The following is a 144,179-nucleotide window of genomic DNA, read 5'->3' as shown; positions in this document are numbered from 1 at the left end:
ACCCTACAAGATCACCGGTCTGGCGGGCAAGGGGGCTTACCACCTGGAGGATTTAGAGGGAAGAGCAATACCCCGGCCATGGACTGCGGCCAACTTGAAACTGTATTATTTTTAAGCTTTTGCTTTCTTTTCTTGTGCAAAGAAATTTTTTGGCTTGCACCACAGCATGCAATTCTTTTTGTCAATTTATAGAAGTAATTTTGCTTTAGCACTTGGACTGTTGTTTTAATGTTAAAGACCGAGATGATGTAATCCGGTTGGAAGAGTTGGTGTCTTGTTCAACTTCGGATTCCCAACCGAGATGATGTATTCCGGTTGGAAGAGTTGGTGTCTTGTCTAACATCGCATTCCCAACCGAGATGATGTACTCCGGTTGGAAGAGTTGGTGTTTTGTCTAACTTCGGATTCCCAACCGAGATGATGTAATCTGGTTGGAAGAGTTGGTGTCTTGTCCAACTTCGGATTCCCAACCGAGATGATGTATTCCGATTGGAAGAGTTGGTGTCTTGTCCAACTTCGCATTCCCAACCGAGATGATGTACTCCGGTTGGAAGAGTTGGTGTTTTGTCCAACTTCGGATTCCCAATCGAGATGATGTACTCCGGTTGGAAGAGTTGGTGTCTTGTCCAACTTCGGATTCCCAACCGAGATGATGTATTCTGGTTGGAAGAGTTGGTGTCTTGTCCAACTTCGTATTCCCAACCGAGATGATGTACTCCGGTTGGAAGAGTTGGTGTTTTGTCCAACTTCGGATTCCTCACCGAGATGATGTACTCCGGTCGAAAACTTCGCATTCCCAACCGAGATGATGTACTCCGGTTGGAAGAGTTGGTGTTTTGTCCAACTTCGGATTCCTCACCGAGATGATGTACTCCGGTCGGAAACTTCGCATTCCCAACCGAGATGATGTACTCCGGTTGGAAGAGTTGGTGTTTTGTCCAACTTCAGATTCCTCACCGAGATGATGTACTCCGGTCGGAAGAGTTGGTGTTTTGGCCAACTTTGGATTACCAACCGAGATGGTTATTTCGGTTTATGAATTTGTTGTTTTGTTCTGCTTAAGTGCTTCAACCGAAGTAGGAATTCCGGTCGACGAGGTGTTTCGTTCAAACAATGATTTATGCCGAGATGTTTTGCTGAAGATAGATTGGATGACAACCATGCAAACACTTGGTAAAATTTGAATTTTTCATTGATAAGAAAATCACTACAAAATGTGGGGACAGAGCCCGGTTACATCAAAAGTGTTGAAAGCAAAAATACAAAAAAGAAAAGAAAACTAAACTAAGGGGGATAGATTGGTGAATTCGTCCTCGCCAGCATCCAGGTTAATGGTTGGACTGGTATCTTGGGCACCGGGCTCCTCATTGCCGGGCTGCTCTTGCACCTCGGCCTCTTCTTCCTCAGAATTTGTCTCCCCGTCTCCTTCTTCAAGTCCTTCCTCGGCCTCAGCCTGCAAAGCGCTGAAGACGTCGTTTGCATAAGGCACGAGGTAGACCGGTAGCGAAGCTGGAGGAGGGTTGGCAAATACGTCGGTGTCAGAGCCCTGGCCGAGGTGTTCGCAAGCGAATTTCCAGAAAGCCTTGAAGTATATGTCTTGTGTTGCAAAGACTTGCTTCTTGTAGCTCTGCTCGGCCTCGTTGAAACCCGCGTTGTTGGCAGCCCGGCAAGCTTTCTTTTTCGACTTTTTCAGGGTGTCCACCTCGGTCTGGAGCTCATTTTGTTTTTTCTCGGCCACATTCAGCTGACCGAGCAGTCTGTTATTATCAGCGTTGGCCATCTCAAGGGAAGCCTTAGCCCAGCCGAGCTCGGCTTGAAGGCTCTCGACCTGGCTGGCTGTGTCGTTTGCCTTTTGCTTAAGCCGGTGGATGCGCTCCAAAACCAGGTGTTGTTTTTGAATGGCCTGCAAGAAACAAAGTTGATTAGAAACGGAACCGGGCAAACACTTGGGAAAATTTTCAGAGCTGCATTGACTTACCCTGGCCATGGACTTCACTGATGACTTGACCAACCGAGTGTCAGGGACGTGGTCGCTGCCGACCACGTCGCTCGGTAGTAGGAATGCTTTGGACAGATCAAAGGCGAGCAGATGCTCTTTGTCAGCCTTGATCGAAGCCGTTGCCGGGATGTCTTGACCCCGGTGCTTCAACTGGGGGCGCCAGGCCGGTACTGGGGCGGGGGCGTCAGTTGGATGCTCGGTAGCTAGCTCGGCGACTAACTCGGCGGATGGGTCTGCCCGAGCTCTTTTTCTGGCGCGCCGTGCAGAGGGTTCTCGGCTGGATTGCCCGGTCGGTTGAGAGGCAAGGGCGACCACAGCGCCACTAGATTGACCGGCGACGGGTGAGCGAGTTACAACGCTCGGCAGCTCGGCGGATGTGGCAGTGAGCAGGTTCTTGATTCTGCTGCACTTAGCCATCTCTTGTTCCTCGGTCAGGCGAATGAGGGGAACGTCTGGCAGAGTAGGATCCGGTGGAGGTATTGGAGCTTGGAGGAAGTCAGTAACCTTACTCCGGCGGGGAGCGGAGTATCTATATGTGGGACTGTAGCCGAGCAGTTGGTTACAATCTCGATCGCGATAGCGAAGCGCGGTCCTGATTGCCTCTACATTGGGGAAATTGTAGTTGGCTTGCAAGGCTTGGATGGCTGCAAAAGAAACAAGAGAATGATTAATCTACAGAAACATCAAGTGTATAAACCGAGATAGTTTGCGCGGCTTACATGTGCTCCCAAAATTTTTGCTAATCATCCAGCCCGGTACCTCGGCTGTCTCGTAGTTACCAGACACCCAGAAGAAATCATCGTCGTGAAGATCCTTGTCTGGTGTGCCGGTCACGATTTTCTCTCTGCCCGGTCTAATCTTGAGGTAATAGGCGAGACCGTCGCCGGTGTGGCCCAAGGTGTATTGGCGTAGGACCTCGGCTAGACCTAGGCTAATGCCTAATCGGTTGTTTAGCTCATGAACGCCGTTTATTATCCGGTAAGTATTGGTGGACACTTGGGTTGGTGCTAGCCCAGTTCGGCGCAAGAACTCGGTAATCAGTGGATTAAGTGGGAAACGAAGGCCCCCTTCGACAATGGACAGCACGGTGAAGGGGCATTCCTCCCTACCCCAAGGCGTTGTCTCCTCTTCTGCCAGCTCGAGATGGACGTCGGCCGGGATGCCGTACTCCTCTCTGAAAGCGGCTAGCGCGGCCGGAGTATCCACTAGGAAGCGGAATTTCTCCATTTGTGGCCGGCTTACTATAGCCCGATTGAGGGGTTGGGCACGGTGGTAATTGGTTGCTGCTCAGTCCTGAGAGCCTCAAGAATGACAGTGGTCCCCTTGGACTCTACAGGAAAAGGATGGCAAGTGTAAGTGAGCGCGGTTGCGCAAAAGGAGCTAGACTTCAGCTCGGTCATTAAGAGTGCCAAACCACCTCGGTTGTCTAACTAAGGAGCTCGGTCGCCCAAGCAGACCTGATGTTAGCCCGGTTGAGCAACCAAGTCCTTTTGTTATCTCGGTTTTTGCTGTGGTTGAGACAAACATGTTGTTTGCCCGGTTTGGTTTGTTTTTTGGATCAAAAGAAGACCCAGAGCCCGGTTCGCCCCAGTTCTTCAGTGTTCTTCAGGAAGACGAAGAACACCAAGAACAGTGGGAGGTTTGGGACGTTTTCTATGGCCTATGCCCTAAGAGCTACGTTTTTGTGCCCTAATGTGTATAATATGAAAGAAAACAGCAACTATAGATGGGTTGAAGGTCTTATCTGTGAAAGGCAGAAACTGCTCCTTCAAGCACGAAGAATGGCAGCAAAGTCTGGATGAAGATACTAGAGCTTTGGAGTCGAATAGCAAAATGGCAGTAGGAGGAAAGTGAGTTTGGGGAGGTCTTGTATGTATAGGCAAGAGGGAGTCCGCCCAAATTCAAATTCTGGCAAAAACGGCGGGTTGGCTGCCCGATGACCAATGGCAGCCCGCCACGTGTCCCCATTTATGGCTGCGTCAGGACTGAAACGACGGGTTGAAAAGACGAAGAGCTAACCGAGCTACTTTCAGCGAAGAGGATGTCAGCCGAGGAATATAACCGGGCAAGTTTGCAGACAATTATGTTAACTAGCCCGGTCGAGGTTTGGCGTCTTGAAGACCGGAGAAATGTTATCTCGGTCGAAGTGAGTAATCCCAGTCACGCTTTCGCGGACGGAATTAAGGGGCAATTGAGAGGGTGATTTATGATCAGGAGTTGGGCCGAGGTAACGGCCGAGCAGATTGAGAGCCCAACGGTGCATGGGGCCGAGATGATTGACCATCCGCCAAGAAGTGGGCTGCCAGAACTTGGGCCGGGCAGAACTTGGGCCAAGTGTGAGCCGCCCCGGACCGAAAAGGAGCTCGGCTAGATAGCGCTTGGTTGGATCGAGCTGCCTGATCAGGGGATGGTTGAAGCCAGACAAGCTGAGTGACCGGCGCCCGGAAAGGCGTGGTTAACCGAGGAGACTGTTTGATCGGTAGGAAGGCCGACCAAAGGAGGTGCCCGGGCTAGGCTCTGCCGGGATGCCGCCTAGCCTGGTCCTCCATGTGTTTATCCAGTTAGGCACTTGGGTATGAAGCATAGCATGGCCGTGGTAGAGCAGCTCGGCTGCCGAGCTCCAGCTGTGAAGTCAGGCAGTTGAGATTAGGTGATGATCGGCAAGGTTTATGCTGACAGATGGGACAGCAGAGCCACGTGTCAGGAGATGACTGGGAGTGGATATGGGGCTCAGAAGGTATGTAAGCATGTCTGCGCCCCCCATACGCGACACACGAACATCTCTGTAAGGAATTCTTACACTCAAACACTCTCTCCCTTCTCTCTATCCATCCTAAGGTGTGTGCTAACTTGATCGTCGGAGGGTTTTTCCGACCACACACCGCCGGGTAGCTCACCGTTACTTGCTCGCAGGTGATCGGACATCGACGGAGCTCGGAAGAAAGGAGTACGGGCTTGCCGGAATATTTGCTCCCCGTACAGTAACTATGTGCGAGATCAAGAGTGGGCCAGTCCCTCGGGCCCAGAGGTAGTATAAAAAGGGAGGAATGTCAACTAAAGCAGGCATGTGAAAATAAATAAGATAACTTGAAATAGAAGTAAACTAGAGATAATACGGATTTGACCGTCGGAGTGCTAATTCTGGCACCTTCGACTGGAGTGTTCATTTCCTTTTTTAGGTAGCGATCAAAGGATCAGAGACGTCTGAAAGGACTCTAGAGTATTTCCAAACCACTTTATCACACTTTAACATCCGTTTACATGAATAATGGAAAAATATTTTATCCTTGGATAAAATATTATTTTGGTTTTTAAAGTATGAGTTTCTTGTCATTTTAGTTCCCGAAGTTTTAAATTTTGTCATTTTAGTCCTCAATGTTGTCAATTTGAGTTATCACATTGACTCAAATTAATAACTTTGAGGACCAAAATAACAAAATTTTAAATTTGAGGGACTAAAATGACAATAAACATATACTTTATGGACCACAATTGTCTTTTATCCATATTTCTGTTATTAATGTAGTCGAACATTAGACCTAAGACCAAATTGACTTAAATTGATAACGTTGAAAACCAAAATGATAAAATTGAAACTTAAGAAACTAAAATAAAATAAAATAAAATAAAAATAATGCATACTTTAGGAATTAAAACGGTCTTCTATTCTTTAGTTTTTTTAAGTTTGTCAATTTGATACATAAAGTATAAAATGTGATTTTAAATGATCCCACAATTCACAGTGTCCACATTAATTAACTGGAGCTAGAATATTTTCAAAATTTCGCATAAAACCTTAACAAAATTAAAAATGAAATACATATATGATTCTCAAAGTATATACTTGATTTTATTTTGCTCCCTAACCAAAATGATTAAATACAAGCATAGTGAGCGCTCTGTTAAATTTTCCCCTTTGATTTTCAATCTTTTCATTTGGTTAGATTTTTTTTAAGGCAAATTATATCGATAATCCTTCCATTTTGTTTCATATGTCATTTTGTTCCTTATACTTTCAATTTGATTAATTTTGATCATTAATTTTAAATTGTGTCAATTTAAGCCAATTGATAATGTTATTAGAATTTTTGACATAAATAAAACAATCACAGAATTAGTTTTTTTTTTTTTTTTTTGAATGGCAAAGATAAGGACTTCATTGATGAAAAAGTAGTACAAAGTACCAAACAATTACACCAATAAAAAGTAAAAGAGGAGGGGTAAGTTGGTGAGGAACCAACGAAACCAGCAAAACAGATCGAGCACCAGCAATAGCAGAATTAGTTGATGTTAACTTATCAAGTTAAGCAACTTTACAATTGTGTTTTAAAGTATGACACATATAGCTCTTGAGTGCATTTTTCATAAAAAATAAATAAACAAATAAATAAATAATAAAAAATATTTTAACAATTGTAATCAATAAGATCAAATTAAGATGAGTCATAAATTGAAGATTAAAGTCGAACTAATTGAAATTATAAAAACTAAATGATACAAAGATTAAAATATAGAAATTATTAGTATAATTTCTCTCTTTTTTTAATGAAGTCTAAATAATAACTCACTTCCCATTTAACTATTTTTGATAGTGTGAGTGGGACGGACTATTTAACTCACATTTTGTAATATGGGGATCAAAATTGACAAAATCAAAGATTAGCAATTAAAATGGGATAAAACTCATAGTTTAGGAATTATTGGTAGAAGATATATAATTTACAAATATTATTAGAATCACATTAAAATCAAAGGCAACTATGTAAGAAAGTCAACCACACACAATAACAAACATACAATAAGCCCAATCAACTGGGTGTCACTAAATCATGTGTTAGCCGAGTATAGGCAAGCCTAATCCAAATATTAGTAAAGACTAAATGAGAATATGGTTTGTTCCATACTATCGTCTAAGAATTATATGGTTGCAGACTTAAAAGGGCTTTTGTTATACATTTTGGGAGGTGATTATAATATATTTTAATTTGAGATTTCGTGTTAGACTATTTGATGCAATTTCTGCTTATAACTTGTTAAATAAAAATAGTTTAAATAAGCTAAAAAACTTGTTTATTTGGAAGTTGAGAAAATGATGCTTTTAGTTTTTCCATTCTAATTATCAACTTGTAATTTTAAAAAAAATTCCACCAAACATAAAAAGGACTTATAATATCTGAAGTACACATTTCATGTCACTTCAGTATTTTGAGTTTTAATATTATCAAATTCGATTGTAAAGTCTTCAATGTGTCAAATTTATCCAATTTTTAATGTACCATTGAAATTGTAACAAAATGATAATAAAATACCCCTACCGTCCATAAAGTGTGTTATGTGACTTGGATTCCTAAACAATTACAGTGTTTAGTAGTGGCGGAAAAATATCCAATTGGGTCGGGTTAGGATTCAACCTAAGTTAAGAAATACAAAAATATCTCTTGCCCAAGATCGATCCTATACATAAAAATCTCTCACAAGCCTGTCCCTAAAATAGTATTACAACCCTAAGTCCATCCAAGAAACCCATTTATTAAATAAAAAAATATATTATAAAATTAAAATTAATAATTTGTAATTTTGACACACAAAACTTAATATTTAGTCATTACATTTTAATTATAGATTTAGTAAAATATGTTTTCCATCTCTTAAGTAAATCTTTTCTTTATATAAAAATAAATAAAAACTAAGTAAATTATATGTATGTATATACTAGGTCATGCTAGAAATTAGAATACATATCCTCAAAACGATTATGTATCACATACAAGTTATGATATTTGTAGTATTAATTATCACAAATATCATAATTAGATTCTTTTTGAGCCATAACTATAAAATAATAAAAAAAGAGTTGTAACCAAAAACAAGATAAGGTATAGCTGAAGACTTTTTGGATTATAACCATAATAATAATAATAATATGCCAAAACCAATATTACAACGAGTCATAACTAACATCACAATTAATCATAACCAAGTTATAAATAAAACCAGAATGTCATAACCAAAAGCCACAAATATCATAATTGGGACATATGATACACTCCAAAAGAGTGTGGGTATTATAAAACTTTCCTATATATTTAAGAGAATAACTTATTTACGGCTGTTCCGTAAACTAAACAGTTTATGGATAGCCAATCATAATGTTGCACGTCAATTATAATAGCGCTCCACGTGTATTGTGATTAGTGGAAGAGATCAATTTTACGATTTTTTGGGTGAATAATCAACTTTACGATTTTATGTTAGGTTATTAAAAAATATAAGGGGTATGGTAGTTTGTGATTCATGTGTGCCCTAACTAACTAATAATTTTTTGTTTACCTGACCTCACCTCTGTACCTTCTCATTTATCCCGTCTCTCGCTCTCTCTAGTGAATTAAGCCATGGTGAGTTTGATACTGGTAATGGAGGGTTTGGGTTTGGGTTTGGGTTTGGGTTTAGGCTTAGGATAACCAGTGATGAATGATTTATCAATTTGAGGAAGAATATAAATCAATAATTGATACAATGATGAATGATCAATGAATGTATGTTTGGGTTTGGGTTTGGGTTTGGGATCCAACAAGGTAGTCTGTTGGTGGCAATAATGGCGGGTTTGGGGTAGTGGTGTGGGTTTAGATTTGGTGTTGATGAACGGTTTGGCGTGGTGGTGTTGGATCTCCGGCGGTGATGGTGGTTGGGGTAGAGCTAAGGCGGAGAGAGGGGATGTACGTAGATGGTGATGGATAAGGAAAAGAGAAAGGTAGGGAGATGAACCAGTGTAAGCGAGTGTATGTTTGTTCATCAAATTTTCTCTTCTTGAGATATTGAAAGCTAATGTGGCAATCAATAATTGGTTGTCCGTAAACTGTCATCTTTATGGGATAGCCGTGTATAAGGCAGCCTCATATACTAATGCAAGTAGCATTCCTAAGTCCGACCGATTTAATAAACGAAACTAAAAAGTCAATCCAGCCTAGCCTTATGAGCCTATATATCAATCGCAAACCCTTGAAAAAGCATACTGGAATGGAATGGGTGACCGGCAAGCCGGTGATTACACTTAATGTTTATGGAAGAAATTGATAAAATTAAAATTTTGAAGATCAAAGTGACACAAAACAGATATTTTAGGAACTATATATGCAATTTAGATGGTAAATTTGAAATTGGACCAATTTAACTCAAATATGAAAGTTTAGAGACAAAATTGACACAAAAAATATACTTAGAAAACCAAAGTGACATAAAACACGTATTTTTAAGAATGATAACAAAACCAAAAACAAAGAACAAAGAACAAAAATTACAAAAACAAAGGGCATAACAATTTAAGATGAAAAACAATCATTATTCAATTGAATTTACATTTACAGTTGCTGACAGTTGTATTATACAATTAGTATGAACCCCGCTATCACCTTGGCATAGTCATCTAATTCTCAACAGGTTTGGCACTGTCCTCTAATTCTTAATTGGTTTGGATTGTTTATAGCATATATATATATATATATATATGTCAGTGAAAGTCAGTTATTAGTTCTTAACTGGTTTGGATTACTTTCTTTCACAGTTTGCTGTAAATTACAAGCAACTGATACTCAAAAAATGGTTCAAAAGATGGTTGAAATTCTGCAGTAGCTACAACTAACTGCACACAAAACTTGATTATAAACTTACTTCATTCTAATTGTAGTGCCATATGTCAAGCACATTCGAGAGATAAAATCAATGCATGATCGCACAAAATTGTTTGTGAGAATGTTTTGCCGGAAACTTCAGGATAGTCAAGAACTTCAGGATAGTCGAGAACATTCGTCAATCTTTAAAAATGCCTTTCTATTAGGGGCAAAAAATGGGATTCAAGAAATAGTAGAAGAGATCTTAGTGGTATTTCCGGATGCAATTTCTTGTGTAGACAAAGAGAAGCATTCTGCTCTCCATCTTGCAGTCATGTACCGTCGTGAACATGTTTTCAATTTCATTATTCAACAAATGGGAGTGCGTAAAAAGTTATTGTTGAAAGTAGACAAAGGAGGCAACAATATCTTGCACTTGGTTGGACGAATGCCATATCAACCACAACTTGAAGTTGTTTCTGGTGCAGTTTTACAAATGCAGCGTGAATTGCAGTGGTACCAGGTAATACATTTGTTTTGTGTCTTGGCAAAAAGTGCTCGAATTTATATTACATCTTGATTTTTTTTTCTTGAATTCCCTACAAACAAGAGTTGTTATTTATCTCCAACTATTTGACAAAAGAAAATGACAAAATGAGGAAAAAAAACTATAGGGAAGCTCAAGATATAACAAATAATAAATTATTGATTTTTAGCGAAATAAAGGATATGGAACCAAATTTGTCTAGCTTTTATGGGGATACAAATGAATCATAGAAGCATGCGATTATTCTGTTCCATTATTTGACATTTGCTTTTATAGAATTCCGTCAACTATTTTAGCTTTCAGTACCTAGTAATGTTACATGCATAGGAAAGTATAAATACTAGTGCTCCGAATAAATCTGAACATTTTTTGTGCACTTTTTAATGATATTTTTCTATGCATGCATGACTATTATTTATAGGGATGCACCATGAACTTGCTTTCTCATTCCAAACTAACTTGATGGCGTAGGAAGTAGAAAAGCTTGTGTCGGAGCAGGCAACAACAACAATGAACCGTGGTAAACAGACACCTATGATGGTATTTGAAGAGAACCATCGTCGTATGATCCAATCTGAAGAGCAATGGATTGTAAGCCTGGCAAGTGCATGCATTGTTTCAACAACAATCATTGGCACAATAGCATCTTCGGCAGCCATTCAAGTGCCAGGGGGAAACAATGGTGACGGCCACACAATCTTATATGAGAAAATCGACTTCACAATATTTGCCATATCAAATGAAGTCGCTCTATACTCGGCCATCTCCACATTCTTAATCTTTTTATCCATCTTCACTACACGCTATGCAGCAATTGATTTTCTATATTCCCTGCCTAATAGATTAATAATTGGACTGACTTCCCTGTTTGTCTCTATAACATCCACTATTATAGCTTTCAGTTCTGCCCTATATCTCATCTTTGCCCAAGAAAGCCAATCTTTTATTCTTCCTCCAGTGGTCATAATGTCCTTTGGACTAGTGACTCTGTTTGCTTTCTTACAATTCCCCTCCTCCTAAATATGATGAAAACCACATATGGCTAGAGCATGTTCAAGCTTTCAGATGGAAGAAATAGTCGAAAAGGCATAAGATTTTAAGCTTCCTTACATGTTCGTTGTATCAAAATTGAAATGCAACATTGCTCATTTCATCGACGCCATAGCGAAATATGCAAGATGAATAAAACTCCCCATTCCCCATTTTCTCTCTCTGTAATATTAAATGTGTGCTTGTGGGTAATAATTGTAAGCACTCTAATTGAGTGGTTAGTGAATGTGATTACTGCTAAACTGTCTCGAATGTATCAAGTCTTAAGTTGTGTTCGGCGGTGGGTTGCTTTAGTTTGTTATTGGAGCATTCTCGTACAAGCATTTTGTTACATTACAACAATAGCCTCGTATGTGTGCTGAAATCTAACCCATGCCACAACCTCGGCCAATATTATCATGCCACATGGCACCTTGACCCGAAGTCATACCACGTACCCAAAATCTTGGGCCCACACGGTCTTACTAAACAAGTACATCTCTACAGCTGTCCCTGAGTTCTCCTTGCACTTGAGAACTTTAGAGGAATGCAAATTCTTCATTTTGACTGAACTCAACCACTTCGAAAACACAGTTATCCTCATGATTTGCCCCTAACAGAGGTCGTTTTCCTTCATCTTTTGAATTTTCATGCCCTTCAACGTGAGCATGTCATGATACCATGCTCCCCAATGTGAACATTACTCCAGTCAATGCCCTCAAAGGGTATATTATCTTAACTCAAGAACCTAACTCCATTCTGTGCCAATTCAGCTTGTCCGAATATTGAGCATCCTTACGTTCCTTCGAATGCACTGAAACATGGTATTCGTTACCTCGGTTTTGACTTTTGCCGTGTACTTAAAAACATCACTTGCCATCAAGATCTTCTAACCTCGGGTGGTCTCTACTCATCTCAGCTCTGCTCACCTTAGGTGAGCTCTTCTCTTCTCAGTTCTTCTCACCTAGGGTGAGCTCTTCTCATATTGAATCTGCTTACCTATCAAGTGAGTTCTTCACTGCAACCTTCTTTGCATGTTCTTTGACATCAACATCATCATTACTTTTGTTCTTCTCTCTTGGGGACTAGTTCCCCATCGTGAAGTTTTTTTTGTATCATCATTGACTTTTTTCTCTTGTTCTTGTTGATCTCCTTGGCATCCATCTTTTCTTCGTTTCCCACAAACATCCAAATTGTGTGAGTTAAAATCTGACCACAACCAAATTTGAGAAGATTACCTCCGCCGGAATATTTGGAAACGTTGTAATTGGTATTTGAGAGATTAATCTGCTGAGAATCCGCAAGATAGAATTGTCAGTGTCCCGTCCAACCTGAGACTACGTCAATGACTTTCTCTCTCTAGAGAATACTCAATAGTACAAATACTGAAAATTATAATCAATTACTAGAACATACGTATCTCAACCCATAGAGTTGTGCTCTTTATATAGGAGTGACCTGCCTAATCTTAGGATTCATTTTTCATCTAGGACTCCATTTGCTTAGCAAATGTTTCTTATCTAGAACTCCTCTTTCTAATTAGGTTGGGTTTAATCTTCTCAAAAGTCTCATTCTTACTCAACCTAGGAGTCACATCCCTATTGAGATTTTATAACCTAGGAGTCATACTCTAATTGGGGTTTGACCAATACCACAATCTCGGCCAATATTATCACGCCACATGGCACCTTGACTCGAGGTCATATGCCACATATCCAAGGTCCTAGACACATGTGGTCCTACTCAAAATTACATCCCCAAACCTCCTAAGTTAGAAGGCTTCCCCCTTTGTTTTTGGATACAATCTCAATTGTTGAAATAAATATTTATAATAGTGATATCACCACCCACACGGTAGTAAATTTTAAATGGTAAGGTTAGTGGGAAACAATGATCGTATAAATTTATATTGGCAAATGGCACTGTATAATATGATATTACCGTTGCAATCAATATGTGTTCGGATTGTTGGTATCATGGACCAATTTCGAATAATACTAGTTTTCTTCCTATGCTATTTGAAACTTTCTTTATATAAATGTGGCATAATTATATAGTGAAAGTATAAAAGTACATTTAAGTAAAAATAGGAAGAAAAAAAAATTGTAAAAGAATAAAAACCTATAAAACTAATTTAAAAATATATTTTTAATTCAAAAAGAAGTTAAGAAAAAAATAATAATTTTGATGAGTAACTATACAAATTTAAGTAAACACATCAAAATATTCAGTACCCTTTTAAGATATCATTTTTTTTTTGTTTTTTTTTTTTTTTGCAAATTGCTTTAAAAATTAGATGTTAGACACAATTAACTTGAGTTGGCAATATTGTATTAGCAACATATTCTCTTTTGTAATTGTATTTCAATGGTTAGTTCTGTAATTCAAAGTGATTAGTATAGATTTTGGAAAATTAAATTCATTTTAACAAAATTTTGATAATTATTCTTGTTTTCAATCATAATAATTTTGAAAAAAAGAAACTTTTGATCCCATAGAATAATTCGTGCTCTTAAAAACAGCAAAACAATCCCATTTAAAATGGGATAAAACTTAAGTAAATGTTGATCCAATAAGGTTGTCTCATTATCTAATTTAGCTGATTACTTAATTTATCTAGTTTGATTATACATATATTATGGCCACTTTTGGGAAGTGCATCATTTTCGGTCACATCATCTCTCACATTTTTTTACGTATTTTTTCAAAAAAAATCAAAAAATTAACTTTTAAATATCTCCCCAAAACACCCTTATATCACTTAGATGTCTCACTTAAAAAATGCCTAAAATTTTCAGTCAAAAACAATCCACTTATTACTTAACACTTAATGCCCTCGTTGATTTAGGTTTAGAAAACTTATTTCACTTCCTATTTCGTTCCGAAATAACTCAGAGCATCGTCACCCACCTTTGCTTTTCTCGTCAAAACTATCTCACCGTGTCTTGGCTTTTCATGTTTGGTTCATAGATTTGAATCTGTTTGCTTTAATTTTAAAATTATAATATGAGTGTGGAATTATATTTTGAATTTTAAATTTTAAATTTTTAAGTCATGAATTAAAAAGAGAAAATTTGTTCGGTTATAAGTTTTAAAAATAATTTTGAGATGATTTCTACTTTTTATTTTATTTTATTGATAGAATGTGAGAGGAGAGATGAGAAAGAAAAAGTGATTTTGATTGACTAATAATAATTTAAAAGAGAGAGAGAGAGAGAGAGAGAGAGAGAGAGAGAGAGAGAGAGGAGTTTTAAAAGTAATTTTGAATTGTATTTTAAAAATATGTTTGGTTAACATGTTTCATTCAAATCATGATTTAAAAACAGAGTTAAGTTTTAAAAAGTAAACCAAACGTTAACATAGATGAAACGTGAATTAAATATAATTAAATTTTACCTACGTTTCACACATTGTTTCTATTTCATTTTCTAAATCTATTCCCAAATTTATGACCTAAATATAGCCTTACGAAATCCAATTTCATCTATAGGGAATCCAGTTTCGTCTATTGAGGCATCCAAAGGTAAGTCTAGAACACCACTAAATTTTGAAATATAATGTTTATAATTGTGATTAAAATATTTTTTTTTACCAATTATATTAGTGTGATAAAAATATCTAATTAAATATTTCAATATAAAAAGTTAAAATTTTAATTATTTTCAGACTTCAACGGCTTGTATAGATCAAATAACTCAATTGAATCAGTATTTAAATTTCAGTACATACCAAAAAAAATTTAAAGGGCGCTCAGGCCAACCGTCCAAAATTGAATTCTCTTTGTTCAAAAGTTCAAGCGTTGATTTTCTTTGTCCATAAGGACAAACTCTCGCAAAATAACCAAAATACCCATAATATATATATATATATATATACGGTTCTCTCTCAATTCTCATTTCCCAAACCCTCTCTTCTCTCTCTCTCTCTCTATCTCTCTCTCTTATATCAACGGTCTTACAGTCGTCATTCCTCCTTCTCTCCGACATCGCCATGGCTAAAAATCTCAGATCAGTCGCAAATTCTCTACCTCTGCCACCGTCATCGGTGCCCTGGGCTCGTTTCTCCTCCACCGGTTGGTTTGTTCACCTAATTCGCGTCTTCCCACACAAGTCAACCTTCGCAGATTCGGTTCATCCTCATCGTCTGTTCGATTCCCGATCCTTCTTCACTTCTCAGTCCTCTCTCTTCTTCAGCTCGAATGTAACCTCGTCACCTCACCGCCACGCTGCCTCACATAAGATCAGATCGCCACCGTGAAGTGGGTTTTAGAGTGAACCTAGAGATCTAGCGAAGATCTGGCACCACCATCTTCGCGACTCCAACTCCACTGTCCATTTTAGACCTCCTTACGATGTCGACAGTGCGTACATACATATGCATATATATACACACACATGTTGATGTGAATTATATGAACAGATTTGCTCCTCCAAAATCCTCATTGTCACCTGCTGCCGTAAATCCGGATCTATGGATGATGATGATGATCTCAAATGATGATGTTGATGTTGATGTTGATGTTGATGATGATGCTATTAATGATGAACAGATTCACTCTTCTCTTTTGTGTGTATGTGGTGTGATCTGAGTTTCCATTTTTTTATTTTTTTTTCTTTATTTATTTTCTTATTTATTTTTTGTTGTTGCTGATGATTGTTGTTGTTGTTGATGAACATACAGAACAAACAAATAAGATCTGTGTGAATTTGAACAGATCATAGATAAAAAAATTGGACAGATAAATTTGTACAAATAAAAAATAGAACAAGAATTAACACATAGTTCAACAGATAAGAACAACGAGAAACCCAGAGAATTTGAACAGATAGGGAAAAAAATTAAACAGATAAGAAAAAAAATTCAATAGACATAAATTAGAAGAAATAGTCAAAAAAAAGTTGAACATATAAAAAATAATTTAAACAAATAATAATAATAATAAAAGTCAACATATTAAAAAAAATTCAATAGATAAATTATGGAATAAAATTGAAAACAAAACATACTTCAAAACAAATAAAAAGACTTCTTACCAAATTATTTCACAAAAATAGACTTCTCACTAACAAAAAAAATCCACTAAACCTAATGCCTTATACCATTCTTAATTTGTATTTATCACCAATTTACTCTTTTTTTAAATTAAAAAAAAAATTAACATTAAATTTTCAATACTTAATTTTTAAATTTTAAATTTTAATTTTATCAAATACTAGCATAATCGAAGTACTTTGAAATGTGAGATTTTTTCAAAGTTTATTTTTTCAAATGAGTTGAAAAACACCATAGTATCTCACAAAATGACATCGATTACAATTTAGTAAGTTTTTTTACTTGATCCAACGTAAAATGATAATAAGCACCATTGACCACTAACATTTTTCTTTATCCAAAAATGATCTGGGAAAATAATAATTTTTTTTTTTAAAGACTTTGACAATTGCTTAAGCCTACTTCTGTAAAAACATCCCAAAACCAGAATTTTCTTCTACATGTCCTCAGAAAGAATGAACAAATATATATGGATTTGAATAATTTAGAAACATAACTACAAATTTATAATGACCTGGGAAAATTTAAACTTTTTATTATTATAATTCAACCCTAATTGAATTTAATCAATTATAATAAAGCTCATATGTTTTTGCATTTCTTTTATAGTATCCTACTAGCTAGGCTTAAATCAACTGTATTGACACTCAGAATCTAAAAGTCTTGGGCATAAATAGTATGCAATTGCAACTTGGATCTGATACACTTATACAATGTATTACAATTCCATTAAACACTACCTCAGGTAATAGAGAAGTGAGTCAACAATGTCTTACATTAAGTGGGGTATATATTGTTCCATAAAAGGAGCAAAAGGCAAAATCAGTTTCAAACAGATGGGATGCAAAAATCAAGTAGAGCATCACAGTACCACCTCTAGATATTTGGGCCCATTATGATCTATATCCTATAGCCAGACCAGGGATGTTAATGCCTAATGTTTTCTGCATTGGACTTCAATGTAGGGTGAGGGCAACTTGATGCTTTTGGGGGGCTAAAACTGAAACTTCAAATACAAAACATTAATAGCATAGGGATGCTTTTAGTAATTCTACTTGCACAACAAAATTTCTCATTACACTCCATTTCTTGTTACACCATGTACAAAAATTTAAATTTATGATTTTATCTTTTCACAATCAGCATAATACCAATCACAACCATCATCCTTGCATCCCAAACCTAACAAACTCCAACTCTACCCCACCCCCCCAATCATAACCTCCAGCAACCACGGCCACCATCCTCGACCACAAACATCTAGCCCTGCTCCCACCGGTGACCTCCTCGACACTGCCACCCCCTCACGGTCGCCACCTCTGACCATCTCGATGCTCCCCCCCTCCCTCCCCCCAATGCTCCTCCACACTCTCTAGATTTGACACCTACCCTTCATTGTCGTCACCTCCCACCTCTCCGACCATCACGATCCCCCCTTCCCCCTATCATTCCTCTCTGTTAGGTTTTATTCTTGGCAACCCCGTTTGACAAAACTCCATTCAGTTGTATTTATTTTCGCACTTTTATTTCAATGAGGCTATGAGTGTTTAGATGCGAATCCAACCCGAATTGTGCCTTTTTAGAAAAGTTTGTGATGCTAATGCTTTCAAGATTGCCACTTCGCTAATTATGACGGGGATCGAGCTGCCCAGTCAGCTTGCGGGGGTCTAGGGGGCAGCGCCCCTTGGCGTGTTCGGGGCAGCGCCACGGCGGGGTCGAGGGGCAGCGCCCCCGAAGCAAAATGCAAAAATGCATTCAAAATTGCCTGTCTGCTCGAGCGGACATACTGGCGCTCGAGCGGAGAATCCCTGGTTCCAGCAGTTTTGGTCGCCTGTAAAAGTACTGAGATGTGTGATTTCGCGCTCGAGCGGGTTCTCTAGCGCTCGAGCGGACCTCTGTTATATCACACGCATATTTTGCTGAAGACGCTCGAGCGGGCTGTTGGGCGCTCGAGCGGACCGCGCGAACACAGTTTTTCGGATTTCAATAAAGATTGGGTTTTCTTCCAAATCTAGGATTACTTTTGGTTTTCTATAAGTAGTTGGTTTTCTCCCAAAAACTAGACTACTCCTCAACTCCTCCAGATCTTCTTTTTGGGATTCTAAGGTTTATATATGGGAAAATTTTGTTAGTTTTCTTTGATGTTTTGTTGAGTATTCAACTCATGGTTTAAAGAGTGTACATCAAAGATTTTGTTTGTTATACACAAGAGAGAGAGTTGTTCTTCGGTGGATTCTGAAGAATTCGAGCCTGAAGCTTCGGTGGATTCTGGAGTGGCTCATCGTAAAGACAATTCCGAGGTGAAAATGGGGTCGGAAGAGGCACATAGAGGTTGGTTCAATTAGGCGTGGATTCGCTAGGTAATTGAGAGTATACCTGTGTAATTCCTTTAAATCTTCTTAGTAGACTGTTTTGTGGCTGTTGCCCGTGGTTTTTTAATCATAGTTGGAGGTGTCCAATTGTGGTTTTTTCCACGTTAAAATCGTTGTGTTGATTTGTCTTGATTGTTGTATTGGGATTGTTATACACTATTTAAAATTGTTACATAATCACAAATCAATATCTAGAGGATTTCTAGATTTTTCACTCTCTTTCATCAACCCCCCTTTTAGCCCCTCCCTCGTCGCCAATCGTCCTCCCCAACTCCCTAAATTCAACACCTACCCTTCATCGTTGTCACCTCCCACCTCTTCCATCTTATTTTTCTACTTCTACCTTGAATCTCTCTCTTTTTCTCTCTAGTACGCAATGTTGGTTTTTGGGGATGAACTAGGTCACGCAAGGTGGTGGATTGGGAAAGTCTAGATTGTGCTATTCAGGGGTGCTAGATCATCAATAGTAGGAGACCTAAATTCCCCCCCCCCAAAAAAAAAAAAACTTAACTGTCTACAAATTTAGCTTCCCTAACTAAATTCGAGTTTCATTGTCTCTTTATTCCACTAAATTTAAGCCCCAAAAATTTAAGATTTAAGTCATCAGATTTAGACCCACCATCAGCCACCTACAAAAAGTTTCCTTTCTTGATTCAAATTTGGTTCAAAATTTTACAAATGAACAAACTTAATTTGTTTGGATTTTTCTGGCTGAATGCTTAAAAGTGGAACAAATTAGTTTTGTTTAACAGAAAAAATACAAATATTTCAAATTTGATCGGCCACGTAAGTTTAAAAATTTTACGTTTATTTTGCACTGGAAGTTTGAACAAGGTTTCAAACAAAATTTTAATGGATTATACCTGTAGACGCGCCCGTGGGCCTCACGCTATAGTTCGGACTCGCGATTTTTGTTGTCGCGGTTCTTAATCTGAACCAAAGAGTCCAAATCTGGCAAATCGTTTTGAGAAACAGATTTTTGAAAAAGTAGTGCCAAACATGGACTGCTTTGCCAGATACAGAGTCGCCACCTAAATATTTTGAAATGGGGAAATTTAGGAAACCCTGACTCGGTGCCGAAGGCCACATGTCCGTCATCACCGGAGTTGTCTCGGCTCGGGAGCTTGGGTACGATCGGGGAAGGTCAGCTATGAGCACCCCCTTTCGCCCGGTCCGAAGACCGGCCTCTACTAACCATGATATCCGATTTTGAAAACGTTATGTGTTCTTATTCCATTTATTAGCCTAGAATTACTATGTTATGCGCACAACAAACAAGTATAGACTAGATTGCCTAACTTGGGAATAAACATTGCATATCCGTTTGCTTTGGAAATACTTTAGATTTTGCTACTCGTAAGTAGGCTAAAACACGGATTTCAATGAGTTTTTCCAACTCAAACAATCCAACCTCCACCCACAGGTATCCAAACAGTTTAACACATAAGCATTTAGCCGCATGGCAAGCATACTGTCATGTTAACATTCACACGCATGCGAGATGCTAAAGCGAAAATACTTACATTGTACTCTGTGCCAAAACAGTAAACTAGTTAGCAAACATGCATGTCCTAGTTCATGTTAATTTGCCTAATGCAACGCATACAGGACGCAATCTAGACAGGCTCGGCTAACCCAAACATGGCATGTGAAATGCGACCAACTATCACATATTCAATTTGTGAATTGAAGTACAAATGCAGTTAGCGTGATGTACCGAGCCTAATGCATGCAATACAAATGCATGAATGCATGCATGCATAGCATAAGGTATGCTAAATTAAACGTGCCCTAATCTACCATCATAAGCAGGTAAATAAAAAGGGCAGAAAGACGTGAGGTTGGAAGACATACACACACTCACGCACACTTATTACATAATTGCCCTCACTCGGAGGGACCAAATAAATATTACAGTCTGAATGATAAGCAAATAAAATTATTACAGAATTTCTAATTAGTTAATAGAAAGAATGCAAAAGAAAGAAGAGGATGGCCGCAGCCTCTGCCTCGGGACGCGCGAATGATGCATGCTTGGAACCCGGCTCGCCTGGAAAACCCGTACCGTACCCCTGCCACCTCTGTTTATACTGCCCTGTCTCTCTGAAAATTTCCAAAACCCTAGGACAGGTTCCTTGCATGCTGTAGAGCACCATCGGGTAGACAGAATTCCCACCGGCAGTTCACAACTTCCACCGGCTGTTGATTGGGCCATCGGCATTTCAAAGATTGCCGGTCGGCACTAAATTCTGCCGGTCGGCAGAAGCTTCCTGCAGAAGACAGTTTTGACAGCAACAGAGAGTAGACAGTATATGGCATGGGGTTTTTAGGCAAATGTATGCATGGACACACTCCCTATCATGTAATGGACTCAAGGGAGCATGGCCCTCGACCCTCGGGCCACCAATCACGCATTTCGATGCATGATGGCCAAAGAGTCAAGTATGCGTTTCAATGTCAAATGCAATGCACACTAAACATACAAGAGACCCAACCTCAATCATGATTGGTCAAGAGGCGAGGCAATCCACAACAATGCACATGCGACCTAAGCATGCAAGCAAACATACAAACATGCAATATAATTACATGGCACACACAATGCTAACAACATAACATGCACAACGCATTGAAACATGGCATACGCAATGCGAGATGGACTTACACCAATGTGAGTGGACCTCAACCGCACCCACATCAGTGGCCATTAGATGAAATGAGACTCTCGAAGTACGTGCACGCATGCACGCAAACCGAGGACCGAACCTACGGCACGGAATGCCACTCTAACAAGACATGGCAAGATGATATGCTAGCATGCAAATTTCAGAAGCTAAACATGACCCGAAACAGCCCCGAATCATGGCAAAATGGCACCCGATGCATGACATGCGACCCGAAATGCAAAATTAGGCATACGCAATGGCCTACAGCTATACAAAGCATGCACAATATGGACATGGAGCATGAATACAGAAGAAAGGAAGCCCTGAGACAAGCATTTTTACAGTTTATGACATGGCCAAACAGCAAGCAAAGATAGGGCTAAAATGGCATACAAAAACGGCTCCGCAAGGGAGGTAATGAAGCAAGTGGTAGATGCAAAACCCAAACAGAAAAATACCCTTCTACAACACTGAAGAGGGACCAAAAATATGATGTTTTTCAGTAGATGACAAGGCTCGAAAACAGATACAAGCATGGCAAACAATTTATGCAAGATTAAGGCCACAAGAGGGCTATAACATGAAGTACACAAAATATTCATCAAAAAGCCAAAGACCCTTAATGAAACATGACAAGGGGGTCAAAATATGGCCACTTTAAGTTCGGACCAAGCCACAAAAACAGAAGAAAAATAGGCTAATAAATTATGCAAAAAAAGGGGGCCAAAGAGGGCTACAATGGCAAGTGGTACATGGAGGTCCCAAACAAGGATGAGCCCTTCTTCAATGTTGAAGAAGGGCTCAAAATAAGCCTATTCACAGTTTATAACATGCTCCAAAACAGATTACACATGGGCCAAAAATACTATGCAAAAATGATGGCATACAAAGGTGTAAAGAGGCAAGTGCCAAATGGAGGTATCAAACAGGGTAGGACCCTTAATGAAAGATGAAATACAGCTCAAAAAAAGGCTACTTTCAGTTTTTTCTGGAGCTCAAATATACAAGCAACTATGGCTTAGATATGATGCAAGAATAGGCTAGAAAAGGGAAGAAAAGGACTCACCTTTGTAGACCAATGAGCCAGCACCTCTTGGTTGAAGTTTGGGTGCTCCTAGCCTCTGCAAATGACCTCCAATGTGCTGGAATGAAGTGTAGGGGTGTGGTGCTATGGATTGGTGAAGAAATGGCCCAAGAACAAGGGTATTTGATGGTTGAATGAGAGAGATATGGAGAGAGATGGAGGGTTGTATGCATGTATATCAGATACATATGGTATATCTCTGGTTTTTTTGCTTCAAATCTCTAACCTAGACAAAGGGAGAGGAATGGTGCTTATATAAGGCAAGGGAAGCATTTAACTTACAAGCTAAGTAAAGGGAAAGGGTCAAAGGGGTTCAAGGGGGTGTAAGGCTTCTAGAGGAAGCTAAAACAGCTGGCCAAGCTTCTCCAAGAAGCTTGGCCAAAGGGTTCAAGCTTCTAGAAGGTTAGGGGGGGTTCAAAGGCTCACAAGGTGCAAAACAACCACACATGTGCATGGGGGATCGATTCTGTGCACTCCAACTGGCACAGCTGGAATCCACTCAATCTGCAGAATGCTCCGGAAGGTCGTTGGCCAGCATAAATTGCCGGTCAGCACAATAAAGTGCCGTTCGGCACAATAAATTGCCGGCCGGAGAAATAGATTGTCGATAGGTGCTGCCAAGGTCAAAAAATGTCCGGTGGGTGTCCAAATTGAAGCCTCAGAAGTTAGCTTTCCAATGGAGCAAACCTTGCATTAAAATTCCTTCTGTGCAAAACGTTATGCCCTTTTTCGTGAAGCCGCGCAGATTCGATCCAATCGGGATGATGCCCGACTTCAACTGATCATATCTCCCCCACCCGGACTTGGCTCTAGGAGATTCTTGAGTGAAAAATGAAGCCCCGGAAGTAAGCTTTCCGACAGTGGTGGCCCCATAGCTAAACTCCAAGCGTACAGACAGATAAGCCCGATTCAGCGAGGGCTGCTCGACTCACTTCTACCCGGATTCATGCCAAACTTCTCCCAAATTAGTTTTCTCCTCTCCTTTCCTCTCTTCTTCAACTCCAAACTCCTAAACAAAGTGTTTTGAAGGATTTGCCTCTCTCCTTGCCGAAGAAACTGAACATTTCCCCTGCACACCTGTCTCCACCAAGTAAACCATCAGTAACGCCCAAGTCTTAAGGGCGGTCAAAAATGGGGTGTCTACAATACCTTCTTTTTTATTTATTTATTATTGGCATCGGGATGTCTGAATCAAAGTCCAACTAATTCCCAGGGGTGCACAAGCCCTCGACAAGGAGTTTCCCACAAATGCATTGCGGTTAATTCAATGGTTTTCCCCCAATCCAATGGGCCCTAAAGAATTGTTAGCACCTAAGAGGTTCCGATGCTTGAACCTTGGAGGGAGCACACCCTAAGACCCAAGGCCTTGCCGCCAAGCCAACCCCTTGGAGTTAAAATTTTGATGGATTATATATCAAACTACTTTCACATAAATTTCAATCAATTACAAAACTAATTAAATGCTAAATAAACTATTTTTACAACTAAAGAAAAATAAAAGGTTAGCAATGGATATATATATATATATATATATATCTATTCTATTATATATGTAAAGGGCTAAGTTGGCATTTACACTTTTGTGTCACACTATTTTATTCCCAAATCACCCTTCTGTAACTAAGAATTGAAGTACAAGTTTTCTGTAACTACCTATTCAATTTATAACAGCCAATTTCAACCCACAATGAAAATTTTAAGCACATCCATGCGAGTGTGCACAACCTCTAGTATATATATATGGGATTATGGAGGGCGTAATGAGATAAAATGATAGTTTTTTAATTTTGGACGAGTGGAATTTTAGAAAACTGAGTGCAAGGAGATAACATTGTTGTGTAAGTGGAACTCCAATAACATAGTTTAGTACGCAAATCTGGGATAAAACACCCTTCTTGCATCCTCAACAATCGCCAACAAGTTGAGGGCTCATACAAGTAGGTATATCAGTGAACCAAACAAAGCCTTCCTCTCCGTTTAAATCTTTGCTAGCTAGCTTATGCCGCTGAGGATTGCCCAAAAAGGAAGAGTGTAGCGTGAGCAGGATGGACCATTACTTGAAATTTAGAAAAAGCTATAGGCTTTAATAAACAACATTGTGTTCTGTTTTCCAGGCAAAAACCATGATAGGGCCCTTACATAAAGTGGCCACATTATGCATACATCTGTCAAGTACAAGAGACCAATATGGTGACAATTGATTACTGATGAAGGTTCAGGTATGTGGAAAGATTGGCCATTCTAGTTAGATCAGACTATAGGAGTTTGAGTGACAAATAGTGGATACTTTTAGATTAATTATTCTTTGGCGAGAGGAAACATGCATATAGAAATTCTAGCTATCCTATCATAAAAAACAGAGTGCAAATATTATTTGAACAAGAACCATAGAATTGGGCTTTAAGCTTCTAAACATTTGATTACATAAATGATATCTCCTATCAATCACTGCCAATACATGCCCTTACAATTATTCAACTCCCTAATAACTGAAGCCTAGATTTCAAGCATCAAAGAAGCAAATGATTTTAAGTCCATAACTTGAGGACAATCCACTATGGCAGTTTCCTCTAACAAAATGAATATTGGCGTTGAATAAATCGCAGAATCAAGTTCAAACCTTCTGAAAGTCTCAAAACAAAGGGTCTACTATAAGACTGAATAACTGATAAACAAGGCTTTTTTCCTGTCCCACTATCTTACATTATCACCCCCAAATTTAGCAGTAATGCTTGATCATTAGTGTTCTGGTTTCCATCGGCACTAGGAATTTAAATTTTACTTGAATGGTAAAGAATTTACTGATTTCATTTCAAGCTTGCCAGGAACACCAACTCATATTTGGATATTTATGATAGTTCTAACCAAGTGCAAAACGTAAATTACGACCAATTTAATTTTGTTAACTAGGTTTCTTACTATAACTTCTAACTTCCACTTCATGTCTAGAGAACAATTGAGGGAATCAATCAATTGACTCTTATGAATAAATAAGAGCATCTCCAACGGTGGACCAAAATTTTCACCAAATTTGAGTAAAAAAAAGCCAATTTTCTCAATCTGATATGGCTTGCTCCAACCGTGTATCAAAAGGGAAGTGGTCGACCGGTAAGGCTAATTTTTTTTTTTTTTTGAACCTGTTTGAACCTTTTTGACCGGTTTGAACCTACCTATTTGAAAGAGAACCGATCGACCGATTGGTCAACCGGCCGATCAACCGGCTAGTTGATTGGTTGGTCTCCCCTAACGGTCATGCATAGTAAAATAATGAAATCTGAAGCCTGTTCTCACTTTGATGAATTTTTTGTTCCATTCTCATTTTGATACCAATTTGCTGAAACCATTGGAGCTCCAAAAAGTGACTTTTTCACCAAATTTCAAATTTGATGCAAGGTTTGATGAACCGTTGGAGATGGCCTAAAGATGCTATATTTGACAAAAAATGTACATTTGACCATCAAACACATATAAGTTGTGAACTTTCACTATCGAAGCAAAGAATACATAATATAAGTTGCAACTTGCAAGGAAACTTAGGCCAATTTTGGCATGTCTTGAAAAAGACAAAAGGTCAAAAAGTCACTATCCTATTTAAGTAGTATCATCTTATTTAAGTCACATCACCTCTCTAACACATCACTTCAAAACCAACCCAAACCCAACCCATATTTCATAAAAAGTAAAAAAGTACACTTATTTAGATCATTCCAATGATTGTCTCTCATCAACTAATCGCAATTGCATCTCAATCAACTGCGCATTGAACTCCCCATCACTGACCTTCAACATCTGCGGGAGCGAAAGAGACAACCCATTCTCCACCAAGAGCTGGTGTCGAGGCTATATCTTCCCCTCCAAACTAAACGAAAAATACTACGGAAACCTCTTTAGCTTTGCCAAATCCCCATTAATCTCTTTCAAGAAATACTCCACTTTCGGCCCAAAATTATTGGAAATACTAAACGTCAACAACCCCGGTGACCTAAACACCATCATTAACACCTCCTTATACGAAAAACCCAAATCTTGCAAGTAATTCAGCTGAGGCATAAGCGTGTTTTTGACGCTTGAAACCAACAACAGTGTGGTCTGGCAAGTTAATGCGTGTTTCCCCACAAACCCCAAATTTTCTAGGAAATGTAATGTGGGTCTCAATTGGTGATCTACACTGTAAATTAAGAGTCTGGGGCAGCAAATGATCAATATTTGGATATCGGGGAAAGGGATATTGACGTGGTTCAATAGGAAGTCGAAAACAGGGTAGAGATCGGAGTAGGGATCGCAGGTGAGGAGCTGGGGGTACATGTCGAAGATGCGGCCCAAGGCAGAGCAGTCGATGCCCATGGAGGAGAGGCATTTCTCGACTGATTTGAGGGAGTCGAGTGGGGCTGATCAGAAATTAGGGTTCTTGTGGAGGGCTTTGGAGGGATTGACTTTGAGGGTTTGGAGGTAGATGAGCTTCTCACGGAAGCGGAGGCCAGATTCGGAGGTTGGCTACAGCGGATCGGTGGCGGCGGCGGTGGTAGTGAAGGTGAAGTGGGGAGTGAGTACAGAGGGAGTTTGGAGAGGAGTGAGGCAGTTGAGGAGGGTTTTGGGATGGGGTTTTGGGGAAGGGTTGAGTGAGGGGAGAAGGGCTAGGGTTTGGGTTTGGGTTTGTGTTTGAGGAGGAAGGAGTTGCAGTGGAATTATCATTTCTTGTTCAATTGATTTGAGGCAGAGATAAAACAGAGAATACGGGCATTGCTTCATTCCGTTATCACTTCTCACTTGGCAATATCCAATTGGCTAATTGTTAATAACAATGCACTATGCATGGAATTTGGGTATAAGAACAATTGGTAATATCGTTACGTTTGATTTAGTTTTGAAAACAATTTAAAAAAGGTACTTGATCTATAAATTCAATTATAAATGTTTTTTGTCCAAAGGTTTACGCTTTCAAAAAACATTGTTCATAAGAATAAACTCATGTAAAATGATCAAACTATCTATGTATATATATATACTATAGAGTGAAATCGAATCAAAACTCTCTCTTCTCTCTCTCTTCATTCCAATACCACCGTTCTCTTTCTCTTCTCTTCCCTTCTCTATTTGTCTCTTTCTCTTCCCTACAAACCCACTATCATTCTCTCTCTATCATGGACGCTTTCGCTATCTTTTACACTGCCACTCTCCTCGTCGATGACCTCTATTGGTTCGTCTGCGTCCTTTACCTCTCTCTTCCCACTTTCTCTCTCTTTTGCAACTAAAAACTTAGATCTAAGTTCGCGAATGGTGTCTCAAATCTAAGAAAGATTAACACTTGGCATCTCAGATCCAAGTTCATTTGAGAAGCTATAACCAAGGTTGAAATCACTGATGTTTGAAATCGTCGTCGTGGTGCCGGGTCAAGGTTGGCGGTGAAGTAGTTGTCCAGAATGACAACGATGTTCTGGATTTTCTCTAATACGCCCTTTGTTCCTGAACTCGAAAGGTTTAACCATATGGCTTTAGAGCTCTGTCTCGATCGAGATTTGTTGTTAGGGCTTCACTACTACCAATCTCCATCGAGAACTACCTTGTTTTCTCTAGAGGCGGTGGCAAAGGTCGCAGCGGTATCCCCAACACCCTTCTCCTCGTAGGCTCCGATTTGTCTTGAATCTTTCAGATATATGTTGGAAAGGCTTGATTTGTCACGCCTCGTATTTTATTACTCGGATAACATTACCAATATTCATTAGTTAAATACATTTACAAATGTCAATTCATCCTTTGATGAAAATGATGAATAATTAAATATACATGTTCCCTCTCATGATACAATAATGACATTTTTTACATACAAACAAAAGAAATGCCCTAAGGCTTCTAATAAATAAGAGAGCGTCGTCCATTACAAATCAAAGAGCTCAACTAAAGAAACAATTAAAGGCACTACAACTCATCACCACTTTATAACCATGCCAAGTGTTTGATCCTCAAATCCGAAAACATTCCTTCTACACATGTACAAATAGGGGGTTGTAGACACTCCATTTTTGACCGCCCTCAAGACTTGGACGTCACCGTTTGAACACCCGGTGATCATCCATGTTTGTGTTCGTTTGGAGTTCCCGGAGGTCTCGGCTACGCGCCTTGCCTCAGGATATCCGAACTCGACCGTTTAGTGTCTGGTTTTGCACCAAACACTTGTGTTTTTCCTTGGAGGGGGAAAGAATGCCTTGTGAGGCATCCCCACACCTCACCGGCCATGGCCGTAGGCCACCGGCTGGTGTTTTGTTGCCATCGGCAATGTATATTGCCGGTCGGCATTCTTTGTTGTCGGTCGGCACTCATTTTTGTCAAAACGGCAATTTTGAGCAGCCGACTACTGTTCATCTACTTTATGTAGATATTTTGTGCCAGCTGTGATAGCTGGCACCCACTCTGTTTCCCTCCATACACGTGTATGGAGGGATTTCCCTCTAAGCAAGCTTGTTGAGTAAGCTTTGCAAGAGGGACTTCTATAAGAGGAGGGCTCTCCTCCATGTTCTAGGTTAGCAAGTTTAAAGGAAAAAACCAGAGCTTATACATATAGATACATAATCTCTCTATATTTCCCTCTCTCTCCTCCTTTAGTGTGTGTTTGATAGCCCAAAAGTGCATTTGACCTTACTTTTGCACTAATACACACACCATTACACCTTGCTCCGAGATTGAGAGGCTCTGAGGGTTGATTCTTGAGCTTTTGGACTGATTTTGATCAAAAGAAGAGGGCTGGACCAATTGTTCTTCAAAGGATCTTCAAGGGTAATCACTTTGCTTTAGTTTCCCCAAACTTGCACTAGTCTTTTACCTATCTTGCTTGCTGATTTAAGCTTTGTGCATAACATAAAAAAAGCTTATATTTTCATGCTTAAGAACTTTAATTAAGGGTGTTTTGTGGTTTGAGTTCGAACTCACCCTCTTAGGCCTTATTTGGCCTTTTTGGTGCTTCCTTTGTGAGGCTTTGTTTGCTTGAGTGTCTTGGTCTTCTCACCAATGAAAACCAACAGATTTTCAGTGGTGAGGAAGGTGGTTTGAAGTCTTGTATAGGGGAGGGACACCCCTCTCCCTTCATTGCCTCATTTTCTTGTCTTTTGGCTTAAAGGGGCAACATGCATGCTTGATCGATTTTGGCCCTATTTCAGAGTTTTTTTTGGTGTTTTTAGGTCACATGTCATCTCTGTTTTTGGTCGGATTTGTGCCCTTTTGCATGCTTAACATACTTGCTTTGCATTCCTCTATTTGGCCTAGAAATGCATCTTGTGTTTAGGTCATGATTCTTGCATGTATTAGCTTAATTTCATGAAGATATTAGCATTAATTTACCATGTTTAAGACCTGTTGGCCATCTATTTTAGTCATGCTTGCCATGTTTGGTGTCCTCTCTTTGTGTTTTGGCTTGTAAGCCTTGAGTATGTTGGCCTCTAGCATGCGTAGCTTAGACCATCCTCACGATTTGGCATCATTTAGGATCGTATTTCAGTCCATAAATCATGTTTGTATGCTTGCATATGTGACCTCTTTCATGCTTTGAGGGTGTACCCTTTTATGCCTAGAAATGAGTTTTGGTGCATGCATCTCATTGGAGCCACTTAAGCTGCCATATTAGTGGGTTTTGAAGTCCATTTTTGCATGTTAAAATTCTGTTTTCACTTGTCTAATTCATGCCATGAATGGTCATATTGGTAGAAGTAAAGTGCCCCTTTTTGTGCCTTAGCCTTAGGTCCATTGGCTTGCATGTTGGCATGAGTGTTTGTCCATCATTTTGGGCACTTTTGGCCACTGTTTTGGGGTGGATTGAGGTCTGCCCCTTTATGGTTTAAGTCCACCAATGCATGCTTGTTTCATGTTTGTTGCATGATTGCTTCATTAGGAGTTGTAACATGATGATCCTATTGCTTAAATCGCTCACGTTTACATTGCATTTGCATCTTGCATGCCTAGCATTGCATACTTACCATGGTAGTTGCATGGCATTTGGCATGCCTTGCATCTTAATCTCATGTTGTATCTTTGAGTCATGTTTGCATAACATGCATTGCATTACTTGGTTTGGGGTGTCAAACCAAGTGTGAGGGTTAAGGAGCATTCATACTATAAGTGATGTAATGCGTCTCAACTCTCGGTCACCGGGGCCCTTGACTCGAACATGATAGGGTCTCGGTCCTCATTTGTGTGTTGCATGCATTTTTACATCAAATGGCAAGCTTGATCTCTTAGGCTATCATGCACAATTGATGGCTCGAGGATCGAGGGCCATGCTTCCCTGAGTTCAATGCATGATGGGGAACATGACCATGCTCACATGTGCCTGAAATCCCATGCCATATACAGTCTGTCCTCTGTTGCTGTCAAAATTGTCTTCTGCAGGAAGTTTCTGCCGACCGGTAGAATTCAGTGCCGACCGGTAATGGGTGAATGGCCGATAACTCCATCGGCAGCCGATGGAAATTATATATTGCCGGTGGGCATTTCCTCCAGCCGATGGTATTCTGCAGCATGCAAGGAACCTGTCTCAGAACTTTGGCATTTTTCAGAGAAGCAAAGCAGTGAAAACAGAGGCATCAATGGTATGGTACGGACTTTCCGGGCGAGACGGGTTCGAGCATGCATCATTCGCGCATCCCGAGGCGGGGGGCTGTGGCCACCTTTCTTTTTTTTGCATTCATTTTGTTAGTTAATTAGAAATTCTGTAATAATTAATGTGTTTATTATTCGGACCCTCCGAGCGAGGGCAATTGTGTAATAAGTGTGCGTGAGTGTGTGTATGTCTTCCAACCCCACGTCTTTCTTCCCTTTTATTTACCTGCTTATGATAGTAGACTAGGGCATATTTAAAATTAGCATACCTTATGCTATGTATGCGTGCATTCATGCATCTTGTATTGCATGCATCAGGCTCGGTACATCACGCTAACTGCATTTGTACTTCAATTCCAAATTGAATACGTGCATCAATTGACTGCATTTCACATGCCATGCTTAGGTTAGTCGAGCCTACTCTGATTGCATCCTGTATGTGTTGCATTAGGCAATTTGACATGAACTAGGACCATGCATGCTGGCTAACTAGTTTATTGTTTTGGCACGAAGTACGATGTAAGTATTTATGCTTTAGCATCTCGCATGCGTGTGAATGCTATCATGACAGCATGCTTACCATGTGGCTAGATGTTTATGTGATAAACTGTTTGAATGCCTGTGGGTGAAGGTTGGATTGTCTGAGTTGGAAAAACTCGTTGAAATCCGTATTTTAGCCTACTTGTGAGTAGCAAATTCCAAAGTATTTTTCAAGACAAACGGATATGCAATATTTATTCCCAAATTAGGCAATCTAGTCTATACTTGTGTGCTGTGCGCATAACATAGTAATTCTAGGCTAATAATTGGAATAAGAACACATAACGTTTTCAAAAACAGATATCACGGTTAGTAGAGGCCGGTCTTCAGACCGGGCGAGAGGGGGTGCTCATAGCTGACCTTCCCCGATCGTACCCAAGTTCCCGAGCCGAGGCAACTTTGGCAATGACGGACACGTGGCCTTTGGCACCGAGTCAGGGTTTCCTAAATTCCCCCATAAAAAATATTTAGGTGGCGACTCTGTATCTGGCAAAGCAGTCCATGTTTGGCACTTCTTTTCTAAAAATCTGTTTTCTTAAAACGATTTGCCGGATTTGGACTCTTTGGTTCAGATTAAGAACCGTGACACAAATCGAGTCCGAACTGTAGCGAGGTCCCCCGCGGACGTGTTACAGTTTCTGGCGACTCCGCTGGGGATTTAGAGAACTTGACTCGAACTCATGATATCTGTTTTTGACTACACTTATGTGTTTCTTTGCATTGCATTTGCATTGGTGCGCCTAGGACACCGTGTTTGCCATCTGCCATTCTTGAACGGTTTGCCGGAGGCTTGTCTTGTCAAGGCATGACCATAAGGCTGACCGGTTATGGGCTCTGACAGTATGGGAACACAAACTCCGGTTTTACCGGGGCATCCTTTTCGACCATTCAACCTAGTGCATATCGAAATCCATAGTGACCATTCCGAGCTAGGACAGGTTGCTTACCCGATGTTAGGTTGTTTGAAAAATCGCTGCGTGTGTAGTGAAACCCTAGCTCCTGACAAAATAGGACAGGGAAACCTTACCCCTCCATAGGGGTGTTTTGGCTCTCAATTATCTGTTATGTGTTGTTAGAGTGTGTCTCTACAGGGTGCATGTATCAGTTTGCGAGTTTGGGCATCAGGCCTGCGGGCACCAGTTCAGTGTTTTGAGAATTAGTTATCTGCGGGTATCAGGTTCAATTTTTGGGAACAGTGATTCTGGGGAACAGTGATCAGTATCGAGGAACAGTGTATTCGGCTTACCAACTGTGTATTATGAATACCCAACTGTGCCTTATATGTGTTTATTTTACGCCGTTATGCTGTCCGATTATTTGTTTATTTACTGCTTTATTTATCTTTTTGCTAGGTAGTTTAGCACCATTGCTTCCAACCCAGTAGATATTCCCCAAGCACTCTGGATTAGAGGTCGTCGGCTCCATCGATCTGAGGATCTGATAGACGGACAACCAGTGTACTACTCTCTACCCCCGGTTACTAGACGGAGGACAGCTAGGCAAAGGGCATCAATTCAACAGTCAGTACAGAGGGCTTTATCTACCCCACCTATGTACAGTAGGGATCAGGATTCTGTTTCACCCACGGAGAGGGAACATATACCGATAATTCAGTCAGAACAAAGCAGTATGGCTAGTCTAGGGGAGATGGTGCGCCAACTCCAAGAAAGCATGAAAGTGATGCAATAGGATGCTGTCCGGCAGGCAGAGTTTGCCAAGCAGCAGGCCACGGTTATGAATGAACAGGCTGAGTTAATCGTGAGGTTACAGCAGCAAACCGAAGCATCTGCTTCACAACAAGTTCCTCCCCCACCAAGGGTTCCGATACCCGAAGAAACACCGAATGCCCGGAATGTCCAAGAGGATACCGACCTTCCAACGGGGCCAGCTCCGCCCCCGATTCCGCCACAACTATCCAAGGCACCCACGCCTGTCAATATACCGGATTCTCCTTTTGAGTTCGAAATGGACCCCACAGCCTCAAAATTGGGTAAGTTGGAAAAGATGTTCAAAAGATCCCAGGGAGTCAAGACCATCCCTGACATCGAAGATGGGTATACCGACGCAGCCGTGACGCTGCCTGACAGATTCAAGATGCCGCACATTGATCGATTTGATGGGTCTGGAGACCCCATGGTGCACCTAAGATTGTTTTCAGACATCCTAAGGCCAATGGGCCTCACTAGACTGCAGAAGCTGTCTCTATTTGGCCGAACCCTGTCGGGTGTAGCGGCCATATGGTATGCCAAATGGAAGGATGACGTCAAGAGAAGTTGGGACAAGATGGCTGAGGCCTTCATCTTGCAGTACTCATACAATACACAAATCGAGATTACAACCCGGGATCTCGAGACAACGAGGCAAGAACCCAAAGAGAGCTTCTCAGAATTCGTAACCAGATGGCGGGCTAAGGCTTCGATGATGACCTTAAGGCCCACAGACAAAGACCAGATTCGGATGATTGTGCGCAATCTTCAGCCGAAGTTAATGCAGAAGATGATTGTACTCCCCTTCCCTACCTTCTCTGATCTACATGAAATGGGGGTGCAGATTGAGGATGCCTTAAAGCAAGGATTGATTGATAATAACCGGGAGCAGCCCCGCAGAACTTTCAATCGTAACACTAATGCAGGCCCGAGTGGCGCTACAACTACCAGGACCTCCGAAGTAAGTATGGTCACCACCAACCCTCCCTCAAGAACTAAGACAGCCGCACCATTCTCCGGTGCGTCCGGAAGCAACCCACAAACAGTCAAATACCCACCCAAAAACACCAGAACCTTCGCTCCACTTTATATGCCCCTGTCCAAAGCCTTGGGGGTCTTAATCAGAAAAGGGCATCTGAAGCCCCTAGAGCCGCGGCCCTTACCAGAAAGACTCCCCGCTGCCCACAACCCAGCCAAATATTGTGCATTTCACCAATAGCACGGTCATGACACCGACCTGTGCTTCCGATTGCGTCATGAGATTCAAGATCTCATCGATAACGGGGTGATTTTGCCTCCCGAGAAACCCAACGTTACTACAAACCCTCTCCCCACACATAACCAAACTCCACCACCCAAAAGAGTCAACTTCATCCAAGCTGGGGTCGTGCCTTATGATCCTAGCATCTATATCACCCCTTCCCACCTGCCTACGCTGGAAGTGTTCCTTCCCGATTGCACCGATTTGTGCATAATGGACATCTCCCTAACTCAACCTAAGCCAACGGTGGTGACTATTGAGAACATGAGAGAGAAGACTCCAAAGGAGAAGGGGGTTGTTGAGCCAGAGTCTGCGGAATCTACGAGTGGTGTTGGGAATGCTTATAGTCCGAGTGACTACATTTTGTCAATAGGCCAGGACAGGCCAGATATGGAACTACCAACAGAGTGGGAGCTGTGTGTGATCCAAGGGGACAGTCCGGGACAGGGAACGGATGATGTAACGGCTGTGAAAGAGGACCTTGCCAAGCTCCAGTTTTACAGTAACCAAGATCCAGAGGACTTAGCCGTCAACTGGTTCGATTATGAGGAATCAACAGAGGCTACGAGATGGTTAGACGATCAACCAGATGTGGTGGAGGAGTTTCAGCCACAACAAGGCCCGGCAGGGGCAAGAATATCAGTAACAGCCGGAAGGGTTGGAGAACAGAGTGCATCGCCGGAGAGCACCGGTGTCGAGAATTTTGCTCGGGATTAGAGCATTTCGAGTACGGGGATTATTGAACAGTTAGCTACATTGACACAGTCGGGACAGGAAAGATTCGAAGATTCCGAGAGAATCAGGAAGGCAAAAGCCCATGTGGGGACTGAGATTGCTATAAACACAGAAATGGAAAATGCCGCGAGCATAGTGATAGGAGGTACTGCGAGTATGAGAACAGTCACGCCAGAACCGAATAGGTGCCTGTCGGCTGCAGATGGAATGTGGTGGGAAGACGATGATCTATGTCTTGCCCACACAGACGAAGATTGGGGGAGTAACCAACCAGATGATACCTGGTATATCGGCGAAGTCGATCACATGACTAGGAGTGGACGGTATTTCAAGCCTCCACACCTAGATCAACCAGAGGCGTCTGGAAAAGATAAGGAGGCAGAAAAGCAAAAGGAAAAGCAACTCGAGGATGAGGCCGTATTGAGACAATTGAAGAAGATACAAGCAGACATCTCCATCTGGGGGCTGCTTATGGCTTCTCGAGTACATAGGCAGGCTGTCCTTTCAGCCATGGACAAAGCCAAGCTTTCTATAGACACCACGCCCGAACAGCTAGTGGGCCTAGCCTTTTCGGGAGGAGCTACCCCGATGCTGACCTTTTCTGACAAAGAACTACCACCCGAGGGTGCGAACCATAACAAGCCACTCTACATCTCCGTGAAGTGCAGAGATAAATGGATACCCGTGGTGCTTGTCGACACAGGGTCCGCCATCAACGTCTGTCCGGCAAGGACAACCTACGCAATCGGTTTGAAAATCGCGGATTTTGTGCCAACGGCCCAGGTGATCCGGGTGTATGATAACACGAGCCGGGAAGTAATGGGAATAGTTAAGATTCAAACAAAGGTTGGGCCAGGATAGCATGAGATAGATTTCCATGTCTTGGAGGTTCCTGTAACGTTTAACCTGCTTTTGGGGCGGCCGTGGCTGCATCAGGTAAAGACGGTCTCCTCCACCCTACATCAAATGGTGAAATACCCCTATGGGAAGGGAGTAGCCATTGTTTTTGGAAATTCATCAATTCATCCACCGCTGGAGGTATCTACGTCTGTTCTAGAAATCGAGCACGGTATGGAAGATGTGTTCATATCAGGTTTTACCTTGGCTGAGGCTCGGGTTGTACAGGACATCATGACAGCTAATGAAGGAGTATATGTTAGTGCTCAAGCAGTCTACCTTATGAACAAGCTCCAACACATCCCCGGTATGGGATTGGGGAAGAGCGGCTGGAAGGGCGTCGCAGCATTGGCCGAAGTGCCACACAACCCCCATACCTTTGGATTGGGTTATCTACCCACCAAAGAGGACTGGATAAGGAAAGGAAAGGAAATGGCCGGAAGAGCCAGAGCGAAACAGATAGGGAAGCCCTTTGACTTAATGCACCGGCCCATTCAGGGTACCCTGAACGGACGCTTCGTCCGGGAGGGGGAGGACTTTCCGTTCTGTGGCTTCCCAGAGCCGTGGCTGAACGCGGAGAGGAAGCGCGTACCGGGGTTTGAGATTTTCTTTGACCTGCAGTTACCTGAGAATGACATCGCCGAAGAGCAAGCAGATTTATCGGCTGAGGCTGAACAGAGCAAGGAAGTGCCGTCCGAGGACGCTGAAAACGAAATGGGGGTAGCGCTGGCATGTCTACTTTCAGATCCTCTGATCGAACAGAAGTGCTTGGGGGACAGCTTCCCGGTATGCATGATCGGGGGCCTACCATAAACTATTTTGGATGCATCCATCGCACCCTCTCTCGTCTGGCAATATGAAGAGGGATTTTTATCAAGCAGCACCGGGTCAGGTAGTGAGCCGGAATCTGATTCCACCGAATCTTGTGAGTCGGAATCAGGTTCCAGCTCAACTGAGTCTGAGTCCGGTATTCCTGGGGTGATAACCCGGATGCCACAGTCCTGTCTAGGTTGTCATTTTCTTTCTCTTTTGAGTCTGTTGTAACAGAAGAATTGGACGGCTTGGAAGTATTTAATGAGAATGATGTGGATGTGGTTTCTGAGTATTTTTCTGTGCCTTTGATTTATTGCTTAAATTAGGATTTTCAAAATTTTGATGAAAATGACGAGGAAGAAATTCCTCCGATTTTGCAACGATTAATTGATCAAGAGTAGGAAAGATTTGTTAAACCCTTAATGGATGAAATCACTACTGTGAATGTTGGTACTGAGAAGGACCCGCAGTTGGTCCAGATCGGGTCCACGTTGTCTTCGGAGGAACGCGAGCGCTTAGTCGCTTTATTAAAAGATTTCAAAGACGTTTTCGCGTGGTCCTACGAAGACATGCCTGGAATCGATCCTGAGATTGTACAGCACCGGATCCCTCTCAACCCCAAGGCCCAACCGATCAAACAGAAGCTCAGAAGGATTCGTCCGGACTGGGCCATCAAAATTAAAGAAGAGGTCACCAAGCAAATCGATGCAGGCTTCCTGTTGGTATCCGAATACCCGACTTGGTTGGCTAACATTGTTCCAGTGCCGAAGAAGGATGGCAAGATCCGAGTATGCGTGGATTTCAGGGATTTGAATAGAGCTAGTCCGAAGGACGACTTTCCCTTGCCACATATTGATGAGTTGGTTGATTTCACAGCGGGGCATGCTTTGCTCTCGTTTATCGATGGTTTCTCAGGATACAATCAGATAGTGATGGCACCCGAAGACCGGGAGAAGACTGCTTTCACCACCCCGTGGGGGACATACTGTTACAGAGTGATGCCGTTTGGGTTGAAGAATGCTGGAGCCACATATCAACGGGCTGCGACCACAATATTGCATGATATGATCCACAAAGAGGTTGAGGTGCATGTGGATGACATGATTGTCAAGTCCAAAGAAAGAGAAGGCCACTACACCGCCTTGCGAAAGTTTTTCCAAAGGATTAGAGAATTTCGGTTGCGGCTAAATCCTCAGAAGTGTACGTTCGGTGTTACAGCGGGAAAAATGCTGGGGTTTCTGATTACACAAAGGGGCATCGAAGTCGACCCTTCCAAAATCAAGGCCATCTTGGAAATGCCACCACCAAGGACTGAAAAGGAGGTGCAAGGCTTTCTAGGTAAAGTGCAATTCATAAGACGGTTTATTTCAAAATTAACCTTGACTTGTGAACCACTTTTTGGTCTCCTGAAGAAAGGAAAGAAATTCCAATGGGACGGCCGATGTCAAGCGGCTTTTGAACAGATCAAGGAATATTTATAGAACCCGCCCGTGTTGTCACCACCAGAGCCAGGGAGATCGTTGATATTGTACCTGTCAGTAACTGAGACTACCATGGGCTACATGCTCGCACAAGAGTCAGAGGACAAAGTGGAAAGGGCCATCTACTATCTAAGCAAGAAGATGCTAGATTACGAGACCCGCTGCACACCATTGGAGAAGGCTTGTTTAGCCTTGGTATGGGCTACCAGGAAACTGCGGCACTACCTGTTAGCTCACTCTGTAATGTTGGTTTCACGCTTGGATCCCATCAAATATCTTTTCGAGAAACCGGCACTTACGGGTAGGCTAGCTCGTTGGTTGCTGCTGCTTTCTGAATTTGATCTAAAGTATGTGACACGCAAGTCAGTAAAAGGAAGAGCGATAGTGGAGTTCCTTGCCGACCACCCGGTTGAAGGGGATGAGGCGGTTGAGTACCTGTTCCCAGATGAAGCCATTCTGCACGTCGAAGATGAAACTTGGATGATGTACTTTGACGGAGCGTCAAACCAGTACGGGTATGGGATAGGAGTGTTGCTGATAGCGCCTGACGATTCTCGTATCCCCTTAGCATTCAAGCTCCGGTTCAAAGTCTCGAACAATGAAGCAGAATATGAGGCATGCATTGCCGGCCTAGAAGTAGCCCTAGAACTAGGGGCAAGGTGGTTGGACGTCATTGGGGACTCGAACCTTGTTGTGTCTCAAGCAAAAGGAGACTGGAAAGTCAAATAGGAGAAGATGATAATTTACCACCAGACCTTGGACTTGTTAATTCCTCGGTTTGAGAAGCTAAATTTCACCCACCTAGTGAAGGAGAACAACAGGTTCGTAGATTCACTAGCAACTCTATCTTCCATGATAGACATCCCGTCCGGAGTCCGGATGCGTCCAATCATTATAGACCAGAAGTTTGCACCAGCGTATGAGTCAATTTCCGCCATAGATGAAGTTCAGGACGAAAACCCCTGGTATTACGACATTTGGAACTTCTTGGAGAAGGAAGCATATCCGCCAGGGGTAAATGCCAAGGATAAAAGGGCAATCAGAAGAATGGCCGTTCAGTTCATCATCTGTGGGGGTAAGCTGGATAAGAGAGGCCATCTGGGAATGCACAAGCTATGTGTCGAAGCCGAAGAATCGAACCACCTGATTGAGGCCATCCATGGGGGAGAGTGCGGTGTGCACATGAACGGAGTAATGCTAGCACGGAAAATCCTTAGACAGGGTTACTACTGGTCCACCATGGAGGAGGATTGCATCAGTTTTGTTCGGCGATGCCACAAGTGTCAAATCCATGCGAACCGCATGAACATCCCGCCGTCAAAACTGTATAGCATGACTTCGCCATGGCCATTTTCAGTTTGGGGAATTGATGTGATCGGGGCTGTTACTCCAAAAGGGTCGAATGGGCATGAGTTTATTTTGGTTGTAATAGATTATTTCACAAAGTGGGTCGAGGCCCAATCATATGCCGTGTTGAAGGCGTCGCACGTTGCAAAGTTTATCAGAAACAACATCATCTGTCGCTACGGGGTCCCGAACGAGATTATTTCGGACAATGGTTCCCACTTTAAGAAGGAAGTGATTGACTTGTTGGAGAAATATAACGTGGCTTTTCATAAGTCATCCACATACCGGCCGCAAACCAACGGAGCAGTTGAGGCTGCCAACAAGAACATCAAGCATATACTATGGAAGATGGTGGAAACCTACCGGGATTGGCCAGATAAGCTGCCATTTGCTCTGTGGGGCTACAGGACTTCGATTAGAACTTCTACCGGAGCGACTCCGTATTCATTAGTTTATGGAATGGAGGCCGTTCTACCTATCGAAGTTGAGGTTCCGTCATTACGAGTATTGGCTGAGTGTCAAATAGCCGAAGTAGATTGGCAGCAGAGCAGGTTTGAAGAACTCATGCTCTTTGATGAGAGAAGACTGAAAGCACTGTACCATGTTCAAAGTTATCAGCGCAGAATTGCCCGGGCTTTCAACAAGAAAGTTAAGTCCAGGAATTTAAAGGAAGGAGATTTGGTGCTCAAGGACAATCGAGCTCCCATCCACGACCCAAGGGGCAAGTTCAGACCTAATTGGACTGGTCCCTACATCATCAAAGCTATCTGGTCAGGTGGAGCTGTGATTCTGATGGACCTAGATGGCCTTGAATTTTCCCAACCGATCAACATGGACAAGTTGAAGAAATATTACCCTTGAGAGGCTCGCTAGGCCGAAAACCCAAAAGGGCGACCTAGGCAAAAGTTAGAGCATAAAAAATTGAAAAATATAAAAATTGAGCTCGCAAAGTTGAAAACCCGCAAAGGGCGACCTTGGCAAAAGTTAGAGCGTAAAAGGAGAGTGAAAATACTCGAGTGAACCTAAGCCTGAACTACGTAAGGCTTGATTCCCATCTTTGGGATACGTAGGCAACTTCATCCTGGAGTTCAGCCATAACCCTTTTCCCCGATCAACTTTGTCCATTTGATCATCTCGGTCATCTTTGTCTATTCAGCGTTCAAGGGTTCGGTTATGATCTCCGGTACAGCGCTCTTCAGAATAGGGGCAACTTTCCGTTGCCATGCAGTGTTGCGGTACTCTTCAGACTAGGGGCAACTTTCCAGTTGCAGGGATCCAGGATTGTGCATCTCAGTGACAGATCTCAGGCGTGTCCAGTTCTGATCCACATCGAAAATGATTTTGAGAAGTTTCAATAAAAGCTGACTTTGTTCAAAATAATCTTTTTACAACTTTGACCATTTTTGGACCAAAGCGGAAAATTTTCAGTACCACAACTTTCAATTTCATTGATTTCAAAACAGAGTTCTCCTGCTCTTGCATACAATCGAAGTTGCTTTTTATTACATTCATAAAGAAAACTTGAAAGTACCAATAAAGCAATAAATTCGGGGCATAGTCAAGTCAGGTGCTCCTACGCCCCCTCCCAGAGCTGGTCGAAGCCTCTGATGCCAAGGTGGGCCCGACCTGTGCCTCCTCATTAAGCCAATCCAAGCACTCGTTAGACAAAGTGCAACTGAAAGTAGAAGCGGGGGCCAGGAGTTCTCTCGTCCTCCACGTGGTGGCCTGCCAAGCAAGCTGTGCGCCTCGGGTTGGGAAGGCAGCAGGATACTCTATTTCTTCCGGCGGGCAAATCTGATCACGGCCGAATTGGCGTCGAATCCAAAATGGGAAGTAGAATACACAGTGAGTGAGACCAATTAATTGAATCCCAGTCTGCCGGGGCATATTGTAGCTCATTGCCGGAAGGCTCAGCCAAGGGCACTGCCAAGCGATACGGTCTGCGGACAAGCGACACATCCAAGCGAACCACCATCCCTCATCCAGGGCATTGACTAAACGGTGCCGGAAGAAGTAGCCGCGAGATGAATACGCTGGGCAAGAGTCCACAACCTGCAGTTTGTCCATCAACCATACCTGGGGAGGGATGAAAAATGAGAGAATAAAGAATTGAGAGATGTACGAGGAGAGAAAAGTGAGAATAGGGTTTTGTGAGAAAAGACCGAGCTTGAGGGCCGAGTGATGTGAGCAATGCAAATGAGAGGTTGGGTGGGAAACATTACCTGCAGTAATAGTGGACTCCCTGCTAATCTGGTCGTCTCATGACGATAAAAGGCGTCTAAGCCCATCAACGTCTCAGCCAGAGTCATCGCAATACAGCTCTTGCCTTCCTTCAAGCCTTGGGCAACCTCGGTCAGCCGGACACTAGACCCTCCGGAGCTTGAGACAAATAGAAAATGGGATAGCATACACAAACAGAGGGCGTGTCGCCGGAAGCCTTGCCAGTGATGGTTGTTGCGATCACCAGCACCGGAAAACTGATCGGCCAAACTCGGAATGTCCAACATCCCGTCACAAATCAGAGACCGAGCATCACGCATACTGAGTCCACACATTCGCCCTAAGGATTGGGCATGGCCAAAATTAAGTTGGGGCAGGAGCTCCTCGTCGCGCTCGGACTCCATTAAGGCTCAGAAATCTTCAAAGGTAGGACATATCTCTTGCCCAGCGAAGCTAAAGACATGCGTCACCGGATTCCAAAACCTTGCCACGGCGTGGAGGAACGGGAGGTGCAATGGGGTACGACCCAGAGTGAATAGTGCATTTATGCCAAAACCTCAAAAATTCAACTTTTCCGAGCCATCCAAGCTAGCAACCCAAGCTGTGAGATTTTGAGCAAGAAACTCTTCCATCAGAGCAAATCAGTGTGGAATTGAGAAAAACTACGAAGCTGGGGTCTCTTGTAGGAGATAAGGTTGGGTGGAGGACAGGTGTCAACATTCTGGTGATTCCCTCATTCATAGCCGGCCGACCAAACATTTTGCCGACCGGCCATTACCTTTTGCCGACCGAGCAAATTTTTGGCCGATGGCCATTCCTTGCGGCCGATGGCATCTACCCTTGGCCGATGGGCTTCCTCCTGGTTCCCTGAGCTGTTTATGCTAAGGATTGGGGAGCTCCACCACCTCCGATCTCTCCCTCGGTGATCGATTCTTGCGGAGTCACACCTGTCTGCTTATCAAGCTATTGTACATTTGCTTATCGAGTTGTACTTCACTCTCTTTGAGTTTTTAATTTGTTTATCGAGTTGTACTCACACTTGTTTGGTTATATCATGTCTTTGTTTTTCTTATCGAGTTGTAAGTCGGTTCGCTACCTGATTATTACGATGCAAATATTCAGTGTTCAAAATAGGTTCAATTTCGTTCACATTGTGGTGTGGTACCTTGCGATGCGATGCATAGAAAGTTTACAAATGCAACATCTTTTGAACAAAATGGTTGTTTCATTCTCGTCACGTGTTTTGCAAAATATGTAATTTTGAAAAAAAATAAAAAAATAAAACCTGCCCGAGGCAGTGCAATGTGCTTAAACTACAAGTAAAAAGGAAAGTAAAGCATAGAATGGCAGGGTAGCAAAGTGTCGGAATTGATACCAATAAAACTCCCCTTGCGGTCAACGCACCTTCCGCACCTTTGTTCGGGTTAACTACATGGTTTGGCACCTTCATCACTCGAGACAATGCGGGAAAGCACACTTTTGAAACGTGAACCTTCTAGTTGACTTCAGGCCACAACTTCTGCGAGCAATGCTCGATACGTACGAGGAACGTCCCGTCCCGTATCCTTTTCATGTCTTGTGAATTCCACAAATCGTTTCAATTATGCTGTGTTATAGTACTTTACATTCCAGCATCGCGAATGACATGTTTTTACTTACATGTGTACATTCAACTCTTCTCATACACACTACCTGCGTAGGCCGCATGTTTTGATTGCGTAGACCGCATGTTTGTTCAATTTCATTACTTGCGTAGACCACATGTTTTACCTGCGTAGACCGCATGTTTTCCTTGCGTAGACCGCATGCTTATAATTAATTACGTTACTTGCGTAGACCGCATGTTTGTAATCAATTTCATTACTTGCGTAGACCGCATGTTTTACCTGCGTAGACCGCATGTTTTTCTTGCGTAGACCGCATGTTTTACCTGCGTAGACCGCATGTTTTCTTTGCGTAGACCGCATGCTTATAATTAATTACGTTACTTGCGTAGACCGCATGTTTGTAATCAATTTCATTACTTGCGTAGACCGCATGTTTTACCTACGTAGACCGCATGTTTTCCTTGCGTAGACCGCATGCTTATAATTAATTACGTTACTTGTGTAGACCGCATGTTTATAATCAATTTCATTACTTGCGTAGACCACATGTTTTACCTGCGTAGACCGCATGTTTTCCTTGCGTAGACCGCATGCTTATAATTAATTACGTTACTTGCGTAGACCGCATGTTTGTAATCAATTTCATTACTTGCGTATACTGCATGTTTTACCTGCGTAGACCGCATGTTTTCCTTGCGTAGACCGCATGCTTATAATTAATTACGTTACTTGCGTAGACCGCATGTTTGTAATCAATTTCATTACTTGCGTAGACTGCATGTTTTACCTGCGTAGACCGCATGTTTTGCTTGCGTAGACCGCATGTTTTACCTGCGTAGACAGCATGTTTTCCTTGCGTAGACCGCATGCTTATAATTAATTATGTTACTTGCGTAGACCGCATGTTTGTAATCAATTTCATTACTTGCGTAGACCGCATGTTTTACCTGCGTAGACCGCATGTTTTCCTTGCGTAGACCGCATACTTATAATTAATTACGTTACTTGCGTAGACCGCATGTTTGTAATCAATTTCATTACTTGCGTAGACCGCATGTTTTACCTGCGTAGACCGCATGTTTTCCTTGCGTAGACCGCATGCTTATAATTAATTACATTACTTGCGTAGACCGCATGTTTGTAATCAATTTCATTACTTGCATAGACTGCATGTTTTACTTGCGTAGACCGCATGTTTTCCTTGCGTAGACCGCAGGCTTATAATTAATTACGTTACTTGCGTAGACCGCATGTTTGTAATCAATTTCATTACTTGCGTAGACCGCATGTTTTACCTGCGTAGCCCGCATGTTTTATTTGCGTAGACCGCATGTTTTCCCTGCGTAGACCGCATGTTTTCCCTGCGTAGACCGCAATGCTTTTCTTGCGTAGACCGCACGTTTTGCCTGCGTGGACCGCATGTTCGTAATCAACTTCATTACTTGCGTAGGCCGCATGTTTTGCTTGCGTAGACCGCATGTTTGCATTCAATTTCATTACTTGCGTAGACCGCATGTTTATGATCAATTTCGTTGCCTGCGTAGACCGCGCGCTCCACTTACATGTCTGTACCTTCGCAGCATTGTTATGCTTCTCACTTGCTTTGCGTTGTCACGCATTTCAAGTACACTATTATGCATGTTGCTAACAATATTGTACCTGTTAAGTTTGTTTTCTTTGCAGGCATGATATTGTATGTACGGTTCATTTGAGGTTGGTGCAACCAGACAAGCCGCACAGGTATTGTATCCTCCGAGTGAAACGTATTGAGAATTGCATAATTCTCTTACACCCTCTCTGCATTGTAGTGTAGTTTGGCCTATGCTAGCTTAAAACTGTTGCATGTGTGCTCCGTTACAGCTTTCTTTGCATGATCATAAGTTATGTTTGGCTCTGTGCATTGTCGTGCATTTTGCCCCTGCCTTCGGGCGCATACCTTGTTTGTCTTGCATGTTTGTCTGAGTCTTTGGCCTTGTCAAAAATGGGTCGTCTCTGGGCTTTGACATTCACTCCCGTCATTGTTATGACTTTCGAGTTCTGTCAAAGAGGGGCAACTGTAGACACCCCATTTTTGACCGCCCTCAAGACTTGGACGTCACCGTTTGAACACCCGGTGATCATCCATGTTTGTGTTCGTTTGGAGTTCCCGGAGGTCTCAGCTACGCGCCTTGCCTCAGGATCTCCGAACTCGACTGTTTAGTGTCTGGTTTTGCACCAAACACTTGTGTTTTTCCTTGGAGGGGGAAAGAATGCCTTGCGAGGCATCCCCACACCTCACCGGCCATGGCCGTAGGCCACCGGCTGGTGTTTTGTTGCCATCGGCAATGCATATTGCCGGTCGGCATTCTTTGTTGTCGGTCGGCACTCATTTTTGTCAAAACGGCAATTTTGAGCAGCCGACTACTGTTCATCTACTTTATATAGATATTTTGTGCCAGCTGTGATAGCTGGCACCCACTCTGTTTCCCTCCATACACGTGTATGGAGGGATTTCCCTCTAAGCAAGCTTGTTGAGTAAGCTTTGCAAGAGGGACTTCTATAAGAGGAGGGCTCTCCTCCTTGTTCTAGGTTAGCAAGTTTAAAGGAAAAAACCAGAGCTTATACATATAGATACATAATCTCTTTATATTTCCCTCTCTCTCCTCCTTTAGTGTGTGTTTGATAGCCCAAAAGTGCATTTGACCTTACTTTTGCACTAATACACACACCATTACACCTTGCTCTGAGATTGAGAGGCTTTGAGGGTTGATTCTTGAGCTTTTGGACTGATTTTGATCAAAAGAAGAGGGCTAGACCAATTGTTCTTCAAAGGATCTTCAAGGGTAATCACTTTGCTTTAGTTTCCCCAAACTTGCACTAGTCTTTTACCTACCTTGCTTGCTGATTTAAGCTTTGTGCATAACATAAAAAAAGCTTATATTTTCATGCTTAAGAACTTTCATTAAGGGTGTTTTGTGGTTTGAGTTCGAACTCACCCTCTTAGGCCTTATTTGGCCTTTTTGGTGCTTCCTTTGTGAGGCTTTGTTTGCTTGAGTGTCTTGGTCTTCTCACCATTGAAAACCAGTGGATTTTTAGTGGTGAGGAAGGTGGTTTGAAGTCTTGTATAGGGGAGGGACACCCCTCTCCCTTCATTGCCTCATTTCCGTGTCTTTTGGCTTAAAGGGGCAACATGCATGCTTGATTGATTTTGGCCCTATTTCAGAGTTTTTTTGGTGTTTTTAGGTCACATGTCATCTCTGTTTTTGGTCGGATTTGTACCCTTTTGCATGCTTAACATACTTGCTTTGCATTCCTCTATTTGGCCTAGAAATGCATCTTGTGTTTAGGTCATGATTCTTGCATGTATTAGCTTAATTTCATGAAGATATTGGCATTAATTTACCATGTTTAAGACCTGTTGGCCATCTGTTTTAGTCATGCTTGCCATGTTTGGTGTCCTCTCTTTGTGTTTTGGCTTGTAAGCCTTGAGTATGTTGGCCTCTAGCATGCGTAGCTTAGACCATCCTCACGATTTGGCATCATTTAGGATCGTATTTCAGTCCATAAATCATGTTTGTATGCTTGCATATGTGACCTCTTTCATGCTTTGAGGGTGTACCTTTTTATGCCTAGAAATGAGTTTTGGTGCATGCATCTCATTGGAGCCACTTAAGCTGCCATATTAGTGGGTTTTGAAGTCCATTTTTGCGTGTTAAAATTCTGTTTTCACTTGTCTAATTCATGCCATGAATGGTCATATTGGTAGAAGTAAAGTGCCCCTTTTTGTGCCTTAGCCTTAGGTCCATTGGCTTGCATGTTGGCATGAGTGTTTGTCCATCATTTTGGGCACTTTTGGCCACTGTTTTGGGGTGGATTGAGGTCTGCCCCTTTATGGTTTAAGTCCACCATTGCATGCTTGTTTCATGTTTGTTGCATGATTGCTTCATTAGGAGTTGTAACATGATGATCCTATTGCTTAAATCGCCCATGTTTACATTGCATTTGCATCTTGCATGCCTAGCATTGCATACTTACCATGGTAGTTGCATGGCATTTGGCATGCCTTGCATCTTAATCTCATGTTGTATCTTTGAGTCATGTTTGCATAACATGCATTGCATTACTTGGTTTGGGGTGTCAAACCAAGTATGAGGGTTAAGGAGCATTCATACTATAAGTGATGTAATGCGTCTCAACTCTCGGTCACCGGGCCCCTTGACTCCAACATGATAGGGTCTCGGTCCTCATTTGTGTGTTGCATGCATTTTTACATCAAATGGCAAGCTTGATCTCTTAGGCTATCATGTACAATTGATGGCTCCAGGATCGAGGGCCATGCTTCCCTGAGTTCAATAGATGATGGGGAACATGACCATGCTCACATGTGCCTGAAATCCCATGCCATATACTGTCTGTCCTCTGTTGTTGTCAAAACTGTCTTCTGCAGGAAGTTTCTGCCGACCGGCAGAATTCAGTGCCGGCCGGTAATGGGTGACTGGCCGATAACTCCATCGGCAGCCTATGGAAATTATATATTGTCAGTGGGCATTTCCTCCAGCCGATGGTATTCTGCAGCATGCAAGGAACCTGTCTCAGAACTTTGGCATTTTTCAGAGAAGCAAGGCAGTGAAAACAGAGGCAGCAATGGTATGGTACGGACTTTCCGGGCGAGACGGGTTCGAGCATGCATCATTCGTGCATCCCGAGGCGGGGGGCTGTGGCCACCTTTCTTTTTTTTGCATTCGTTCTGTTAGTTAATTAGAAATTCTGTAATAATTAATGTGTTTATTATTCGGACTGTAATATTTATTCGGACCCTCCGAGTGAGGGCAATTGTGTAATAAGTGTGCGTGAGTGTGTGTGTATGTCTTCCAACCCCACGTCTTTCTTCCCTTTTATTTACCTGCTTATGATAGTAGACTAGGGCATATTTAAAATTAGCATACCTTATGCTATGCAAGCGTGCATTCATGTATCTTGTATTGCATGCATCAGGCTCGGTACATCACGCTAACTGCATTTGTACTTCAATTCCAAATTGAATACATGCATCAATTGACTACATTTCACATGCCATGCTTAGGTTAACCGAGCCTACTCTGATTGTATCCTGTATCTGTTGCATTAGGCAATTTGACATGAACTAGGACCATGCATGTTGGCTAACTAGTTCATTGTTTTGGCACGGAGTACGATGTAAGTATTTATGCTTTAGCATCTCGCATGCGTGTGAATGCTATCATGACAGCATGCCCATGTGGCTAGATGTTTATGTGATAAACTGTTTGAATGCCTGTGGGTGAAGGTTGGATTTTCTGAGTTGGAAAAACTCGTTGAAATCTGTATTTTAGCCTACTTGCGAGTAGCAAATTCCAAAGTGTTTTTCAAGACAAACGGATATGCAATGTTTATTCCCAAATTAGAAAATCTAGTCTATACTTGTGTGCTGTGCGCATAACATAGTAATTCTAGGCTAATAATTGGAATAAGAACAAATAACGTTTTCAAAAACAGATATCACGGTTAGTAGAGGCCGGTCTTCAGACCGGGCGAGAGGGGTGCTCATAGCTGACCTTCCCCGATCGGACCCAAGTTCCCGAGCGGAGGCAACTTTGGCAATGACGGACACGTGGCCTTTGGCACCGAGTCAGGGTTTCCTAAATTCCCCCATAAAAAATATTTATGTGGCGACTCTGTATCTGGCAAAGTAGTCCATGTTTGGCACTTCTTTTCTAAAAATCTGTTTTCTCAAAACGATTTGCCGGATTTGGACTATTTGGCTCAGATTAAGAACCGTGACACAAATTGAGTCCGAACTGTAGCGAGGTCCCCCGCGGACGTGTTACAGGGGTGAGCAACCACTAGCTCACCAAACAATCTCATATTATAACGTTAGAAGATATGAAGGTACCAAAATATTCGTACATATACGTGAAATCATATCATGTCAAAACCATATGATTTTATTACATAACTTCTTAAATCTAATTTATTTTAATTAACCACAACTAGTTAACTTAAATAAATAAACATGCTTCAATAGCATCATGACATCCTTTTCAATTCATTCAATTACCCATTTGTCAATTCAATCAAATAGTTAAACAATTCATAATGACATTTAACAAAGCATTAAATACATTTTATATAGTTTTATGAGATAAATGCATATGCCATGTCATGCTCAAAATATTTTTCTCATCTTTTGAAAATCTTATCCTCAATGCCAATTTGAAAACACATTAATCCAACAATTTCAATAAAATTTCAAGGTGGAAAATACGACTCAGGTAATCCCTAAGTTGGTGTTTGCAAGTAGGCAGATCGAGCACTACCAAATCCCTACTTTACTATCTCTCACCGGAAGGCACATGGTACCTCCTCTGTGCGTGTTTTCGATCTTTCACCATGGACACTCAGGTCAACTTAAACCAATATCAAACTATACCCCCTATTCGGACTTACCAACGTATTTATCCAAAACAAATCCAAATGATCTTGTTTCACAAAAACAATTCAATTCTCAAAACAATAGTTTTCAATTGCAATTCAAAATCCGTAATAATAATGAAATAGAATGGCAATGCAATATGTAACAATGCATTAGAAGATTTTCAATTTCAATTCCACCATACAATGCTCCATTGTGATCAATTTCCATATCTCTATCAATGTAATACCATGATACAATCCCAAGAGATAATATAATAATGTCAATGTTCATATATTTACCACATATAAATCAACAATTTCCAACTTAGTCTTTTCAAGACAATTCAACAATATTCTTTATGTAAAACAAACTTCCAAAATCAAACATTTTCTTATCTTTTCAAGAATCTTCTCATTTAAATACCAACATGGAAATCCTCTACCGATTACCAAAATCAAAACTTTTAAACAATAGGTTTATCAATAGCAATAACATATAACACCAAGGCGGTTTCAAGGTTTCATCAATTTTTAACTCACATACTTTATCAATGAAAGGTAATTACAATCTTTCCAAAACTCATCCCCATCCCAAACATTAAATAGAATCAAATTTCCATTTTCTCATGCAAGTGAAATCTCAGGATCTTCAAGTTCAATCATAATTCTCAATAAATATAAGTGAATATTCCAACACTTAATCAATTATATCAAAATTTTCTCTTGACTATAATTATAAAATATAACACGAGTGTTCACTTTCCAATTATCAACATCAACCCCATCGATTTAAACCAAGGAAAATAAATAAATAATTAAAAGTTTTGATGACTCATTCTTATTTTAACCAATTCATCCCTTTGCTCCAAACGAGCTAAAATCACATTATTTTCTTTTTTTGTCAAAGACCACCAAAACCATTCAAATATCTCATAAAAATTTTGAAGTACGAAATTATTATGATAACATTACTCAACTAGTAAAACTAGGAGGCCAATACTATCACCTCAACTTAACTAATAATCTTAGTTCAACTTTGTTTCACACCCAAACAACTTCATCTCACTTATTTTCTCCAAAATCTCATACTTATGAAATATTAACATTTCCATCCTACTATATTAAAAGTTATGGTATAATCTCAATGACACACTTTTAACCAAACTAATTTAATCCACTAAATTATTAATTTTATTATCTTCACATTTTCCAAAAGAAATAATACCAAACATAACTTAACCCAACTCATCTTTCAAACATAATCACATTTCATGCCAAGCTACTCAAATAGCCAATCTTTCCCAAATTCTCTTCAAATAACAATTTTCACAACCTTTCTAAAGTTAACTAATTAATATGATATTTACATCAAAAATTATGAAAAATGCCCAAGAGTAACATTTTTAAGGTTATGAGTTTGAAAGTTTACATTTCACATTTTTATTTTCACAAAAATGAACACAACTAAATCATCAACATATCATCTTTAATAAAATATCATGAATATAACACTTTTAGAGTTTTTAATCCCAAAATAACTCTATAATTCCAACTTAAGCATTTACTAAATATTCATCAACATTAATTTATTTTTCTCAAAAATAAAATCCAAATCAAAGATAAAAAAAAAAAAAAATTTCGACTTTATGTTTCTCAAAATAAATTTTCTAATCAAAATATGATGTACACACAATCCATACTTATTTTCAGATTTTTTTTAAAAACAAAATTACCAACACAAGATGATTTTCCCAAATCAAGTTCAAGATATTAACATTCTTAATATTTCAACATAATTTTCTTCCAAAAATTAACCCAAAAAAAATCTAAGAAACATATATATGTAATACCTCCTATAATGATATATTTTCTCAAAATAACCCTAACATACCTTTAATGTAATAATATGAAGAAAGTCCCTACCTCAAATATGAAGAAAAGAAAATCCGAAAATGCAAACATCGCCTGATCATGGATCCAAGCCACCATTGCGAAGATCACGACGAGCTCTCCAACTTCCATTTACAACACTTTTGCAAAATCTCACTTTAAAGACTCCCATTTCAAGCTCAAAGATTGAGCATCAATAAAGAACAGGGAGAGAGAGTGCTGAGCTCTCTGCCAAACCAGCCCAAGAAAAGAAAAGAAAAAGAAAGGAAAAGAAAGAAGGAAGCAGGAAGAAGGCATGGGGAATAACCCCACGTGGGTTCACTTCTTCAAAATGGGTTTTTCAAAAAAATACAATATAATTTTGTAATAATACCTCAAAATTTTATAATATAAATTATAAAATGATATAATTTTTTTCACCACAAAATATAACATTTTTTGTACACCACAAAATATAATATTTTGCTCACTACGAAATATACACCCATTTTATTTACTATAAAAATATATAATTTTTCACCATATAGTACACACTATAAAATCAACTATCAAATATTTATTATAATCCTATATAATAAATGATAACAACTTCCAAGGTGGTTATTAAACAAACTCAATTTAAATTAAATCAAAGTCATAGGTCCCACCCATAAGCCAAACATGGTCCAATTATATACCAAAATAGATCCAATAATTTATCTCAAATCATGGTCCAAGCACCCAAAACTCAAATTTCAAATTCTGTTATAAATTAAACTGAACACCAATCAGTCTGTAAATTCTCATAAAATAAATACTCATTATTAAATTTTAAAATTTTTATCCAACATGCTAGACTCTTATAAGAACAACATAATAAAAATTTTCATAATTTCTGAGATCGAAAATTAAATTTAAAAAAAAATTATTACAAAATTAAATCATTTTCACATATAATTTTACACAACACTCCAATCCAAATATTACTCAATTAATTTATGCATTGACTATTTAAAAGAAAATATTTTGGGACATTACATGAGTAAAGTCTTCTCTAGCTCGAATCTAGTTTGAAATTAGTCTTCATCGATGTCTTCCTTGTTTGACCAGTCTTCTTAGTTTCCAAATTGAAGGAATTGACGGTGAGATCGATCGAATTTACAACTACTTGGGGCTTTCCAGACCTGACAATTTTGCTATTCTAGTGACTGATTGGGAGGCTCACAAGACTCGCTCTTCTTTCGATCGTTGTCCGAGCTCTAGGTTTGGGAATCGTCATGATTCTGAGAAGACTGAGGTTGATTCCCCTCAGAAGAGAAAGATTTTGAACTTTTTTTTATGTTTTGTTTTGTTTTTTTTTTCATTTTTTTTTTTTTTTTTTTTTTTTTTGCAGATCTCTATAGAAGATATGGAGATATGATCATTTTGTACCTTACTCAGCCTCTACTTTTCTGGTAAAATTGAACAAATAGATTGGAAAAATAGGAGATAGTAGGGTTTGTTGAGGAAGTTGACTCCAAAAGGCTCAAAAAGCTGAAATCTGTTAAAAAAAATGAACATATAGGTTCATTTTGTACAGATAATCGATCATTGTGTGTGGGTGTATGGGTGAGAATGAATATTTTCAACAGATAATGGATCATTTATGTGTGTGGGTGTGTGTTCCGTCTTTTTTGACTTGGAAAGCAATTTGAACAGATTGCTCCGAAAGAATTAAATAGATAAAAAAAATATTTAAATAGATTCTCACAAAAAATTAAACACAAAAAAATATTCAAACAGATAGTTAAAAAATTAAATAGATAAAAATAATTGAATAGTTAGTTAAAAAAAATTAAACAAATAGAGAGAAATCCACAGAATTTGAACATATAGGGAAAAAAATTGAATAGATAAGAAAAAAACTTCAACAGATAAATATAAATTTGAACATAAACCAAATCTTCAAGATGCTACAAATCATAAACCAAGACAATCTTCCAAATAAAGCTGAGGCAACATCGCTTTCTTGATCATCATATATAAGGGAGAGGGGTGAGCTAAAACTCAATGAATGATATAAGTAATAAAGGTTTGAATGAATGATATCCGAGATTTTATCAAAACATTTGTAACATACCCGGGAGGTACCCGCTCGCGTAAACAGTTCGGACTCCCGAGATCTCTTTGATCTAGTCTCACAAGTGCAATATGAAACATAGACGAGAGTCCACATTTGGCAAATTTTAGAAAATCCATTTTATTGCAAAAAGAAAAAAAAACATTTTGCCAGAAATGGACTGCGCCATTAGATCTCAGAGTTATCACCTAATATTTTGGGAAATTAGGAAACCTATGATTCATGCCAAGGCCACTGTTCGTCATAACCAAAGTTGTCTTGGTTCGGAACCTTAGGTATGAGAGAGGAAGGTCATTAATTGAGTACCCCCGCTCACCCGATCAAAAGATCGGCCTTTACTAAACCATGATATGAATTTTATTTATTTTATATGGTCATATTCCGATTATTTAATAAATCTTAAAAAAATTACTATGTGAAGCATACAAGTATAGACTATGTCACCCACTTTGGAATAACTTGATTTCATGTAGTTTTGAAAGAGTTTTGAAGATGTACAACCCAAATAAATTGAGTTTACAAACATGAAAATCAACATCATTCCAAATTAACTGACACAACCTCCATCCACTGGCATTCATAGAGTTATATCACATAAGCAAATAGCCTCATGGTAGAATGCTAAACATAGTAAGAAAAATACACACAAACGAGATACTAAAGCATAAAAACTTACATGTTTGACGTCTTGTGAACAAGCTTCAAAACAAAGTTAGTAAAACATGCATGATCTTATATACAAAATCCTAATGCAATTCACTCATAAGATGCAACTAAAGATTTGGCTTATAAGATATGACATGTGAATCATCTCAAGAACCGGAGGTAGCACACATAATCACATAGGAATTGATTAAATTTACAAATGCAAAATTAGCCGAATCAAGATGCATGAAACATGGATGCAAAGCATGGATATAACAAAATAAAATAAAATAAATAAATATGATGCATATCCACAAATAAGGAAAGCAAGTAAAAGAACGGGATAAAATGAAGTGGGGCAGGAAATTATTACAACACTTTGAATAAATTATTACAAACCAAATTAGAGAGGGGTGAGGAAAATATTACAACAAAATAAAAACCACACAATACACTCAAAATAAAATAAACAAAATAAAAAAAAAGGTTTCATGTGCCTTGGAAACCACCGAAAGTTGGTTACCATCGTAAGACAACGCTGTTTTGTCCAAAAGAAGCTAACCAGCTGTAGACACCCCATTTTCGACCGACCTTAAGACTCAGACGTCACCGATTGAGCGCTTGGTGATGTCGCATATTGTGCTCGTTCTGAGGTTGCGGAGTCTCGGCTGCGAGCCTTGCCTCCGGACTTCCGGACTCTTTTGTTCCTTGCCTCAGTTTGCGAACCAGGTCTCGTTTTCTCTGTTTTCTCTTTCCGAAGGGAGGGAGAGGTCTCGTAGATCATCTCTCAGTGGCCGTAGGCTACGTTTCATGGTCGTAGGCCATTTTTCCCGTTTGGAGCCCGGTTTCTAGTTTTTCGGAGCCGTCGGCCGTGTGCCTCGGTTTGGGACCGCTTAACCACCTCCGTTTGCTCTGGTTTTTGGCAAACACCTTATTTCCTCCCTTTTGAGGGACACTATGGTCCGAGAGACCAACTTCGTGGTCGAACGCCACTTCCGGTGCCTAACAGCCTGTTTTCGGGGCCTCGAACTGCGTGTTTCGGCCCTCGAACCTTCGTTTTGCATCCGTCTTGGTTCATTTTTGGTGGAGACCTTATTTTCATTGTTAGAAAGGTTGTAGGAGAGTGGGAGGCCAGCAATTTTTCTGAAAAACCAGCTTTTTTTGGTCAAAAGTGATTCAGCATGAATCCAAGAAGGAGGAAAACATCTGCGCGGCTTCACCAAAACGGGCATAACTCTTTGCACAGGAGGAATTAAGATATGGGGCCACCACCGTTGGAAAGCTTACTTCCGGGGCTTCATTTTTCACTCAAGAATCTCCTAGAGCCAAGTCCGGGTGGAGGAGATATGGTTGGTTGAAATCCGTTTGGATCGAATCTGCGCGGTTTCACCAAAACAGGCACAACTTTTTGCACAGGAGGAATTTTGATGCAAGGTTTGCGGCATTGGAAAGCTAACCTCCGGGGCTTCATCCTAGGGGGTGGCCGGCCACCTTGACCCTTTTGACCTGGTCGGCCAGCCACCTTGCCTGGCCGGCCGGCCACCTGAACCTTTTGAACCTGGTCGGCCATTTTTGCCATCCTGAGTGTGTTCCAGCTGTGCCAGTTATTCTGCACTTGACCCACTGTCCGAGGGGCTGCTCTTTTGGGGGGAAATTTGAATTGGTTTTTCCCTCCCTTTTCCCTTGGCCTCTCCTCTATAAAGCCAGCACCTCACCTCCATTTTGAGAGGTTAGAAAAATCCTCTTGGAGCTTTTGTATACAACTTTCCCTCTCTCTCTCATCCAAGCCTCCAAACACCTTGGTTCTTCACCATTTACACACCAACCCATAGCATAACACCTCCATCACTCATTCCAGCATCTGGGAAGACATTTGAAGAGGTTGAAAGTTCAGAAATTTGGTCCAAAAGCTGCTGATTTACTGCTCTTCAAGGGTAAGCACATATTTCCCTTAAACTTGCATTCTTTTGCTTCATTTATAATCCATACTTGCAAGTATTTTTGGGCTCCGACCCAAACTAGAAATAGTCTTATTTTGAGCTTATCTTCATGTTTGACCAAGGGTTTTTCTCAGTTTGAAGCCACCTGCTACCCCTTTCCCTTATCTCTCTTTTAGGGCTATTTCTTGCATGATATTTTAGCCTTGATTTTGAACATTTATGGGCTCCAATCCAAACTGTAAAGTGCCTTATTTTGAGCAACTCTTCAACTTTGTTGAAGGGCTCTTCACTGTTTGGGGCCAACTACTGCCCCTTTCCCTTTATCTCTCTTTAGGGCTATTTTTGCATCATATTTTAGCCTTACTTGTGAGCATATTCGAGATTTTTTATAAACTGTAAAGTATCTTTTTTTGAGCCCCTCTTCAACTTTGTTGAAGGGATATTTCTTGCTTGAAATCATTTACTGCCATGTTTGCTCATTCTCTCTTTTAGGGCTGTTTTTTCATGATATATTAGCCTTGTTTGTGAGCCTTTTCGGACCTCAACCTAAACTGAAAAAAGTCTTGTTTTGACATCATATTCATGTTTGACTAAGGTCCATTCTTTTTTTGGAGTCATCTTCCCCTATGCGTGCTTCATTCTTTCATGATTAGGACTATGCATTAGAGCACTTGTATTGGCCATGGTTTGGCCTCTTAGCCACTGAAATCCAATGGATTTTCAGTGGCTTTGATGCATTTTTGAGCCTTGAAATCAGAGGGGGGTGACCCCCTCTCACCTTGTTTTGTTTGATGGTCATTTTGGCCTTCCAAAGAGGCCCTATCTTGCATGCTTTGTTGATTGATTTCAGGGCCAATTTGGTGAGGTTTAGGGCTACCATATTTGATTTCCAGAGTTAATTTTGCCATGCTAAGTGTCCTTGATGTATGTGCTTAATAACCCCTTGTATGCCCTTCCAAAGGATCCCCTCGTTTGTGCATGTGTTGGCTGAATTTCCATGCTTATTTGGGCATATTTTGGCATATTTTATTCACTGATTTTTTCTGGTTTGATGAGTTCTCACCTTCTTCATGCACATGCCATGTAACCTATGTTTGCTAGTCAAAGTTGCATGCTATTTTAGTCCATCTTGTTAGCATCTTTTGGCCATTATTTGAACTAGAAATGTTCATGTTTTGGGACTGCCTTGGTTCTGTCTTCATGCTTCATGATCAAATAATGCATGCTTTGTAGAGCTATAGGTCAATGCATGTGCCTAGTTTTGTGTTTCGGGACCATTCCATGCATCGGGTGCCATGTTTCCATGTTTCGGGACCATTTTGCATCACATTTTAGTGCTGGAAATTACATGCTTGTATGCCATATTTCATGCCTCGCCATGCCTTGTTAGAGTTGCATACTTTGCCTTAGGTTCGGTTCTCGGTTTGCGTGCATGTGTGCACGCATTTCGATAGTCTCATTTTCATCTAATGGCCACTAACGTGAGTGTGGCTGAGGTCCACTCATATTGGTGTAAGTCCATTGTGCATTGTGTATGCCATTTCATTTCACAGCATTGCGTATGCTAGGTTGTTTGTTAGAGCATTGTGTATGTCTCGCTACATCGTGCATTGTGTATGCCATTCCATAGCATTGTGTATGTTAGGTTGCATGTTAGGATTACATTCATGCATGTCATGCATATTGCATTGTGTTTGGGATAGGAGTTAGCCCAAGCACGGGAAACGAGGGACGTTTCGTACTCCGAGTAACGGAACGTGTCTCAATTCCCGGTCGCCGACACTCCGGATTACCCATGATGGAGTTTAGGTCTTGTTGTGTTTTCATGTGCATTCATTTCATATTGAGACGTGCAATTCGACTCCTCGGCCATCATGCATCGAGATGCGTGATTGGTGGCACGAGGATCGAGAACTACACTCCCCGAAGGGTAGTCGTGCATACATACGTGAAAATACTTTGCCATGCCCCTTTCTTGCTCTCTGTTGCAGCAAATCAGAAACCGGCAATCTTTTGGAGCTTCGTGCAATACTCCCAGCTTAATTATAAATTGAGGCTAATTGGGGCATCGCAATGGATTTCCGCGCAAAGGCGACTCGAACATGCATCATCCACCATTTGGAACAGAGCCGAGGCGGTCCATAGATTTGCGTGCCAGCTTACTGCTTTCCTAGTTAAATTTGTCAATTAATTAGGGTTTTTGTATTTATTCGGATTGTACTATTTATTCGGACTGTATATTATTTATTCGGACCCTCTGAGCGAGGGTAATGTTGTAATTAGTGTGCGTGCGTGTGATGTATGTCTTCCAACCCCACGTCTTTCTCCCTTTTATTTACCAGCTTATGATGGTTAGATTAGGGCATGTTTCAATTAGCAAGCAGTATGATAGCATGTTTGTATCCATTCATCTGTTTTGCATGCATCGGGCTCGGTGCATCATACTAACTGCATTTGTATTTCAATTCCAAATTGAATACTTGTTAGCTGTAGCATTCCATATGCCATCTTTAGAATAGCCGAGCCTATTGTAGTTGCATTTTTGCATGTGTTGTATTAGGCATTTCTGTATAGTTAGGATCATGCATGGATTTCTAACATAGCTTCTGTTTTGGCTTGGAGTACTCGGTAAGTGTTTATGCTTTAGCATCCTTGCATGTGTGTGAGTGACTGCCATGATAGCATGCTTACCATGAGGCTAATTGCTTATGTGATGTATCTGCCTGAATGCCTGTGGGTGAAGGTTGGGTTATTTGGATTGGAACAATTCATCAATTATGAGTTTTAAGCCCACTAGATAGTGGCAAAACCATGTTTTCTAAGCCCACCCGAGGGTGGCAAAATCTGCATTTTAGGCCTACTTGCGAGTAGCAAACCACTTTCAAATAAACAAACATAAGATGTTTTGTTCCAATTCAAGTGATCCAGTCTATACTTATATGCTGTGTGCATCACATAGTAAATCTAGGCTAATAACCGGAATAAGAACACATAATGTTTTCAAAACCCGATATCATGGTTAGTAGAGGCCGATCTTTGATCGGGCGAGCGGGGGTGCTCACGAAGTGACCTTCCCCAATCATACCCAAGTTCCCGAGCCGAGGCAACTTTGGTGATGACGGACACGTGGCCTTAGGCAACGAGTCAGGGTTTCCTAAATTTCCCAAAAACAAAACCTTTAGGTGGCGACTCTGTATCTGGCAAAGCAGTCCATGTTTGGCACTTCTTTCAAAAAATCTGTTTTTAAAAATGATTTGCCGGATTTGGACTCTTTGATGATTCGTCGGTATTGCATTGCACTCTGCGAGATTAGATACAGGACCGTGACATTGAGTCCTGAACTATAGTGAATCCAATGAACAAAACGGGGGGAGATCTCCTCCCGGGACGTTCGAGGACGTCTACAGTTTTTGGCGACTCTGCTGGGGAGTTAGAGAACTTGACTCAAACTCATGATATCTGGTTTTGACTACACTTATGTGTTTCTTTGCATTGCATGTGCATTGGTGTGCCTAGGACACCGTGTTTGCCATCTGCTATTCCTGAGCGGTTTGCTAGAGGCTACATGCCATAAGGCTTACCGGTTACGGGCTCTGCCAGTATGGGAACACAAATCCCGGTTTTACTGGGGCACCCTTTTGACCATTCGACCTAGTGCATATTCAGAATCCATAGTGACCATTCCAAGCTAGGACAGGTTTCTTACCTGATTTAGGTTGTTTGAAACCGCTGCGTGTGTAGTGAAGCCCTAGCTCCTGACAAAATAGGACAGGGAAACCCTACCCCAACATAGGGTTATTTTGGCTCTCACTTGTCTGCTATGTGCTTTTAGAGTGCGTCTCTATAGGAATGCATGTATCAGTCTACAAGTTTGGACATCCGGCTTGCGGGCACCAGTTTAGGAGTTTGGGCATCAGGCTTGTGGGCACCAGTTCAGTACTTTGGGATTCAGTTCACCTGAGGGTATCAGTTTACGGGCAGAATTTTGGGCAGAATTCTGTAGGAGGCACAGTCATTCAGCTCTGCTCATATGGGTTATCGTGAAATCGGGCTGAGATGCTGCATGTTTTCTCTTTTACTAGGTAGTCTGGGAACCATAGCTTCAGAGGGCTCCAATATCCCCCGGGTACACCGAACTTGTGTTGATAGACTTTATCCGGTCAGAGATTCAGTTCAAAGGCAATCAGTGTTCCTTTACCAGAGGCAGGGTGAAAAGGTCGGTCAGGCACAGACCACCAATACAGCAGGTACCAGCTCAGTGGTCTTTGAACAGCCAGGTTGAGATTTCTGAGCCTACTGCAGACACAGGTACACCAGTTGCTCAGTTTGATCAGGACAATATGTCAGGTTTGGAAGAGATGGTGCGCCAACTCCAGGATAGTATGAAAGCCATGCAGCAAGATGTTGTCCGTCAAGCGGAATTCACCAAGCAACAGGCCGTGGTCATAGCCCAACAGGCAGAGACAATTGCCAGGTTAGAGCAGCAAACTGGAGTATCTATTTCACACCAGGCTCCTCTCCCACCAAGAGTTCCCATACTCGGGGAGGCAACCCACGTCCAGGATGATACGGACATTCCAAGCGGGCCAGCTCCGCTCCCGGTGCTACCCCAGCTGTCTAAAACACCCACCAACTTGCCAGACTCCTCCTTTGAGTTCGAGACGGACCCCACAGCATTGAAAGTGAGAAAGCTTGAGAAATTGTTCAAAAAGTCTCAGGAGGCCCGCTCTATTCCTGATATAGAGGATGGTTATACCGACTTAGTGGTGACCTTGCCGGAGCGGTTTAAAATGCCGCATATCGATCGATTTGATGGCTCTGAAGACCCAATGGTGCACCTCCAACTGTTTTCTGATATCTTGAGGCCAATGGGTTTGACCACAGCCCAGAAATTGTCACTATTCGGCCGAACCCTGTCTGGGATAGCTGCAATCTGGCATGCAAAATTGGAGAACTCTGTGAAACAGAACTGGGAAGGGCTGGCTGAGGCCTTTATTGCTCAATACTCCTACAACACACAGATCGAGGTCACGACTCGTGATCTCGAAGTCACACGCCAAGAGCCAAAGGAGGGTTTCTTAGAGTTCGTGACAAGATGGAGAGCAAAGGCCTCAATGATGACTACAAGGCCTTCCGACAAAGATCAGATCAGGATGATTGTTCAGAATCTGCATGGCAAGTTGCTGCAAAAGATGGTCGTTCTACCTCTGTTTACCTTTCCAGCCCTTCATGAAATGGGGGTTCAAATCGAGGATGCCATCAGACAAGGGATCTTTGCAGAAGATAATGAGCCTTTGAAGAGGAATGTTGTTCGCAGTTCCAATGCTACTACTGATGGTAGCACAGCTGCGAAATGCTCAGAAGTAGACACTATCACCACTTCCCTCAATGACCAAAAACCAACCACTTCAACTCGGCCCCAAGCCCGAAAATTCCATCCTCTTTACATGAGTCTCTCCCAAGCTTTGAAAAATCTGCAAGAAGAAGGGCACCTAGAACTCCTAGAACCCCAACCCCTTCTAAATCCTCTTCCACCAAGATATGACCCAGCTAAATACTATGCCTATCATCAACAACACGGTCATGATACGAACCGTTGCATCTGCCTCCGTCATAAGATTCTGGATCTTATTGACGGAAAGACCCTAGCTCCACCAAAAGGACCTCAGGTTAGTACTGATTCGTCACCTCCCCATCTCAACCTCATTCATACACTACCATCCACCTTCGACCCCAGCATATACATCACCCCAGCCCATCTACCCAAGCCTGAGGTGTTCATTCCAGAAAGCATGGACTTATGCATGATGGATGCACCTGGAACCCAATCATCTCAAACCCGTGAGCCCACTACTTCTGAGCTGAAGAGAATGATTGAAGATCTTCAGAGAACTGTGACAAATTTGGCCTCCGGGACATCAGCTCCGTCATCAACCACATCACATACTAGGGAGTTCATGTCCAAAGGCTCCCCAGTCTTGGAACGGGCTGTATTTGAGGAATGCCAATCCCTTGGCAAAGTGGAGGCGAGTGGAAAGAACAAGATAGGGGCGGACATGGATCCCCATGAACATCTTCTGTTGGCTGTTGAGGCTTTGAAAGCCGAGGGACTGAACAAAGAGCAAGTGCTCGCAGTTGTTGCAAAAACTGTGGATGACATTTTCGCCACTCAAGTTGGGGGCAGTTTGAATCAAGGGGCAAGCCGGGAGAAGGGTCGTTGTATCAGAAACGTTCCTTTCAGCTATAATCCTGCACTCAGAAGAGATCAACAAACCAGGCCAGCACCTGCCATGCCCTTTGCTGGTGTGTCCAGCAAAAATCCACAAACCCTAAAGTACCAACCCCGAGGTCGGAGGGTCTTCCATGCCCTCTATATGCCTTTGTCCAAAGCTCTCCAAATCCTTGTTGGACAAGGCCATCTCAAACCCCTCGAGCCTCGGCCTCTCCCGAATCCTCTTCTGGTTACGCATGATGCTACCCAGTACTGCGCGTACCATCAGTAAACTGGCCATACCACCGACAACTGCTTCCGTCTTCGTCATGAAGTACAAGATCTATTTGACAACGGGGTCATCCTCCCGCCGAGCTTAGCAAAGTCTACCGGCACTAGATCGGTGAACTTGGTGTGATCGGGGGATGAACCAGCTGCGGGTGGCACTCGATTAAACTCCAGACGTGGGAATGGTGTAGACACCCCATTTTTGACCGCCCTTAAGACTTGGGCACCACTGATGGTTTGCTCGGTGTTGAGAGATGTACAGGGCAAAGAATCAGTTTCTTCGGCTAGAAGAGAGGCAAATCTTTCAAAACACTTTGTTTAGGGTTTTGGAGCTGAAGAAAAGAGGAGAAGAGGGGAGAAGCCAAGTTGGAGAAGAAGATAGGCAAGAATTGCTAAGAGAAGGACGAGCAGCCCTCGCTAAATCGGGATTATCTATCTGTACACTTGGCGTTTAGTTATGAGGTCACCACCATTGGAAAGAAGACTTCCGGGGCTTCATTTTGCACTCAAGAATCTCTTAAATTCGAGTCCGGAGGGCGGAGATATGATTGGTTGAAGTTGGGTATCATCCCGGTTGGATCGAATCTGTGCGGCTTCACCAAAATGGGCATAACGTTTTCCACAGGAGGAATTTTAATGCAAGGTTTGCGCCATTGGAAAGATAACTTCCGGGGCTTCAATTTGGACACCAACGGGCCATTTTTTGACCTTACCGGCCATCCACCGGTACTATATTTATCCGGCCGGCAATTTATTGTGCCGACCGGCACTTTATTGTGCTGACCGGCAATTTTTGCTAGCCGACGACCTTCCGGAGCATTCTGCAGATTGAGTGGATTCCAGCTGTGCCAGCTGGAATGCACAGAATCGATCCCCCACGCACATGTGTGGTTGTTTTGCACCTTGTGAGTCTTTGACCCCCCCTAACCTTCTAGAAGCTTGAACCCTTTGGCCAAGCTTCTTGGAGAAGCTTGGCCAGCTGTTTTAGCTTCCTCTAGAAGCCTTGCACCCCCCTTGAACCCCTTTGACCCTTTCCCTTTACTTAGCTTGTAAGTTAAGTGCTTCCCTTGCCTTATATAAGGACCATTCCTCTCCCTTTGTCTAGGTTGGATGGTTTAAAAGCAAAAAAACTAGAGATATACCATATATATCTGATATACATACACATAACCCTTGATCTCTCTCTATATCTCTCCCATTCAACCATCAAACACCCTTGTTCTTGGGCCATTTCTTCATCAACTCATAGCACAAGGCATCCAACGCCCATTCCAGCAGCTTGAGGCTGTCCTCCAGAGGTTAAAAGCTCCCAAACTCGGCCCAAAGGTTGCTAAAGATTGGTTCTACAAGGGTGAGTCCCACTTTCCCTCTTTTGTGCATTTTCTTGGCCTATATCTTAGCTCCTTGTGGTTACATCTTTGGGCTCCGACCCAAACTTCAAATCATCATATTTTGAGGTCCTCTTCATGTTTGATTGAGGACCTCTTGCTGTTTGAGTACAGTAGCTAGCACTTCCTTCATTAGCCCTCTTTATGCCATAATTTTGCATAATATTTTTGGCTTGTGTGTGATCTGTTTTGAGGCATCTTATAAACTGTGAAGTTGCTTATTTTGAGCCCTTCTTCAACATTGAATAAGGGCTCAACACTATTTGGATACTCTATGTGCTACTTGCTTTGAAATCCATGTGTTAGCCCCGTTTTTTGTATGCCATTTTAGCCCTATCTTTGCTTGCTGTTTGGCCATGTCATAAACTGTAAAAATGCTTTTCTCAGGGCTGTCTTGCTTCTGTCTTCATGCTCCATGTCCATATTATGCATGCTTTGTATAGCTGTAAGCCATTTCATATGCCTAATTTTGCATTTCGGGATTCATTCCATGCGTTGAGTGTTGTTTCGTTATGTTTCGAGGCTGTTTTGCATCACCTATCACCTCTGAAATTTGCATGAAAATTGTCTATGTTTGTGCCTTTCAAATGCGTCGAAAAGCGGCTTCATTATGCTTAAGTCTTGGACCATGTATCCATGCATGTTTGCATGTCATTTGCCTCCGTGCACTTAACATTTTTGGCCACTGTTTTGGGCTTAACTAGAGCTGCCTAATTCATGTTTAAGACCATCCTTTGCTTATTTGCATGCTCACCTTGCATGTTTGCTTGTATCGGCATGTCGCATCCTTAGCTCGTATGCCTAAGTTGCATTGCATCTTGCATGCATCACCTTGCCTCTTGAGATGAGTATGATAGAGGTTAGGCCTCTTTGTGTGTTTATTTGGTTTGCATGCATTTTGAAATTGAAGTTGCACACTTGATTCTTTGGACCATCATGCATGGAAATGCGTGATTGGTGGTCCGAGAATCGGGGCACATCCTCCTTTGAGTCATTAACATGATAAGGAATCTGATTGGTGCATAAATTGTTTGAATTGCATTGCCATGCAAGATTTTGCCCTCTGCTGCTGTGAGTTGCAGGTTCTGCAGGAATTTATTGCCGGCCGGCAGTATTTAGTGCCGACCGGCTGTCAATTGATGGCCGGTGGATCTATTTTGTGCCGGTGACTACATGATACTGCCGGTGGAAATTCTGCTCAGCCGATGATATCCCCCAGTGTCCTGAGAGGCATCCCTGAGACTTTGGCAGTTTTCAGAGGAGCAGAGCAGGGAAAAAAGAGGCAAACTATGCATGGCAGTGCGATTCCGAGCCAGTCCTGAGCATGTGTTGCATCTGGCCCTCGCCCCGAGGCGGTTTACTATTTTTTATTTAGTTTAGTTAATTTGTTAATTAATTAAGCAATTTGTAATATTTAATTAGCTTGCGTAGTTAATTAATTTGTATTATTATTTTGGTTCCTCCGAGTGAGGGCAAATTTGTAATAAGTGTGTGTGCGTGGTGTGCATGTCTTCCAACCTCCACTTCTTTCTTCCCTTTTATTTACCTGCTTATGATGGTAGATTAGGGCACATTTATTTTAGCATACCTTATGCTATGCATGCGTGCATTCATGCATTTGTTGACATGCACCGGGCTCGGTACATCATACAAACTACATTGTACTTTTCAATTCCAAATTGAATACATGTTACTTGTAGCATTTCATATGCCATTTTAGGGTTAGCCGAGCCTACTCTAAATTGCATCCTTGCCTGTGTTGCATTAGCCACTTAACATGAACTAGGGACATGCATGTTTGCTAACTAGTTTATTGTTTTGGCACGGAGTACAATGTAAGTATTTATGCTTTAGCATCTCGCATGCGTGTGAATGTTAACATGACAGTATGATTACCATGAGGCTAGCTGCTTATGTGATATAACTGCTTGAATGCCTGTGGATGGAGGTTGAATTACCTAAATTGGAATAATGCATTAAAACTGTGAGTTTTAAGCCCACTAGATAGTGTCAAAATCATCTTTTCTAAAAGCCCACTTGAGGGTGGCAAAATCTGCATTTTAGCCTACTTGCGAGTAGCAAACCATTTTCAAAAACAAACATGAAATGTTTTGTTCCAACTTGGGCGATTTGGTCTATACTTGTTTGCTGCGCGCATAACATAGTAATTCTAGGCTAACAATTGGTTTAAGAATACACAAAGTTTTCAAAAATGGATATCACGGTTAGTAGAGGCCGGTCTTCGGACCGGGCGAAAGGGGGTGCTCATAGTTGACCTTCCCCGATCGTACCCAAGCTCCCGAGCCGAGACAACTCCGGTGATGAAGGACATGTGGCCTTCGGCACCGAGTCCGGGTTTCCTAAATTCCCAATTTAAAAAATATTTAGGTGGCGACTCTGTATCTGGCAAAGCAGTCCATGTTTGGCACTTCTTTCAAAAATCTGTTTTCTCAAAACGATTTGCCGGATTTGGACTCTTTGGTTCAGATTTAGAACCGCGACACAAATTGAGTCCGAACTGTAGCATGAGGCCCGCGGGCGCGTCTACAGTTTCTGGCGACTCTGCTAGGGAATTTAGAGAGCTTGACTCGAACTCGTGATATCCTGTTTTGATTACACTTATGTGTTTCTTTGCATTGCATGTGCATTGGTGCGCCTAGGAACACAGTGTTTGCCATCTGCCATTCCGGAACGGTTTGCCGGAGGCTTGTCTTGTCAAGGCATGACCATAAGGCTGACCGGTTATGGGCTCTGACAGTATGGGAACACAAACCCCGGTTTTACCGGGGCACCCTTTTCGACCATTCGACCTAGTGCATATTCGGATCCATAGTGACCATTCCAAGTTAGGACAGGTTGCTTACCCACTTATAGGTTGTTTGAAACCGCTGCGTGCGTAGTGAATCCCTAGCTCCTGACAAAATAGGACAGGGAAACCCTACCCCGACATAGGGGTGTTTTGGCTCTCTCTTACTTGCTATGTGCTTTTAGAGTGTATCTCTATAGGAATGCATATACCAGTTTACAAGTCTGGGCATCAGGCCTGTGGGCATCAGCATCAGTATTTGGGGAATCAGTTTTACCTGAGGGTATCAGTTTACAGGCAGATATTTGGGAAACAGTGATCAGTATTGGGTACATTCATCCTAGTATGCTCAAATCTGTTCCAGTGAAATTAGGCTGAGATGCTCTCTGTTTTCCCTTTTGCAAGGTAGTCCTGGAACCATAGCTTCAGAAGGCTCCGATATCCCCCGAGGTTCATCGGACTTGTGCTGATAGACTTTGTCAGGTCAGAGATTCAGTTCAAGGGTAATCAGGGCCAGAGAAGGCTAGTCAGGCACAGACCACCAGTACAACAGCTACCAGATCAGTGATCTTTGAGCAGTCAGGCTGAGATTTCCGAGCCTATTGCCGACACAGATATACCGGTTGCTCAGTTAGATTGGAACAATATGTCGAGTCTGGAAGAGATGGTGCGCCAACTCCAGGACAGTATGAAAGCCATGCAGCAAGACACTGTCCGTCAAGCAGAATTCGCCAAGCAACAGGCTGTGGTCATAGCCCAACAGGTGGAGACAATTTCCAGATTGGAGCAGCAAACTGGAGTATCTACTTCGCACCAGACTCCTCCCCCACCAAGAGTTCCCATACTCGGGGAGGCAACCCACGTCCAGGAGGATACCGACCTTCCAACGGGGCCAGCTCCGCCCCCGATCCCGCCTCAACTATCCAAAGCACCCACTCCTATCAATCAATCGGATTCTCCCTTCGAGTCCGAGGTGGACCCCGTGGCATTGAAAATGCACAAGCTTGAAAAGCTGTTCAAGAAATCTCAGGGTGCGAAGTCCATTCCGGACATTGGAGACGGATACACTGACGCAGCCGTGACGCTACCAGACCGGTTTAAGATGCCACAAATTGATCGTTTTGACGGATCTGGGGATCCTATGGTGCACCTACGACTGTTTTCAGACATCCTAAGGCCAATGGGCCTCTCTAGACTGCAGAAGCTGTCTTTATTTGACCGGACCCTGTCGGGTGTAGCGGCCGCATGGTATGCAAAATTAGAGGATGACGTCAAGAGAAGTTGGGACGAGATGGCTGAGGCCTTCATCCTGCAGTACTCATACAATACGCAAATCGAGATCACGACCCGGGATCTCGAGACAACGAGGCAAGAACCCAAGGAGAACTTTTCAGAATTTGTAGCCAGATGGCGGGCTAAGGCCTCGATGATGACCTTAAGGCCCACGGACAAGGACCAGATTCGGATGATTGTGCGCAATCTTCAGCCGAAGCTAATGCAGAAGATGATTGTACTCCCCTTTCCTACCTTTTCAGATCTACATGAAATGGGGGTACAAATTGAGGATGCTATGAAGCAGGGCCTCATTGACCAGGAGAAGGAGCAGCCCAGGAGGGCGTTTTCCCGCAGTTCTAATGCGACCACCAGTGGTGATGCAGCTGCAAGATCTTCTGAAGTGGGCATGGTTACCACCACCGCATCAAAAACAGCCACCCCATTCACCGGTGCGTCCGGAAGTAGCTCACAAAAAACCAAATATCCACCTCGAGTCAAGAGGATTTTCACCCCACTCCATATGCCTTTGTCAAAGGCTCTGGAGGTCTTACTTCGGAAAGGACATCTGAAACCGTTGGAACAACGGCCCCTACCCGATCCTATACCTGCAAAGCATGACCAGACTAAGTACTGTGCGTACCACCAACAAACCGGTCATGAGACCGATAGCTGCTTTCGTCTGCGCCATGATGTACAGGATTTGTTTGACAACAAGGTCATTGCCGCACCAGCTCAGTAAAGTCTATCACCACTGGATCAGTGAACTCGGGGGATAGTACGAATATGTGATCAGGGGATGAACCACCTGTGGGCGGCACTCAGTTTACTCTAGATGTGGCGTTTGGCACGCACTGTTTCGAGCATTTTACGAATGCTAGTTTTTGTGTTTTCTGACTTGGGTATTGGGCCAGTCTTCTTAATTTGTATTGAGTCAGTCTTATCATACTGAGTCAGTCGGGTCTGTCTTGTTGTATCGAGTCAGTCCTATTGTACAGAAGTCGGGTGATTCCGGGGGTGTTACTTCGGATATCACTATTTTGCTTTGTGTTTGTCCTTTTGAGTCTGTTTCTGCCAGGGAGCCAGTTGTGCCAACAGATTTGAATGAACAACAGTGATTTTCACACTCTTGTGTTTGCTTCTGTCGTGTGCCAGTTGGGCCAGAAGTATTGAATGGAATGGCAGTGCTCTTCGCCTGCCTTTTCTGTGCCTTGAAATCATTGTATCGACCTAAGTTTTTTCAAAACTTTTTTTGAACACTGCGGTGAAAACGAAGAGGAAGAAATTCCTCGGGATTTGCAAAATTTTGATCATTTGAGAGAAAGAGAGGCATGCTAAGCCCTTAATGATTGAGATCATGCTTGTTAATGTGAGTACTGAGAAGGACCCTGGCTTGATCCAGATTGGTTCTACACTGTCTTCGGCGCGAGCGATTTGTCGCTTTCTTAAAAAATTTCAAAAAATATTTTTCGCAGTCCTGCGAAGACCTGTGTGGGATCACTCTTGAGATTGTGCATCTTAGGATCGCTCTCAGCCTCGAGATTCGACCCCCTCACTTTCAAACCTTGAACCTGAGTTCAGAACGTTCAACGGTCAACCACAACGTGAGGCCTGTGTGGCCAGATTCGAAGCAGCCCTCGGACAAGAGGCAAGAAAGTCAGATCAAGAAGATTAGACCTCATCAGAAGAAGCTTGTAAAGCTAGATCAGAAGCCCCCCCTCAAACTAGGGGCAAAAATGTCAGATATGCTCGAAGAGCCGAAGATGGATCCTTCAGTAAATCAATACAACAGCCACTCTCCTAGATACGGATGGCTTCAAAACCCTAAAACCATTTGGCATGGATTTGTTACACTTTTACCCTTTGAGAGGCTCGCTGGGCCGAAAACCCGGAAGGGCGACCCAGGCAAAAGTTAGAGCAAGAGAAAAATACAAAAAAGAAAAAAATGCAAAGAAAAGAACAAAAAAGAAAAAAAAAAAAAAAAAGGAAATGAAATGAAAAGAAATGAAAAGAAAAGAAATGAAAAGAATTGAAAAGAAAAGAAAAACAAAGCTCGCAAGGTCGAAAACCCGCATCGGGCGCCTTGGCAAAAGTTAGAGCCTAAAAAGGAGAGGTTAAATACCCGAGTGTACCTTAACCACGAACTACGTGAGGCTTGATTCCCATGTTCGGGATACGTAGGCAACTTCATCTTGAAGTCCAGCCACAAACACTTCGAATTCGATCATGTCCATGTAATGGTTCTGATAATCTTTGCCTTCTTTGTATCCGAGAGTTCGGTTGCAATCATCGCTTCGAGGACTGATTATAATGCGCCGCGGTGCCATTCACACAAGGGGCAACTTTCCGTTGCCATTCAATGCACTGCGGTGCCGTTCAAACAAGGGGCAACTTTCCGTTGCCATGCATCTCTCTTCGAGCAAAGGGGCAATTTTTGTCCAGATCCGAGGTTGTACGTCTCAAGAGTAAGTTCCGCGCTTGTTAAGCATCGGCCGTTTGCAAAAATAGTTTTTGAGAATTTTTACTGAAGTTGACTAATTTTCTCGAAAATTGTTCCATCTTTTCCAAAAACTGGACCATTTCTTGGACCCAAAAAGGGAAAATTTTCAGTGCTCATAGCCTGACTTGCATGATTTCAAATCAAAAATTGAACAAGTGTGTTAATCTAACTCTCATGTTGTTCAAAATTGTTTTAGTAGAAAAACAAAATAAAAAATGGTCAAAATGATGAACTAGGGGCACAATTGAGTCAGGCTTCCTGTCTTTTCCCCCATTTTCAACATACTTGCCAAGAAGGGCACTTTACTTGCCAGAAAGGGCACAACTGAAGTCAACAACAAAGGGCTGAAAGCTCTTCCATCCTCCAAGCAACGAGGTATCAAGCTAAGTGCGAAGCACAAACTGGAAAGGATCAAGATATTCCACTCCCTCATCTGGACAGATCTAACCACGTCCGAACTCCCCAGCAGGGCATCATCAACCAATGTTAGCTGCAGATTTGCTACACACCCAGTTGTAGCACAACCCCTCTATGGGAGAAACTTACTGTTGTGAACAAGAGTCTGGTAAAATACCAGGGGCAAGAGCCCACAATTTCCAGCTTATCCATCAACCACCCAGGGAAGGGATGAAAAACGAGAGATTAAAGAATAGAGAGATGTGCGCTGAGAGAAAAAGCGAGGAAAGGGTTTTGAGAGAAAAACCGAGCTTGAGAGCCGAGTGATGTGAGAATCACAAATAAGAAAGGGTGGGAATAATACCCGGTGAAACAGGCTCCCTGTGCACGTCTGTGTGTCGTGTCTTTTGTTTTGTTTGTCTCGATTCTTGCTTTGAGTCGTTCCGAGCGTGTCTCGACGTGTTTAGGTTGTTTACCTTTTGTTTTCCGTTGTTGAGTCTTTCTCACTGTGTTCAGTCGTAGGCTCAATACCTGGTCGAAAACTCATCTCTCAATTTCAAAAATAAATCGTTTTGTGCTCAGAGTGCTGTGCCATCCTTCACGTTTGTGCAAAACAAGATTGTTTTTTCCATAAAACTGCAGGGTCCACCCCCGATAAGTGTGAACGGTGAAACCAGGACCTATCTGAAGCTATGATGGTTCCAGACTGCAAAGCAAAAACAAAAGAGCGAAAATCGAAGTATCTGAGTTTGTGTCAACTTCAGAAAATTCCGTGATTGTACTCCGGACGTACCTCTTCAGGGCCTTGTCAATGCTCCGAAATATGAGTGTACCTCTACCTCAGGCACAAGATCAATCCTGCTTCAAGGTTATACACTCTTCCACTTACATTGTTATGCACCCACTTCACTTGCATTGTAATGCATTATGCCTATCAGGTTTCTTCCTCAGTCATGCACGATATTGTATGCACGGTTCATTCAAAGAAGTTCCGTTTTAAGGTCATTCACTTTTGTGTATCAATCACACACACTCACTTTTAGTGTATCAATCACACTCTGTTCACATAGTGCATCTATCACACTTTGTGTTCGCTTTTAGTGTATCAATCACACTCTGTTCACTAAGTGCATCTATCACACTTCGTGTTCACCTTTAGTGTATCAATCACACTCTGTTCACATAGTGCATCTATCACACTTTGTGTTCGCTTTTAGTGTATCAATCACACTCTGTTCACATAGTGCATCTATCACACTTTGTGTTCACTTTTAGTGTATCAATCACACTCTGTTCACATAGTGCATCTATCACACTTTGTGTTCATTTTCAGTATATTAATCATACTTTGTTCACACTGTGCATCTATCACACTTTGTGTTCCATTTTAGTATATCTATCATACTTGTTCACTAAGTGCATCTATCACACTTCGTGTTCACTTTCAGTATATCAATCATACTTCGTTCACACTGTGCATCTATCACACTTTGTGTTCACTTTTAGTGTATCAATCACACTCTGTTTACATAGTGCATCTATCACACTTTGTGTTCATTTTCAGTATATCAATCATACTTTGTTCACACTGTGCATCTATCACACTTTGTGTTCACTTTTAGTGTATCAATCACACTCTGTTCACATAGTGCATCTATCACACTTTGTGTTCATTTTCAGTGTATCAATCATACTTTGTTCACACTGTGCATCTATCACACTTTGTGTTCACTTTTAGTGTATCAATCACACTCTGTTCACATAGTGCATCTATCACACTTTGTGTTCATTTTCAATATATCAATCATACTTTGTTCACACTGTGCATCTATCACACTTTGTGTTCACTTTTAGTGTATCAATCACACTCTGTTCACATAGTGCATCTATCACACTTTGTGTTCATTTTCAGTGTATCAATCATACTTTGTTCACACTGTGCATCTATCACACTTTGTGTTCACTTTTAGTGTATCAATCACACTCTGTTCACATAGTGCATCTATCACACTTTGTGTTCATTTTCAATATATCAATCATACTTTGTTCACACTGTGCATCTATCACACTTTGTGTTCACTTTTAGTGTATCAATCACACTCTGTTCACATAGTGCATCTATCACACTTTGTGTTCATTTTCAGTGTATCAATCATACTTTGTTCACACTGTGCATCTATCACACTTTGTGTTCACTTTTAGTGTATCAATCACACTCTGTTCACATAGTGCATCTATCACACTTTGTGTTCACTTTTAGTGTATCAATCACACTCTGTTTACATAGTGCATCTATCACACTTTGTGTTCATTTTCAGTATATCAATCATACTTTGTTCACACTGTGCATCTATCACACTTTGTGTTCACTTTTAGTGTATCAATCACACTCTGTTCACATAGTGCATCTATCACACTTTGTGTTCATTTTCAGTGTATCAATCATACTTTGTTCACACTGTGCATCTATCACACTTTGTGTTCACTTTTAGTGTATCAATCACACTCTGTTCACATAGTGCATCTATCACACTTTGTGTTCATTTTCAATATATCAATCATACTTTGTTCACACTGTGCATCTATCACACTTTGTGTTCGCTTTTAGTGTATCAATCACACTCTATTGACATAGTGCATCTATCACACTTCGTGTTCGCTTTCAGTATATCTATCATACTTGTTCACTAGGTGCATCTATCACGCTTTGTGTTCACCTTTAGTGTATCCATCACACTATGCTTACCTAGTGTATCCATCACACTCTCTTCACTTTTGTGTATCTATCACGCATGTTTGTCCACTTAGTGTATCTATCACACTTCGTTCACTTTTGTGTATCTAACGCACATGTTCGTGAGAATTGCATAATTCTCTTACATCCTTTCTACATGAGATGTAGTTTGGTTCATGTCTACTTGCTGGCATAGCATTCGCTTAAAATGTTGCATTTATTTTGCATAATTGCTTCATCGCAGCTACATTCGCGCTATTTTGCGCATCGCACTGTTTTGTGCAGTTCAACATTCGCGCTATTTTGCGCATCGCACTGTTTTGTGCAGTTTACATTCGCGCTATTTTGCGCACCTCACTTGTACTTGTTAGTACATTGCATTGTTGTGAGTGCAAACTGGCTTCGCATGGCGTATAAGTCCAATTATCAAAGTCTTCCTGCATATCATTTGCATCCTGCCCCTGAACTACGCTGGTTTGATTCCTTGCAAAGGGATACGTAGGCAGCCTGTGGGCACAATCATTTATTTATCGGTATTTTGTTTGTTTGTCCAAGTCTTCGGCCTTGTCAAAAATGGGTCGTCTCTGGGCTTTGACATTCACTCCCATCATTGTTATGACTTTCGAGTTCTGTCAAAGAGGGGCAACTGTAGACACCCCATTTTTGACCGCCCTTAAGACTTGGGCACCACTGATGGTTTGCTCGGTGTTGAGAGATGTGCAGGGCAAAGAATCAGTTTCTTCGGCTAGAAGAGAGGCAAATCTTTCAAAACACTTTGTTTAGGGTTTTAGAGTTGAAGAAAAGAGGAGAAGAGGGGAGAAGCCAAGTTGGAGAAGAAGATAGGCAAGAATTGCTAAGAGAAGGACGAGCAGCCCTCGCTGAATCGGGCTTATCTATCTGTACACTTGGAGTTTAGTTATGAGGTCACCACCATTGGAAAGAAGACTTCCGGGGCTTCATTTTGCACTCAAGAATCTCTTAAATCCAAGTCCGGAGGGCGGAGATATGATTGGTTAAAGTTGGGTATCATCCCGGTTGGATCGAATCTACGCGGCTTCACAAAAATGGGCATAACTTCCACAGGAGGCATTTTAATGCAAGGTTTGCGCCATTGGAAGGCTAACTTCCGGGGCTTCAATTTGGACACCAATCGGCCGTTTTTTGACCTTACCGGCCATCCACCGGCACTATATTTATCCGGCCGGCAATTTATTGTGCCGACCGGCACTTTATTGTGCTGACCGGCAATTTTTGCTAGCCGACGACCTTCCGGAGCATTCTGCAGATTGAGTGGATTCCAGCTGTGCCAGCTGGAATGCACAGAATCGATCCCCCACGCACATGTGTGGTTGTTTTGCACCTTGTGAGTCTTTGACCCCCCCTAACCTTCTAGAAGCTTGAACCCTTTGGCCAAGCTTCTTGGAGAAGCTTGGCCAGCTGTTTTAGCTTCCTCTAGAAGCCTTGCACCCCCCTTGAACCCCTTTGACCCTTTCCCTTTACTTAGCTTGTAAGTTAAGTGCTTCCCTTGCCTTATATAAGGACCATTCCTCTCCCTTTGTCTAGGTTGGATGGTTTAAAAGCAAAAAAAGCAGAGATATACCATATATATCTGATATACATACACACAACCCTTGATCTCTCTCTATATCTCTCCCATTCAACCATCAAACACCCTTGTTCTTGGGCCATTTCTTCATCAACTCATAGCACAAGGCATCCAACGCCCATTCCAGCAGCTTGAGGCTGTCCTCCAGAGGTTAAAAGCTCCCAAACTCAGTCCAAAGGTTGCTAAAGATTGGTTCTACAAGGGTGAGTCCCACTTTCCCTCTTTTGTGCATTTTCTTGGCCTATATCTTAGCTCCTGGTGGTTACATCTTTGGGCTCCGACCCAAACTTCAAATCATCATATTTTGAGGTCCTCTTCATGTTTGATTGAGGACCTCTTGCTGTTTGAGGACAGTAGCTAGCACTTCCTTCATTAGCCCTCTTTATGCCATAATTTTGCATAATATTTTTGGCTTGTGTGTGATCTGTTTTGAGGCATGTTATAAACTGTGAAGTTGTTTATTTTGAGCCCTTCTTCAACATTGAAGAAGGGCTCAACACTATTTGGATACTCTATGTGCTACTTGCTTTGAAATCCATGTGTTAGCCCCGTTTTTTGTATGCCATTTTAGCCCTATCTTTGTTTGCTGTTTGGCCATGTCATAAACTGTAAAAATGCTTGTCTCAGGGCTGTCTTGCTTCTATCTTCATGCTCCATGTCCATATTATGCATGCTTTGTATAGCTGTAAGCCATTTCATATGCCTAATTTTGCATTTCGGGATTCATTCCATGCGTTGAGTGTTGTTTCGTTATGTTTCGGGGCTGTTTTGCATCACCTATCACCTCTGAAATTCGCATGAAAATTGTCCATGTTTGTGCCTTTCAAATGCGTCGAAAAGCGGCTTCATTATGCTTAAGTCTTGGACCATGTATCTATGCATGTTTGCATGTCATTTGCCTCCGTGCACTTAGCATTTTTGGCCACTGTTTTGGGCCTAACTAGAGCTGCCTAATTCATGTTTAAGACCATCCTTTGCTTATTTCCATGCTCACCTTGCATGTTTGCTTGTATCGGCATGTCGTATCCTTAGCTCGTATGCCTAAGTTGCATTGCATCTTGCATGCATCACCTTGCCTCTTGAGATGAGTATGATAGAGGTTAGGCCTCTTTGTGTGTTTATTTGGTTTGCATGCATTTTGAAATTGAAGTTGCACACTTGATTCTTTGGACCATCATGCATGGAAATGCGTGATTGGTGGTCCGAGAATCGGGGCACATCCTCCTTTGAGTCATTAACATGATAAGGAATCTGATTGGTGCATAAATTGTTTGAATTGCATTGCCATGCAAGATTTTGCCCTCTGCTGCTGTGAGTTGCAGGTTCTGCAGGAATTTATTGCCGGCCGGCAGTATTTAGTGCCGACCGGCTGTCAATCGATGGCCGGTGGATCTATTTTGTGCCGGTGACTACATGATACTGCCGGTGGAAATTCTGCTCAGCCGATGATATCCCCCAGTGTCCTGAGAGGCATCCCTGAGACTTTGGCAGTTTTCAGAGGAGCAGAGCAGGGAAAACAGAGGCAAACTATGCATGGCAGTGCGATTCCGAGCCAGTCCCGAGCATGTGTTGCATCTGGCCCTCGCCCCGAGGCGGTTTACTGTTTTTTATTTAGTTTAGTTAATTTGTTAATTAATTAAGCAATTTGTAATATTTAATTAGCTTGCGTAGTTAATTAATTTGTATTATTATTTTGGTCCCTCCGAGTGAGGGCAAATTTGTAATAAGTGTGTGTGCGTGGTGTGCATGTCTTCCAACCTCCACTTCTTTCTTCCCTTTTATTTACCTGCTTATGATGGTAGATTAGGGCACATTTATTTTAGCATACCTTATGCTATGCATGCGTGCATTCATGCATTTGTTGACATGCACCGGGTTCGGTACATCATACAAACTACATTGTACTTTTCAATTCCAAATTGAATACATGTTACTTGTAGCATTTCATATGCCATTTTAGGGTTAGCCGAGCCTACTCTAAATTGCATCCTTGCCTGTGTTGCATTAGCCACTTAACATGAACTAGGGACATGCATGTTTGCTAACTAGTTTATTGTTTTGGCACGGAGTACAATGTAAGTATTTATGCTTTAGCATCTCGCATGCGTGTGAATGTTAACATGACAGTATGATTACCATGAGGCTAGCTGCTTATGTGATATAACTGCTTGAATGCCTGTGGATGGAGGTTGAATTACCTAAATTGGAATAATGCATTAAAACTGTGAGTTTTAAGCCCACTAGATAGTGGCAAAATCATCTTTTCTAAAAGCCCACTTGAGGGTGGCAAAATCTGCATTTTAGCCTACTTGCGAGTAGCAAACCATTTTCAAAAACAAACATGAAATGTTTTGTTCCAACTTGGGCGATTTGGTCTATACTTGTTTCCTGCGCGCATAACATAGTAATTCTAGGCTAACAATTGGTTTAAGAATACACAAAGTTTTCAAAAATGGATATCACGGTTAGTAGAGGCCGGTCTTCGGACCGGGCGAAAGGGGGTGCTCATAGCTGACCTTCCCCGATCGTACCCAAGCTCCCGAGCCGAGACAACTCCGGTGATGAAGGACATGTGGCCTTCGGCACCGAGTCCGGGTTTCCTAAATTCCCCATTTAAAAAATATTTAGGTGGCGACTCTGTATCTGGCAAAGCAGTCCATGTTTGGCACTTCTTTCAAAAATCTGTTTTCTCAAAACGATTTGCCGGATTTGGACTCTTTGGTTCAGATTTAGAACCGCGACACAAATTGAGTCCGAACTGTAGCATGAGGCCCGCGGGCGCGTCTACAGTTTCTGGCGACTCTGCTAGGGAATTTAGAGAACTTGACTCGAACTCGTGATATCCTGTTTTGATTACACTTATGTGTTTCTTTGCATTGCATGTGCATTGGTGCGCCTAGGAACACAGTGTTTGCCATCTGCCATTCCTGAACGGTTTGCCGGAGGCTTGTCTTGTCAAGGCATGACCATAAGGCTGACCGGTTATGGGCTCTGACATTATGGGAACACAAACCCCGGTTTTACCGGGGCACCCTTTTCGACCATTCGACCTAGTGCATATTCGGATCCATAGTGACCATTCCAAGTTAGGACAGGTTGCTTACCCACTTATAGGTTGTTTGAAACCGCTGCGTGCATAGTGAATCCCTAGCTCCTGACAAAATAGGACAGGGAAACCCTACCCCGACATAGGGGTGTTTTGGCTCTCTCTTACTTGCTATGTGCTTTTAGAGTGTATCTCTACAGGAATGCATATACCAGTTTACAAGTCTGGGCATCAGGCCTGTGGGCATCAGCATCAGTATTTGGGGAATCAGTTTTACCTGAGGGTATCAGTTTACAGGCAGATATTTGGGAAACAGTGATCAGTATTGGGTACATTCATCCTAGTATGCTCAAATCTGTTCCAGTGAAATTAGGCTGAGATGCTCTCTGTTTTCCCTTTTGCAAGGTAGTCCTGGAACCATAGCTTCAGAAGGCTCTGATATCCCCCGAGGTTCATCGGACTTGTGTTGATAGACTTTGTCAGGTCAGAGATTCAGTTCAAGGGTAATCAGGGCCAGAGAAGGCTAGTCAGGCACAGACCACCAGTACAACAGCTACCAGATCAGTGATCTTTGAGCAGTCGGGCTGAGATTTCCGAGCCTATTGCCGACACAGATATACCGGTTGCTCAGTTAGATTGGAACAATATGTCGAGTCTGGAAGAGATGGTGCGCCAACTCCAGGACAGTATGAAAGCCATGCAGCAAGACACTGTCCGTCAAGCAGAATTCGCCAAGCAACAGGCTGTGGTCATAGCCCAACAGGCGGAGACAATTGCCAGATTGGAGCAGCAAACTGGAGTATCTACTTCGCACCAGACTCCTCCCCCACCAAGAGTTCCCATACTCGGGGAGGCAACCCACGTCCAGGAGGATACCGACCTTCCAATGGGGCCAGCTCCGCCCCCGATCCCGCCTCAACTATCCAAAGCACCCACTCCTATCAATCAATCGGATTCTCACTTCGAGTCCGAGGTGGACCCCGTGGCATTGAAAATGCACAAGCTTGAAAAGCTGTTCAAGAAATCTCAGGGTGCGAAGTCCATTCCGGACATTGGAGACGGATACACTGACGCAGCCGTGACGCTGCCAGACCGGTTTAAGATGCCACAAATTGATCGTTTTGACGGATCTGGGGATCCTATGGTGCACCTACGACTGTTTTCAGACATCCTAAGGCCAATGGGCCTCTCTAGACTGCAGAAGCTGTCTTTATTTGGCCGGACCCTGTCGGGTGTAGCGGCCGCATGGTATGCAAAATTAGAGGATGACGTCAAGAGAAGTTGGGATGAGATGGCTGAGGCCTTCATCCTGCAGTACTCATACAATACGCAAATCGAGATCACGACCCGGGATCTCGAGACAACGAGGCAAGAACCCAAGGAGAACTTTTCAGAATTTGTAGCCAGATGGGGGGCTAAGGCCTCGATGATGACCTTAAGGCCCACGGACAAGGACCAGATTCGGATGATTGTGCGCAATCTTCAGCCGAAGCTAATGCAGAAGATGATTGTACTCCCCTTTCCTACCTTTTCAGATCTACATGAAATGGGGTACAAATTGAGGATGCTATGAAGCAGGGCCTCATTGACCAGGAGAAGGAGCAGCCCAGGAGGGCGTTTTCCCGCAGTTCTAATGCGATCACCAGTGGTGATGCAGCTGCAAGATCTTCTGAAGTGGGCATGGTTACCACCACCGCATCAAAAACAGCCACCCCATTCACTGGTGCGTCCGGAAGTAGCTCACAAAAAACCAAATATCCACCTCGAGTCAAGAGGATTTTCACCCCACTCCATATGCCTTTGTCAAAGGCTCTGGAGGTCTTACTTCGAAAAGGACATCTGAAACCGTTGGAACAACGGCCCCTACCCGATCCTATACCTGCAAAGCATGACCAGACTAAGTACTGTGCGTACCACCAACAAACCGGTCATGAGACCGATAGCTGCTTTCGTCTGCGCCATGATGTACAGGATTTGTTTGACAACAAGGTCATTGCCGCACCAGCTCAGTAAAGTCTATCACCACTGGATCAGTGAACTCAGGGGATAGTACGAATATGTGATCAGGGGATGAACCACCTGTGGGCGGCACTCAGTTTACTCTAGATGTGGCGTTTGGCACGCACTGTTTCGAGCATTTTACGAATGCTAGTTTTTGTGTTTTCTGACTTGGGTATTGGGCCAGTCTTCTTAATTTGTATTGAGTCAGTCTTTTCATACTGAGTCAGTCGGGTCTGTCTTGTTGTATCGAGTCAGTCCTATTGTACAGAAGTCGGGTGATTCCGGGGGTGTTACTTCGGATATCACTATTTTGCTTTGTGTTTGTCCTTTTGAGTCTGTTTCTGCCAGGGAGCCAGTTGTGCCAACAGATTTGAATGAACAACAGTGATTTTCACACTCTTGTGTTTGCTTCTGCCGTGTGCCAGTTGTGCCAGAAGTATTGAATGGAATGGCAGTGCTCTTCGCCTGCCTTTTCTGTGCCTTGAAATCATTGTATCGACCTAAGTTTTTTCAAAACTTTTTTTGAACACTGCGGTGAAAACGAAGAGGAAGGAATTCCTCGGGATTTGCAAAATTTTGATCATTTGAGAGAAAGAGAGGCATGCTAAGCCCTTGATGATTGAGATCATGCTTGTTAATGTGAGTACTGAGAAGGACCCTGGCTTGATCCAGATTGGTTCTACACTGTCTTCGGCGCGAGCGATTTGTCGCTTTCTTAAAAAATTTCAAAAAATATTTTGCGCAGTCCTGCGAAGACTTGTGTGGGATCACTCTTGAGATTGTGTAGCTTAGGATCGCTCTCAGCCTCGAGATTCGACCCCCTCACTTTCAAACCTTGAACCTGAGTTCAGAACGTTCAACGGTCAACCACAACGTGAGGCCTGTGTGGCCAGATTCGAAGCAGCCCTCGAACAAGAGGCAAGAAAGTCAGATCAAGAAGATTAGACCTCATCAGAATAAGCTTGTAAAGCTAGATCAGAAGCCCCCCCTCAAACTAGGGGCAAAAATGTCAGATATGCTCGAAGAGCCGAAGATGGATCCTTCAGTAAATCAATACAACAGCCACTCTCCTGGATACGGATGGCTTCAAAACCCTAAAACCATTTGGCATGGATTTGTTACACTTTTACCCTTTGAGAGGCTCGCTGGGCCGAAAACCCGGAAGGGCGACCCAGGCAAAAGTTAGAGCAAGAGAAAAATACAAAAAAGAAAAAAATGCAAAGAAAAGAACAAAAAAGAAAATAAAAAAAAAAGGAAATGAAATGAAAAGAAATGAAAAGAAAAGAAATGAAAAGAATTGAAAAGAAAAGAAAAACAAAGCTCGCAAGGTCGAAAACCCGCATCGGGCGCCTTGGCAAAAGTTAGAGCCTAAAAAGGAGAGGTTAAATACCCGAGTGTACCTTAACCACGAACTACGTGAGGCTTGATTCCCATGTTCGGGATACGTAGGCAACTTCATCTTGAAGTCCAGCCACAAACACTTCGAATTCGATCATGTCCATGTAATGGTTCTGATAATCTTTGCCTTCTCTGTATCCGAGAGTTCGGTTGCAATCATCGCTTCGAGGACTGATTATAATGCGCCGCGGTGCCATTCACACAAGGGGCAACTTTCCGTTGCCATTCAATGCACTGCGGTGCCGTTCAAACAAGGGGCAACTTTCCGTTGCCATGCAGCTCTCTTCGAGCAAAGGGGCAATTTTTGTCTAGATCCGAGGTTGTACGTCTCAAGAGTAAGTTCCGCGCTTGTTAAGCATCGGCCGTTTGCAAAAATAGTTTTTGAGAATTTTTACTGAAGTTGACTAATTTTCTCGAAAATTGTTCCATCTTTTCCAAAAACTGGACCATTTCTTGGACCCAAAAAGGGAAAATTTTCAGTGCTCATAGCCTGACTTGCATGATTTCAAATCAAAAATCGAACAAGTGTGTTAATCTAACTCTCATGTTGGTCAAAATTGTTTTAGTAGAAAAACAAAATAAAAAATGGTCAAAATGATGAACTAGGGGCACAATTGAGTCAGGCTTCCTGTCTTTTCCCCCATTTTCAACATACTTGCCAAGAAGGGCACTTTACTTGCCAGAAAGGGCACAACTGAAGTCAACAACAAAGGGCTGAAAGCTCTTCCATCCTCCAAGCAACGAGGTATCAAGCTAAGTGCGAAGCACAAACTGGAAAGGATCAAGATATTCCACTCCCTCATCTGGACAGATCTAACCACGTCCGAACTCCCCAGCAGGGCATCATCAACCAATGTTAGCTGCAGATTTGCTACACACCCAGTTGTAGCACAACCCCTCTATGGGAGAAACTTACTGTTGTGAACAAGAGTCTGGTAAAATACCAGGGGCAAGAGCCCACAATTTCCAGCTTATCCATCAACCACCCAGGGAAGGGATGAAAAATGAGAGATTAAAGAATAGAGAGATGTGCGCTGAGAGAAAAAGCGAGGAAAGGGTTTTGAGAGAAAAACCGAGCTTGAGAGCCGAGTGATGTGAGAATCACAAATAAGAAAGGGTGGGAATAATACCCGGTGAAACAGGCTCCCTGTGCACGTCTGTGTGTCGTGTCTTTTGTTTTGTTTGTCTCGATTCTTGCTTTGAGTCGTTCCGAGCGTGTCTCGACGTGTTTAGGTTGTTTACCTTTTGTTTTCCGTTGTTGAGTCTTTCTCACTGTGTTCAGTCGTAGGCTCAATACCTGGTCGAAAACTCATCTCTCAATTTCAAAAATAAATCGTTTTGTGCTCAGAGTACTGTGCCATCCTTCACGTTTGTGCAAAACAAGATTGTTTTTTCCATAAAACTGCAGGGTCCACCCCCGATAAGTGTGAACGGTGAAACCAGGACCTATCTGAAGCTATGATGGTTCCAGACTGCAAAGCAAAAACAAAAGAGCGAAAATCGAAGTATCTGAGTTTGTGTCAACTTCAGAAAATTCCGTGATTGTACTCCGGACGTACCTCTTCAGGGCCTTGTCAATGCTCCGAAATATGAGTGTACCTCTACCTCAGGCGCAAGATCAATCCTGCTTCAAGGTTATACACTCTTCCACTTACATTGTTATGCACCCACTTCACTTGCATTGTAATGCATTATACCTATCAGGTTTCTTCCTCAGTCATGCACGATATTGTATGCACGGTTCATTCAAAGAAGTTCCGTTTTAAGGTCATTCACTTTTGTGTATCAATCACACACACTCACTTTTAGTGTATCAATCACACTCTGTTCACATAGTGCATCTATCACACTTTGTGTTCGCTTTTAGTGTATCAATCACACTTTGTTCACTAAGTGCATCTATCACACTTCGTGTTCACCTTTAGTGTATCAATCACACTCTGTTCACATAGTGCATCTATCACACTTTGTGTTCGCTTTTAGTGTATCAATCACACTCTGTTCACATAGTGCATCTATCACACTTTGTGTTCACTTTTAGTGTATCAATCACACTCTGTTCACATAGTGCATCTATCACACTTTGTGTTCATTTTCAGTATATCAATCATACTTTGTTCACACTGTGCATCGATCACACTTTGTGTTCCCTTTTAGTATATCTATCATACTTGTTCACTAAGTGCATCTATCACACTTCGTGTTCACTTTCAGTATATCAATCATACTTCGTTCACACTGTGCATCTATCACACTTTGTGTTCACTTTTAGTGTATCAATCACACTCTGTTCACATAGTGCATCTATCACACTTTGTGTTCGTTTTCAGTATATCAATCATACTTTGTTCACACTGTGCATCTATCACACTTTGTGTTCACTTTTAGTGTATCAATCACACTCTGTTCACATAGTGCATCTATCACACTTTGTGTTCATTTTCAGTATATCAATCATACTTTGTTCACACTGTGCATCTATCACACTTTGTGTTCACTTTTAGTGTATCAATCACACTCTGTTCACATAGTGCATCTATCACACTTTGTGTTCATTTTCAATATATCAATCATACTTTGTTCACACTGTGCATCTATCACACTTTGTGTTCACTTTTAGTGTATCAATCACACTCTATTCACATAGTGCATCTATCACACTTCGTATTCGCTTTCAGTATATCTATCATACTTGTTCACTAGGTGCATCTATCACGCTTTGTGTTCACCTTTAGTGTATCCATCACACTACGCTTACCTAGTGTATCCATCACACTCTCTTCACTTTTGTGTATCTATCACGCATGTTTGTCCACTTAGTGTATCTATCACACTTCGTTCACTTTTGTGTATCTAACGCACATGTTCGTGAGAATTGCATAATTCTCTTACATCCTTTCTACATGAGATGTAGTTTGGTTCATGTCTACTTGCTGGCATAGCATTCTCTTAAAATGTTGCATTTATTTTGCATAATTGCTTCATCGCAGCTACATTCGCGCTATTTTGCGCATCGCACTGTTTTGTGCAGTTCAACATTCGCGCTATTTTGCGCATCGCACTGTTTTGTGCAGTTTACATTCGCGCTATTTTGCGCACCTCACTTGTACTTGTTAGTACATTGCATTGTTGTGAGTGCAAACTGGCTTCGCGTGGCGTATAAGTCCAATTATCAAAGTCTTCCTGCATATCATTTGCATCCTGCCCCTGAACTACGCTGGTTTGATTCCTTGCAAAGGGATACGTAGGCAGCCTGTGGGCACAATCATTTATTTATCGGTATTTTGTTTGTTTGTCCAAGTCTTCGGCCTTGTCAAAAATGGGTCGTCTCTGGGCTTTGACATTCACTCCCATCATTGTTATGACTTTCGAGTTCTGTCAAAGAGGGGCAACTGTAGACACCCCATTTTTGACCGCCCTTAAGACTTGGGCACCACTGATGGTTTGCTCGGTGTTGAGAGATGTGCAGGGCAAAGAATCAGTTTCTTCGGCTAGAAGAGAGGCAAATCTTTCAAAACACTTTGTTTAGGGTTTTGGAGTTGAAGAAAAGAGGAGAAGAGGGGAGAAGCCAAGTTGGAGAAGAAGATAGGCAAGAATTGCTAAGAGAAGGACGAGCAGCCCTCGCTGAATCGGGCTTATCTATCTATACACTTGGAGTTTAGTTATGAGGTCACCACCATTGGAAAGAAGACTTCCTGGGCTTCATTTTCCACTCAAGAATCTCTTAAATCCGAGTCCGGAGGGCGGAGATATGATTGGTTGAAGTTGGGTATCATCCCGGTTGGATCGAATCTGCGCGGCTTCACCAAAATGGGCATAACTTTTTCCACAGGAGGAATTTTAATGTAAGGTTTGCGCCATTGGAAAGCTAACTTCCGGGGCTTCAATTTGGACACAAACCGGCCATTTTTTGACCTTACCGGCCATCCACCGGCACTATATTTATCCGGCCGGCAATTTATTATACCGACCGGCACTTTATTGTGCTGACCGGCAATTTTTGCTAGCCGACGACTTTCCGGAGCATTCTGCAGATTGAGTGGATTCCAGTTGTGCCAGCTGGAATGCACAGAATCGATCCCCTACGCACATGTGCGGTTGTTTTGCACCTTGTGAGTCTTTGACCCCCCCTAACCTTCTAGAAGCTTGAACCCTTTGGCCAAGCTTCTTGGATAAGCTTGGCCAGCTGTTTTAGCTTCCTCTAGAAGCCTTGCACTCCCCTTGAACCCCTTTGACCCTTTCCCTTTACTTAGCTTGTAAGTTAAGTGCTTCCCTTGCCTTATATAAGGACCATTCCTCTCCCTTTGCCTAGGTTGGATGGTTTAAAAGCAAAAAAACCAGAGATATACCATATATATCGGATATACATCCACACAACCCTTGATCTCTCTCTATATCTCTCCCATTCAACCATCAAACACCCTTGTTCTTGGGCCATTTCTTCATCAACTCATAGCACAAGGCATCCAATGCCCATTCCAGCAGCTTGAGGCTGTCCTCCAGAGGTTAAAAGCTCCCAAACTCGGTCCAAAGGTTGCTAAAGATTGGTTCTACAAGGGTGAGTCCCACTTTCCCTCTTTTGTGCATTTTCTTGGCCTATATCTTAGCTCCTTGTGGTTACATCTTTGGGCTCCGACCCAAACTTCAAATCATCATATTTTAAGGTCCTCTTCATGTTTGATTGAGGACCTCTTGCTGTTTGAGGACAGTAGCTAGCACTTCCTTCATTAGCCCTCTTTATGCCATAATTTTACATAATATTTTTGGCTTGTGTGTGATCTGTTTTGAGGCATGTTATAAATTGTGAAGTTGCTTATTTTGAGCCCTTCTTCAACATTGAAGAAGGGCTCAACACTATTTGGATACTCTATGTGCTACTTGCTTTGAAATCCATGTGTTAGCCCCGTTTTTTGTATGCCATTTTAGCCCTATCTTTGCTTGCTGTTTGGCCATGTCATAAACTGTAAAAATGCTTGTCTCAGGGCTGTCTTTCTTCTGTCTTCATGCTCCATGTCCATATTATGCATGCTTTGTATAGCTGTAAGCCATTTCATATGCCTAATTTTGCATTTCGGGATTCATTCCATGCGTTGAGTGTTGTTTCGTTATGTTTCGGGGCTGTTTTGCATCACCTATCACCTCTGAAATTCGCATGAAAATTGTCCATGTTTGTGCCTTTCAAATGCGTCGAAAAGCGGCTTCATTATGCTTAAGTCTTGGACCATGTATCTATGCATGTTTGCATGTCATTTGCCTCCGTGCACTTAGCATTTTTGGCCACTGTTTTGGGCCTAACTAGAGCTGCCTAATTCATGTTTAAGACCATCCTTTGCTTATTTGCATGCTCACCTTGCATGTTTGCTTGTATCGGCATGTCGCATCCTTAGCTCGTATGCCTAAGTTGCATTGCATCTTGCATGCATCACCTTGCCTCTTGAGATGAGTATGATAGAGGTTAGGCCTCTTTGTGTGTTTATTTGGTTTGCATGCATTTTGAATTTGAAGTTGCACACTTGATTCTTTGGACCATCATGCATGGAAATGCGTGATTGGTGGTCCGAGAATCGGGGCACATCCTCCTTTGAGTCATTAACATGATAAGGAATCTGATTGGTGCATAAATTGTTTGAATTGCATTGCCATGCAAGATTTTGCCCTCTGCTGCTGTGAGTTGCAGGTTCTGCAGGAATTTATTGCCGGTCGGCAGTATTTAGTGCCGACCGGCTGTCAATCGATGGCCGGTGGATCTATTTTGTGCCGGTGACTACATGATACTGCCGGTGGAAATTCTGCTCAGCCGATGATATCCCCCAGTGTCCTGAGAGGCATCCCTGAGACTTTGGCAGTTTTCAGAGGAGCAGAGCAGGGAAAACAGAGGCAAACTATGCATGGCAGTGCGATTCCGAGCCAGTCCTGAGCATGTGTTGCATCTGGCCCTCGCCCCGAGGCGGTTTACTGTTTTTTATTTAGTTTAGTTAATTTGTTAATTAATTAAGCAATTTGTAATATTTAATTAGCTTGCGTAGTTAATTAATTTGTATTATTATTTTGGTTCCTCCGAGTGAGGGCAAATTTGTAATAAGTGTGTGTGCGTGGTGTGCAAGTCTTCCAACCTCCACTTCTTTCTTCCCTTTTATTTACCTGCTTATGATGGTAGATTAGGGCACATTTATTTTAGCATACCTTATGCTATGCATGCGTGCATTCATGCATTTGTTGACATGCACCGGGCTCGGTACATCATACAAACTACATTGTACTTTTCAATTCCAAATTGAATACATGTTACTTGTAGCATTTCATATGCCATTTTAGGGTTAGCCGAGCCTACTCTAAATTGCATCCTTGCCTGTGTTGCATTAGCCACTTAACATGAACTAGGGACATGCATGTTTGCTAACTAGTTTATTGTTTTGGCACGGAGTACAATGTAAGTATTTATGCTTTAGCATCTCGCATGCGTGTGAATGTTAACATGACAGTATGATTACCATGAGGCTAGCTGCTTATGTGATATAACTGCTTGAATGCCTGTGGATGGAGGTTGAATTACCTAAATTGGAATAATGCATTAAAACTGTGAGTTTTAAGCCCACTAGATAGTGGCAAAATCATCTTTTCTAAAAGCCCACTTGAGGGTGGCAAAATCTGCATTTTAGCCTACTTGCGAGTAGCAAACCATTTTCAAAAACAAACATGAAATGTTTTGTTCCAACTTGGGCGATTTGGTCTATACTTGTTTGCTGCGCGCATAACATAGTAATTCTAGGCTAACAATTGGTTTAAGAATACACAAAGTTTTCAAAAATGGATATCACGGTTAGTAGAGGCCGGTCTTCGGACCGGGCGAAAGGGGGTGCTCATAGTTGACCTTCCCCGATCGTACCCAAGCTCCCGAGCCGAGACAACTCCGGTGATGACGGACATGTGGCCTTCGGCACCGAGTCGGGGTTTCCTAAATTCCCCATTTAAAAAATATTTAGGTGGCGACTCTGTATCTGGCAAAGTAGTCCATGTTTGGCATTTCTTTCAAAAATCTGTTTTCTCAAAACGATTTGCCGGATTTGGACTCTTTGGTTCAGATTTAGAACCGCGACACAAATTGAGTCCGAACTGTAGCATGAGGCCCACGGGCGCGTCTACAAATGGCACGCACTGTTCTGAGCAATACGCAAACACCAGTTTTTGTGCTTTCTAACTTGGGCATTGAGTCAGTCTTGTTGTTTTATATAGAGTCAGTCTTTTCTTACTGAGTCAGTTGGGTCTGTCTTGTTGTACCGAGTCAGTCCTATTTTGTTGGAGTCGGGTGATTTCGGGGGTGTTACCTCGGACATCACTTGCTAGTTTGGTGTTTGTCTTTTCATTTTCTTTTGAGTCTGTTTTTGCCTTAGAGCCAGTAATGCCAACAGATTTGAATGAACAGCGGTGATTTTCACATTCTTGTGTTCGCTTCTGCCTTGTGCCAGTTGTGCCAGAAGTTCTGAATGAAATGGCAATGCTTTTCGCCTACTTTTCTGTGCCTCGAACTCATTACATTGACCTAAGTTTTTCAAAACCTTTTGAACACTGTGATGAAAACGAAGAGGAAAGAATTCCTTGGGATTTGTAAAAATTTGATCAATTGAGAGAAAGAGAGGCATGCTATGCCCTTAATGAATGAAATCATGTTTGTTAACGTGAGTACTGAGAAGGATCCTAGCTTGATCCAGATTGGTTCTACATTGTCTTTCGCGCGAGCGATTAGTCGCTTTCTTAAAAGATTTCAAAAAAAAAAAAAAATATTTTGCGTAGTCCTGCGATGACCTGTGTGGAATCGCTCTTGAGATTGTGCAGCTTAGTATCGCTCTCAGCCTTGAGACTCGACCCCCCGTTCGCTTCCCGACCTTGAACCTTAACTCAGAATGTTCAACAGTCAACCGCAATGTGAGGCCTGTGTGGCCAGATTCGAAGCAGCCCTCGACCTAGGGGGCAGAAAAATGTCAGATGTGCTCAGAGAGCCGAAGATGGATCATCCTGCAAGTCAATGAAGACTGGCAAGAATGCCAAATCCCAGAAGAGAAGAAAGAAGAAAGTATTGCTGAAGAACAACTGAGTTCCTATCCACAACACTAGGGGAAATTTAGCCCCCATGGGATGGACTCCTACATCGTCAGCGAACAACAGTCACTCTCCTGGATTTAGACGGATTCGAGATCTCAGAACCATTTGACATGGACCAAGCTACACTTTTACCCTTGAGAGGCTCGTTAGGCCGAAAACCCGAAAGGGCGACCCAGGAAAAAGTTAGAGCGTGAAAAAAGAGAAGAAAAGAACAAAAGAGAAAAATACAAAAAAAAAAAAATAATGAAGAAAATGCAAAAAATGAAAACAAAAAAAGAAAAGAAGAAAAAGATGGAAAAAAGAAGAAAAGAAATGAAAAAGAATTAAAGAATATAGCTCGCAAGGTTGAAAACCCGCAAAGGGTGGCCTTGGCAAAAGTTAGAGCATAAAAAGGAGAGGTTAAATACCCGAGTGTACCTTAACCCCGAACTACGTAAGGCTTGATTCCCATCTTTGGGATACGTAGGCAACTTCATTCTGAAGTCCAGCCGTAAAACACTTCAAATTGATTGTGCCCATGTAATGGTTTTGATCATCTTCGCTTTCTCTGTATTCGAGAATTTGGTTGTGTTCGTCACTCTGAGGACTGACTACAATGCGCTGCGGGGCCATTCAGACAAGGGGAAACTTTCCGTTGCCATTCAATGCGCTGTGGTGCCGTTCAAACAAGGGGCAACTTTCCGTTGCCGTTCAATGCGCTGCAGTGCCGTTCAAACAAGGGGCGACTGTCCGTTGCCATGCAGCTCCCCTCAAGCAAGGGGCAATTTTCCTTCGAATCTGAGGTTGTGCATCTCGAGAGTGGGTTCTATGCTTGTTGAGCAGTGGTCATTTGAAAAAATAGTTTTTGAGAATTTTTACTAAGGTTAACTGATCTTCTCTCGAAAACTATTCCATTTTTCCAAAACTGGACCTTTTTCTTGGACCCAAAAAAGGAAAATTTTCAGTGCTCATAACCTAACTTGCATGATTTTGAATCAGAAAATCGAACAAGCGTGTTAATCTAACTCTCATTTTGGTTAAAATTGTTTTAGTAGAAAGCCAAAAATAAAAAATGGTCAAGATGATGAACTAGGGGCACAATTGAGTCAGGTGTTCTGTCTTTTCCCCATTGTCAACATACATGCCAGAAAATGCGCCATACTTGCCAAGAAGGGCACTCTACCTGCCAGAAAAGACACAACTGAAGGCGACAACAAAAGGGCTGAAAGCTCTCTCATCCTCCAAGCAGCGAGATATCAAGCCAAGTGTGAAGCACAAGATTGGAATGGATCAAGATACTCCATTCCCTCATCCGGCGCATTGACAGATGTCACTGGAGGAAATAGCCGCGAACTGATTATGTTGGGCAAGAGCCCACAACTTTCTGTTTATCCATCAACCACCCAGGGGAGGGATAAAAAATGAGAGATTGAAGAATAGAGAGATGTGCGCTGAGAGAAAAAGTGAGGAAAGGGCTTTTTCAGAAAAACAGAGCCTGAGGGCCGAGTGATGTGAGAATCACAAATAAGAAAATGGTGGGAAATAATACCCAGAGAAACTGGCTCCTCGTGCACCAAGAGGTCTCTTGTCTTTGTAACACAGTTGAGTGTTGTGTTCGTGTGTTTTGTTTGTCTCGATTCTTGTTTTGAGTCGTTTAAGTGTCAATAGATGTGTTTAGTTTGTTCTACCTTTGTTTTCCATTGTTGAGTCATTTTGGCTGTGGTCAGTTGTAGGCTCAATACCCGGTTGAGAACCCTTTTCTCATTTCAATTTCAAAAATCGTTTTGTGCTCAGAGTGCCGTGTTGTTCTCCACATTTGTGCAAATCAGGATTGGTTCTTTCATAAAGCCGTGGGATTCAACCCAGGTCATGTGAAAACAGTAAAACCAGGACCCATCTGAAGCTATGAAAGTTCCGGGCTACAAAGCGAAAGAAAAGAGGGAAAATGTCGGACATCCGAGATTGTTTCAACTTCGGCAAGTTTTGTCATTGCATCTTGTATGTTCAGAATGAGCAGTGTCTTGTATGAGTTGTGTGCTGAATAAACAAAATACTGTGTTATGGGCTGTGAGTTCAGAATGAGTTATGTTCAGAACGGACCGTGTGTTCAGAATCAGCGGTGTCCTGCGTGAGCCGTATGTTCCAAATAAGTAGAATATTATGTTATGAGCTGCGTGTTCAGAGTAAGCAGTATGCCGATACGAGCTGTGTGTTCAAAGTGAATAGAATACTGTGTTGACTGTTTCACTATTTCAAGCCAGAATGGTGATCCGAAGTGCTTTCCCTGAGTACCATTCCCCGCGAGAGTAAAATGGTTTACTGCCACTCACTCCATGAGGTTCTTTCTAAAGTGTCGCTTTGTTTGTTTATTGCATTCCTTAAACATCACGCTCCGCATTGCTTGCAACATGTATCGTATCATCACACTTATTGCATTTATTTGCATCTTGTGTTATCTCTTATTGTTTATCCTTTTACACTGAGCAGCGTTTAGGATCGTTGTCCCCCGGGACTCAACTTAGGTTGCGTGGAACACGCTCCCGAGTTGTTTACCTCTTCTCACGGTTTCAGCGTGGTTAGAGTGTTCTTTTCCTCACACGATTTCAGCGTGTTTGGAATTTATCCCAGGTTGCGTTGTAGACGCGCTGGGCGGGTTGTTTTTGGACCTCCTCTCACGATTTCAGCGTAATTTGAGTGTCCCGTTCCTCATACGATTTCAGCGTGTTTGGATTTTATCTCAGGTTGCGTTGTTCGCACACTTGAGCGGTTGTTTTCGAACCTCTTCTCACGATTTCAGCGTGGTTAGAGTGTTCTTTTCCTCACACGATTTCAGCGTGTTTGGATTTTATCTCAGGTTGCGTTGTGCGCACACTTGAGCGGCTATTTTCGGACCTCCTCTCACGATTTCAGCGTGGTTAGAGTGTTCTTTTCCTCACACGATTTCAGCGTGTTTGGATTTTATCTCAGGTTGCGTTGTGCGCGCACTTGAGCGGTTGTTTTCGGACCTCTTCTCACGTTTTCAGCATGGTTAGAGTGTTCTCTTCCTCACACGATTTCAGCGTGTTTGGATTTTATCGCAGGTTGCGTTGTGCGCGCACTTGAGCGGTTGTTTTCGGACCTCTTCTCACGATTTCAGCGTGGTTAGAGTGTTTTTTGCCTCACACGATTTCAGCGTGTTTGGATTTTATCTCAGGTTGCGTTGTGCGCGCACTTGAGCGGTTGTTTTCGGACCTCTTCTCACGTTTTCAGCATGGTTAGAGTGTTCTCTTCCTCATACGATTTTAGCGTATTTGAAATTTATCCCAGGTTGCGTTGTAGACGCGCTGGGCGGGTTGTTTTTGGACCTCCTCTCACGATTTTAGCGTGGTTTGAGTGTCCCGTTCGTCACACTATTTCAGCGTGTTTGGATTTTATCACTGGTTGCGTTGTGTGCGCACTTGAGCAATTGTTTTCGGACCTCTTCTCACGATTTCAGCATGGTTAGAGTGTTCGTTTCCTCACACGATTTCAGCGTGTTTGGAATTTATCCCAGGTTGCGTTGTAGACGCGCTGGGCGGGTTGTTTTTGGAGCCTCCCCTTCCTCACACAATTTCAGCGCGTTTGAAATTTATCTTAGGTTGCATGGAACGCGCTCCTGATTGATTTTCTTTGTTCTTCCTCCACTCACGAGTCCAGCGTGGTTGGCGTGTGTTCACCCTTTGCATCTATTGCATCACATCTATTACATCGTATCTATTTCACTGTCTGGTCTAAGAGACCTTAAATCCTGTATCTTTATTCGCACTGTCTTGTGCACTCCCGGGTCTAGGAGACCTTAAATCCTCTAAAGGTGCAATTTCTTTGGTGTTTGTCGTGCCCGAACGACTTGCAGTGGTCTGGTATGGCCACTTGCCTGCGTTAGCAGTGAGTTCGTAGGAGATCAATTGAGACGGTGGAAACTAGAGTTCGAATGGCTCTTGCCTAGAACGCAAAGGTTTGGGATTTCCGAGACTAAAGTCTGGTTTAAATACCCAAGGGTATATCCTCGGCTTGAAATCTGTATGGCAGCCCCATAGATTGAGATAGCATATGTATGCGCCTCAATTCTGGATACCGAATCAACCTAGTCTGTCACCCTGTTGGAGAATAGGGAAAGCTACGACCATAGTCAGGGAGAAAACTAGTACCTACAGTTCAACCAAGAAGAAGCGAAAGATCCCCAGCGGCATGAGGTAAGTCATTGCTAATTGCCCCTGTAAGGTACCTTCACCTCTTAGCTATTACATTGCATTTTAGCCACTACATTGCAGTGCATCGCATAAATACTCAATTTTTAAACCGGCTTCGCGTAGCGTATAAGTCCAATCATCAAAATCTTCCCGCATATCATTTTATCCTGCCCCTGAACTACGCTGGTTTGATTCCTTACAAAGGGATACGTAGGCAGCCTGCGGGCGCAACCATTTATTTGTCTGTACTTTGTATGTTTGTCTAAGTCTTCGGCCTTGTCAAAAATGGGTCGTCTCTGGGCTTTGACATTCACTCCTGTCACTTCTTGACTTTTGAGTTCTGTCAAAGAGGGGAAACTGTAGACACCCCATTTTCGACCGACCTTAAGACTCAGACATCACCGATTGAGCGCTTGGTGATGTCGCATATTGTGCTCGTTCTGAGGTTGCGGAGTCTCGGCTGCGAGCCTTGCCTCAGGACTTCCAAACTCTTTTATACCATGCCTCGGTTTGCGAACCAAGTCTCGTTTTCTCCGTTTTCTCTTCCCGAAGGGAGGGAGAGGTCTCGTAGATCATCTCTCAGTGGCCGTAGGCTACGTTTCGTGGTCGTAGGCCATTTTTCCCGTTTGGAGCCCGGTTTCTAGTTTTTCAGAGCTGTCGGTCGTGTGCCTCGGTTCGGGACCGCTTAACCACCTCCGTTTGCTCCAGGTTTTGGCATACACCTTATTTCCTTCCTTTTGAGGGACACTGTGGCCCGAGAGACCAACTTCGTGGTCGAAAGCCACTTTTGGTGCCTAACAGCCTGTTTTCGGGGCCCCGAACTGTGTGTTTTGGCCCCCGAACCTCCGTTTTGCATCCGTCTTGGTTCATTTTTGGTGGAGACCTTCTTTTCATTGTTAGAAAGGTTGTAGGAGAGTGGGAGGCCAGTAATTTTTCTAAAAAACCAGCTTTTTTTGGTCAAAAGTGATTCAACATGAATCTGGGAAGGAGGAAAACATCTGCGCGGCTTTAGAAAAATGGGCATAACTCTTTGCACAGAGGGAATTAAGATATGGGGCCACCACCGTTGGAAAACTTACTTCTGGGGCTTCATTTTTCACTCAAAAAATCTCCTAGAGCCAAGTCCGGGTGGAGGAGATATGGTTGGTTGAAATCCGTTTGGACCGAATCTGCGCGACTTCACCAAAACAGGCATAACTTTTTGCACAGGAGGAATTTTGATGCAAGGTTTGTGGCATTGGAAAGCTAACTTCCGGGGCTTCATCCTAGGGGGTGGCCGGCCACCTTGATCCTTTTGACCTTGTCGGCCGGCCACCTGAACTGGTCGGCCGGCCACCTTGCCTGGCCAGCCGGCCACCTGAACCTTTTGAACCTGGTCGGTCATTTTTGCCCTCCTGAGTGTGTTCCAGCTGTGCCAGCTATTCTACACTTGACCCACTGTCCGAGGGGCTGCCCTTTTGGGGGAAAATTTGAATTGGTTTTTCCCCCCCTTTTCCCTTGGCCTCTCCTCTATAAGCCAACACCTTACCTCCATTTTGAGAGGTTAGAAAAAATCCTCTCGGAGCTTTTGTATACAACTTTCCCTCTCTCTCTCATCCAAGCCTCCAAACACCTTGGTTCTTCACCATTTACACACCAACCCATAGCATAACACCTCCATCACTCATTCCAGCATTTGGGAGGACATTTGAAGAGGTTGAAAGTTCAGAAATTTGGTCCAAAAGTTGCTGATTTACTGCTCTTCAAGGGTAAGCACCTATTTCCCTTAAACTTACATTCTTTTGCTTCATTTATAAGCCATACTTGCAAGTATTTTTGGGCTCCGAGCCAAACTAGAAATAATCTTATTTTGAGCTTATCTTCATGTTTGATCAAGGGTTTTTCTCTGTTTGAAGCCACCTGCTACCCCTTTCCCTTTATCTCTCTTTTAGGGCTATTTCTTGCATGATATTTTAGCCTTGATTTTGAACATTTTTGGGCTCCGAACCAAACTGAAAAGTGCCTTATTTTGAGCCCCTCTTCAACTTTGTTGAAGGGCTCTTCACTGTTTGGGGCCAGATACTGCCCCTTTCCCTTTATCTCTCTTTTAGGGCTATTTTTGCATCATATTTTAGCCTTACTTGTGAGCATATTCGAGATTTTCTATAAACTGTAAAGTATCTTTTATTGAGCCCCTCTTCAACTTTGTTGAAGGGATCTTTCTTGTTTGAAATCATTTACTACCCTGTTTGCTCATTCTCCCTTTTAGGGCTGTTTTTGCATGATATATTAGCCTTGTTTGTAAGCCTTTTCGGACCTCGACCTAAACTGAAAAAAGTCTTTTTTTGACATCATATTCATGTTTGATTAAGGTCCATTCTTTTTTTGGAGTCATCTTCCCCTATGCATGCTTCATTCTTTCATGATTAGGGCTATGAATTAGAGCACTTGAATTGGCCATGGTTTGGCCTCTTAGCCACTGAAATCCAATGGATTTTCAGTGGCTTTGATGCATTTTTGAGCCTTGAAATCAGAGGGGGGTGACCCCCTCTCACCTTGTTTTGTTTGATGGTCATTTTGGCCTTCCAAAGAGGCCCTATCTTGCATGCTTTTTTGATTGATTTCAGGGCCAATTTGGTGAGTTTTAGGGCTACAATATTTGATTTCCAGAGTTAATTTTTCCATGCTAAGTGTCCTTGATGTATGTGCTTAATAACCCCTTGTATGCCCTTCCAAAGGAACCCCTCGTTTGTGCATGTGTTGGCTGAATTTCCATGCTTATTTGGGCATATTTTGGCACATTTTATTCACTGATTTTTTCTGGTTTGATGAGTTCTCACCTGCTTCATGCACATGCCATGTAACCCATGTTTGCTAGTTAAAGTTGCATGCTATTTTAGTCCGTCTTGTTAGCATCTTTTAGCCATGCTTTGAACTAGAAATGTTCATGTTTTGGGACTGCCTTGGTTCTGTCTTCATGCTTCATGATCAAATAATGCATGCTTTGTAGAGCTATAGGTCAATGCATGTGCCTAGTTTTGTGTTTCGGGACCATTCCATGCATCGGGTGCCATGTTTCCATGTTTCGGGACCATTTTGCATCACATTTTAGTGCTGGAAATTACATGCTTGTATGCCATATTTCATGCCTTGCCATGCCTTGTTAGAGTTGCATACTATGCCTTAGGTTTGGTTCTCGGTTTGCGTGCATGTGTGAACGCATTTCGATAGTCTCATTTTGATCTAATGGCCACTAACGTGAGTGTAGCTGAGATCCACTCATATTGGTGTAAGTCCATTGTGCATTGTGTATGCCATTTCATTTCATAGCATTGCGTATGCTAGGTTGTATGTTAGAGCATTGTGTATGTCTCTCTACATCGTGCATTGTGTATGCCATTCCATAGCATTGTGTATGTTAGGTTGCATGTTAGGATTACATTCATGCATGTCATGCATATTGCATTGTGTTTGGGATAGAAGTTAGCCTAAGCACGGGAAACGAGGGACGTTTCGTACTCCGAGTAACGGAACGTGTCTCAATTTCTGGTCGCCGGCACTCCGGATTACCCATGATGGAGTTTATGTCTTGTTGTGTTTTCATGTGCATTCATTTCATATTGAGACGTGCAATTTGACTCCTCGGCCATCATGCATCGAGATGCGTGATTGGTGGCACGAGGATCGAGGACTACACTCCCCGAAGGGTAGTCGTGCATACATACGTAGAAATACTTAGCCATGCCCCTTTCTTGCTCTCTGTTGCAGCAAATCAGAAACCGACAATCTTTTGGAGCTTCATGCAATACTCCGGGCTTAATTATAAACAGAGGCTAATTGGGGCATCGCAATGGATTTCCGCGCAAAGGCGACTCGAGCATGCATCATCCACCATTTGGAACAGAGCCGAGGCGGTCCATAGATTTGCGTGCTAGCTTACTGCTTTCCTAGTTAAATTTGTCAATTAATTAGGGTTTTTGTATTTATTCAGACTGTACTATTTATTCGGATTGTACTATTTATTGGGACTGTATATTATTTATTCGGACCCTCCAAGTGAGGGTAATGTTGTAATAAGTGTGCGTGCGTGTGATGTATATCTTCCAACCCCACGTCTTTCTCCCTTTTATTTACTAGCTTATGATGGTTAGATTAGGGTATGTTTCAATTAGCATACAGTATGATAGCATGTTTGCATCCATTCATCTGTTTTGCATGCACCGGGCTCGACTCATCATATTAACTGCATTTGTATTTCAATTCCAAATTGAATACTTGTTAGCTGTAGCATTCCATATGCCATCTTTAGAATAGCCGAGCCTATTGTAGTTGCATTTTTGCATGTGTTGCATTAGGCATTTCTGTATAGTTAGGATCATGCATGGATTTCTAACATAGCTTCTGTTTTGGCTTGGAGTACTTGGTAAGTGTTTATGCTTTAGCATCCTTGCATGTGTGTCAGTGACTGCCATGATAGCATGCTTACCATGAGGCTAATTGCTTATGTGATATATCTGCCTGAATGCCTGTGGGTGAAGGTTGGGTTATTTGGATTGGAACAATTCATCAATTGTGAGTTTTAAGCCCACTAGATAGTGGCAAAACCATGTTTTCTAAGCCCACCCGAGGGTGGCAAAATCTGCATTTTAAGCCTACTTGCGAGTAGCAAACCACTTTCAAATAAACAAACATGAGATGTTTTGTTCCAATTCAAGCGATCCAGTCTATACTTGTATGCTGTGTGCATCACATAGTAAATCTAGGCTAATAACCGGAATAAGAACGCATAATGTTTTCAAAACCCGATATCATGGTTAGTAGAGGCCGATCTTTGATCGGGCGAGCATGGATGCTCACGAAGTGACCTTCCCCAATCGTACCCAAGTTCCCGAGCCGAGGCAACTTTGGTGATGACGGACACATGGCCTTAGGCAACGAGTCAGGGTTTCCTAAATTTCCCAAAACAAAACATTTATGTGGCGACTCTGTATCTGGCAAAGCAGTCCATGTTTGGCACTTCTTTCAAAAAATCTGTTTTCAAAAACGATTTACCGGATTTGGACTCTTTGATGATTCGTCGGTCTTGCATTACACTCTGCGAGATTAGATACAGGACCGTGACATTGAGTCCTGAACTGTAGTGAACCCAATGAACAAAACGGCGGGGGGGGGGGGAGGGGATCTCCTCCCGGGACGTTCGGGGAAGTCTACACCAGCCGGCCAACTAGGTCGGCCGGCCAACTAGGCCTAGCAAAACCTGTCTTATTGCAAAACCAAGAAAATGAACAAACAAGAAATATGTAGGTGGCTCAACTAACAACTACCGGTTAGATTAAAAACAAGAAAACAAATGTAAAATAAAAAAAAGTGCAAACTTACAACAAAACTAACATGAACCTAAAACAAGAAAACAAGTATAAGATAGAGCATGCAAGATTACAACAAAACTAATATGAGACTAATACAAGAAAATATAAGCTAGGAAATGCAAGATTACAAGAAAACAAATATAAGATAGAACCTGCAAGATTACAACAAAACTAACATGAACCTAAAACAAGAAAGCAAATATGAGGTAGAACATGCAAGATTATAATAAAACCAATATGAGACTAATACAAGAAAAATATAACCTAGGAAATGCAAGATTACAACATAATTACTATGAAACTAAAACAAGAAAATAAATATAAGATAGAACATGCAAGATTATAACAACACAAATATGAAATTAAAGCAAGTGAATAAAAATAAATAAATAAATAAATAATTATGAGCTAAACAAACCACTAGGATTATAACAACACACTATGAAATATAAAGTAAGAAAATAAATATGAGATAAACAAACCACTTGGATTATAACAAAACATTATGAAATAAGAAGCAAGAAAATAAATATGAGATAGAAAATATAAGAAAATGGAAGACTAGAAATTCACTTTCCAAAGAAAGATTGAACTTCTTGATTTCCAAACTTCCTCTTGATCACCCTCAAGTTTAGGAAGTGTGTTCTCAATCCTCAATTTAAAAGCTTGGAATCCTTGCTAAAATGATGGCTTGGAGGTGTATGTGGGGAAAAGTGATTATCTCTCTTGTTTTTGCTCACTTTTACCAACACCCATTCTTCCTCTTGATCAAATCTACTGAAATTCAAGTATTTCAGAATTTTTGGAGGAGTTTTGGGTATAGAAAAAGATGAAATTTCAGTTGGTATGGAAGGTATGGGGTGTATATGGAAGATAAGAGTATTTTTAGCTCAAAAACTCAAAATTTCTCTCTTTTTTTCACTTTTTTTCTCACTCTTTTCTCTTCAATTTCGTGGTCCTCCCTCTCTTTTACAATATGATCATTCTATATAGGCAATGAGGGAGAGTGAAGATCAAAAGGAAGGTGGGAGACAAGAATGTGACAGGAGGACAAATTTTCAATGTGGTTGCATAGGATACTCTTTTAAAGATGCAAACAAAACCTCTTTTTGACAATGGAGGATGATTTGGTATTTATTTGGTGATATATGGGTTGGCCAATGGGGTAGTGAGTGTCTTACACAAGAAAAAAATACAAAAAATACATCTTCTCAGCCTGTTGGTTTGAAATGATCAAATATTATTTGAGGGAAAATATAACACAAGGCAAAGCTTTGGTAGAGAGGTTAAGGTGTTGGGTGTGGAGTCTTAGGTTGTGGGTTCAAACCCCTTCACCAGCATTCTTTAAATTTATTTTTTTGGGTACTGACAAGTCAGCGCCACATTATCAGCAAGGATCAATCCAGTCATGCCACGTCAACAAGATCGCCAAGTCAGCGTCACAATCAGCATTGATGGAATATTCCCTCACGTAACAGAATATTCCCTAAGTTTTGAAAATTGTAATTTGGCCCAAAAGTTTCAAATAATTGTGCTGTAACCCAGATTTGAAGAGAATTTTTCAGTCAGGCCTTAGAAGTGCAGCGAAGGTTGATCCTAACTAAACGAACCATTCTGGATGCAATCGTGAGGTTAGAATATTCCCTTGGAAAGGTAATTTTGTGGCTATTTAGGGTTGGAAATAGGGCTCAAATTCTAAGTTTTCTTATTGAGAATTCTGTGAGATACACCTTTTTGTTTCATTATCGGGTAATTAAAAAAAAATGCCAAAGTCTTAGGGCCGGTCAAAATGGGGTGTCTACAGTTGCCCCTCTTTGATAGAGCTCAAAGTCATTTCTTGACGTGAGTGAATGTTAAAGCCCAAAGACGACCCTTTTGACAAGGCCATAAGACTTGGGCAAACAAACAAAATGCATATGCAATTGGTTGAACCCGAAGGTTGTTTATGTATCCCTTTGTAAGGAATCAAACCAGCGTAGTCCACGGACATAATACAAATGACATGCTCAAAATGTAGTTTGAAAGTTGGACTTACACGCTTCGCGAAGCTAGTTGTTTGAAAATTCATGATTATGCAATGCAATGCAATGTCATGGAGTGATGATAAAGATATGAAGATGGCAACATAAGAGGCAAGCTTCGTGCAAATGATATGAAATATAACAGGGGGTGCATCGCATTACATGTGCCACAAGATCACATACAAATGTGCCATAACACAAATGATAGGTGAACTTGAAATCCAAACGCATCTTACATAAGAAGAGAAAATAATGAACTTAAAATCCAAACGCATTTCACGCAGAAGAAGGTATAGTGGTGCAACCAACAGATGTTCCTAGTCATATTTTCATACGGAGAGAGGGAAGGTTTTAACTAGGTAAACATCTAACCCTAACACGTTTCACATGAAAGGAGCAAATGTTGTGTAACTAACAGGCATATCTAATCGTATCTCATACGGAGAGGAGGAAGGTAAACATCAAATCCTAAAACGTTTTACGTGAAAGGAACAAAGGTGGCGAAACCAATAGCATACCTAACCGTCTCTCATACGGAGAGGGAGAAGGCTTTAATCGGGTAAACATCAAATCCTAACACGTTTCAAGTGAGAGGAACAAAGGTGGTGTAACCAACAAACGGACCTAACCATATCTCATGCGAAAATGGGAAAGGTTTTAACGAGGTAAACATCAAATCCTAACACGTTTCACGTGAAAGGAGAAAAGGTGGTGTAACCAACAGACGTACCTAACTGTATCTCATACGGAGAGGGGAAAGGTTTTAACTAGGTAAACATTAAATCCTAACACGTTTCACGTGAAAGGTGCAAAGGTAGTGTAACCAACAGGCATACCTAACCATATCTCATACGGAAAAGGGGAAGGTTTTAACCAGGTAAACTTCAAATCCTAACATGTTTCACGTGAAATGAGTAAAGGTGGTGTAACCAACATGTGGACCTAATCGTAGCTCATACGGAGAGGGGGAAGGTTTTAACCAGGTAAACTTCAAATCCTAACACGTCTCACGTGAAAGGTGAAAAGGTGGTGTAACCAACAGGCATACCTGACCGTATCTTATACAGAGAGGGGGAAAGTTTTAAACAGGTAAACATCAAATCCTAACACGTTTCATGTGAAAGGAGCAAAGGTGGTGTAACCAACATGCATACCTAACCGTATCTCATACGGAGAGGGTGAATGTTACATATACACACGAACGATATACAAAATACGTATTACATACGTATACATATACACACAGGAAAATTATATACATATACGGATGCACACATATACATATACGGAGAAAATATATACATAGTTACATGTACACAGGCATATACCTACATAATATAATACACTCAAACATACGTACACATACATATACATATCTCTCTCCTCCTCTATTTTTGTCTCTCTCTTTCTTCCTTTATCTTCTTCAATCTCTGTTTAAACTCTTGGAAGCTATGCTCACAATCATTATTCCACTCAAACTTTACCCCTTTCCTGGTGAGATTGGTAAGTGGCAAAGCAATACAGGAGAATCCTTCCACAAACCGTCTGTAATAACCAGCAAGCCCTAAAAAGCTATGTACCTCTATCACATAAGTAGGTCGTGGCCAATCAACAATTGTTGTCACCTTCGTGCTATCCACAGATACCCCATCTTTACTCACTACATGACCCAAAAAGGATACACTGCTCAACCAGAATTCACACTTCTTAAATTTTGCATACAGTCTCACCTCCCTAAGGATCTGCAGTACTACCCTCAAATGCTGCTCATGCTCCTCACTCCTCGAATAAATTAGGATGTCATCAATAAACACTACCATAAATTTATCCAGTTGGGGTTTAAATACTTTGTTCATCAAATCCATGAATGCGACTGGTGCATTTCTGAGACCAAAAGGTATCACCAAGAACTCATAATGCCCATAACGAGTTCTAAAAGCGGTCTTAGGAACATCTTTATCCCTTGCCTTCAACTGGTGATAGCTTGACCTCAAGTCAATTTTAGAGAATACTTGAGCTCCCTGCAACTGGTCAAATAGGTCATCAATGCGTGGCAAAGGATATCTATTCTTCATTGTGACTTTATTCGGTTCTCTATAATCAATACACAATCTCATAGACCCATCCTTCTTCTTCACAAACAACACAGGTGCTCCCTAAGGTGAAACACTAGGCCTAATAAAACTTTTGTCTAGCAACTCCAGTAACTGAGTTTGTAACTCCCTCAACTCCAATGGTGCCATTATATAGGGTGCTTTAGAGATAAGTGCTATATTGGAGACCAAGTCAATAGAAAATTCTACCTCACGATCTAGAGGAAGTCCAGGTAGATCCTCTAGAAACAAAACATCAACACATTCACTCACTACAGGCAACTTCTCTAACTTCTGCTCTAGCTGTTCAGTACTCACCACACAAGCTAAATAACCATGGCACCCTTTTCTCAACATTCGATTAGCCTGAAGGGAAGAAATAAAACAGATAGAAGACCCTTTCCCATCTCGCGGAAAGAAAAACTCAAGTTGTCTCGGCATAGCAAAAACTAACCTCTTTCTAAAACAATCAACAGAGGCATGACGCTTCGTTAACAAATCCATACCCAAAATCACATCAAAATCCTTTATCTCTAAGGAAATCAAATCCACTAGAACAATCCTACCATCCAAGTTTACTTCACAAGATCTACAAACATCTCCCAATACTACTGTTTCTCCTAATGGAGTAGACACAACAATACAAACATCATAAGGCTCACAAGGAATAGACAATCCAAATAGATATCTAGATACTAACTCTTAAGCTTCAAAATTAAATCAAGAAAGATTCAACATAAGTTTAAACAAAACTAACTCAACCACACACTACTAAGGACTATAGGGACTCGGACCTCGTCTAAATGATGCAATGCAAGTTATGTAACTTAATAAACTATAGCCCTGATACCACAATTGTCACACCCCAATATTGTCACACCCTAAATTCGGGCATGACTGGCCGTGGCCCACAAGGACTTAGCCCAAGGCACACGTAAGCCTAAACATGAACCCAAAATTACGAAGAATAAATGTGATGATAGCTCATAAATAAATAAATCAAAACCCAATCTAGTGACGTCACAAGTATAAACGGAAAAACCAACCGTAATCAATACCATCCAAACTTATGGGATATAAACAACCCACATATCAAAATAATCCTAAATGAACCTCAATAAAAATAAAAATAAATATGCACAAACTGGACATGACAATCTAAAACAAAATAAATGAATGTCCTAGAGGTCCATGCAATTGAGTCCTCACTACGCCATGAGTCCACTCTAAGTCCTTCTAATACCCAGAAATGATAAACAACCAAGTCAGCTGATAGCTCAGTGAGTAGCAACATGGATAGTATGTACAGTTTTGAAAACAGGGATCAATTCCAAAATAAGACATATATCATAGAAACTAGATTGGCATACAGTTTGGTAAAGAGAATCTATTTCAAAAAGAAAGTTTCACAGTTCAATAGTTAAAATACTCATGTCTCTCAAGAATATGATAAATGACATTTTCCACTTAAAACAGATTACAACATGAACACCAATAATTTTCTAGGTACCACGAAATAACAAGTAACATGCCACACAGTTCTCAAGGCTATAAGCCCCGTTGGATCCAATATGGAACTAAAAAGTCATCCTCAAGGTGGCAACCCGGGCCTTTTCTCTAAAACGATCCGATTGAAAGTCACCTAGCTTAACCTAGGTCTTTTCCTTACAATTGTTGAGCACTAGAGTCATTACGACCCAACCCGAATCTATTCCCTAGTGGCCAAAGTCACCACACACAATGGAATAACTTCCCTGGACTAAAATATATAGATGGTCCCAATAATCAATACACATCAGTTTCGCAAAACATGGTAGTTCACCATTATAAACAAGAGACCAAAACAAATAGTTTGCAGTATGCCAAGTTCACACATGTTTAAGAAATAATTTGATTCCATTGATAATATAATAATTTATCAAAACAGTTTAGTCCTGAAACAATAATTAAATTTTCCAACAGTTCAGGGTAGGGGAACATTTATAAAAATATGTAGCATAAAACTACTCACTTGAAAATGAAATAATATAATCCTCGAATAGAGTTTGAAAGTCCAACTAGTGCCCTGAACCAAGTATGAAGACTATACGTCACAACTAATTTAAAAAATACTAAATAGAATAATAAACTAAGTACCCCACACTAAAGCGTAGTAACACAGCTCAACCCCACTCACCGTTACTCTTAAATAATACCTAAGTTAATGTTCTTCAAGGTCTAAAATTACCCAAGACATGGGCTCCGATCGAAACTTAACTAAAAGTAAGTTTAAGATAAAACAGAGTTTTAAACAAGTTTTCCCAATATATTCGCTAACTTTGAAAATTATAAAACCCACTCCACACTATTCAAAAAATTCCAAAACCCTCCAGATATCAACTAATATATCCTAAGTTTCAAACCCAATTGGTTTTACTTGATTTGCTTATCAAAATAATTATTTACAATTAATTACACCCAAATAGGTTGTTTTTTGCAGCACTTTAAAGAAATTAATTGTTCTCTTAGTATACACGAGCAATCAATGCAAGGCCAAAAGTAAGAAACTAGACTCGTAACCGGTTCTAATGATGCTGATTTGATAATTTTTGGATTTATATCCAAAGAGAACGACACTTCCGAAGTTACTGCTTTAAACCAGTTTTCTGGACAGATTTGAATGCACCAGTTAATATAGATTTCGACTCCCAAAAATTATGAGAAAAATCAGATATGCAATTCAATATGTAATTAATATACTGTGAAAATTTTACTTTAAAATTCATTCGTTTGATATGGTTTCTTGATTTTTAAAGTTTGTGATTTTGTGCAGAATTTTTGGACTAAGAATTACACCCATTCTTTATACATGAATTTAAGTCCTCAGATTTCTTAACAATATATATATATATATACACACAAATACATAAACCTACAACCTCTCCATCAATGAACTAAATAATAATGGAGTAAGGATAAAGAACAAAAACAAAGAGAAGAAGAAACATAAAGACCTACCACACACCCACAAGTTCTTCCTTGTTTGCAACCCATTTTTCTTCTTCTTCTCTCTCAACCTTTCTCTCCCCATGGCTGCTGTTGCTATTGTTATATATTGTATTAGGCAACCTAGGGTTACTTTATATATCTAAAGAAAAGGTTCTAAATTATTATCTCCTTATATTATTTTATTTTGTAACCCATTAATTTAAATAAAATACGACTATTATTATGACAAAATATACTTACTAACTTGCCCTATATTTTTTTTTTAAAATAATAAATCTTGCCTCTAAATTAAATACTTTCACCATAAATTTATTTTAAGTTTAAAATTAATTAAAAGATCATTCAGTAATAATTAATTTTCACTTTAGGATTCACCATCAAAATATTTGAGATTGTGAAATTATTATTATTTAATTATTTACATGATTTGTATATTCAGGTTCTCACAGCGGGTGTTAGCTGGGTATTCATGGGCTTGGGACTAGAATGAGGATGGGTGTTTTTGGTAAAACATCTCTCCTCATTGTTTGATCTTACCTTGTTTGCCAACCTGTGATTCAAAATACCGACAACCTGGCTTTTCTCATTGAATTCATCCATAGTAACCCCCATCAAAGTACCCGCAACCTGGCTTTTCATTGAATTCATCCATTGTAACCCCCACTTGACCATTGATGTGTTGAGTGGCGAAAGTTTCATCTACAACCTTTTCAACAATTGCAAGGACTTGCCATTTGTTCAGGCATTTGGTCTTCAGAGCTTCGACAACCCATCGGAGATGTGCACAAGGGTCAATAGCCACCCTAGGCTCATTCTTGCTACTTGTTTCGGCCCTGTCTAAGAGTTGAACGGCTATATCTGGGCAAGGCTGATTTGCTTTTGACATGGTATCTCCTAGGCTTGAGATGTCTTTGAACATTGTACCTAACTGGGTTACCCTTCTATTATCACCACCAATCTTCATCTCAATTTTAATTTTGGGTTGGCCCATTCCTCTTTTGGCTTGTCCCAAGATTGGAGAATTCTTTGGTACAAAATCCCCAACATGAGGTGTGCTAAATGACAGGTTCAAAACCCTAAATGTTAAATCTGCCACTGTTCCTTGAAGGTCTTTAATCATTCTCAACATCTCAGCAGTAGTAGGTTTGGCCATTTGGCACTCTTGGTGCATCCAAACCAGATTGGGTGCATCCATCATGCACAAATCGGTGTTTTAAAAAATGAGCACCTCTGGCCTGAGCAGATGGGATAGAGTAATATATATACTGCAGTCGAAGGTAAGAGGTAGTGTATGGATGAGGTTAAGGTGAGGAGGAGGTACTTAGTCATGGATGGGAAGTGGATTAGTGGTAGCATTGGTTCTTGAGGTGGAGCTATCGTCTGGTTTATGATGAGATTCTAAACCTCATGACGAAGGCGATAGTAGTGATCGGTGTCATGACTGCACTACTGATGGTACGCACAGTATTTGGTGGGGTTATGTCTAGCAGGGAGCGGGTCAAAAAGAGGTTGGGGATCAAGAGGTTTGAGATACGCTTTTTTCATTAGAACTTTTAGTGCACGAGTTAGGCTCATATCGAGGGGGGTGAAGGTTCTGTCTTGAGCTCGGGTCAGGCTGACTGTTTGTGGGCTAGCATTGGCAAAGGGGTTGGTTTTTTTAGTATTGACGGCGATGGTATTGATTTCAGTGGGTTTGGGAATAGTGCTACTACTTGCATTGATACTTTTGGTAAATGCCCTTTGGAAGGATCCCTTTGTTAAATGCACTCTCAATCTGTACCTTGAATTCATGCAAATCTTTGAAAGTGAACAGTGGAGCAACTATTAGCTTTTGTAACATATCAGGCTCAAGATTCTGTACCACTATCTGAACTTGGTCTCTCTCAGAAGGTCGATCAATCATTTGTGTTGTCTTTACTCTCCACCTTGTAACAAATTCCACAAAAGTTTCTTTAGGATTCTGGTGGGTTATTTCAAGCTCTCGGGTCGTTATTTGAATTTGTGTGTTATAAGAATACTGATTAACAAACGCCTGAGCCAAGTCTTCCAAATTTGCTTCACTTTATCCTCCAACTTGGCATACCAAGTGGCTGCTATGCCTAATAGGGTTCTTCCATACAGAGAGAGTTTCTGAGGCCTAGTCAGACCCATCAATTTTAGGACGTCCGGGAAAAGTCAGATATATACCATAGGATCTCCAGACTCGTCGAAACGGTTAATATTTGGCATTTGAATTTGTCTGGGAACCTTACGGGAGCCTCTGTGTACACATCCTCAATGTCTGGAATAGAGTTGATCCTCTGTGCCCTTTTGAACTGCTTCTCAGGTTTGGCAATTTTTACCAAGGCCGGGTCGAGATCATTAATATCAAGGGGGAAAAGTCCCTTATTAGGCTGCACCAGGGGTCTGCAAACTCAAGCTTGAGCCAATCCTTCTTAAGGACTTGGATCCTGTAAGTCTTCAGCTAGCGGAGGTGGATCAAGGTTCAGCTGGGTAGCCGGGACTGGATATGTGGTAAATGCCCCAGATGGGCATCGCATTTCAGTAATGGTGTCCTCATGAGCAGTGATTCTGTTGTTCACCGTATCCATGGCTTTTTGAAATGATGTCATCATGGCCACAACTTCTTCTGGACTCTGTGCCATCACGGGTCTGTTGAATTGGTAATTGGGGAAATGGATGGATGTAACCTGAGAGACAACTAATAAGGATTTTGAACCGGTTATGCTTGACGTTTCTAAATTAGATAGATGGATTTAACTGAATTGGGCCTTGGATCTTTTGGGATTGGATGGACTGGACCATTGCTGAGTGGTTTTTCTGGGATTGGATGGACTGTGATGGGTTTAGCTCTTCCGAGTTGGATTGGGCTGGGCCTTTTCTGGATTGGTTACTACTTCTTCTTGGCGACCTACCAAAAATGTAGGATCAAACTCTTTTGGCTTAGACGAACCCAACATTTAAAAGAAAATGCCCCATCAGATCAGGGTACCGGGTATGCCAGTCAAAACAAAGCAAGATACAATTTTTGGCCTTGGTTCTGGTCTTGCTGAAAATTCACCCACTCAAATACAATCCCTAGATCCTTATATTTTTCCCTCTTTATCAATCACAAACACTTGGATTTTGACCCAAATTCTGATTCTGATATGACCCTCAAGTTTGAAAGGAATCATCTTAAGATTAAGACTCTCCAAGGATTGCATCATACATTTCCAAAGATCTCATATTTTGCACAAAAGCATTTACAACACCCCTATGAGAGGTTAGGATTTCCCTGTCCTAGCTTTGGAGTGATCTACAACTTCACTATTCAAACAAGTGGTATCACAATATCCTGAATATGGGAGAGTATCATGTCGTAATTTGAAAGTTCACTAGAGTTTTACTACATGCACTAGGCCAATTGGTCAAAAAGGATACCTCAGAAAGATTACCTAATATACCTCTCACTCCTAACACTGAAAAGTGAAAATAGGATCAAACGGTACGACGGTAACCTAGATCCAAGGGTAGTATTCCCAATGTGACATTGCCTATGTCCGTACAGCCTTTTGGCAAGCTTTTGGCAAGCTGTCCAAGATATCAGATGGTAAACACAGTGACTTATGAGCACCAGGAAAATGCAATGCGAAGAACATACGTATGCAGATAAAACTTCACATCATGAAGTTTAAGTCAAGTTCTCTAAGATCCCCAGTAGAGTTGCCAAAAATTGTAGCCGATTTTTTGCGCTCCTCAGAGGGGTTTAGTCTCCTCGGATGCGATTCCCTACAGTTCGGACTCCAGTGGCTCTAAATCTAGCTTCGCAAGTGCCATATGAAATAGAAAAATGAATGAGAGTCCTGATCCTTTAAATCCTTAGAAAATCTATTAATCACAAGAGATGCCAAAAATGGATTGCATTGCCAGATTTCAGAATCGCCACCTAACAATTTTGGGAGAATTAAGAAACCCGTGACTCGTGCCAAAGGCCGCTTGTCCATCATAACCAAAGTGTCTCGGTTCATGAACTTAGGTATGAGAGGGAAAGGTCATGAATTGAGCACCCCACTCACCCGATCAAAAACTGGCCTCTACTAAATCATGATGAGAATCTTATAGACATCATATGCTCATATTTTGATTATTAATGTGCTAACATTACTAAGCGAGGAAAACAAGTATAGACCACGTCACTTACTTTGGAATGCTTTGATTTCATGTTTTTTTGAAAGAGTTTAGAATGTGTGCAACTCTATGAAAAAAATGAGCTCATATGTACAATAATCAAAGTCATTCCAATTTAAGAAAAATAGCCTTCACCCACAGGCATCCATAGAGATATTTCAAGTAAGTAAGTAGTCTCATGGTAGTATGCTCAACATGGTAACACAAACACACATATGATATGCTAAAGCAAAAATGCTCTCCTAGTACTCCACTGTGGCAAGCAAAAGAAAAAAAGATGGTTAGAAAAAAATGTATGATCCTAATATACAAAATGGCTAATGCAACACATACAAAAACACAACTACTAAATTTGGCTACTAACATGATATCTGAATCAACTCCAAGCATGAGGTAGCGCACATAATCAAGTAAGAATTGATAACAACATCAAGTATGATGAGCCAAACCTTTAATGCATGGAAAAATGGATACAAGGCATGGAAATGATATGAAACAAAAGCATGATATTTTGTACAACCACGGTAAGCATATAAATAAAAGGGAGAAAGAAATGGAGGTTGGAAGACATATATCAAGTGTTACAAATTTGCTCTCTTACAAGAGGGTTTGAATGTCCTAATTAACTAATTATTACATACCCAAATGAATTAACTAATTATTACAAATATGAATTTCAAAGCAAATAATCTAAAGGAATTGAAAGAGAGTCGAGGAATCGCGTGCTCATAAACAAGGACATCATTTGGAAAACTTCTCTGCTTGCTACCAGAAATTGCCCTGTTCGCAGCTAGAAAACAGTTCTGTTTTAGCCTCAGGATCTGCTTTGCTTTGTTGAAAAACCAGCAATGCCATACAAAAGGTTTGGTCGGCCAACTTAATTAACTGGTCAGCCGTACAGGAGAATGGACAGCCGGCCACTATTTTTTGAGGAAAACTTGCTACAATAGAACTGGGACAGAGCAAGACAAAAGATTTTCAAAGGATGTTTATCCCTTCTGTCCTACCCTATCATGAAGATGTTCAAGGGAGGGATAGATTTGTTTCTCAAATCATCAACTATCACAGAGTTGTTGCATGATGATCTTAGAAGTGATAGGAAAAGGCTTTACTAAACACAATGAAAAACAGACTATTCTACCTACCTCTTTCCTATCATGAACTTCAAGGAAGAGATGGACATACTTTATAAATCATCAAACATCACAAGATAGTATGTGATGATCATAGAAGCATCTAAGATTAAAAAAAAAATAAAAAATAAAAAATGACTCAAAAATTGTTGTAAACCCTTCTTTCTAGTCATGGAATAAGGATGAAAAATCCATTTCCATATCTCAAAAATGGAACTAGAAGAGAGCTTACAACATTTTTTACACGGAAGCTACTACCTAGCTTCAAGGTGTACAACAATAGTATGAAAGCAAGAAATTTATAGCTAGTTAATCAAACTTGGGGCGAGGTGGCTAAGTTTTAACCCTCCCACAACCACAAGGTTCCAATATACATAAAGAAAGCTAGAAATTTATAGCTAGTTAATCAAACTTGTGGCAGGGTGGCTAAGTTTAACCCTCCCACAACCACAAGGTTCCAATATACATAAAGAAAGCTACAAGGATCAAAGTAAAGTGATCAACTCAAATGGATTAGCCGTTATATCTTAAGCACGCCAAATCTGTGAGGACTTATAAAAGTACAATTTATAATATTCAAAGCATAAGTTAAACATGAAACAACCCATAAACACCAAAAAAAAAAGTGTTAAAACTAAGAGAGGCAAAAAAAAAATATATATATATATAGAGTAAGGAATAAGTTATAGTAATCAAGCCTAAGGAAAGGTGGCTAACCCATTTACTCTTTGTAACTTTTAATCACTTATTTTAGCCCCTCAAAACAACTCAGAAACAGTGTGTAAAAAAAAAAAAACAAAAAACAAAAAAAAAAAAAAGAGAAAGAGAGTGAAAGAGAAGTAAAGAAGAAGATGCAATGTTATACCTCTTGAAAAGAGAGGTAAGTTCTTAGTTAACAAACTTGATTCCAAACAACCCCCAATATTTGAAATAAGGTTACAAACTTCAGCAAAAAACTTAAAGTTTGAACTTCAATGTTGTATATATAGTATATCTATATTCAAGAGGGTAAAGAATGCTTTGTACGCCTTTGCAAATGCATGATCACTAAGTTTTTCTAACCCTAAACTCAAAGGGGAGGTGATGTGTTTATAGAATTTCAACTTCTCACGTCGGAAATATCTTCAAAAGAGAATAGGTGGCTGTAGACACCCCATTTTTGACAGACCTTAAGACTAAGACGTCATCGATTAAGCGCTCGGTGATAGTGCATGTTGTGCTCATTTCGAGTTTTCGGAGTTTTCGGCTGAGTGCCTTGCCTCCGGGCCTCTGAACTCTTTATGCTTTGGCTCGATTTGTGGACCAAGCCTTGTTTCCCTTCCCTGGAGGGAGGGAGAGGTCTTGTAGACCACTTTTCGTGGTCGTAGACCAATTTTCCTGCTTGGAGACTAGTTTCCGGTCTCCGGAGTCTTTGGCCGTACGCCTTGTCTCGGGACCGCTTAACGTTCTCCGTTTGGCTTGGTTTTTGAACCATGCCTCGTTGCCTTGGTCTAGAGGGACACTGTGGTCTGGGAGACCACCTTTTGTGGTCGTAGACCACTTTTCCCACGTGGACCATTTTTGGTGCCTGTAGACTAGTTTTCGAAGCTTCCGGCTGCGCGCCTTGTCCCCCGGACTCTTGTCTTGCATCCTTTTTGGTTTGTTTTTGGTAAAAACCTTGTTTTCCTTAAAAACCTTGTTTTCCTTGCTTGGAGGGTGGAATAAGGGTGGGAGACCAGTTCTTCCCCTTGGAAACCACTTTTCCTCCCTGCCAGCCAGTTTTCTGGTTGGCCAGCTGGTTTTTTAATCGAGCAGTCCTCGCTAAATCAGGCCTATCCTTTTGAATACTTGGATTTCATCTATAAGGCCACCACCGTTGTTAATATTACTTCCGGGGCTTCATTTTGCACTCAAGAATCTCCTAAATCCAAGTCTAGATGGGGGAGATATGGTTGGTTGAAGTAGGGCATCAATCCGGTTGGATTGAAACTGCGCGGCTTCACCAAAACAAGCATAACTTTTTGTACATTTAGAATTTTGATCCAAGGCTGGCGCCATTGGAAAGCTAACTTCTGGGGCTTCAATTTGGACACTTAGCAACCAATTTTTGGCCTTTCAAGCCACTGGTCGACCACTTTCTCTTCTGGTAGACCAGAAAAAGTAGCTGGCCGACCAGTGGAAGTAGCTGTGGTCAGCCACTTTCCAGCACGTTTTTGGAGATCTTTTCTTGCCAGCTGTGCCAGCTGGAAGGCACAAAAATCATCCTCCATACACGTGTGTGGAGGGATGGCTTAGAGCCTTAAGCTTGTTCAACAAGCTTAAACTTTGTTTTTCTATAAGAGGGAACCTCCTCCTTGTTTTAGGTTTAGAATTTTGTGCTTGAGCTATACATATACCATCTATCTCTATATTGCTCTTGCTCTTCATATTTGTGCCTTAAAATGCTTATTCTTCATACTATTGCACATAAACACACACTCAAACCCCATCCTTTTGTTGTTGAGGCTTCTTGAAGTTGGTTTTGGAGTTTTTGGACTGGTTTTGATCCAAAATAGCTGCTGGAGTTGTTGCTCTAAAGTGGTTCTACAAGGGTGAACTTCTAACCTCTTAATCCCTTGTTCTTGATTAAGCTTTTGGCCCTACTTGCATGTTGTTTTAGGCCTAACTTTCTACTGCAAAAAGTTTTGATTTTTCATGTTTGTAATGTTTGTTTATGGTCTCTTTCGTGTTGGGGGTGGTCCACCCCCTCTTGTGCCTTGTTTGGCCTTGTTTTGTGCTTTCCTTTTAAGCTATTGGGATCACCTCTTTTTGACTTTTCTACGACTGAATTCCAAAGGAATTTCAGTGGTGGAAATGGTGTTTTGAGGTCCCAAATAGGAGAGGGTCATCCCCTCTCCTTGTGTCTTGTATGCTTGCTTCATTTGCCTCATGTTTGAGCATGTTTGTTAAGCTTATGTTGACTCCATCTTAGCATGTATTTGGGGTTATTTTGACATGGCATACCACTGTTTTGATTTGGTTTTGTCACCTCATGCATGCTTTATACACTTGTAGTGTAAATTTTGCAAATTAGCCTTGTGTGCTTCATGAAGTAACATGTCTTTCTAGCATGTTTTGAGTCCATCTCAATGGGTTTTAGGTGTTGTTTTAACATGCCTTAGATCTTTTTTGGGTTGGTTTGATAGCCCCATGCATGCTCCATGCACTTGTAGTGCAATTCCATTCAATAGCCTAATGTGCGTCATGTGTTTGGACCACCATTCTTGCATGTTTTGGCTTAACTCTAGGAAACTTTTGTTTATGTTTTAGTATGTTTAAGCTTTGATTTATGTTGTTTTGGTCATGCATGCCATGCTTTGTGTAGCCATAGTGCATTCTAGCTTACTAGCTTTGTGTATTGAGTCCACTAGCATGCATTGCTTGGGCTATTTTCATGATTTGGCATCATATGATATGTGATTTTAGCACATGTAGTGTGGTCATACACTCGCATTTGTCACTCTTTCAATGCATTGGAGAGTTTGTGCTTTATGCCTTAAGTATGAGCATATGTGTATGCCTTCATGCCTAAGCTTGCGAGCTATCATTTCAGTATGTTTTTGGGGTTATTTTTCCATGATATAACTCTAATTTTTGTTGGCAAAGCCATCTCATGCTTGGTCTTAGTAGGTGTAGTGTAATCCTCCCTTTTGGCCTCGCATATTTCATGCTTCATACTCACCATGCTAGCTAATTTTGGCTTCCTTCCATACATGTTTTAGCATCATTTTGACATGCTCTAGGACTGTTTTGGGTTGTATTTTCCATATGCTTCATGTATTGCATAGCAATAGTGCAAGTGCCTATGCTAGTTTCAAGCTGTGAGCTTTCTAGCATGCTTCATTTGTGTTGTTTCGATGATTTGGCACCACTTAACATGACATTTCAGAGCATGTAGCATTGCCATGTTCCCATTTCTTTCACCCTTTGAGTGCCTCTAAGGGTTGTGCATTATTGCTTTGTTTGTGGCTTAGTGTGCATGCATGCATGCCTAGACATTTGAGCCCCCATCTCAGCATGATTTGGTCCTTGTTTTGACCTATTTGAGCTTTGTCCATGGTTGGTTCATGCATTTGTGCCATGTATTGCATGTCTCTAGAGCAGTCCTCATTGGTAGCTTTGTGCTTTAAGGACCATTGCATGCCATGCTTATGTTGTTTGAATGATTTGGCATCATTTCATACCTAATTTCAGTGCTTATAGTGTTGCTACACTTCCACATTTGTCACCTCTTAAGCACTTGTGAGAGTTGTGTTCTTATGCCTAATTGGTGAGCCAATACACGTGCATGCATTTCTCTTGCTTTCATGCCTTTATTTCAGCATTATGGCCACTGTTTTGGCATGACTAAGGTCCATCCATATTCGGTTTAAGTTCATTGAGCATGTTTGTTTACATGTTGTTTGAATGCTTATGTTTCCTTGCATTGAGCATGCATGCCATTAGCATTGATAGGTTGCTTATATTGTCTTGCATTGAGTATGCATGTCCTTAGCATTGATAAGTTGCTCATGTTGCATTGCATTGAGTATGCATGCCTTACAATGTGTTTAGTATGTTTGAGTTGCATTGCATGTTTGCATGCTTGTTGTTGCTTTACATTTTGTTTGGATTAGGTGTTAGTCTAAACACGAGAAATGACGGACGTTTCATACTTGAAGTGATGAAACGTGCCTCAATTCTCGGTCGCCAATGCTCTTGATCATGCATGATAGAGTTTAAGGCTTTATGTGTTTATGTGTGCATTCATTTCACATTGATTCGTGCAATCTTGGCCTCTCGGCCATCATGCATTGAGTTGTGTGATTGTTGGCCTGAGGGTCGAGCACTACACTCCCTTGAGATCATGAAATAATAGGGAGGGTGGTTGTGCACACATATCTTGCAAATACATTGCCATGTCCCTTCTTGTTCTCTGTTGCAGCAAACTGGAAGTGTGGCAGCAAAACTGGTCGGCCGACCAGAAAAACTAGCTGGCCGACCACCTTTTCTGGTCTACAGCAATGGTAGGTGGCCGGCAGGTGGTCGGCAACACCAACAACTGGTCGGTAGCATCTCCACAGGTTCCCATGGTGGAGTAGAAGCTATCTGGAGCTTTGTGCAAGGTTCTGAGAACAATTGAAAACAGAGGCAAGTAGGGGCATCGCGATGGATTTCCGAACGAGGCGACCAAGCATGCATGCGCTTCTCGCTCCGAGGCCCCTTCTATTTGCTTTACTTAAATGCTTTCCTTAGCTAGCTTATGCTTTGGTTTTGTACTTAAGTAGTTAATGTGTTTAGCTATTTAATTTGTGTTGCAATAACTAGTTAGTTAACTTGTTAGTTAATTAGCTTGTTTTGTAATAATTAGTTAACTTGTTAGTTAATTAGTTGGCTTGTAATAATTAGTTTAATTAGCTTAGATTAGCTTATTATTCAGACCCTTCGTCGAGAGGGCACATTGTTGTAATAAGCGTGCGTATATGTGATGCATGTATTCCAACCTCCATTTCTTTCTCCCTTTTACTTACCTGCTTTTGATGGTTAGTTTTAGGGCATGTTTCAATTAACATCCTTATGCTTCGCATGCGTGCACCCATTCATCTGTATTGCATGCACCAGGTTCGGTGCATCATACTAACTGCATTGTATTTCAATACATTTACTTGAATACGTGTTCAACAACATGTTATCAAGTTGCATTTCACATGACATCTTAGGATAGCCGAGCCTATCTTAGTTGCATATTTGCATGTGTTGCATTAGCCATCTTAACGTGAACTAGGATCATGAATGATTTCTAACTAGTTCTCTGTTTTGGCTCGGAGTGCACTGTGAGTGTTTACGCTTTAGCATCCTTGCATGTATGTAAGTGACTGCCATGATAGCGTGCTTGCCATGAGGCTAACTGCTTAAGTGTTTAACTACCTGAATGCCTGTGGGTGAAGGTTGGATTGCTTGAATTGGAACAATTCATCGGAATGCAAGTTTTAAGCCCACTTGAGGGTGGCAAAATCCATGACTTAGCCTACTTGTGAATAGCACCTCTAAACCGTTTTCAAACAAATGAACATGAAATGTTTTGTTCCAACTTAGGCAATCTAGTCTATACTTGTATGCTGTGCGCATCACATAGTAATTCTAGGTTAATAACTGGAATAAGAACACATGTGTTTTTAGAAACAACATATCATGTTAGTAAAGGCCGATCTTTGATCAGGCGAGCGGGGGGGCTCATTACATGACCTTCCCCTCTCGTACCCAAGTTCCCGAACCGAGGCAACTTTGGTGAAGACGGACACGTGGCCTTAGGCACGAGTCAGGGTTTCCTAAATTTTCCAAAAATAAAACATATAGGTGGCGACTCTGTATCTGGAAAAGCAGTCCATGTTTGGCACTTCTTTATTAAAATCGATTTTCCAAAACGATTTTCCGGATTTGGACTCTTTGGTGATTTATCGGTCTCACATTGCACTTTGTGAGATTAGATTCAGAACCGTGACACGAGTCCGAACTGTAGTAGCCTAGAACAACGATTTCACGCCCTCGCGCGGGGAGCCGGGATTTCTTGGGCGGTCTACAGCGGCCAAATCCTGTGCATGGGAGCAGTTAGCTACTACAAAAGTATCTTTGGCTCTAAACATGGCTGGCCAGCCAAGAGGATGTACGGTCGACCCAAAAACGTGCCATGCCCGTCATCTTTTGGTCTTGCTGCTCTTTGAGTGGTCAGGCTAGAAAAACAAGTTTTGGTCCAAATGGGATGCAAGGTTTGGGTTTGAATCTCAAAACTAAATTCCTTTGCTGAAGATTCAAAAAATTGCATGGCATAATGTTTTATCATCTGGTGTTCAGAATGAAGCTCCCAAGTCTTAGTGGTGGTCAAAAATTGGGTGTCTACAACGCTGATTATTCTTATCAAGCAATTTTCATATCGCGACCTTATCTGGATACAAAACCCTTTCAAGTGGTTTTGGTTAGCTTAGAGGCGAGTTCTCAACATAAATCATTTCATTTGATATCATTTCAATTTGTTGTTTTGTGGTCTTTTTTTTTCTTTGTCTCTCTTGTCTCACATTCAAAATTGTACATCTTTTTTTTTCTTCCTCGCCTTGATTTTGATTTTCTTGACCATGGATGTTTGCAATGGTTCTATGACTAGAGACGTTTCTTTCAATGTAGCCTAAATCCCAATGCTTTGCTCTTGTTGCACTTCTTTAGCTTATTGCATTTCTTTAGAAGCAAAAGCTTGGGTAACCGCATGAACTGCATTTTCTTTAATCTGTTCAACCAACTCTTTATTTTTAGATTTGAGTACTTCAAACTCCTTTATCAGTTTCTCCATTTCTTTCTCAGTAGTTCTTATCTTTCCCATCATTTCTTTTGTTTTTCCCTCTTGATCCTCCTGTATTGTTTCCTTTATTTTCTTTAGTTCTTCGACCAATGCCATGTTCTCACTTTTCAGCCTTTTTTTTTTATTTATTTATTTATTTTTTTAACTCATTCTAATTTTCCAAGATCAATGAAGTCTTTTAGAGGTTAATCAGCTTCTATAACTTCAGGTTCATGCTCTTTTGTTTGATTATTTTGATCACTTTCCTCCTCACCATTCCTATTATCATCTCCATCATTTTGGTCTTCATCATTACTTTCTCCCTTACACTCATCTTCTTAAGTCTCCAAATTTTCCTCTATGTCCATTGCATCTTCTTCCTCATGATTGCAAGTGAGGTTCATTTATTTCTGGAAATGGGGTTCAGTTGATTATGATTCACCTGCATTTGAAAAAAAAGGAAAAGAAAAAAAGTCAGCAATGAAACAAACTTTACTCGATAGAGTAAAATTTTACTCTACTTGAAAGTAAAAGTTTGCTCTGATTATAAGTAAATTTTACTCTATTCAAGAGTAACATTTTATTATGTAAGTATAATTTTAAACAAAGTGAACTAATAAGACTGAGATTGAAAAAATGATACCTATTCGGGCTTCAGTTTTTGCAATGACCTCTTCATCAACTTTTTCCTTAACTATGATAAGTCCCGTCGAAGGAGCCTTCGACACAAATTTTTTCCTTCAGGTTGAATAAGGGTAGTGTGCTTGCATAACCAATATTGTAAAATAAAAAATCAAAACTAGTTAATTCTTTAAAGATGGATTGCGTTATATTTCAAGTAGTTCAATTTACTTACCAAAAGAAGAAATACACATTGATCTAGTTACATTTTTAGGACTTCCTAATGAAGACTGGATTGAAGTAGTCAACTTGGATGGAACTGCTGTTGACCATGCATATGAATTCATCATTTCCAAATCTTCTACAAGGGCGACAAAAGCCCATCCAACTATTGGACCGATTGTTTGGACTAACAAAGTTACCAAAATGAATAAGCACATTATTCATGCAACATCTTCAATATCAACTGTCACTGTGCCTTGCAATGCATCTCCTAAAGCCTCTCGTAAAATCTTTACGGATATTCTTGACATCTTATGAAACCATCTCTGCACAAAAGTTGTTTCTTGTTTCTTCCCATATGAGACATTTACTTTTTCGATTCCCAATTCTATCCCAAAAATGAAAGTAACGTCACTATCCCGTATGTCACACATTTCCCCCCAAGCTTGAATTCCTTCGCATGAAAATCGTAAGACTTGATCACATCTATGACATTATCGTTAACTTTCTTGAACTTTTTCAACATCACTTCCAAAAAGATTTGAATAGCATTCCAAAAGGTGTTGTCTCGAGGGCAGTAATGTGTATTTCAGTGAACTTTGTGTCTCGCATTAGGTTTGTCAATGAAACAATATTCGACCTATATTGTTTCACATAGTTCTCCCCCTCCCGTACTCCACGTACAATCTTCAACTTTGAAGGTTTTGTTGTTGAAGGCATTGGATTGCTTTCACGAGAGCCTTCATCCTCATTAGGGGAGCCCTTTCTCAATTCCGTTTATGGAAGCTCAAAATCATCATCAGATTCATTATCCGTGGTGCTCATGGATTTTTTTTACCACTTTCACTAGGTTTTTGAAGGAGTCTCTTCTTTTGTACGACCATAGGTGGAACTTTAAAATATCATCAACAGCATCTCCGCGTTTGCTTCTGGTAACAACCATTTTAGAATACTAAAAAAATTTCTTGTGTCAACAGTGTAACATTTTACTTTAACCAAAAAAGTGACAAAACAATAAGCACTAAAAAAATGAAGAAAAATGCAAAAATCATTTTAAAAAAAATTAGAGTGGAAAGGGGAAGCATAAAAACACACAAACATTGTAATGAAACAGTAAAGTTTTACTGTGAAAGTAAAATCTTACTTTAATTAGAAGTAAAACTTTACTCTCATTGAAAGTAAAATTTTACTTTAATTGGATGTAAAATTTTACTCTGAACAATATATCCTAGTAAATAAACAAAAACCATCCACATGAGTCTACGAAAATTTTAGAACCAATAATAATTCCTAAAAATAACAAGTTGTTTACACTACTACATTTACCACAAAACAAAACCAAACATATTTATTAAATCTTTCCAAAAACCAATATATCCCAATGGTTTTCTATGTAGCGCACAAAACAAATACAGTGTGTATTGCACAATAGTCTCTGCATGAATTCAAATATCATCATTTGAAATGACTTCTGAATAAGACATCTAAAAGTAATAGAGTTAGAGACTACACTTCTCAGTATGAAATTTGCACATATCATCACAATACACACATTGAACAAACATGTATATATACATATATAACAATGTAGAGAGAGAGAGAGAGAGAGAGAGAGAGAGAGAAGGAAGGGAAGAGGCAATGAGAATACTGTAGGGATGCTAGAATATCATCGTCAACGGTGACCAAGGCTGTCGGATAAGGTGGTGGAAAACCAACGGCGGCTAGAGGAGAAGCTGATGGCATCGTCGCTCATGGCAATTCTGTACAAGACAACGTGGAGGATGCGGTGGTGAAATGAAGGTTTTGGATGCAAGGCTTTTCAAAGAAGGGTTTTTCGAGAAGGGTTTCAAGCATTGAACGATGAGACAGAGTGAGGGGAGAGAAAGGGTTCAATTGTTTCGTATTTTCCCATTTATATGGAAGGGCATTTCAATCTTTTCATCATATATTTTATTTGAGGGGGTTTTGGGACCATTATTGTAACGCCCCACTTTTAATTATTTGGATACCATTACCAATTTCATTATTATAATTCAATTCCAGAGACCACATGCGGAAATTCTATTCATTAACAAGGACAAAAAACATAAAGATTCTCTCATTCGAATACATAATGAATGCTACATGAGTTACAATTAAATAAATTGCCCACAGGCTTACATTATTACACATAAGAGAAAGGGTTAAACCCTTTTATAACATCAGCGTTCAGCTAACAAGCAAAAGGCCCCATGGCCAACACATAAGGAAGATCTTCAATCTTAAAACACTTTTTGACGTCACCTGAAAAAGGATTAGCAACGTGGAATGAACATAAAGTCTAGTAGAAATCCCAACATGATCCTAAACAATAACAACGTACAGATAGTTATGATCATTGATGCTCTATATTATACAATATAAATAATGTGACAGTTTATAATCAAACTATACTTACATATTGTGGAGATGTGGTTTGGAAATACTTCGGGATCTAGTCAGACGTTCTTGATCCTCTGATTGCTACCTGAAAAAGGGATGAACACTCCGGTCGGGGGTACCGAAATTAGCACTCCGACAGACAAGTTAGTATGCTCTCAAGTTTACTTCTATCTCAAGTTATTTTTATCTATTCTCACATACCTCTCTTTGGTTGACATTTCTCTTTTTATATTACCCTTAGGGCCCAAGGGTCGGGCCCACTCTTAATCTCGTACTTGATTGCTTACTCGGCCTTCCGATTGCGTGCTGGTTCCCATGCGGCTCTTCATATGGCCGACTGTACATTCAGCTTCAAGAGCCCTTAGATTATAGCCGAATTGACTTCAGCCAGATGTCTTCAAATAGCTTGACCTTCCTCGATATATGACTATTCAGCCCCCATAATTGCCTCTCAAATATCCGATTAACGCCAATTAATCGGCATGTTTGGTTTTAATATATGGAAAGTAAAAAATACGGCGCTTGCACTCCTTTCAATACCAAAGCATCAGAACGACCATGGTTTAGAAATCATTACAATTTACCGCCCTTGTACGCGTTGTTCATTTAATGTGATATGAAGCCGCGTTGTCCCTTCGAATATTTTTTGAATTTGCAAAGCTCTTTCGAATTCACGACCTCTGCAACTTCACGACCTCTGCAACTTCTATCTGCTCCCCATTGTCCTTTTCTCTCTACCCTATACGTTCTTCATTTCCTTGCATTTCTTCTTCATTCCAACTCCCATTTTCTTGTTTGTTTTTAGTTTAGCGTATTTTCCATTCTGATTCGGATGACGAAACATTTGAAAGCTCTTCTTTTCGCGGACCGTGTTTCCGCTTTTCAACGCCACTGGCAGATAACGTACTCGACATGGAGAGGACTGATGAGAGTATGATCATCTTTTATTTCTTGTCAATCGGTGAGGGTGGAGTCTATTTCCCCCTTCATCCATTTTCGAGGGCCATCCTTCGTTACTGGGGTCTACTCCCTTCACAACCTAACATAAACTTTTACCGAATCATAATGGGAATAGTAGAATTAAACTGCCGACTTAGGATTAATCTAGGAATCCCTGCTATTCGGCATCGTTATGCCTTGGCGAAATCATCTGGTTGGTAGGGATGCTACTTTCTTAGCGCCAAGGACATTGATCACCAGCTGGTGACTATACTTGCTAGCTCTGGTAAACGTGTTGACGATGTCATGGTTGTTGTCTGAGGCAACTGAGAATTCGGCAAAGGGGAAGATCGCCTAGATCCCATGCCTAGACAAAAAGGTGAACCAGGTGACCGTATAGTCCCATTTCTATGTGCACGAAATGATTTGAAAAAAGTACTTATCTTGGCTGAAGACGCTGTGTTCCAGTAAATCAAAACTGCGCTCCAATTCTTCGACCGTCCAAAACTCCAAAACCAAGGGAGGGCCGCTGATCACATTCCGATTCCAGAGGGCGAACATCAGCTCATGACACTCATTTTCCCAAATTTCAAGAACCTTTGGAAGATTGGTTTTGAAGTTTTGAATTCAGAGCATGTCGCCGAGCAGGTCATCGAACAAGTCGTTGAACAGTCAAATCAGTCCAACTTGGATAGATCTAATAGTCTAGAAGAGGAAGTTGACGCGGCTCTTAATTTGGCCTTTAAGGAAGCTGGCTTTAACTTTTCATCCACTTTAGGCCGAGTCGACGTATCATTAGAAGACGATATTTTCACCAACTTAGGAGACTTTCCAAGCACAGATCCTGAGAACATGGCTGGGGAGTCGCTCGCGTAGATGGCTAGAAGAAAAAATGCCGAGAAGATGGCAGCCCGAAGAAGGGCCGAAGTTGCCAGGTCTGAACCCCTACCACCTGCTCCTGTTGGGGTTGAGTCTTCGCCGCCTACTCTTGTTGAGGAAACAGAGAAGATTGTTATAGCCGAAACGGAGCAAATTGTCATTGATCAATTGGACAATCTGGTGGCTAAACAGAGGAGGAGAAACACCCCGCCGAGCATGAAGTGGACTCTTCTAAAAACCAAACTAATAAACGGCCGCGCATAGAAGAGTCACAGGACTTGGTTGCGTCGTTTATCATACAACCTAAAATAAAGAACGTGCCGGTTGCTTCTGATGCTTCGGCTTTGAAGGACGCCGCCGTGGCATTAAGCGTGGCCTTGTTGATTTCTCTGTCGATTGACAAAGTAGTGTTCCGTGCAGAGTCGAATGTGGTGTCGATAGCGTTAGTCGCTCAATCAGAGATATTGGTATGTAACTTTGAAAAAATATTTCATTCCTTTTTATGCCACCTATCTTATTAATCCTTTGTTCACAGGCAGCGGGCAGGATCACAGAAATCGGTCGCCGTCATTATGACATTATCAAGCAAATCGACTTGCTCAAAGTCAAACTTGAAACTGAATAGGGCAAGGCTGAAGAGGCCTCTCTTAGAGCCGAATCTGAGGCGCACATAGCAGTGAAAGAGCGAGCAAGGGCCAATGCCAAGGAAGAGTAGGCCAAATGTTCTGATTAACTCAGGCTGGCCGCCGAAGAAAGGACAAACACAAGTGAGGATCCGCTCAAGATGGCCAAGGAGGTGATTGCCAAACTGGAGGCCGATTTGGAAGAATCGAAGAAGGCAAAAGAAATCGCCGACTCTGAGATCTCCAAGGCATTCCAAGCTGGAGAAAATGCCGCCTTAGAAAAATACGTGGAGGAAGTACCCAAGTTTGAAAATCGAGGCTTCAAACATAGCTGGCTTAAAGCCCTGGCTGCTGCTAATGTGACATTGGAGCATCCAATTCCATACGAGCAGCTAGAGGTTGAGCTGCTGGAGTCTGACCCTGAAGAATGAGTAGTGTCAATGTAATTTTTCTTTTTGTTTGGTGTTTTCTATGCATAGTTTTTGTAGATTTTTGCTTATTTATTTTGTTTGGAAGTTAAATGTAGGGCAATTTTCATATGTAAAATGACGACTGTTTGTACTCAATTTATTACTGAAAATCACCTTTTCGTCTGTCTTCTACATGTGCTAATTAATAGCTAAGTAGGGTGATATAACTTAATTCAGCGATAAAATAATTGGCTACAATATAACCTTTCTGCATGTGCTAATTAATAGCTAAGTAGGGTGATATAACTTAATTTGACGATAAAATAATAGGCTATAATATAATCTTTCTGCATGTGCTAATTAATAGCCAAGTAGGGTGATGTAACTTAATTCGGCTATAAAATAATCGGCTATAATATAATCTTTCTTCATGTGCTAATTAATTGCCAAGTACGGTGATGTAACTTAATTCGACAATAAAATAATCGGTTATACCATAATCTGCCGAATTAAATATACGGCTTAATGCCAAACTCGACTGGCCAAGTGGGGTGATGTAATCATAATCATATGGACAAGTCGTTCCAAAGCAGAATAATCATGTCTTGTGTCAATTTGAACATTGAAAAGCCGAATAAAACATGTAGCTTGCAACGTCAGATGGGGCATTATTAATATATTTATCAATAGAGGCCGAATAGATTACTGAATCTACCCTTCCCTCAGCTGATTAATGAACATAACCGCTGAATAGTTGTAGTTCATGGATTGGGTAGGGCACAGTAACTTCTTAGCGCAATGCATTGCAATTTGGCCGAATAGATTAATGAATCTACCCTTGCCCCAGCTGATTAATGAAGAGAACCGCCGAATATTTGTAGTTTATAGATTAGGTGGGGCACAACAACTTGTCGGCGCAATGCATTGCAATTGGGCCGAATAGGTTAATGAATCTTCCCTTGCCCCAGTTGATTGATGAACAGAACCGCATAATATTTGTAGTTCATAGATTAGGTGGGGCACAGTAACTTGTCAGCGCAATGCATTGCAATTGAGCCAAATAGATTGATGAATCTGCCCTTGCCCCAGCTGATTAATGAACAGAACTGCCAAATATTTATAGAGCATGGATTGGGTGGGGCACAGTAACTTGTCGGCGCAATCTATTGAAGCAATCGCTTTGGGAATGCTGCACCCGTAATTAATAAGCAGGGTGGGGGCTAGCTGGTCGTGGGTTCTGTACTGTGTTCAAATTCAATAGATTGCGAGAGGGAAAGGAGCATTGTGTCAAACTGAGGAAATTTGGATGTCAAGAAGAATATTCTTCAACAGCAGAGGGGAAGGTAGGACACTAGTTGAACTAGACTTAGAGATGAATCGAGGTGGCGAACCTACGTGAATGGGAAACAGGATGTCGGAGGAGCATGAGAGGCGTCGCTCTCCCTGTCGTCGAAGTAGGTCTCCAAGAGAGGGCCGGGTAGAGAAGTCTCCCAAGAAGGAGAGGCAGCAATGAGGGAGCTCCCCTTATTCACGAAATGAGACCACCAGGACACCATGCCCGTTGAGTTTTTTGGTCTTCGTTAGGAATAAATCGATGACTAAAGCGGATTCGATTATCTGCGATCCAAATGTGGCAGCTGAGTTTGCTCAACAGATTTTTCCGGTCAAAGTCCAGCAATCAATGGTCGGTCGGCCTGATTACGAAATTTTTCGGGAGGGCGTCCATGGAGCGGTAAAAGGACTATACACCTCCTATCAAATCGGCATGCATCTTCATGTCACGCGAAGAGAGATAGAGCAGAAAGACAGCCGCATTCGGAGCTTGGAAGCTCGTGCAGAGAAAGCTGAGAACGAGCAGAAGAAAGCTAAGGCTTCCGAAACGCAGTCGGCGAGTCAAATGAACCTGATTGTGGAAGAAAGAGTAAACCAGCGTCTACTGGATCATGCGATTGCCAATCGAGATACATAGAGCATGTTCAAAAAAGAAGCAATAAGAATGAAGGCCTACAAACAAGGTTTTCATGACGGCCGAAAAATTGGTATTGAAAAGACAAAGGAAAAATTAGTTAAGGATGTCTGTTGGTGCGAAAATCGTGGATTTAAGCATGGATGGATTAAGGCTCTGCAGGCTGCGGGTATTGATTCGGCGTCACCTTTGTATCAGAATTACAAATTTCCTTTTGAAGCTTACGATGCCGAGAAATCCGACGATGAAGAGGGTACCGAATAGATTTAGATATCAATACAGATTATTGTACTTTTGAATTCATCAAAAGCCATGTATTTGTGCTTATTTAATGAAATAAATTTTGTTGTATCATTTCAATTAATGTTTGTATCTACTTGTGACAATCGTATATTGATCCATGCCATTGTATTGTCAAATTTGGTCCTTCCGAGTTCGGAGGATTACTCGGCCGTTCGTGCTTACAAACGATGGGTGCTCCGAATTCGGAGACTTATTTTTCCCAAAAGTAACATCCACAAAGGACGCTTTGAATTCAGAGTCTTATTGTGTTAGCCAATCATGATATCCACGAAGGGCGCTTCGAATTCGGAGGCTCATTCAGCCCAAACATGATATCCACGGAGGGCGCTCCGAATTCAGAGTCTTATTGTGTTAGCCAATCGTGAGATCCACGAAGGGCGCTCCGAATTCGGAGGCTTATTTGGCCCAAACGTGACATCCACGGAGGGCGCTCCAAATTCGGAGGCTTATTCGGCCGAAATGTGACATCTACAGAGGGCGCTCCAAATTCGGAGGCTTATTCGACCCAAACATGGCATCCACGGAGGGCGTTCGGAATTCGGAGTCTTATTGTGTTGGCCAATCGTGATATCCACGAAGGGCGCTTCGAATTCGGAGGCTTATTCGGCCCAAACATGACATCCATGCAGGGCGCTCTGAATTTGAAGTCTTATTGTGTTGGCCAATCGTGATATCCACGATGGGCGCTCCGAATTCGGAGGCTTACTGTGTTGGCCAACCGTGATATCCACGATGGGCGCTCCGAATTCGGAGGCTTACTGTGTTGGCCAACCGTGATATCCATGAAGGGCGCTCCGAATTCGGAAGCTTATTCGGCCCAAACATGACATCCACGAAGGGCACTCCGAATTCGGAGTCTTATATTCGTTATTAAACCATTATTAACAAGATTGCGATAAGAAAGGGCATTGCACTGGGAAATTGAAAGATGTATGCATAACATATCAGCAAAAATTCGAAACAAACTAGCATACCGTACAAGTTGGCTTAGTGTTAAAATTTGCGCAATTGTGTGGAATTCCAGGGGCGTGGCAAACTTCTCCTAGCCATGTCTTTGAGCCGATATGCCTAGTTCCGGCGATTGAATCAACCTGATAAGGGTCGTCCCAGTTGGGGCCTAATTTTCCTTTTGTTGGATTCTTAGTAGCAGGAAGCACTTTCTTGAGGACCAATTCTTCAGGTGTATAACGACGCAACTGCACGCGCTAATTATAAGATTTAGCTAGCTGTTGTTGATACCGTGCCATGCAAGCAAGGGCACAATCTCGACATTCTTCAATTAGAGTCAACTCCAAGGCCAACATCATGTCATTACAGCCCATGTCAAAAACCTTGGATTTCAGCGTGGGTAGGCCGATCTCTAGGGGGATAATTTCCTGGGTTCCAAAGCACAAAGCGAATGGTGTTTCCCTAGTGGATCGCCTTGGAGTAGTGCGATGAGCCCACAACACACTGGGCAACTCTTCGACCCATCTACCTTTATCTTTTTCCAACCTTTTCTTGATGTCATCCAGGATGACTTTATTGGTGGCCTTTGCCTGACCATTGCTTTGTGGATCTGCCGGCGAGGAAAAGTAAGGCCGGATACCATACGTGTTGCATAATTATCGGTATACGCCACAATCAAATTGGGTGTCGTTGTCTAAGATGAGTGCTCTTAGTATACCGAATCATGTTATGATGTTTTTTCATACAAAACGCTTAACATCGACATCTCGAATATGTGTTAAGGCCTCTTCTTCAACCCATTTTGAAAAATAATATATTGCAACAACCAGGAATCACTTGTTCCTTGGAGCTCGTGGTAGTGGTCCGACGATATCGTGTCCCCATTGAGCGAACGACCTAGGACTAGTGATAGAGTATAATTCCTCGGTAGGCAGATGAGTTAAAGGGGAAAATTTCTTGCATTATACGCATTTCTTGACATAATTCTCAGCATCTGTTCGCATGGTCGGCCAATAATACCCCTGTGTTACGGCTCAGTGGGCCAATGAGCATCTTCCAGAATGGGCACCACAGCTACCTTCATGTATTTCAGTTAAGAGTTCCTCAACTTTATCTGGGTGAACACATTCCAAGTACAGCCTAGAAAGGAATTTTTTGTAAAGCTTTCCATGCAGATCCAAGTAGTATCACAGGGCTTTATTTCACAGTTTATGGGCTTTTTTCTTGTCCATTAAGAGTTGTTCTGAGCAAAGGAATGCGACGATAGGGTCCAGCCAACTTGGTCCTGTTTCAATGACGTTAATCTGGATTGGTTTAGAAGAGGTAATGCTCGGCTCAGGGATGAATCCTACTTCGATTGTCCGTTTGATTTCTGAATTGATGGCAGAGGCTAGACAAGCAAGGCGATCCGCATGCGTGTTCTGATACCGGGTTATTTGATTCAATTTGTGGTGGTCAAATTTCGCGAGTAAGGAATTCGTCGTTATCATGTAGGCTGCCATGCGGTTATTTTTAGTTGCATACTCCTATTTCAGCTGGTTGATGACTAGTTTCTAGTCACAGAAAATAAGCAACCGCCGCGCACCGAGGTGAAGTGTGTTCCGAAGGCCGGTTAGCAATGCTTCGTATTCGGTCTCATTATTTGATGCATCAAAGCCCAGTTTAACCGCCTACTCGATTATTGCCCCTTCAGGGGTCATGATTACTATGCTTGCCCCACTGCCACGTTGGTTGGATGACCTGTCACAGTACAACTGCCAAATGTCTCCAACGTATATTCGCCAGCTGGATTTAGGTTGCACTTGCTCGGACTTGAAGTCGGTAAGGCATCCTGTGAATTCGGCTACAAAGTTGGCGAACACTTGCCCATTGATGACAGCTCTAGGCAAAAATTAGATATCATATTGGTCGAGTTCCAAAGCCCATTTTGAAACTCACCCTGATGCTTCAGCGCTACGGAGCGCCAACTAGATGGGATAGTCCGTTAGTACACCTCTGGTGTGCCCCTGAAAGTAATGCATTGGTTTTCTTGCAGCCATAACGAGAGCAAGGATGAGCTTTTCCAGTGGTAGATAACGTGTTTCAACGTTAGCCATTGTTTTGCTTACATAGTAAACTTGTTGCTGCTCCCCGAGTTCCTCCCTTAAAAGTACTGCTCTGACCGCCTGATGCAAAATGAGCAGGTCACCTGCCGAGGGGGTTGCCAAGAGTGGTACTGATCGAAGGTAAGTTTTCAAGCCGTCCAAAGCGGCCTGGCACTCGGGGGTCCATTCGAAAGCTTTGCCTTGCCGAAGTGTGTGAAAGAATTGTCGGCAGCGATTTGTGGAACAGCTGATAAACCTGTTGAGCGCGGCGGCCATTCCTATCAGCTTCTGAACCTCTTTAACCAACACAGGAGAACCAAGTTCTAGAATTGTTGTGATCGGGCTCGGGTTGGCCCATATTTTGTGGTGGTTAACAATGTAGCCGAGGAATTTGCCGGATCTGATGCCGAATGCACACTTTGAGGCGTTCAATTTCATTTTGTACTTTCGAAGAATGCTGAATGTACTTGGCAAATCGACTAAATGGGTATGCTTTTCCTTGGATTTGACCACCATGTCGTCGATGTATACTTCCATGGTGCGGCCGAGTTGTTCCTTGAACATAGCAGTAACCAGTCTCTGGTAAGTTGCCCTCGCATTCTTTAGCCCGAAAGGCATGACCTTATAGCAATAGGTTCCTCTTGGGGTGAGGAATACGGTCTTTTCTTGATCCTCCGGATGCATGGCAATTTGGTGATAGCCTCTGCAGGCATCCGAGAAGCTCATGAGTTGATGATGTGCCATTACATCTACGAGTTGGTCTATTCTGGGGAGGGGTAAACAATCCTTGGGACAAGCTTTGTTTAAATCCATGAAATCCACACAAACACGCCAAGATCCATTCTTCTTCTTTACAACCACGGTATTGGACAACCATGTAGGATAGGTTACTTCGCGAATTGCCTCAGCATCAAGCAATCGGTTAACTTCTTTAACAACGGCCGAAGCATGCTCCGCGGTTGACTGTCGACTTTTCTAAATGATTGGCTTACATTTTGGATCAACGTTTAAGTGGTGTTAGGCCACAGATGGATCCACCCTTGGCATCACGTATGGTGTCCACGCAAACACATCGAGGTTGCCGAGTAAGAAGGATACAAGCTCGTGCCTATCAACTTCGTTCAAGAAAGTGCCGATCACGAAAAACTTGTCAGGACTCCCATTAATTTGGACCTGATGCAGGTCTCCAGTTGCCTTTTTACTAGGGATCTTCCCATTGTCCTTGAGGCTCTCCTGAACCGATACTTCAATCTAATTTACTTCCAGATCTTTTGGTCTCTTTGTAGTAGCAACAAGGTAGCATGCCTGTGCCGACTTCTAAGAACCCCGAATTTGTTCAATGCCATACTCAGTCGGAAAATGAAGTAATTGATGGTAGGTGCTCGGCACAGCTTGCATGGTATTTAACCAAGTTCTTCCTATGATGAGATTGTATGGTGAAGGAAGTTTGACAACCAGAAATTCTATGTCTACTGATTTGGCACCCGCTCGAACTGGTAGTGTGATTTTGCCCAAAGGATACTCGGGGTTAACATTGAAGCCGAATAATGGGTAATCGGCCAGCGACAAATCCGAGTCAGTGAAGCCGAGTTTAACAAACGTTTTGTAATACATTACTTCCGAAGTGCTTCCCTGATCAATGAGAACACATTCAATGGTGAATCTATTCACACGTAGCTCGATGACGAGGGGATCGGTGTGGGGGAGAGTTACTCCAACTAAGTCGGTGTCGTCGAAACTAATCCTTCCAGTTTCATGGGGCCGTTTTACTGGTGTGATTGGCCTATACAGGCTAGGTTGCAACTGAATTGTATGTACCTCGGCTGACGACGGTAGGCTGTATATCATGCGAATTGCACCAAATAGAGGTGAATTAAGCCATAGGGCTATCGTGTTCGATGGATTATTCTTTCAGACGTGTTGCACCAGCTGGCCATCTTGTACCAGCTCTTCCAGGTGGTCCTTTAGTGTATAACAACTATCGGTGTCATGACCATGGTCCTTGTGGTACTCATATCGCTTGTCCGTTCTCCTTGTATCGGGAGGTCCCATCATTTTGGGCGGCCATTTAAAGAACAGAAGGTGTTGAACTTTTGACAAAATCTTGTTGATCGACTCTGCTAACTCCATGTACTTCTTGCCCGCGAGTCTTGTGCACCTACTATCCACTTGATATTGTCCATTTGATTGGTGTGAACACTGATCACTTAATCGGCGCGAGTCGCGCCTTTTGTCTCGTTTAGCTTGATACCACGGTTTAGGGCTCCTTGATGGCATGACGCTTATCGGCTGAACGATTCCAGACGGAGCCATCATAATGGCTTTCTGTCCGGCTTTGACCTGCAGGGCATCGTTTTCCACCTTACAATATTCTTCAACTTTCTTCATTAACGCCCAAACTATTTTGGGGGGTCGTTTGGTCAACGAACTGCGGAGGGGACTATCAGGATGTAATCCCATTTTAAAGGTGGTGATGGCCACGGAGTCATTGCAGGCATCATCTACCAGGTTAAAGCATTCCCAAAGCATGCCGAATATTCATGAAGGGTTTCTTCAGGTTTAATTTGCATTGCCTAGAGAGAATCGGCTTGCTTTGGCTGGATTTCATTGGTGATGAATCTTGCCCTGAAGGATTTTTAGAGTTGATGGAAGCTTTTTATCGATGTCGGCTCCAGTTTATAGTACCATCTGACGGCAAGTGGTCCTAGACTCCTCGGAAACATTCGACGCGCGAGGGCTTCATCGTCTGCATGCAGTGTCATCGCTTGTTTATAATGACGAATATGGTTAGTGAGGTCTAATTTTCCGTCATACAAGTGAACGATGATACTTTGAACTTCTTGGGTAGCACAGCCCTTGTGATTCGTCGCACAAAAGGGTCATGCTTGTCTTCTTCTTCCGAATCATCACTTCTTTTCCCTCGCTTGTGTCGTACATACGGACTTCCTTCGGATGAGCTGGATATATAGACTTGTCCCTTGTTTCTGGGTTCCTGGGATGGTGAGTTAGAATCACTATCATTATCGTGTTTTCAAAGTCGACGTCGTCGATTATCCTTCTTTCCTAGGAGTCGACCTTGGTCATGGCATGCGGCCTGCTAGAATTTGGCTAGCTCCAGGGTCAACTCCTGGCACAGGTGCTCATTCTCAGCCATCATGTTTTCCAGACGCTATTCATTTTGCTTTACTTTATCCATGATTGTCTGTATTGTCTCTTGCACCGAAGTTGAGGGTGAGGTCTGGGCTATTGAGTCGAAGTTCAAGGCCCGTCGTGTAGTGATATTCTCCGGTCCAAGCATGTTTCTTGGATTGATAACATCTCTTGGCGTAATGTCGTCAGCGACTACCAGAGGATCATCTGTTACGCCCGCCATGGATGTGCTTGAGTATTCCCATAGACGACACCAATTGTGGAGATGTGGTTTGGAAATACTTTAGGATCCAGTCAGACGTCCTTGATCCTCTGATTGCTACCTGAAAAATGGATAAACACTCTGGTCGGAGGTGCCGGAATTAGCACTCCGACAGACAAGTTAGTATGCTTTCAAGTTTACTTCTATCTCAAGTTATTTTTATCTATTCTCACATACCTCTCTTTGGTTAACGTTCCTCTTTTTATATTACCCTTTGGGCCCAAGGGTTGGGTCCACTCTTAATCTCGCACTTGATTGCTTACTCGTCCTTTTGATTGCACACTGGTTCCCATTCGGCTCTTCATATGGCTGACTGTACATTCGGCTTGAAGAGCCCTTAAATTATAACCGAATTGACTTCGGCTAGATGTCTTCAAATATCTTGGCCTTCCTTGATAAATGATTATTCGGCCCCCACACATATATAAACATTTTCCAAAAATCGTTCAATTTATTCCACGATACGTAATGTTTTCTCTTTCTTCTCTTATATTATCCATTTCATAAAAGAAAAAATAAAAAAATATTAGCAACGTGTTTTCGATAACGTGTTCACAAAATCCAATTATTTGTCATTCCTTACACTCCCAACCCATAACATACATTACTAATACATGAACCACATTTCCAAGCCCTAAGCCAAGGATAATGAAACATTTCTATAATCTGTTCAACACACAAATGTACATATGATACCTTTAACACGAAAAGAAAATAATGTACATGCCAAGACTATTACACAATGATATGAGACAACCCAACCTTATCAACCAAACCGCCCACATGTAATATACGCAGATAAACTAGTTCAACACTAAAACCCCAATCGATGCTCTGCCTATCTCAGGCATGGTAAGTCAAGGACACATATTTCCACCATGAAACACCAATTTACCAAACACAAGCTGGAAGGTAATGGTACCTTTGCTAATTTACTAGACACAAGCTAGAAGGGAATGGTACCTCTGCCAAGTTCTCCAGGCACTAGCTGGAAGGTACTAATACATCTCATTCTAAGCGCAGCCAATTCTCCATGCACTAGCTGGAAGGTAATAGTACATCTCATTCTTAGCATTTTATACATTACCAATCATCACGACATGCTAAAAGCATAATAACACAAGTTTAATACATACACATAATCTATTAACACATCAGTGTCATCCTCTACCGATGACCAAGGACAAAACCTCTAATCACATATAACTACAACCATCCAAATCTCATGGAACAAAAGCCCAACATTAACAATAATATATATGAAATGTTCAAAAGTCCAATCTCCTGTTTATTCTCAATTTACAAAAAAATTAAATTTTAATTTTCTTCCCAAAATCAATTTCCTTATTTTTCCAATTCACAATACTCCAACCATATTCCAATAATTCATTTTCTTCCTTTATGAATCCCAAATCCATGGTTAACCAAAACCACAACCCAACTCAACTTCAAATATATTTCTCAAAACAATCTCAATATCTCGGTTAACTCCCTTTTTAGCAGTTATTACATTAATACAATCCACATAATACATAACATAACTATTACTTTAACTTTACCCCTTTTCCAATCGAGCCAATTGTAGAACATTAGGGCTTTTTCCCTTTCTTGACACAAACATGTTTAATTACTCCCCAATTAACCAAAACAATTACTAATGAACTATTTCAACCTGCAAGTATCAAATCCTGGATCCCTCTTTCATGATTTTCACAAAAATCCATAATAAATATTATTTAATGCAATAAACATCTACCACATGTCTATCTATAGACGAGGTATTGAAAAGGAGCTGATGGGTTATTTTACACACCAAAAATAAACACTAAACTATTCCAAATTCCTTAGAATAATGGTAAGTCCATGTATCGATCCACAGCCACAAATGTGAAATTAAACTAATTTAATTGTTAAAATTCCTAAATTAATTTTGATCAAAGAGATGATTGTTCATAAACTAATGATAATTAAACTAAACAAAAAGATTAAACTAGCAATTAAAAGTAAAGATGAAGGTATGATTTTGGAAAAAAAAAACCTAGGGTAATGAATTCACCACTAGTTACATAAATAAGGTCTCAGTTTGAAAATCAATTGTGTTACGGTTTGAACCAAATGATACTTTGCAACTACAACTCTGAAGCATTGATCAAGAGAATTATCACGTTCAATGTATAGGCACAAACCATCTCAAGTAGCACGAGTCGTTTGCTCTAAACTAAGATAGCAATATGACTCATCTCTTGTAGTATGGCTCGTCTCATATCTTGAATATGAAAGAAAAGAAAATCATTGCATGGAAAGCATTCAACAATCATAGAAGTAGAATACTTGAAAGAAATAATGGAGAATATATTTAAAAATTTCTTGAATACCATACAACTTGTTCAAACCATTACATAATCAAAACCAAAAAGCAAACCCTATTTACTTGGCTAGAGTTTCATCAAAACCCTAGAAATAGAAGAACTAACCGCTCATGGAGGAGTGGGAAGAGGTAGAGGAAGAAAGCACAACAATGGAAGATTTTCTTGAAGCTTGGAATCCTTCCCTTCAAAGCCTAGCCCTTCCGTTCTTTTGAAATATTTCGGAACCCTAGTGCAGTCCATTCTTTCTCTTTTTATTCTCAATAGAACAAACTTGAAATTTTGTGCACGTGTCCCTAGGTGGGCCGCTCGAGCACCTACAATTTTTGCTCGAGTGGTGGTGGGCCGCACGTGTGTGAAGTCTAGTTGTACGTGCAGTGAGATGGTATGCCAAGAAATTTCACTGCTTGCGCGGAGAATCTACTTTTGTACCACTTTTCGCTTGAATTTTCATGTTGCCTACCAAATCTATACAAGTGCACAAAACACATCATCTTCGCCAAATAAATAAAATTCAAAGACAATAAATGTAACTTAATCGGCCTCAATGTGGTACCTTTCGGCCTACATCACATCCCCCAACTTAAATTTTGCTAGTCCTCGAGCAAAACAAAAGAAATAAGAAAAACAAAATACCTCTAAGCCACTTTTGTAGGGATGACTATTGCATTTAGCATGTGCAATAAGCCTTTAAACCACAAGGTTACCCTGAGTGCATAAGTATAGTCTCGTGAGGGCTTCCTGAAATGATACCCATATCCATCAACATATTCACATCTACCCAACAACAATTAACCACACTACTCCACCTAACAATTAACTTATGTGCCAACTACAGTGTGATATTAAGATATGATGAGTCATTGAAGGCACAGTGGATAAGCATGAAAGAGTCTATTGAGCAAGAACCACAATTCAGTATTACAAAAGTTAAGTCCCATGTACTTGTGAATGCTAGTAAATATATCATCAGTGCCCTTGGTGTAAAGTGCAGTCCCAATAACTAGTTAACTGTCCACTATAATAGCCCAGTGTAACTCATAATAACACCCAACACATACAAAAAAAAACTTAACTTTTGTAACCTTGATTCTAAAAAAAAAAAAAGATCGTTTTTTTTTTTTTTTTTTTTTTTTTTTTTTTTTTTTTTTAGATTGTGCAATGTCCTAATCCATTAAACTTTCTAAGCAACCCATGTGACCCAAGCCAGATGGTTTTAGGACACTAGGTGTGAAGACACCTCTACGAGCTTAATAACTTGAGCTGAAAAAGGCTATGGATCTAAACAAGTCATTTTTATTATTTTTCCTTAACTGTGCAATGTCTAGGCCACTTAAGCTTTCTAATTAACCCATGTAGCAAGTATTGGACCAATGACTCCCAAGCCAGATAGTTTTAGGGCACAAGGTGTAGAGACACCCCTACGGGTTTAATAACTCGAGTCAAAGAGGCTATGAACCCAAACAAGTTAAGAATTTTTTTTTTTGTTGTGTGAGAAACAAGGCTATTGATTTATACTTTTCTGCAACACTAGCAATTGTCACTGATGTACACCATGGATTATAATAGAGAGATTACTGCTATGATAGTGTGGTCATGTGAATCAACGCGTACTCATAACAAGTCTATGAATACCACAAACACAAACAACTATCCTGGTGCAAACATCACATGTGAGTATTTACCCAATAAACCCTTTTCATACAAGTCCACTATATTCCCTAATTAACATATGCTTATATCACCACCATACTAGCAAAAAGCTAACATCAAGTGAAGTGGTGCAATCAAGTGCAACAAGTACAAATACACCCTCACTCTCTAACTAGAATATAACATTGTCCTCAATGTAAGCAACTGTGAAGTAGACAATAAAAGGAGAGAGAGAGAGAGAGAGAGAGGAATATTACCATACAGTGTACGTGCACATTTAGCGAGGCAGCGATGAACAAAACACACACACACTTTTTTTTTGGCTGCGCGTGCACCGACATGGGCTGCTCGTGCGGTGAATTTTGGGCCGTTCCAATGGCTGATAACAGTAGCTTTTATGGACTGGACACTCGTGTTGTGATATGGGTCGTACGTGCGATCTGCTTTCTTTTTTTATTTATTTTTTATTTTTTAAGAAAGGACACTGTTATAACCATTACTCTCCTAGCCAAACTTGTACCTTTATTTCACATTCAAAATAAGAATAGCACTTTGAAAACATATAAAAGCTCAATAAAGGTACAATCTTCACGCGAAAATCACGGGTACTAGTTTTCTCCTTAACCATGTTTGTAACCTTCCTTATTTTCTAACAGGGTGACAGAATAGGTTGATTTGGTATCTAGAATCGAGGCGCCTAAAGCTAACCCGACGTATGGGGCTGCCATACAGAGTTCAAGCCAGGGTGGTTTTGAAGCAATCCCCACACCCTTGGGTATTGAAACCAGACTTTTGTCTCAGATATTCCAAACCTTTGTATTCTAGGCTTTGCCATTCGAACTCTAGTTTCCACCATTGTAGTTGGTCTCCTAGGAACTCACTATAAACACAGTTAGGTGGCTATACCAGACCGTCAGATGTCGTTCGGGCACGGATAACACCAAATGAATTATACGTTTGGAGGATTTAAAGCTCCTAGACATCATGTACAAAATAGCAAGAATAAAAATTAGAATAGAAAGCAACGAAAATAGAATAAGAAATCCATGTCTCAATCAGAATATAATGGGTCCATCAAAGCAATGGACTCAATCATATCACCATTCCCAATCCCCTCTATCTACGGTTTCAATTTTTGGCTATTTACTTTGAAGGTGTGGCCATTCCATAGATATTGCACCTCAATAGTAACATGAATAAATGCCTCAATGACCACAAAGGGACCATCCCATTTTGATCTAAGTTTACCCGGAAAGAGCCTCAATTTCGAATTAAAATGCCATACTTTTTGGGGGGTTCATATGATTTTCGATGAATGTGCTTATCACGAAATTCCTTTAGTTTGAGCCTTAAAATTTTTTGAACTCTCATATGTATCATTTATAATCTCCTCCAACTCATTGAGTTGCAATTTTCAGTTAAGTCTAGTTGTGGCCATATTGAAGTTAACCTTCTTAATGGCCTACAACGCTCGGTGCACAAGTTTAACCGGGAGGTGACATACTTTGCCAAACACAACCCTATAAGGTGACATCCCAATGGGTATCTTATAAGAAGTGCGGTAGGCCCATAAAGCATCAATCAAACGTTTTGACCAATCCTTTCTATCTGACCTAACCATTTTATCTATAATGTGCTTCACCTCCCTATTGGATACCTCTACTTGGCCACTGGTTTGAGGGTGGTATGGAGTGCCAACTTTATGAGTGATGAAGTATTTCCTGACTACCGACTCAAAGAACTGATTATAAAAATGTGCACCCTGATCACTTATTATGGCCCTAGAAAACCCAAAACGACTAAAAATGTTTTCATGCAAAAAATTTATCACTACTTTATGGTCGCTTGTTCGGGTAGCTATATCCTCCACCCATTTAGAAACATAATGATGACTTGAAAGGGCCCATGAAATCAATACCCTATACATCAAAAATTTCTACCACTAGAATAGGGGACATTGATATCATATCACGACGAGACACTAAACCCATTTGTTGACAGCGCATACAAGTTCTCTACAATTGATGGGCATCTTTAAAAATGGTGAGCCAATAAAACCCACCGTGTAAAACCTTGGTGGCTATTTTATGCCCACTAAAATGACTGCCACATGTAGAAGAATGACAAAATGTCAGAATGCTATGCCTCACTCTCTGGCACATACCGTCGGATCACTTGATTAGGGCAATATTTAAATACCTCCGGATCCTCCCAAAAATAATACATGACCTATGAAAAGAATTGGTCTTTTCCTTGCTTAGACCAATTTTTAGGAATTTTCCTAATAGCCAAGTAATTCACAATATGAGCAAACCATGAGAGGTTCGCTCGTGACACCACAAGAACTTGTTTGTCCGGGAACAAATCATGCAAAGGTTAAAGGGTCACTAGTGTGCTCAACGAGGACTCGGGAGAGGTGATCCACCACGACATTCTCAGATCCCTTCTTATGTCGGATCTCTAGGTAAAATTCTTGAAGCAATAAAATCTATCTAATCAACCTAGGTTTGGTCTCTTTTTTTGATAATAGGTACCTCAAAGTGGCATGATCAGTGAAGACTATGACCTTGGAACCTAGGAGATAGGACCGGAATTTATCTAAGGCAAACACCACAGCTAGCAACTCTTTCTCGGTGGTAGTGTAGTTCAGTTGTGCATCTATGAGAGTGCGACTAGCATAATAAATAGCATAGGGTGCTCGATTCATCATTTGGCCCAACACAGCCCCAACAGCATAGTCTGAGGCATCACACATGATTTCAAATGGGAGCGACCAATCCGGTGATTTCATGACTGGGGCAGAAATAAGGGCTACCCAAAGTGTTTCAAAAGTTGTCACACATGAATCATCAAAGATAAAAGGTACATCCTTAGCAAGTAAACTACACAAAGGACTTTGCTAAAGTCTTTGATAAACTGACGATAAAAACCCGTATGCTCTAGGAAAGATCAGACTTAGCGCATAGAAGTGGGTGGAGGAAGACCTGAGTCAACCTTAGCTTTGTCTACGTCTATACCTGAAGGAAACACAATGTGTCCCAACACTATATCCCCACGAACCATAAAATGGTTCTTCTCCCAACTCAAAATCAAGTTTGCCTCAGTACATCGTTCAAACACTTTAGTCAAATTTCTAAGGCATTCCTCAAAAGATAGTCCAAACACCGAGAAATCATCCATGAAAACCTCTAGAAATTTCTCTACCATATCGAAGAAAATAGCCATCATACACCGCTGAAAAGTCACCGATGCATTACATAGCCCAAAGGGCATGCGCCTATAAGCAAAAGTGCCAAAATGGCAAGTGAATGTCGTCTTTTCTTGGTCAACGAGGCACACTGGAACTTGAGTATACCCTGAGTAACCATGAAGAAAACAATAAAAACCCTACCCATCTAACCTCTCAAGGATTTGGTCAATAAATGGCAATGGAAAATGGTTCTTGCTAGTCATGGAATTCAATCTCCTACAATTAATGCACACTTGCCACCTGGTGGTGGTTCATGTGGGGACTAACTCTCCTTGCTCCTTCTCAACAATAATGATGCCTGATTTCTTAGGCACCACTTGTGTGGGACTCACCCACTTGCTGTCCATGATGGGGTATATAATACCCGCATCCAACAACTTCAACACCTCTTTTTTAAATACCTCTTTCATGTTAGGATTAAGCCTCCATTGCATTTCACGAGAAGGTTTGGCGTCCTCTAAATGTATATGATGCATGCATACAGAGGGATCTATCCCTCTCAAATCGGCCATAAACCACCCTATAGTACTCCGATATGCCACGAGAACACTCATTAATTGACTCTCTTGCTCTGCAACTAAATAAGATGCAATAATGACTTGTAAAGTATCTTGAGGCCCTAAAAATGCATACTTGAGTGTAGCTGGGAGTGGTTTCAACTCAAGTGTAGGTGGTGTGACTAAAGATGGTATGGCAGGCTCTCTAGACAGAGGGGAAAGGGACTCAAACTGGGCTTTCCACGGAGGAAAATCTGGTGTAAAAGAAGAATCAAGTAGGGCATTCACCTCCTCAAGTGACCTGTCAATATCAAAATCTTCAAACACAAAATGAGCTAAACAAGCCTCTAAAGGGTCCTCTATGAGAATGGAGGGTAAAGCCTCATCCACTATCCTACCCACAACATCCACAAATAAGAACTCCTCTCTTTCAGGGGGTTGTTGAGATGCTTGGAAAATATTGATTTTCACTTGCATATTCCCAAATGAAACATCCATAACCCCAGTACGACAATTTATGCATGCATTGGCCGTAGATAAGAAAGATCGGCCTAAGATCACCGGGATTTGTTTCCTAGAACTGGCTATCGGTTCCATATCTAAAACCACAAAGTCAACAGGAAAATAAAACCTATCAACCTTTACTAGCACATCTTCAATCATGTCACGTGGCACCTTGAGGGACTAGTCAGCTAATTGGAGTGTGATAGTAGTAGGCTTCAACTCGCTAAGCCTGAATTTCTTGTACACAAAGTACAACAACAAATTGATACTGGCCCCTCAATCTAACAAGGCTCTATCAATGAAATGGTCCCCTATAATGCATGCAATGGTTGGGACATCTGGGTCTTTAAGCTTAGGGGGTGTGTCACTCAATAAGATAGAGCTTACTTGCTCCGTGAGTATGACATTTTAGGATACGTTTGTCCTAGATTTATGCTTTTGCATACATAGGTCCTTCAAAAATTTTACATAGGGGGGTAGTTGTTTAACCGCCTCCAACAGAGGGAGGTTAATTTTAACCTGTTTAAAGACCTCCATCATTGCTTCTATGGATGCCGCCTTCTTATTAAAAATGGACGGTGTATCAAGGCATTAAGGAAAGGGTGCCTTAAGTACATATGGTTCCTTAGACTCATGTTAAGTACTAGGGACTAAGTCATCCCCGTTGCGTGTTTCTCCTTCACCCATGCTCTCATTGGGTTTACCACCGTGGTCACCCTTCTTAGCCCTAGTTGTATCAGATGCAACTGGCCGAGGCTCTAACTTCCTCCCACTTCTCAGAGTAATAACCGCTTGAACTTGTTCATGGTGCTTTCCATTCCCACTCGACCCCTCTATCCCATATTGACCATTAGGGTTGGCCACAATCTGACTTGGTAATTTTTCCTCCTGTCTCATATTCATGTTATTAGCCATTTGATTTAATTGGTCCTCTAGCTTGGCAATGGAGTGAGTGTGGGAGTGAATTACTGGTGCTAACCCCTTAAGCTCTGAAAAAACCTTCAACACCTGAGTCACAAAGGCCGAGTTGCCTTGAGGAACAAGTGGGGGTTGTGGTTGCTTGCAAGGTTGTGGTGGGCAGTGTAGACACCCCATTTTTGACCAACCTTAAGACTCAGACGTCATCGATTGAGCGCTCGGTGATGGTGCATGTTGTGCTCGTTCTAAGGGTTCAGAGTTTTGGCTGAAAGCTTTACCCCCGGACCTCGGGACCCTTTTGTGTTTTGCCTCGGTTTGCAAACCAGGTTCCGTTTTCTCTTTTCGAAGGGAGGGAGAGGTCTCGTAGACCATCTCTCAGTGGCCGTAGGCTACTTTTCATGGTCTTAGACCACTGTTCCCGTTTGGAGACCAGTTTCTGGTTTTCGGAGTCGTCGGCCGTGCGCCTCGGTTCAGGACCGCCTAACTTTCTCTGTTTGCTCCGGTTTTTGGTACACACCTTGTTTCCTCTCTCTAGAGGGACACTGTGGCCCGGGAGACCACCTTTGTGGTCGCACGCCACTTTCGATGCTTAACAATCAGTTTTTGGGGCACCCGAC

At 41.5% G+C, this 144,179-nt stretch overlaps 1 protein-coding gene and 1 pseudogene across 1 annotated transcript; one reads left to right on the top strand and one right to left on the bottom strand.

The window, feature by feature from the left end:
* The first annotated feature begins 9,748 nt into the window (after window positions 1–9,748).
* LOC114282070 (uncharacterized) lies at window positions 9,749–11,173 on the top strand. The gene is made up of 2 exons (XM_028224705.2): window positions 9,749–10,129; window positions 10,625–11,173. Exons 1-2 carry the CDS (start codon window positions 9,749–9,751, stop codon window positions 11,171–11,173), a joined length of 930 nt encoding a protein of 309 aa, XP_028080506.2.
* Window positions 11,174–26,058: 14,885 nt separating this feature from the next.
* On the bottom strand, window positions 26,059–103,910 carry LOC145802500 (transcription termination factor MTEF1, chloroplastic pseudogene; annotated as a pseudogene).
* Between the last annotated feature and the right edge of the window lie 40,269 nt (window positions 103,911–144,179).

Source organism: Camellia sinensis, chromosome 11, assembly GCF_055761805.1.
Source record: "Camellia sinensis isolate YWXY chromosome 11, ASM5576180v1, whole genome shotgun sequence".
Taxonomy (NCBI): domain Eukaryota; kingdom Viridiplantae; phylum Streptophyta; class Magnoliopsida; order Ericales; family Theaceae; genus Camellia; species Camellia sinensis.
This window is presented reverse-complemented; position numbering and strand designations above follow the sequence as displayed.

What these genes read in the sequence shown, in the direction of transcription:
- LOC114282070 (XM_028224705.2), top strand. Translation starts at nt 9,749, where the DNA reads ATGTTTTGCCGGAAACTTCAGGATAGTCAAGAACTTCAGGATAGTCGA. An exon ending in GTGAATTGCAGTGGTACCAG is followed by an intron (nt 10,130 to 10,624) that starts GTAATACATTTG and finishes TTGATGGCGTAG; the next exon opens with GAAGTAGAAAAGCTTGTGTC.